The sequence below is a fragment of the Theropithecus gelada genome, chromosome 5, assembly GCF_003255815.1.
Source record: "Theropithecus gelada isolate Dixy chromosome 5, Tgel_1.0, whole genome shotgun sequence".
In the NCBI taxonomy this organism is placed as follows: domain Eukaryota; kingdom Metazoa; phylum Chordata; class Mammalia; order Primates; family Cercopithecidae; genus Theropithecus; species Theropithecus gelada.
Window position 1 is genome coordinate 124,673,324 of NC_037672.1, and position 108,477 is coordinate 124,781,800.

At 37.4% G+C, this 108,477-nt stretch overlaps 1 protein-coding gene across 1 annotated transcript; it reads left to right on the plus strand.

The window, feature by feature from the left end:
• The first annotated feature begins 14,234 nt into the window (after positions 1 to 14,234).
• On the plus strand, positions 14,235 to 100,454 carry INTU (inturned planar cell polarity protein). The gene is made up of 16 exons (XM_025385817.1): positions 14,235 to 14,482; positions 31,235 to 31,770; positions 44,794 to 44,879; positions 50,882 to 51,085; positions 56,833 to 56,951; positions 61,962 to 62,051; positions 66,066 to 66,143; positions 69,347 to 69,536; positions 82,062 to 82,115; positions 86,271 to 86,333; positions 87,643 to 87,864; positions 88,521 to 89,003; positions 90,594 to 90,691; positions 94,613 to 94,802; positions 97,620 to 97,777; positions 100,014 to 100,454. Exons 1-16 carry the CDS (start codon positions 14,337 to 14,339, stop codon positions 100,123 to 100,125), a joined length of 2,829 nt encoding a protein of 942 aa, XP_025241602.1. The 5' UTR covers positions 14,235 to 14,336; the 3' UTR covers positions 100,126 to 100,454.
• Positions 100,455 to 108,477: the final 8,023 nt, after the last annotated feature.

The following is a 108,477-nucleotide window of genomic DNA, read 5'->3' on the forward strand; positions in this document are numbered from 1 at the left end:
TGAGACTGGGTAACTTATAAAGAAAAGAGGTTCAATCACCTCACAGTTTTGCAGGCTGTATCAGCTTCTTCTGAGGAGGCCTCAGGAAACTTACAATCATGCTGGAGGGCAAAGGGAAATCAGGCAAGGTCTTCACATGGCTGGTAGGAGAGAGAGAGTGAAGGGGTAAGTGCTACACATGTTCAAACAACCAGATCTCGTAAGAACTCACCATCATGAGGACAGCAGAGGGGAAATCCAACCTCATGATGCAATCACCTCCCATCAGGTCCCTCCCCCAACAATGGGGATTACAATTCAACATGAGATTTGCGTGGGAACACAGAGCCAAACCATATCAGGTACACATGGACATAGAGAGGGGAATAATAGACACCAGGGACTCCAAAAGCACAAAGAGTAGGAGAGGAGTGAGGATTGAAAAATTACCTATTGGATACAATGTTCACTACTTGGGTGATGGGTACACTAAAAGCCCAGACTTCACCACTACATAGTATATCCATGTAACAAAACTGCACACATACCCCTTGAGTATATAAAAAAGAAAAAAAAGATGTGTCAAGAATTCTTAGACAATTCTACTGAATGAGTTTTTTTCCTAACCACCTTTCATGTAACAATGCTCAAGTATTTCCAAGAGGGTGATGGACCACAGAAGAAGGTAAAATCAGGAGATTTATGACAGATTGGTGAGTTTGATGGATCCTAATCCACTCCTCTGGTACAATGTGTTTGTTAAAATCTGGTACACAGAAGACAGAAATTTATATGGCACTTGAGTAGTGTACAATGGTAGCCACTTTAACACTGTTGTTTATATTGCAATTCAATAATTTGTCTGCATCTTCTACACTTGAATGACTGCTAAGCCTGCTTGCTTTCCTGATCTATCATAATTATTTTTTAAATATGTGCAAAAATACATACACATATCTTTTCCTTTTTGAGTTAGGGTTTCCAGACTCCAGAAATTTTGTAAGAGTCAACACATTTCCAATTTTTTATTCACTGCAATTTTAGCAAGCATACCTTCCCTATTTTCATTAATATCATTGATTAAACTATTAAATAGAACTAGGTCAGGTATAGAACCCTGTAGCAAGCCAGTGAAAACAGCTCTCTCAAACTTCAAGTCAATACTGAGTTGACCCAGGATTTCACCTTCAGAAGCAACCATGATCCAGGATGCAGTCACTCAATATATATGGACGCTTGAGGTCAAATGATGTACTATCGAATAGATTCCAAAGCTTCTTGACATCATTTGACCTCAAAAAGCCTTAGAATCTATTAGAGGAGATCAGTTAATACATGATGCATTAAAAAATAGTACCAATATTCTATGAGCCGAAAACTAGTGTGGTTTTTTTTCTTTTTTTAAAAAAAGGTATTTATTTCTCCAAGGCAAAAGTCTAAAAATCATTATGGAAACCATTATTGATAAAGGTCAGAAAGGATAATGACACCTAAAATTAATGAAAAGGTATGGCTCTGTCCTGATTTCTCTGGTAGCTGTCAATTTTTATTTAAAAATCTCTACTATGAAATGCAGAAAATTATGGCAATCATAACAATGGAGTGTGCCTCTTCTAGTCCAAGGTGAGGCCTCCAATTATGCACTAAGATACCATTTTCTCCTAACTCTGGGACATGGCAGTACCAATGATCTCATTTTTCTTTTGCATCATCAACCTCTCTCTCTGTACAGGTTGTTCAACTCAAAATACATGCTGCAAATATTTTCTCTTATTGCATCATCAACCTCTCCCTCTGTACAGGTTGTTCATCTCAAAATACATGTTGCAAATATTTTCTCTTATTTTCTTTATATTGCTATAAGGAACTTATGATTGAAGCAATCCAATTAATATACAAACATAAAAACATGGTGAGAGTCTTTTAGTGGTAAAAGTTTCCATGTGAAATGGATTATTCTGTTATGAGATATAAGTTGTCATTGTCTAGAATAAATTTGAATGTATAGAATATTTTCTTGCCCAGAAGTAGCTGTAGATAAATCCTACTTTAAGAAAACATATGTAAATGAAGATTTATTTTGAACATGTAATTGAATAGCAATTTATAACATCATAAACTTTTCACACAAAACATTTTTAATGTTTACTACTGACTTCTTTTTCAACTTTCACTTTACATTCAGTGGGTACATGTGCAGGTTTGTTACCTGGGTAAATTACCTGATGCTGAGGGTTGGGATATGAATGATCCCACCACTCAGGTACTGAGCATAGTACCCAACAGTTTTTCAACCCTTGCTCCCCTCCCTCCTTTCCCCCTCTAGTAGTCCCCAGTGTCTATTGTTGCCATCTTTATGTCCATGAGTACAGCATGTTTAGCTCCCACTTGTAAGTGAGAACACGGACTTTTCACAAAATCTAAAGTCAGAAGGAAAACTTACCTAGTAGTTTCAAACAAAAGATAAATTATTATGGCTTAAAAAAAGTAACAAATATCTGATTTACTTAATAACTATTCTCTATATAAAAGATTCGTAATGGTCCTTTTTTAAAATGTAGGCTACCCTTGTACCCTTAAATGATAAAATATTTAGCAAAACCACTGATGTATATCTGAGAATGGTAATGTGAAATAGATAATAACTGGAAATTTTTATCCACAAATTCAGTTGCCACCAACTATTCTTCAAATCAATCTGGGTTTTGTTTTGTTTTTTTGTTTCTAAGAGAGGGGGATCTTGCTGTGTTGCCTAGGGTGGCCTTGAATTTCTGGGCTCAAGGTATCCTCCCACTTCAGCCTCCCTAGTGGGACTATAAATCATTCTTTTCACACATTTACATTCCCACAATGGATTGAATACATTCTGATTATAAAAATAATATATATTTATCATAAAAAATGTAACATGGAAAAGTACAAGAAAAAATAATTCATAATTTTACTTCCAGATATAATCACTTTTAAGATTTGGTGCATGTCCATCCAATCAATTTCCCAATTTTTACATAGCAACAAAAAACTGAATGTACAATTTTGTCTCCTGAATATTTACTAAAGTTTAAATCATAAATATTTTCTTATGCCATTAAGCATTTTATTTAAACTTCCTTTTAATAAATATATATTAGATCATTGTATGAATGAACTTTATGTAGGTAGTTATATTAATTTTGGACATTTCTACCTTTCATATTTTTGCTATAATAATGTACGGCAACGAACATCATGACCCTCACTTTTTATCATTTTCTTGGGATTAATTTCTGAATCAAAAGACATGAACATTTTCAGATTTTTGAGGCAGTGGACTCAAGAACACAGGTACAGTATAGACCAGGGGTAAGGCAACTTATTGAAAAGAGAGGAATTAAGTAAAAGTCTATATGCTAAGAGATGGGGCCTCCATCATTCACCCTCTTAACCCACTTGGCAGCCAGAAAGACATCCCTGATTGGAGAAATGGACCCAAGAGAAAAGATCTGCAGATAATGACATTTAGAGGTCCTACAGTGAGTAGCCAAGTCCCAGCTAATTACCCTAAAGTTTAAAATTAATCTATTACCATTTATCATTAATCTATAACCTATGGTAGCTCACATTTTTAACTACTATGCTCCAGTTTCTCCATTTATTCTCCTTCAGTGGTTCCCCTTACCATTCCGGCCGGTTCTGACTTAGGGACAGTCTAGAGTAAGAAGTCACACACGCGTGACTTTTCCCACGAGGGAAAAACCACCAAGCTAATTTTGTCTTCTCTTGGCCACAGGCCACAGAATAGTTCACTGAAATACCTAATGCCCTAGAGTAGAGACTGTCTCCTGGGGTCAAGTATATTTTAAAGCAAATAAATCCCCAAAAAAGAGAACAGAGCCACACTAGACAAGTCAGAGTCCACCTTTTATTCACTCTTGTACCTCCAAGGACTAGAACTTGGCCTGGCACATAGCAAGTGATAATACACATTTGCATGGACGGATGAATGTATATGGCTTCTTTAGGCTGAATTTAAACTCCCACCAAGAACAGACAACTACCTTGCCTCTCTTCCCCACTCATTTTCGGGTCTTCCACATAGCAGCCAGAGCCTCAGAGACCCTTGAGAGTTTCCTCCACTCCTCCCTCGTTTGTGGCCCTGGAAGCTGCAGGTGGTAGTTTCCTTCGCTGGGGGCGGCGCCTGGACGCCGGTGTCCCCGGCCGAGGCGGCCTCGCTGTCCTGGAAGGGAGGGTGAAGAGCTGCATCCCGCACTAGGCGGCGAAAGAGCGCAGCGCCAGGCGGCGGGGTCCGGAGGCGCTCGACGGCTCGCCCCCAGCGCGGGAGACGGGCTGTGTAGTTGGGCCAGAGGAAGAGACCGGGAAACCCAGACGTGGAAGAGGGGGTAGTCTGGACTTCGCGAGCCCTGGTGGGGGTGGCGGCCCACAGAGGCCCACCTGCCCCGGGCCCCCGCAGCGAGGAGTGGCCGCGCCGCCCGCCAGTGAGCCGGGCTCCGAGACCGGCGGGGGAGCGCGCGGGCGAAGGAGGGGCCGCCGTCGCTAACACCGCCGCCTTCAGCCCTTGGCTTCCGCGCGTCGGAGGCTGGCAATTCCACGTTCCCCGCGGCGGCCGGAGCCGTGCGGGGGCCGGGCGGCTCGGCGGGCGCCGGGGCTGGCACCTAGGTGACCTGTCGTCCGCCCCTGCAGCGAGTCTCCAGTGGGCATGTTTCAGGTGGGCAGGTCCAGCATCCCCAAACCTGCCCCCCGCAGCCTAGAGGACCTGGACTCAGTGCAGCGTGTCCTGTTACACAGGTCAGTGCAGGGCCCCGGGGCGCGGGGCGAGACCGCCCTCTTGCCCCGGGGATGTGGGCGAGGGAGGGGCCGCTTTTCTTTCTGGGGTCTTTCTGGAAGCATCTGACTTGGGATTCGCCTTAGTGCGGCGCTGGCCGCGAAGGGCCGTTAGGACCTGCACCCCACCCTTTCCAGAGTCGGGTGCCAGCGATCCACCCTGTCCCGCTGCCGAGACTGGCCCCGCGCGGGTCCCGGTCACCCATCTCCTCCGGAAAACGCTACCTTAGGAAGAAGAGAAAGATTAAGCGAAGCTGTCCCTTAACACCTCCAGGCTTCTTCCAGGAAGCTAAGAGTTTTGTTTGAACTTTAGTTGTGACTGGAATGGAAAAGAGCTGCTTTTTTAACAAATCTAATTCTACCCCACCCCCCTCCCACACACGCGCGCGCATGCGCTCGCGCCCACACACCAACAACTACACAAAAGAAATTTAAGAGTTTCTCTCGGAAGAATGAGAACCCCAACTTTCCGTAAGCTACTAGGGCATTAATTTTAACCGCTGGTACTTTCGTCCAACCTTATCCTTTATGCAAAATCGACTAACAAATATTAAATCCCATGGTTACAGTGATGGGTGTATAGAAGAGAAAGAAATAGTCCACATGAAGAGCAAATTGTCTTTCAATTTTAAGAAAGGATGGATGAAATACCAGGCAGTTAATGCTGCTTTAGTTCTAGGAAGGCCTGGCCTTCATAAGACGTTGTAGGGAAAAAAAAAAAACAAAAAACAAAAAAACAAAAAAAAACTCTTATAAATATATCTAAAGTGTCTCTTGAATACATTTGTGGCGAGAAAGAGTAAGTGGCGCTTAGTAAATATCTGTCAGAGGGAGGTTTATGTGAGCCCTCTCATCTGTAAACGTTTCAAGTGGCCCTTTTAAGTCTTTGTACAAAACCATATGAGCTGTAGAAATCCTGTTCTATTGGAAGTGTGAGTAAAAAAGAAAGACAGTGTGCAAGGGAGAAATCGGGTGTCTGCGATTTCAGAGCTCTCTTCTGAAACCTGCAATTTTCTGCAGCTGGTTTCCCCCAACCCCCAAAGAGCCCCTGCCATACAAAATAAAATATTATTAAACGAGCAGTGAAAAGGGTATTCTGTTAAATTCCCAAAAACAATTCCCGCTGCATTTGATAAAATTATAGTCCAGGAATAAATCCCAAGAAGCATTAACTAAAAACTCATTCACAGCATGACTTTGTTGTAAAGCTGGGAGAGGTGCTGATTTTAAAAGCTTAAGACCTTGCTGCAACAGAATTTCTTCATATTTCTCATGTTTTAAATGTAGAGTGCCAAAAAATTTCAAACTGATTAACACTTTAGGAGTTCAGATCCAAAGCACAAACCCGTCCGAATAAACCAGGCAAAAGAATATGTTTAAGCTATAGTCATGAAGACTGAGATGATTATTTCGGAAGTAGTGGAATATTTCTAGAATAACCTGCTCAGTATTAGAATGAAAAGCTACTTTATCTGAATTACAAATAACTGCTCCCAAATGCTAGAGGAACCAATGGAATCTGGAACTATAAATGTGTTTGTCAGTATCATGGCTAACAGTGCTTTCTTTTCAACATTATACGAAAATCTTTTTGCTACTGCAATAAATTACTCTTATTAGTGGTTATGTATTAATGTTTTCAAACATACATTAAAAAAAACTTCGACATCTGTAGAGGTTTCTCTTTCATTTAATGAAGCTGTATTTCACACAAGTTCACATCTAATCAAATGTCTTTTGCTTGTATATATAGATTTGTTTAGGCACAATATTATAGAAATTAGCGAGATCTGACAACCCTTAAATCATACTCGTACTTATCATTCATAGTTCTCATGAACCATATCAATGCATGGCCTTTTTTAAAAGTATTAATATTACAAAACTTTTATTTTTTCCTTTAAAACATCCATTGTAAATTATATACAAAATTTTGGCAATTGCATTAAAGTGACTAGTAGGCGTGTTATTAAGAGAAAATAACATACTATTCTATTTTATTTTAACGTCTTTCTTTAAAGGGTAATCTTGTGAGTGTGTACTTTTTTAAATTACTTGTATATTTTCCATTGCAAATATGGTTTTTAAAATGTAGAGCATTAAATTGCTGTGCTTTTGAAAAAGATACTTCAGCCAACCCAAAATTAAAGCGAAGTTGCAAACTTTTCTCTGCATGAGGTGCTAACATCAAAATGTCAATACTAAAATAAAAATAGCTCAGCAAAATAAATTTAGCTATTCTGCTTTTTGAAAAAAGTTACACATAAGTTGTCTGAGTCAAGGAAAAGCATCAGTATTGCATTTTTCAGTTACTTTTACTTACGTTATTTTTGTGTCATCTTGATTAGAAGAAATAACCAAACAATCCTCTTAATAGTATTTTGCAAATTTTTTTTTAAAAACACACATGCACAATACTATTGCAAATTAATCATTTCCTTGAAGTCCTAATTCTTCTGTTGCACAGTAGTTGTGTGACTTGGCAAGATTTTTCACTTATTTGTATTTTCCCCTGTTCTTTCTTTAATATTAAGGGATAATACCCACCTCACAAGGTGTTGGTGTGAATTTCTGATGATATGGAAGTGCTTTATAAAACTAAAGTTCTGTCAAATATAAGGGATTATGTTAACAACTGTTCTATAATAAAAAACTAAAACAAAACACAAAAGGATAGCTATTCCTAAAGATTCTGAGAAGATTCAGCCAAGTGACTTTGCCCAAGGCCTAATAGCTAATGAATGGTGCTGGTCCAGGCTAGCGTGCTGGCTTTTTGACCCCTAAGCCAGTGGAGAAAGTGAACTAGAGGTGATTCTCAAAATTTTCGACGACCCAAATTTCATACTCTTACCAAAGGCGAAAATATGCAAATTCAAAATACTGCAACTATCCAGAATTCTCAGGGGGTATGCCCAATTAAGTAATATTCCTGTTAGTAAAAGAGTATGTAATATCTTTTTAAGTTCTAAAAATAAAAACTAAAATGAATAATTAAAAAACCAAAAGCTTTTGAAAATATAATATAAAGTACACACTGCTCTGTTTCTTAAGGTATAAGGCGTTAGATTTCAAGGGTTATCTCATTTGATTTTCAGCAACCCTATATAGTAGGCAGAGATTATTATTGCTGCCTTCAGATGAGGAAACTGACTTCGTCCACTTCCACTTGGTTACTGGTGCCAAAATCAGGATGAGAACTTGGATCCCCTGACTGGAGAATGCATGGCACTTACAGATTATCAAGTATTTTTTCCAGTTGATGTCAAATTATTGTAGGATTCAACAATGCTGTTAATTTTTTTTTTTTTTTTTTTAGGTGCTACTTAGGGCATTTGGCAGTCATTTATAAACTATGATTTTTTGGTAATTCTCATGTCTGCCTTTTGTTTTTTACTTTCCTCTTCATCAGCAGATTGTCGGCCATCAACAATTTCCAGGGTTGTTGCATTCCTATTTTAAGGGAGCCGCCTTTCTTTCTGATTGGCAGCTGTTTATCTATAGTGGTAGAACAACTTGCCAAATTTATTATAATTTGTAAATGAAGATATAAAATGAAAAGAAACAGGAGTAAATGAATTGGGTTTTGGGCTTGAGCTTTGTGCCATCTATTTTAGTCTCACTTGTGCTTCTGGATTCTCATCTGTATTCCATTACTATCGAAATGTGGAATATATGATCTTATTGGAGGTAAGTTCCATGCATTTTAACAAGTAATTCAACTTTTATAGAGGGAAATGAGAATTTTATATCACAATGCAGTTCTGTACATTTAGGATTGCTGAAATGTTATTTTGATATATAAACTCTGAAATTTGAAATCTACATAATAAAGTCTCACTTTCTAAAATGCTCTTTTATTGGTCTACCAAGTTATTTATTCATATTTTTAAAACAATTATGGCTGTCATTATTACCACATAGTTCATAAAGTATAATTATTTCTGTGTTCACAATTAAGGCAATATTAGTTTCTAACAAACTCTTACATAATTTTTACCTTGTAGTTTAAGTTTTTTTAATGAATATGACCTCATGTGGCCCTATTTTCATTTACTTCTCATTGCTAGCTTCTATTACTACTAGAGAAAGAGCTCCTGAACCTGCTAATGAAACTAAATATTTAATTATGTCCTTATCTGGTGTATTTTATGTTAGAATTGTATTGTTTGCCTAATCGAGATGGTAATCTATGGAAATAAGGATGTCATGTCTCATATGCATTAAATTAAACATATTTGGGCTTCAGAAGATGGCTGGTCATTTTGTAGTGGAAAAGGGAAAATGAAAATATACCCCAGTCTAAATCTCTTAAATCTTCTTGCAATTGCTAATTATGAAACAGACAGAATATTCTTATAAAAGCCCTGAAAATGACATCCTATTCCTTTCCTTTCTTCATCCTTTTGAAAATATCTAAGCTTATTAAATATTAGTAAGGTTAGCAGAAATATGATATGTAAATTTAGAAATATGTCTAATTGATACTACAACCTGAAAATTAAAATAAGGATAAAAATGATTGATATTATTTCTTCTTTGATGAAAGATCAAGCAAGGTGGTAAATTTTGTTGTTGCTCACTTTTATCCATTTAACTAACACATGTAAGTAAATTAGACAAGGGAGTTAACATAACTCAGGGATATAGCTAACGTCCTAGCAGGTATACTTTCATGTGGCATTTTTTGCTCCAGTTCAACCTTGTGACAGGTAAAAGACTGAAGAGAGGAAAAAAAAAAAAAAAAAAGACCCAGTCAGGTTCTCCAGGAGATTGTCATTTGGTGGCAATGATAGAGGTATTCCTATTTAATTTAGATATAAGACAGACTGATATTAGTTGTAACCTAATTTTATGGGATAGATTATGAGGAAAGAGTAGAAAAAGGAATTCTTGCTGAGGTAGGAGATGTGTCTGGGAGGGCTTTTGGGAAAAGGTGCTATTTGAATTGGATCTTGAAGAAAGATGTAGTATTTCAACAAATGAATTTTGGGTAAGTATCATTCCACAGTAAGAAAACTGTGTGAGTAAATGAGATAAAATAGCTGTTTTATTGACGCTTTATGTGCTAGGTATTTTACATGCATTAACTCGTTAGATTCCAAACAGTCCTGTGAAGTAAGTACCATTATCTGAACTTACATATAAGGAAAGTGAAGCTTGTGGAGATCATTTGCTCAAGGTTATGTGGTTGATGGATTCTACAACAGGGAGAGAGGTCTGTCGGCCAGGCTCAAATTCAGGAGGTGGAAGTGGGTTCCGGCCTATTCAGGGAATGACCAATGGGCTCATATGCATGAAGCACAGAACTGAGGGAAAGTTTAGGGCAGTTTCCCAAGTTTGCTGAATCACTGGGGGCACTTGTTTAAAATAGAGATTTCCAGGCCCCTCCCCTGGAGATTCTGATCCTGTCGATGTGTAGCAGGGCCTCAAAATCTGTGTAACAAGCTCCAGTTGATTCTTTTGAATAGGCAAGTTGATGAGCTTGATTAACTTAAGATGTAACATGGAATAAAGCATTTAATTCTGAATTGGTGTTCAATTGTGTGTAGAATTAGAGAAAAAATTTTAAAAGAAGCTACACAGTTTGAACTTTGTTCTCTATTTAAGGAGGTACCATGCAAGGTTTATGACGCAGGGTATGAAACTATTAGATGCTTACAAAAAAAATGGATGAAAAATTTGTAGGAAGAAAATGTGATATTTTGCTAAAATTTGTAAATGTCCTTTTTTAATTTCTTATTTTATTTTTTACTTCCAATAAATTGCTTTTAAAACAAGAAAGGTTAACTTATTAAAGAGGTACCTAAAGCACTTTTTATTTTGAAATGGAATCTTAAATCATACCTAATGTTTAAGATTATGGTGAAAGTAAGCATGTATATTTTACCATGAAACTCAAAATAATGAGTATAGTGACTCCAGCTTTTTAAAATAATATTGTTCTCTGATTTTAAAAGTAATACATTTTTTGTTGGATCTCAATGCTAATGGAAATATTTGTTTCCCTTCCTTCCTGTCTCCACTTTCTTCAAACTTCTGACCCCATTACTTCCTCCATCACTTTCAGCTGGCAAGGTTGCAGCCTACTTACCAGACAATAAACACTGTCACATGGAGACTGCCTCAGCTTCCTGCCTGAAACTGGCAAGTCACCATCCACACCAGCACCCTTCTTTGGCTCTTCCCTCTAGTTTTAGGGAAGAGGTGTCCAGGGAGGTCATAACTCTCCTTCTGTGTCTTGTATGCTATCGCCTCCTACCACCTCAAGGACCTCTTGTTACCAGAAAGGGGTCCCAGTCCAGACCTCAAGAGAGAGCGAATTCTTGGACCTTACCCAAGAAAGAATTCAGGGCAAGTTCACAGAATAAATTGAACGCAAGTTTATTAAGAAAGTAAAGGAAAAAAAAAGGGCAACTCCGTAGGCAGAGCAGGGGCATGGGCTGCTTGACTGAGTATACTTATATGTTATTTCTTGATTATATGCTAAACAAGGGGTGGATTATTCATGAGTTTTCTGGGAAAGGGGTGGGCAATACCCAGAACTGAGTGTTCTTCCCTTTTTTAGAATATATAAGGTAACTTCCTGACATTGCCATGGCATTTGTAAACTGTCATGGTGCTGATGGGAGTGTCTTTTAGCAACTAATGCTCATTATACTCACTGTTCACTGTATGCTAATTATGATTGGCATCTAGTGAGCAGTGAGGATGACCAGAGGTCACTTTCGTAGCCATCTTGGTTTTGGTAAGTTTTGGCTGGCTTCTTTACCGCATCCTGTTTTATCAGCAAGGTCTTTGTGACCTGTATCTTGTGCCGACCTCCTATCTTATCCTGTGACTAAGAATGCCTAACCTCCTGGGTATGCAGCCCAATAGGTCTCAGCCTTATTTTGTCCAGCCCCTATTCAAGATGGAGTCGCTGTGGTTCAAATGCCTCTGACACTCCTTTTGCCCATTACCCCTTTCCAAATTCCTCCTCCTGTTCTTCAACTTTAGTAACATACAGACCACTTTTAAGGAAAAGACTCTTGTGGATTTCCAGGGATGACTTAAGTTTTTTAATTATAATTTTAAATAAATGAGGTATAAACTGCTTTATAGCTCCTATATAAGGTGAAAACCATTTTATGAATTAATACAAATAAATTACAAAATTTAATAGCTGTTATAACACTATAAAAAGCACATTTAAAAATTAAATAAAACCATAAAACCTAGGAAATTCAAATGTACATAGTTTAATGTACATTTGTAGATGTACAAATTCAAATGTACATAGTTTAATGTATATTTTTACATGTAATGTACATAGTTAATGTAAATACAACTAAATTTCAGCTTAAAAGTATAAGCTGCATACTGCAGCTTATTTGGCTATGAGGGAGGTAAACTACACATTTAAGTTTAGTGCACTTGAAAAACAGCAAGTGCCTTTGCGCTGTTTCTTGAAAGCAGCAGATAAAGCTCCCATGTGAAAGACACCCTCCCTATACTAGAAAAATGTAACATTCTTATTCTCAAGGGCATAGAAGTGAAACCAAGAGAATTCTGTACAGACCTTGTTAAAATAACTTATCTTTTAAACTTCCCAATTTAATTTAGTTGCTTCTGCACAGCTACCTGTTCTTTGTCCAATCCAGTATATAAGTTAACTGACTCTAACTGCTTCTTTGGGTCTTTGTTTCTTTATGAGGGCTCCCCTGCCATGTAAAACTTGGATTCTAGAGCAGGGAGAGAGGTCTCTCTGCCAGGCTCAAATTTGCAAGGTGGGAGTGGGTTCCGGCCTATTCAGGGAATGGCCAGTTGGCCTGTGTGTATGAAGCACAGAACTGAGGGAAAATTTAGGGCAGTTCCCCAAGTTTGCTGAATCACTGGGGGCACTTGTTTAAAATAGAGATTTCCAGGCCCCTCCCTTGGAGATTCTGATCCTGTTGATGTGGAGCAGGGCCTCAAAATCTGTATAACAAGTTCCAGTTGCTTTTCTTTTGTTAATCTATTTTAGGTAAGTTTAATTCTCAGGCCCAGCTGGGACCCTAAGATGGAGGTAGAGTTTTTCTGCCCCTGCAACAGCTACAATCCAGGTTCCTTTGAGTTCTCCATGCATATACCCCTACCAGCCATGTGATGACTCATCTCCCATTATTCTTTCTCTGTTGGAACCATGCCATGATAACAATATAAATTAATACTTCCTCTAAGAAATCTGTCGTGGCCCCACATATACTATTTTGGTTTTTTCTGGGTATTCCATTAGAACCTTGTATTTATTGTAATACTTATCACCGTGTTATAATTGCCCATTAGAGAATCCCCAGCATCCAGCCTTTGAGATCATAAAATAACATTATATCCTTTTTCTACATGCTGCAACATGAACATTTCCTTCATGCTTTACTCTTTGAACACATTCTAGTTAAAATCATAATGATATTTATATATATTTAACTTTTTCCCCATTATTTGACATTTTAAGATTGCTTTCAGCTTTTCACTTTTGCAAATTTTATAAATTTGCATTCTTTCTCAGAGTAGATCTCTAATAGTTGAATTACTGGATTCTGAGGGAGGAAATTTCATGTAATGGTTATTGACTTAGGTTCATTCCTTGGTTGGCTTTGTTGACTGCTAGCCATGTAACCATTAGTAAGATGCGTAACTTCTCTAAAGCTTAGTTTCCTTATTTTAATATAGAGAAAATATTTACTTCATAGTATGTGAATGCTCAGCATTGTATATGAAAAAAGTAACCAGAGCCAAGGCTGACTCTCAGTCAGTGCCAGCTGTTATTTTTGTACTTAAAAAATACTTGATGTAGGTATTCATAAATGACAGGTAGATTTTACCTGTTTACACTTCCAACTTTAGTAATGAGAACACTTAATTAGATTATACAATTTTGAGTTAGAAAATGAACATGAAGTTGATTCCACAGGATTGCCACTCATTTGTGGCACTCTACAATACCCACTTGGGATAATGTTTGCAATTGCGAAACAATATGAAACCCATAAAACTATAGAGCGTGTTCATATTAACATCTAGATCGCATTGCTTAAAAGTGTCCATTACTTGCACGGATGAGGCCCTAAGGAACGGTAAAAGTGCAGTTTCCTTCGAGGGGAAGGCTGACCGACAGCTGTTAGGTATTAGAAACACAGGACAAAGACCAAACTGGATATCTAGCACTGGAAGAAAAAGGGAAAAAACCCAGTGGATCTCCGCCTGTTTTAACAAGTTATGCTGCTCTAAGGAAGAGCGTTCCGGGGAGCTTAAGCGGTGAAACTTCACCTATTTCTATCCTTCCAACTGAGAAGCCCTCCTCGAAGTTTCAGCTCATTGGCTGCTGCTTTCTGTCCTCCTTGTTTCTTCTGGGAAGCTTCTCCGTCTCCCTGGCAACCCGAACTGCCACCAATTGCAGCTAAGAATTGGTGGTCACATGGCCTCTGCCCCCTCCATGCAGAGGCAACATGGCGGCCTTAGCAAGCTGTAGCTGCGAGATTTGAATTACTTCACTTGTAGCTGTTGCATGCCTGACAATGGCCTCTGTGGCTTTGTACGATTCGCGTCCGAGCTCAGACGAGCTCCCTGGGGACCCCTCTTCACAAGAAGAAGATGAGGACTGTGATTTTGAAGATCGAGTCAGCGACTCGGGTTCATATTCCTCAGCGAGTAGCGATTATGAGTAAGGTTTTCAAAGAGGGACAATTAAGCCCATCCCTTCAATCCAGAGAATATACACGTGGGCTGGGGGGACTGCAAGGGTGTTGGCGTGGTTGGAATCGAGTATTTGGGGTTCTATAATAAGTGGGATTTAATTGCACCACGTTCCGTTGTATGGTGGTGTGAGCAGAAATAACGATGCCATTCTTTGCTACTGTAGGTTTTTTTTGTTTGTTTGTTTTTAAAATGATTCTTAGATGAGGAGAATCTCCTCTTTCTGGTCATGGGCTCTGTCTAGGCCATAGGAGGATATATCTGTAACAGTGTTCAAAAAACTCTTCGTTCCGATCGCAGTGTCTTCTTGCTTCTTTGGTGGGGTCTTTGTGGCTTAATCTCTTTAGTATTTGGAGTAGAGAGACACCCTACACGTTTTATAAGGCAGTTGTTAAATTTATGTAGATGTTTTCTGTTATGGAAATGAATAGCTATATAACAGAAGGAATGCCTACCCAGTCTCACCACCAAGGACAACCTCTCAGCACTTCTGGATATTTCTGCTGGATTTTCCTATGCATCTCCATGGTTTTCTTGTTTTCCATTTTACGTCATAATTTAATTTTAAAAAATACAGATACCTAAAGGTTTTCACTTTCTTAATAATGCCATGAAAAGGTTATTTTGTTTCACAGTACTCAGTGCTACTTCATTTTTTAAAAAAAAATCTATCCCTTGCCGCAATGGATTAAGAACTTTGGAAAAGTCAGTTAGCAGTAGCTTGAAGTGAATGACTGACTAATCGTGAAAAAGTTTTGATGCCAAAATGTCAACTAACCCAGTAACGGACAACCATACCTTGTCAGTTTTAGGATGATATTTTATGTGTATTTAGGAACAACAGTTACAAATAATTTATGTGTATGTAGGAGGAACAGTTATTTGGCAATTGTTTTTACCTATCAGTATGTAAAAGATTTTTATCATTGTCTTTAAAAGTATGGTGAAGAAACCTGCTTAATACGTTCTTGAAGACTTAAACAAATTTTTAAATATCATATTTTTTGTAATATGCTGTAGGCATTTAAAAAAATAATTTTAAAATTCATGATTATTACACAAGACTGCTGGAAGGAAATATGAATTACATAGAACCTTATTTGGTCTTGGTCTTGGTATGTGAAGCCATAGACAGTGTAAGACTCAAACTCTTGGTTTCTCACATTTTAGAGTCACATACTTTTAGCCCAGAGAGAATCTGTAATTCATGTATGGTTGCACAGCTGAATGTTGTCAGTGTGAGAATTCAAGATGCCTGATACCTAATGGGCCACCATGACTTCGATGGGATTAAAATAGTGAACTTTGTTTCCTAGGAAATGACCAATCTGCGGACCTTGTGATAGGAGAACTTGTCACTTAAAAGTATTTCATGATTCAAAATACATATATATGTGTTACATTTTTGTAAAAAATGATCATTAAGCTTTTCACATTTCAATAACCACGCCAAATGTTCTAGTGTCTTTATCCTCCTAATAATAAAAGTATAGCAAATCCCTACCATAAGATGTTTTGCTGGTCTGTGTTTCAAGTCCTACCAGGTTTCAAATTTTAAGTCTGTCCTTTCTTGATTTGTAGGACCTGAAGATTAATTTGCTGAACTTGCCAGAAAGGCTTATGTTCTGTTCTTCCCTTATCGTAGATGTTTACTTCCCTAAGCTGCAGTCATCATTATAAGCAGTGGCCTTCCCAACTTGTACAGAACTACTCTTTAATCAAAGGTACAGGAATGCCAACCTTAGTCTGTCTCATTAAAGCAAAGACATGAATTTCCTATTGCATTTCATGGACTACATGAAGCTTACTAAGGAAGTCGTACTGCATATTGATTCACATAAAGTATCCTAAATTTTCGAGGTTTTAGTTACCTGCATGTTCTGTGATTGTCAGTATGGAATTTAAAAGTTTATCATCTTTGAGATAAAATTACATTACGGTAAATTCTGGTAGAGTTATTTTAATAGGTTTGTTTTAGGTTTGTTAAAGAAGAGTTTATGGCCGGGCGCGGTGGCTCAAGCCTGTAATCCCAGCACTTTGGGAGGCCGAGGCGGGTGGATCATGAGGTCAGGAGATCGAGACCATCCTGGCTAACACGATGAAACCCCGTCTCTACTAAAAAATACAAAAAACTAGCCGGGCGAGGTGGCGGGCGCCTGTAGTCCCAGCTACTCCGGAGGCTGAGGCAGGAGAATGGCGTAAACCCGGGAGACGGAGCTTGCAGTGAGCTGAGATCCGGCCACTGCACTCCAGCCTGGGTGACAGAGCGAGACTCCGTCTCAAAAAAAAAAAAAAAAAAAGAAGAGTTTATATTGCTGCAGTATGTCTTAAGTTGGCACATGGGCATGTACCCTGGGAGGCTTCAGAGATAATACTGGTGGGTCGGTTGGGTTGAGGGAGCCATTAGCTAGTTTTAGTATTAAGATAACAGAAATCACACATTCATTTGCAACAATGCCAAGTTACCAGCTAATATGCCTAGTTCATGTTACACAGAGTTTGTCAATGTTATGACTTGGATTTTTAATTTTTCAAAGTGAATTTTTTGTTGTTGTTACGTCAGTTTTAAAACTGACTGATGGAGAGAAACAGGAATAATTTTAAATGAGATGTTAGTTGTTAAAGCTAAGGAACTTCTACCTAAAACACGAGGATTGACTGGAGAAGGGAGGTATGTCCTTTACATTTTTTTCTGGGACTTTAAAAATAGTGTCATTGAAGGACAACTAATATACAAAAAAACTGCACATATTTTAAATGTACAATTTGATGTTTTGACATGTGTACATCTGTCAAGAAAATGAACATATCCATCTTGCCTAAGAGTCTCCCCATGTACCTACTTAACGTCCATTTATGCCTCTCCTGATAACCATTTATCTGCTTTTTGTCACTCTATAGGAGTTTGTAGTTTCTAAAGTTTTATAAAGATGGAATTGTACAGTATGAATGTTCTTTTTTTGTCTGCCTTCTTTTACTCAGCATAGTTACTTTGAGATTCATCCATGTTGTTGCCCCTGTTAATAATTCATCTTTCTGCCAGGTATGGTGGCTCATACTTGTAATCCTGCTTTTAGGAGGCCAAAGCAGGAGCATTGCTTGACACCAGGAGTCAGAAACCAGCCTCGGAAACATAGTGAGATCCCCATCTCTAAAATAAAAAATAAAAAAATTAGCCAGGCATGATGGTACATGCCTGTAGTCCTACAACTTGGGAGGCTGAGGAGGGAGGATCACTTAAGCTCAGGAGTTTGAGGTTGCAGTGAGCTGCAATCACACTATTGCACCCCAGCCTGGGTGACAGCAAAATTTTGTCTGACGAAAAAAAGTGCTTTTTTTTTGTACAGTGAAGCCCTATCACCATTGTACACTAAAGACCTATTCTGAGCTGGACTCACACCTGTAATCACAGACTTTGGGAGGCTGAGGGCGGATCACCTGAGGTCACAAGTTCAAGACCAGCCTGGCCAATATGGTGAAACCCCATCTCTACTAAAAATACAAAAAGTTAGCCAGGCGTGGTGGTGTCTGCCTGTAATTCCAGCTACTCGGGAGGCTGAGGCAAGAGAATCACTTGAACCCAGAAGGTGGAGGTTGCAGTGAGCCGAGATCGCACCATTGCATTGCAGCCTGGGGGCAAAGTGAGACACCATCTCAAAAAAAAAAAAAAAAAATCTATTCTGTACAGCAAAGCCCTAACACAGAATATTTTGCTGGTCTATGATTTTTGTTCTGCCAGAGTTACATCATATCCCCAACTCAATGATGTGTAGAAATGCTGAAATTTCTCTCTTTCTTGAATTTTTAACATGGGACCATACTACTTGTGAAGAATAAAAATATTTCATTTCAGCTCATGATGCCATACTATTAACATCCAATTTAGGATAGTATTTTCTACTTTTTCTTCTGCTCTGAACACTGACTCCTTTTTACTTTTAATATAATATAGATTAAAAAGACACATGGTATATAACTAGGTTTATGATGAAAAATGGTAATACCCTGCTGTTATCTCTACTTCCAGCTTAGTGTGTGAAGAGAATTCATTGTCTTCCATTTCTTCTCTAGGCTACCCATCTCATTTACTGACATCATTATCTCCTTACTCTTGTTTTCAGATCTGATGTCTCCAGTACTGTTGACTTCCTTCTCTGGTTTTCTCTCTTCTCCATTCTCACAGGCACTGCCTTACTTAAAAGGCTTGCCTCTTGCCTCTTGCCTGTTTCCCATGCACCAGTGGAGTTGCCTCCTAATTAATCTGCATACCTCTGATTTATCCTGTTTCTGGTCTTTCTTCCATACCACTGCCAGTTTGCTTTCTAAAACACAGTTCTAAATCATTTTTCTACTCTACTCAAAAGTTTGGTGGCCTTCCAAATAAATTCTGGATTCCTTAGGATGATTTCTAAATGTTAGATCTGTCCCAAGTCTTTCCTATCTCATTTTTATTGATCTCCCTGTTCATTATTGAAAATGATTATCCACTCATTCTCAAACTGACCACTTGCTTTCAAACCTACACCTGTATGTACTTTGTTCTCTCTGTTTGGAATACTGTTTCTTCCTATCTCTACTTGTCAAAATCATTCAGGGTCCGACTTAAGTGCTACCTTCTTCTAGACTCTTTTCTGGTCTGTCTTAGACTATCTCTCCATCCTGTACTCTAGTCCTATAACAGTCTTTATTCCTGAGTGTTGGCACTTCCATTTCAGCCATTTGATTAGCTCTCTGTCCCATCTGACATCTTTAAAAGTACAGTAAAGTCCTATCACAAAATGTTTTGTTGCTGTATGACTTTTGTTCTGCCAGGGTTAGATTGTGTCACTAACTTAGTGATGCCTAGGAATGCCGCACTTAGCTGAGGGGGCAGGTGGTAGGAAATGTGACCCAGGGAATGAGGTCACTATTAGATGTGTTCCTGATGTAGAAATGTATTAACTACAGTGAATAAACAGTTACGCATTTATTGACTGATCCCTTTGCCTTCTTTGACATGCTTAACAGTTATTCTAATGTTGACTGGCAAGAAGAGCTTCAGCTCATCTGAGATTCCCTACCCCTAAGCTGCTATATCATCCAGCATACGTTTTAACGATTGAAATTCATGGTGTTCCTTTAGAAAATGATGAGAAGACCATCAAGACTGAAAATTAGATATCGTTGGTAGACAGAGCACAGAAAAGAAAACACAGAAAAGCATAGGCAAGCAAGTGCTTACTGAACAAGTGCCATATAGAACCCATATTAATTTGTTACAGTGTTTTTATTGTGTGTGGTTTTTCTCTGTTCCTAGAATTGTCCTGTTATACCTATTAGCACCACATAACTATATGTGTTGATCACTTTGGTAAAGTGCATTGTGCTTTGCCCACTAAGAAAAAAAGAAAAAAAAAAGTGTAATGTAACAGATTTGGAATATTATTTTCCTTAACTAAGGAAATGTGCAAGTAGGGCTGGCTGTTTTATAACTCTTTTTTTGTGGTAGTTAAGGAAATTGCCGTACTATTGCAAATGATGAAAAATGCTGGCATTAATGCAAATAAAGACCTGAGAGATTCAAATAACTATTAGAGGGGTATTAAAAGATTTAGTGTTGACCTAGATATTTTTGAATACGTCAGGAATGAGAAAATTATTAGCATTATCTGAAGTTCATTTTCGTTAATATATCTATGTTACAGCTTATGTTAGTGAACTTGCTTATTTGCAAATTAGCAAGTCTTTCTTTAGGAAGAATGGCTCTACTCCTTTTTACCACATCATTTAGGGACTTGAGTACCAATTAAAGTGCCCTAAAATGTTGCAGGCAGGCTATAAACATGCAGTTATTCTGCTTAAAGCAAAGCAGAATAAACAAAATAAGACTCGCTGAAAGAAAATTGAAAAACATTTACACAGTAATTCTGCAGCTTGTACCATACGGTCTTAGAAAATGTTGAAGGAGTATTTATATTACTGCTGAAATACGACCCATGTACTACAAATATCTGAATTAAAACTGTTATATTTAATTCCTTTCATTAATTTTCTTTTTATTTTTGAGTAAGTTTAGATTTACACAAGAGTTCCAAAGATAGTACAGACTTCCCATAAATCCTTCACCCAGTTTCCCCTGATGTTAACATCTTACACAACTGTTATGCATTTGTCAAAACAAGACATGAATGTTGGTCATTTCTATTAACTAAACTCCAAACTTTATTTGGCTTTCACCACTCTTCCATTAATGTTCTTTTTCTATTCCAGGATTCAATCCAGAATACTGTATTGTCTGCTTCGTCTCCTATGGTCTGTAACAATTTCTTAGTCCTTTCCTGTTTATCATAACCTTGATCACTTGGTTTTGTAAGGTAGTGTCTGCCAGGGCTCTTCCCTGGAAAGTCACTATCTTTCTCTTTCCATACTCTGTTCTCCAGAATAGTATAGTCACTAAGTCTATACTCAAGGGGAGGAGGGATTAAACTTCATCTCCTGGAGTGGGGATTATCTATATGTATTAATTTCTTTGATTTGGGGAAGTTGTAATGAAAGGTTAGGTTTTTGTGTTGTTATTTTTGTTGTTGTTGTTAACACATCCCCTTTCTTCTAATAGGGCTAGAACAACTAGTTTGGGACAACAGTCATTAGAATTCTATTAAAATTTCTTAATACACTAATCATTTATCCTCTTTTTTAAAAATTGGCACATAATAATTATATATATTTGTGGAATACGATGTGATGTTTCAATAGATGTATACATTGTGTCGTGATTAAATCAAGGCATTTGGCATATTTATCACCTCATATGTTTATCATTTCTTTGTGATGAGAACATTCAAAAATCCTCTGTTCTAGTAATTTTGAAATATACACTATAATACTGTTAAATATAGTCTCCCTGCTGTGCAATAGAACACCAGAACTCATTTCTCCTATCTAACTGTAACTTTGTACCCGTTGATCAATCTCTTGATGCTTATCTAACTAGGTACTAATCCTCTGGAGTAGGAATAAAGAACCTTCCAGGAATATTGAACTGTAGGGTCTTTAAAGGCAGTGCCTAGCTTTACTTCTTATGTCACTCTCACCTACCCTGAAACCTGGCAAACCGAGATCATTAGAGACACCTTCATTTAATGCCAGTTAGAAAAATACAGAAACACGGGAGTTATATCTAGTAAAAGCAAGAAGAAGGGAACTGATATTTATTTGGAACTTAACCGTGCCAGGAACAACATTATTGTATTTTCTATTGACAAGAGTCCCGTGAGGTAGCTATAAACTATTTTCTTTTCTTTTTTTAATTTATTTTACCTTTTATTTTAATTTTTTTTTATTATACTTTACGTTCTAGGGTATGTGTGCACAACGTGCAGGTTTATTACATACGTATACATGTGCCATGTTGGTGTGCTGCACCCATTAACTCGTTATTTTTATTAGGTATATCTCCTAATGCTATCCCTCCACCCTCCCCCACTGCACAACAGGCCCCAGTGTGTGACGTTCCCCTTACTGTGTCCAAGTGATCTCATTGTTCAGTTCCCACTCATGAGTGAGAACATGCGGTGTTTGGTTTTTTGTCCTTGCAATAGTTTGCTGAGAATGATGGTTTGCAGCTTCACCCATGTCCCTACAAAGGACATGAACTCATCATTTTTTATGGCTGCATAGTATTCCATGGTGTATATGTGCCAGATTTTCTTAATCCAGTCTATCATTGTTGGACATTTGGGTGGGTTCCAAGTCTTTGCTATTGTGAGTAGTGCCGCAATAAACATAAGTGTGCATGTATCTTTACAGCAGCATGATTTATAATCCTTTGGGTATATACCCAGTAATGGGATGGATGGGTCAAATGGTATTTCTAGTTCTACATACCTTAGGAATCGCCACACTGTCTTCCACAATGGTTGAACTAGTTTACAGTCCCACCAGCCGTGTAAAAGTTCCTATTTCTCCACATCCTCTCCAACACCTGTTGTTTCCTGACTTTTTAATGATTGCCATTCTAACTGGTGTGAGATGGTATCTCATTGTAGTTTTGATTTGCATTTCTCTGATGGCGAGTGATGATGAGCATTGTTTCATATGTCTGTTGGCTGCATACATGTCTTCTTTTGAGAAATGTCTGTTCATATTCTTCGCCCACTTGTCGATGGGGTTGTTTTTTTTCTTGTAAATTTGTTTGAGCTCTTTGTGGATTCTGGATATTAGCCCTTTGTCTGATGAGTAGATTGCAAAAATTTTCTCCCAATCTGTAGGTTGCCTGTTCACTCTGATGGTAGTTTCTTTTGCTGTGCAGAAGCTCTTTAGTTTAATTAGATACCATTTGGCAATTTTGGCTTTTGTTGCCATTGCTTTTGGTGTTTTAGACATGAAGTCCTTGCCCATGCCTATGTCCTGAATGGTATTGCCAAGGTTTTCTTCTATGCTTTTTATGGTTTTAGGTCAAACATTTAAGTCTTTAATCCATCTTGAGTTAATTTTTGTATCACATGTAAGGAAGGGAACCAGTTTCAGCTTCCTACATATGGGCTAGCCAGTTTTCCCAGCACAATTTGTTAAATAGGGAATCCTTTCCCCATTTCTTGTTTTTGTCAGGTTTGTCAAAGATCAGATAGTGGCAGATGTGTGGTATTATTTCTGAGAGCTCTGTTCTGTTCCATTGGTCTATACCTGTTTTGTTACCAGTACCATGCTGTTTTGGTTACTGTAGCCTTGTAGTATAGTTTGAAGTCAGGTAGTGTGATGCCTCAAGCTTTGTTCTTTTTGCTTAGGATTGTCTTGGCAATGCAGGCTCTTTTTTGGTTCCATATGAACTTTAAAGGAGTTTTTTCCAGTTCTGTGGAGAAAGTTATTGGTAGCTTGATGGGTGTGACATTGAATCTATAAATTACCTTGGGCAGTACGGCCATTTTCACGATATTGATTCCTCCTATCCATGAGCATGGAATGTTCTTCCATTTGTTTATATCCTCTTTTATTTCGTTGAGCAGTGGTTTGTAGTTCTCCATGAAGAGGTCCTTCACATCCCTCGTAAGTTGGATTCCTAGGTATTTTATTCTCTTTGAAGAAATTATGAATGGGAGTTCACTCATGATTTGGCTCTCTGTTTGTCTGTTATTGGTGTATAAGAATGCTTGTGATTCTTGCACGTTGATTTTGTATCCTGAGACTTTGCTGAAGTTGCTTATCAGCTTAAGGAGATTTTGGGTTGAGACTGTGGGGTTTTCTAGATATACAATCATGTCATCTGCAAGCAGGGACAATTTGACTACCTCTTTTCCTAATTGAATACCCTTTCTTTCTTTCTCCTGCCTGATTGCCTGGCCAGAACTTCCAACACTATGTTGAATAGGAGTGGTGAGAGAGGGCATCCCTGTCTTGTGCCAGTTTTCAAAGGGAATGCTTCCAGTTTTTGCCCATTCAGTATGATATTGGCTGTGGGTTTGTCATAAATAGCTCTTATTATTTTGAGATACGTCCCATCAATACCTAATTTTTTGAGCGTTTTTAGCATGAAGGGCTGTTGAATTTTGTCAGAGCTGTTTCTGTGTCTATTGAGGTAATCATGTGGTTTTTGTCTTTGGTTCTGTTTATATGCTGGATTACGTTTATTGCTTTGCGTATGTTGAACCAGCCTTTCATCCCAGGGATGAAGCCCACTTGATCATGGTGGATAAGCTTTTTGATGTGTTGCTGGATTTGGTTTGCCAGTATTTTATTGAGGATTTTTGCATTGATGTTCATTAGGAATATTAGTCTAAAATTCTCTTTTTTTGTTGTGTCTCTGCCAGGCTTTGGTATCAGGATGATGCTGGCCTCATAAAATGAGTTAGGGAGGATTCCCTCTTTTTCTATTGATTGGAATAGTTTCAGAAGGAATGGTACCAGCTCCTCCTTGTACCTCTGGTAGAGTTCAGCTATGAATCCATCTGTCCTAGACTTTTTTTGGTTGGTAGGCTCTTAATTATTGCCTCAATTTCAGAGCCTGTTATTGGTCCATTCAGAGATTCAACATCTTCCTGGATTAGTCTTGGGAGGATGTATGTGTCGAGGAATTTATCCATTTCTTCTAGAGTTTCTAGTTTATTTGTGTAGTGGTGTTTATAGTATTCTCTGCTGGTAGTTTGTATTTCTGTGGGATCGGTGGTGAGATCCCCTTTATCATTTTTTTATTGCATCTATTTGATTTTTCTCCCTTTTCTTCTTTGTTAGTCTTGCTAGCAGTCTATCAATTTTGTTGATCTTTTCAAAAAACCAGCTCCTGGATTCATTGATTTTTTGAAGGGTTTTTTGTGTCTCTATCTCCTTCAGTTCTGCTCTGATCTTAGTTATTTCTTGCTTTCTGCTTGCTTTTGAATGTGTTTTGCTCTTGCTTCTCTAGTTCTTTTAATTGTGATGTTAGGGTGTCAGTTTTAGATCCTTCCTGCTTTCTCTTGTGGGCATTTAGTGCTATAAATTTCCCTCTAAACACTGCTTTAAATGTGTCCCAGAGATTCTGTTTTTTTGTGTCTTTGTTCTCGCTGGTTTCAAAGAACATCTTTATTTCTGCCTTCATTTCGTTATATACCCAGTAGTCATTCAGGAGCAGGTGGTTCAGTTTCCATGTAGTTGTGCGGGTTTTGAGTGAGTTTCTTAATCCTGAGTTCTAGTTTGATTGCACTGTGGTCTGAGAGACAGTTTGTTACAATTTCTGTTCTTTTACATTTGCTGCAGAGTGCTTTACTTCCAACTATGTGTCAGTTTTGGAATAAGTGCAATGTGGTGCTGAGAAGAATGTATATTCTGTTGATTTGGAGTGGAGAGTTCTGTAGATGTCTATTAGGTCCGCTTGGTGCAGAGCTGAGTTCGATTCTTGGATATCCTTGTTAATTTTCTGTCTCACTGATCTGTCTAATGTTGACAGTGAGGTGTTAAAGTCTCCCATTATTATTGTGTGGAAGTCTAAGTCTCTTTGTAGGTCTCTAAGGACTTGCTTTATGAATCTGGGTTCTCCTGTATTGGCTGCATATATATTTAGGATAGTTAGCTCTTCTTGTTGAATTGATCCCTTTACCATTATGTAATGGCCTTCTTTGTCTCTTTTGATCTTTGTTGGTTTAGAGTCTGTTTTATCAGAGACTCAGATTGCAACCCCTGCCTTTTTTTGTTTTCCATTTGCTTGGTAGATCTTCTTCCATCCCTTTATTTTGAGCCTATGTGTGTCTCTGCATGTGAGATGGGTGTCCTGAATACAGCACACTGATGGGTCTTGACTCTTTATCCAATTTGCCAGTCTGTGTCTTTTAATTGGAGCATTTAGCCCATTTACATTTAAGGTTAATATTGTTATGTGTGAATTTGATCCTGACATTATGATGTTAGCTGGTTATTTTGCTCGTTATTTGATGCAGTTTCCTCCTAGCATCGATGGTCTTTACAATTTGGCATGTTTTTGCAGTGGCTCGTACCGCTCGTTCCTTTCCATGTTTGGTGCTTCCTTCAGGATCTCTTGTAGGGAAGGACTGGTGGTGACAAAATCTCTCAGCATTTGCTTGTCTGTAAAGGATTTTATTTCTCCTTCACTTATGAAACTTAGTTTGACTAGACATGAAATTCTGGGTTGAAAAGTCTTTTATTTAAGAATGTTGAATATTGGCCCCCACTGTATTCTGGCTTATAGAATTTCTGCTGAGAGATCTGCTGTTAGTCTGATGGGCTTCTCTTTGTGGGTAACCCAACCTTTCTCTCTGGCTACCCTTAACATTTTTTTCCTTCGTTTCAACCTTGGTGAATCTGACAATTATGTGTCTTGGAGTTGCTCTTCTCCAGGAGTATCTTTGTGGTGTTCTCTGTATTTCCTGAATTTGAATGTTGGCCTGCCTTGCTAGGTTGGAGAAGTTCTGCTGGATAATATCCTGAAGAGTGTTTTCCAACTTGGTTCCATTCTCCCCATGACTTTCAGGTACACCAATCAGATGTAGATTTGACCTTTTCACATAGTCCCATATTTCTTGGCGGCTTTGTTCTTTTCTTTTTATTCTTTTTTCTCTAAACTTCTCTTCTTGCTTCATTTCATTCATTTGATCTTCCATCTCTGATACCTTTCTTCCAGTTGATCAAATAGGCTACTGAAGCTTGTGCATGCGTCACGTAGTTCCCGTGCCTTGGTTTTCAGCTCCATCAGGTCCTTTAAGGACTTCTCTGCATTGGTTATTCTAGTTAGCCATTCGTCTAATCGTTTTTCAAGGTTTTTAACTTCTGTGCCATGGGTTCGAACTTCCTCCTTTAGCTCGGAGAAGTTTGATCTTCTGAAGCCTTCTTCTCTCAACTCATCAAAGTCATTGTCTGTCCAGCTTTGTTCCGTTGCTGGTGAGGAGCTGCGTTCCTTTGGAGGAGGAGAGGCGCTCTGATTTTTAGAATTTTCAGTTTTTCTGCTCTGTTTTTTCCCCATCTTTGTGGTTTTATCTGCCTTTGGTGTTTGATGATGGTGACGTACAGATGGGGTTTTGGTGTGGATGTCCTTTCTGTTTGTTAGTTTCCTTCTAACAGTCAGGACCCTCAGCTGCAGGTCTGTTGGAGTTTGCTTGAGGTCCACTCCAGACCCTGTTTGCCTGGGTATCACCAGCGGAGGCTGCAGAACAGCGAATATTGCTGAACAGAAAATGTTGCTGCCTGATTGTTCTTCTGGCAGTTTCGTCTCAGAGTGGTACCCAGCCTTGTGAAGTGTTAGTCTACCCCTACTGGGGGTGCCTCTCAGTTAGGCTACTTGGGGTTCAGGGACCCACTTGAGGAGGCAGTCTGTCCGTTCTCAGATCTCAGGGTCCGTGCTGGGAGAACCACTGCTCTCTTCAAAGCTGTCAGACAGGGACATTTAAGTCTGCAGAGGTTTCTGCTGCCTTTTGTTCAGCTATGCCCTGCTCCCAGAGGTGGAGTCTACAGAGGCAGGCTTGCCTCCTTTAGTTGTGGTGGGCTCCACCCAGTTGGAGCTTCAGGCCTCTTTTTTTACCTACTCCACCTTCAGCAATAGCAGGCGCCCCTCCCCCAGCCTGGCTGCCGCCTTGCAGTTGGATCTCAGACTGCTTTGCTAGCAATGAGCGAGGTTCTGTGGGTGTGGAAGCCTCTGAGCCAGGCACGGGATATAATCTCCTGGTGTGCCTTTTGTTAAGACCATTGGAAAAGCGAAGTATTAGGGTGGGAGTGACCCGATTTTCCAGGTGTTGTCTGTCACTGCTTTGCTTGGCTAGGAAAGGGAATTCCCTGACCCCTTGCGCTTCCTGGGTGAGGGGATGCCTCGCCCTACCTCTGCTCACGTTTGGTGCGCTGCACCCACTGTCATGCACCCACTGTCCGACAAACCCCAGTGAGATGAACCCGGTACCTCAGTTGGAAATGCAGAAATCACCAGTCTTCTGCGTCGCTCATGCTGGGAGCTGTAGACTGGAGCTATTCCTATTTGACCATCTTGGAACCACTGCTATAATCTGTTTTCAAGAAGAGGAAAACTAAAGCAATCAATCAGTCGATCTTAAAAAGGTTAAAATCGTAATAGAACAAAATTTGAACTCAGCTCTTCATGATTTCTCAGTTCATTTGCTTTTCAGTATAAGTTGCCCTTCTGTGTGGGGTCTCTTATATACACTTCCCTGTCTCTACCTCTTTGTCTTCCTTTTTAGTTTCTTCCTCTTTTTAAAAAATGTCTTTCTCTTCTTAAAATGATGTATCTTTAAAAATCTAGACATTAAGAGAATGGATCCCACATATCACTAGTGAAAATATAAATTGGTATAGTCTTTTGGGTAAAGAGAGAGATATATATATATATACACACACACACACACGTGTATATTGATGGTTCCTACAGCTTTGTGGTGGAAAAACAAGAACTGAACACAAAGCTTATCAGTAGGTGAATGACCAAATGTCCTACATCCTTGATATCGAATATTATATGCAACCACTAGTGATTTCTAAGCTGTATTGTTAAGTGAGAAATTATGAAGTTAAGTATATACCTTTATATAGGTACATATATAATGATTCCACTTTTTAAAAACAGTGACAGAATAACCCTATATGTGTTTGTATGTGATTGTAAAGCATGGATTTTTTAACAGTGTTCATGTGAGAGAGAGATAGTAAGAGAAAATGACTTGTATTAAGATTGTGTTCCCATTTATTACAATGAGTCTGCACATGGATATGCACAAAAGGATGCATGAAAGTATAGTCACCAACTAGAAATCCAGTCAACCTGAATCCTGCTCTCTCTCTCTCCCCACCTAATCAGTCTCAGAGTTCTGGTGATTCTCAAGAGTTTCTCAAATGTGTTTCCTACTTTCCATCTCTTCTATTGCTTTATTTGTCATTTTTGCCTCAACTACTGAAACAGCCCCCTGACTAGTCCTCCTGACTTGAGTCTTGTCCACCTCAAATCCACCAACCATTTACTTGCCAAAGTAGGCCTATCCAGGGATATCTAAGACATAAACTCTCTACTTAAAACTCTTTGTTGATGCCTTCTCACCTGCACTACAAAAGCCAAACCCCTTAGGATGATCTAAAAACCCTGGCAAAACTAAGGCTTGACCACTTCTGTCATTCCCCACCTTCCACATTTACTCTGGCAACTGCAGACTGCCAGTGGTTCTCCGTCTAGGTCATGGGGACTATCATCAGGTCTTTGCTTATGCTGTTACTCCTGTTTGAAATCCTCTTCACGGCTTTCCCTTCAGCTCCCCATCTCTCTCCCTCCCCCATTTATCCTTTTCAAACTGATTTCTGGGGTCTCCCTGATCTCCCCTCAACTTCCAGCTAGGCTAAGCTGGGTGACTCTCCTGTATGACTAAGCTGGGTGACTCTCCTGTATGCCTCTGTCTTGTACTTACCCTGTGTACTGTCATGAATTCCTCCTCACTTTCTCTTCTTTACTAACCGAGGGCAGGAACTGACATTCTCATCATTATAATTCTGGTACTTACCACAGTTCCTGGTGCTGTTTAGTTGCTCCACAATTGAATGCCAAGATGCTATCCCCTTGGCCCCCACCTGCTTGGATTGGATCTTTGAATCATAACCAAAAGTGATTTCACATTCAAATTTTAGAGATTGAAATGAATCATCTTCGTATTTAGCAAGTGGAAGAAAATGTTTCTTTTATATATCTCTAATACAAATAACTTACCAGGTTAAAAGGGTGAGATAATAAGGCTGATACACTTTATTCATTGTTTAAATTGATATATATATTAAATTGATACATATGTTTTTAAGTAATTAATGTGCAATCATGGTATTTACACTGTAGCAATTAAAATTAAGGTAGCTTTGTTATCTAAATGATTATGGTGGGGATATAGTTATTTAGACTCTCAAGAGTAGAACTGCATAGTTATTTAAATATTGATTCTGTGGGTACAGATAGGTATGGTTGAAATAAGCGATATTTGGTTAATAATCTGTAACAAATGAGGCTTAGTGTCTATGATGATGCCACACACTGGGAACCAACAAGTCCCAAAGAAATGTTAGTTTTGATATTTTGAGCTTGTTAGGCATTATTTTTAAATGACTCATATGTAGTTGAAAATTTTATATTAACAACCAGCCACAGACGAGAGCAGTGGTTAGTTTGAGTTGAGTAATAGAATAGTATATTTTGGGGACTAATTTTCAAAGTATTTTAGAAAGAGACATTTGACTTTTAAGTTAAAAGAACTGGAGTTGCTAATAAACACTGCAGAAAACAGAAATGTCTTCTATCTGATTTAATGATTACAACACAAATTATACTCTTTCAGGCCGGGATATTACAGCTCATGTTTCTGAAAAGACTCTCTACATGTTAATTTTTCTGCTATAACTAGTTTCACTTTAAAGAAGAGCAGTTTGAAAGGTAAACTGTTCATAACATTGAACAGGGTAGAGTTTAGGTTTGTTACCATGAGTATGTTTGCTTCTTAATGCTATTTCAATCATTTTAATAGCAGTAATTTGGTTTTTTTCAGCAGCATACTTCCCAGTTAAAAATATTTTTTATAATCACATGATGAATTATGTAATATATGCTTTGTTTTTTCTACTACAGTTTTTCATAAAAAGGAGCTTTATGGAAATTATAGACTGTAAAGTGATCATTACTATATTAACTGTGATTATAAATGGGTTGTTTTCAGGGCAGATTTTAGTTCATGGTGAAGTGGGTGTTTCTGTTTTGAAAACTTATGTAAAAGTCTGTTAAAGCTGGTAGGCTTTAGCTTTCATTTTAACCTGACAACCATCCTAAATAATTTATATGCAAATAATATATTTTCATGTACAATTTCCAAGTGACATACTTCTGTGGATATAATTGCATAATCAACTGCTAATGCAAATTATCATTCAGTGAAATTGTTTAAAGTGAACAGTAACCACACAGTGGTTGATTTAATTTTTTTCAACTCATAGATTCTATAAGGGGACCATCTTTTTTTTTCATTGGTCTTCCTTTCTATTGCTATGCCTTTTTGATTCCTTCTCCCCCAACTCCTATTCTTCAAAGCTCTACAAAAAAAAGCATCTTATAGGAAATAATGTTGAGGCTCATAATAAATTAGAAATAGTAAGGACAATTTGAAATAATAAAGAAGTTTCACCCTTTCCCATCTTCCTGCTCCCCAGCCTCTACCCTCACCCCCATGCCAGGATGACATGCCTTTTTTTATATATATTGGGCTGCTATTAAGATTATCTTTTCTCTCTTTCATAGTGATCTTGAGCCTGAATGGCTGGACAGTGTGCAGAAAAATGGAGAGCTGTTTTATTTGGAATTGAGTGAGGATGAAGAAGAAAGCCTCCTTCCTGAGACACCAACTGTGAACCATGTCAGGTTCAGTGAAAATGAGATTATCATTGAAGATGATTACAAAGAAAGAAAAAAGTATGAACCCAAACTCAAGCAGTTTACCAAAATTTTAAGAAGGAAAAGACTTTTACCCAAGCGCTGCAATAAAAAAAATAGCAATGACAATGGACCAGTATCCATTCTAAAGCATCAGTCCAATCAGAAGACAGGAGTCATTGTCCAACAGCGGTACAAAGATGTGAATGTTTATGTAAACCCCAAAAAGCTAACTGTCATCAAAGCCAAAGAGCAGCTCAAGCTTCTGGAAGTGCTGGTTGGAATTATTCATCAGACCAAGTGGAGCTGGAGAAGAACTGGAAAGCAGGGTGATGGAGAGAGGCTTGTGGTTCATGGCCTGCTGCCAGGGGGATCTGCTATGAAGAGTGGTCAGGTACTCATTGGTAAGTGTTGCTGGTACACATCCATCCTTGTTTACAGAGATACATGATTAACGATGACACCTTGCGGGAAATGTGATAAAAGCAATTACATACAGTCTCCACAGATTAAGAACTGATTAATGACATTTGGTACAGTAGAGAAATGGTTACACATGGTACACTACAAGGTATAGTGTTCTAAAATAACCAGTTCAGTGTGTTGAATATGTGTGTGCCTTGTTCAGGCCAAGAAATAGCTTACCTAATTTTCAAGTTTTGAATTATATAATTTTATTTCATCTTGGTTCTATTTGCTGACAAGAAAAAAAAGTTGATCATAGAGTGATAATTTAGGTTTGAATGGCTATATCCAGTAACAGGATACAAAAATATATAATTTATGAATAAAAATACTTTTAAATTGTATGTTTGCACTTGAGTACACTAAGTTCTTGGAGTGGTTTGCAACTGTTTCATTTGGCATATTTAGCAACAGTGGTATTATACATAAATTTCCTTTTAAGGGCGTGTGTCATAAAATATATGTGTCATAAAATATCCCACCAATTTTCAAGAAAAATAAACCCACAAGTTATTCTGAATACATATTAAAATGAGCATTTTGTGTTGCTGATAAATTTTAAGCTGTTAGATACAATGTTTGAGTTAGTAGCAATCTTATTACTTATAGATAAATGAGTCAAATGTGAGGGTATACCATTACTAAAATTTAAAAGTAATAAGTTCTAAAAGCTGACAGTCTTTTAAGTTTATCTAACATAAGAGGTTTAAATGAAGAACATTTACAGATACATTTTCAAATATTTCCAACTTTAAATCTGAATTTCATTTGTTTGTTCACTGACTTGACAATTTGTTTTTTTAGCGTCTGCTAAGTGCCAGGAATAAAAGATTACTTTACTGATCCAATTATTTCTTGAAAGGAGCTATGTTTTAGTGGAAGAGATGGGTTACAGATAGGCAGGCAGTTCCTCACTGGTAAGTGTCATCATAGGGGTTTACAAGGAGGATCATATACAATCTTGTAGGAAGGGCATCTGTGGCAAAGTATGTGTTCCAGAATGATCTCAACAGGATCTGCACACTTTCTTAAAATGTAGTGTTGATACTCCTCCCGCAGAGAGTTGTGCTCTTTGTCATTGAATCTGAGTGGGCTGGTGACTACAGCTTAATTGGTGCCATGTGACTTAAGAGGTTGGATCATAAAAAGTGATGCAGCTTCTGCCTGGTTATTTTGGGGATACTTGCCCTTAGAACCCAGTCACCCTTATGTGAAGAGGCCAAGACACCAGTGATCCAGCTGATATTCCCAGCTGAAGCCCTCGCCACCAGATTTGAGTGAGAAGCCTGTAAGATGACTCCAGCCCCAACCACCATCTGGCTGTAACTGCATGAGGAATCCCAAGTAAGAACCACAGCTGGCCCCAGTTAACCCCAGAACCAGGAGAGATGATAAATGATTGTTGTTGTTATATATTGATGGAGTTTCGCTCTTGTCGCCCAGGCTAGAGTTCTATGGCGCCATCTTGGCTCATTTAAACCTCCACCTCCCAGGTTCAAGCGATTCTCCTGCCTCAGCCTCCCAAGTAGTTGGGGTTACAGGCACCCACCACCATGCCTGGATAATTTTTTTGTATTTTTTAGTAGAAACGGAGTTTCACCATATTGGTCAGGCTGGTCTTGAACTCCTGACCTCAGGTGATCCACCCACCTTGGCCTCCCAAAGTGCTGAGATTACAGGCATGAGCCACCACACCCAGCCAATTGTCGTTTTAAGCCTCAAAATTATTTGGATAGGCCTGGCTTGGTGGCTCACACTTGTAATCCCAGCACTTTGGGAGGCCATGATGGGCAGATCACTTGAGGCCAGGGATTTGAGATCAGCCTGGCCAATATGGCAAGACCCCGTGTCTACTAAAAATACAGAACTTAGCTGGACCTGGTAGTGCATGCCTGTAATCTCATCTACTAGGGAGGCTAGGGCATGAGAATCACTTGAACCTGGGAGGCAGAGTTTGCAATGAGCCAAGATTGTACCACTGCACTCCAGCCTGGGGAACACAGAGAGATTCTGTCTCCAAAAAAAAAAAAAAATAATTGTTTGGATGACTGATTATGCAGCAATAGATGACTGGAACAGGGGCTAATACATACTTACATTGCCTTGGGTCCTCAACTTTCCTTCTTGTGAAATGATAGGATTGAACTAAATATCTCTATGGTTTGTTCTTTTAGTTCTATAAAAGGAGCCAGAATTCATTTAACATGCTCCCCTTTCAGTGGTGTTTCCTATAAGCTGGTCGTTAGATCTTGAGGCCTATCAAACATATTTTATAGGTGGTCTGTGTGCTTCCATCAAGAACAATATATTATCTGCTGTTTTTCTTTTTGTGATGTTAGCAGTTATTGATGATCATTGCCTGGATCCATTAATTCATTGAGGAACTGCAAAATGGTGGTATTCCAATTCTGTCTTTCTCGATATTTCAGTTAGACTACTTTTGTAGAAAGAAACTCGCTATCACCTCTGTTTGGTAACCTTGACATATGGTTCAGACAGGAAAGGCAGGATAAATGTCTAATTTTTCTTCTTTTAACAGTTTTCACAAAAGCAAATTAGTACCATTATTCAAGAACTTCTAGAATGGTAGGTTGGGAAGGGCCTTAATTCTCTCTAGTTTAGTGCCCACATGTTATAGATGAGGGATTGAGATTGAAACTCAAAAAAAAGCAACAAAATTTATTGTTAGTAAATGCATTGGCAGAAAACATTGAGTTTTGAATGTATAAAATGACAGTATAGTAACTGCTTTTCAGAAACCAAATTCCCTTTCCCTGAAGTCAAATTTGGCTTAATTTAAAGAATCAATTTAAATTCACAATTTGATCTCATTTTTCTGTCCCATACATATTTGCCACTCCGTCTGTCCATAAATCCCCACCTGTAACAAGCAAGGCTGACTTATTTTTTTCCTAACTGACCTCCAGATACATGTTGTATGTCCATCTTTGTTTTTTAGCATTCGTGGTTCCTTTTTTGGTACATCACAAAGATTGCTTTATATTATTAGGCTAGTGCATTCATCTTCTATTGCTGCCGTGACAAATTACCACAAAATTAGTCGTTTAAAACATACAAATTTATCATGTTGCAATAATGTAAGCCAGAAATCTAAAATGGGTCTTCTTGTATGAAAATCAAGGTGTCCACAGGGCTACATTCCTTTTGGAGGCCCCAGGGAAGAATCTCATTCCTTGGCCAGCTTTCAGAGGCTACCTGCATTCTGTGGCTTGTGGTCCTGTCCTCCATAATCAAAGCCAGCAACATAGCATCTTCCAGTCTCTCTCATGCTGACCCTGACACTTCTGCCTTCCTCCTATAAAGACCTTTATGATTACCTGAGGATCATTCGGATAATCTTCCAATCTTTTAAGTTAATTACAACTGCAAAGTCCTTTTTGCTGTGTAAGGTAGCATACTCAGAGATTTCAGGGATTGAGACATAGACATCTTTGGGGGGCAATTATGCTGCCTACCACAGTGGAGGTTTCTTGACAAAATATGAGTTTTTTTCTTTTTGCAATAGTAATAATATCCATTCATTGTAGACAATTTAGAAAATACAATTAAGCAAAAAAGAAAAATTCCATATTCCCAAAGATAACATTTTGATATATATTCTTCCCTTTTCCTACCTTTATATACAATAATTTTTTGTCAAAAATAATGTCTTAATTTGTATATTCATTTTATATATAGTATAAACACAGCAGTAAACAAGCTTTTGCATATATATTTTCATAGCCCTTGGTGCCTTATGTAGTAGCCCTTTAGTACACATATGTTGTTTGATGTTAAGTATCTACTGAGAAATTGGTGGCTTTTCTCATATAATTAACTTTACATTGAGGAACTGTGATAAACTGGTCTCTTTTTAAAATATTTTATTTGGTTCTTAAATATATCTCTTAATAAAAATTTTCTCTTATTTCTACCCATCAATAATTCCCAGGCCATTTCTTATTTAACAATGCAAACCAATCATATAGTTCATTTCCTTTTAGCCTTTGAAATGGGACAAAGCATATTAATGACTCCTGTGTACTTATTGAGAAAGACCTTTCCTGGAGTGTAGGATGTTCACAGCAAAGGTGTGATGTCCAGGAAGCCGGCCATGTCTGAGTCACTTCACAGAAGTGCTCAGAAACACTAGAGGAAAACAAAGTCTGGGAGAATGAGAAGTGGATGTAATACTTATTTCATAAAATGGGAAAATTTTCTACTAAACATTTAAAAATATTGAGTATACTACACTTGCTTTAAAAATTTATTTTCATATATTTTTATGATGAGCCATCTCCTCTTTATAGAGGTTTGTTAGACTTGATGCTTTTAGATGATACTCCCTATAACACTCAGCTACAGGCATGTATTCATTAGGATTTGGAGAAAAAAGTCATTTGGGACATCATCCGATGGAATTTTAGTTTAAAGTAACAAATTTAAAATGGTTTTACTATTTCTATGCCCTGAGGATAACAAACTATAGACAACAGAACTAATCATTAGGATAGGCCAAAAGTGGTTTCATTTTACATTGACACAGCTATACTGTGTCTATCATTCCTTTATTTTTTTTTAAATCACTACAGCTATAAGTAATTTGACATAGTACTCTTGTTTAATCTCTTATGTAGGAGAAATTAAACAGGCATCTTGTTGTGTCTTTTTTTTTTTTTTCTCCAAGTGAACTTCAAGTTGAAAGTTTATTTTACTCTGCAAGTTCTTACTTTTAAGAAAAGTTTGTCCGAAGTGTTGTAATAGTTAACCATCATAATGACTTGGTGCCCATGCTTGCAAAACTCTCATCTGAATTGTATCTCTTGAGCATCTAAACCTAGTTCAAGCCTTCACAGTTGGCCTAAGAAACTACTCCTGCTCACTCTGCACTTAACCCTGTTCTCATTCAATGGAGATATCAAGGAGAGGAAGGAAAAAAAGGAGGAATAGGCCAGGCACAGTGGCTCAAGCCTGTAATCCCAGCACTTTGGGAGGCCGAGAAGGGTGGATCACAAGGTCAGGAGATCGAGACCATCCTGGCTAACATGGTGAAACCCTGTCTCTACTAAAAAATATAAAAAACTAGCCAGGCGAGGTGGCGGGCACCTGTAGTCCCAGCTACTCGGGAGACTGAGGCAGGAGAAGGGCATAAACCTGAGAGGCGGAGCTTGCAGTGAGCTGAGATCTGGCCACTGCACTCCAGCCTGGGTGACAGAGCGAGACTCTGTCTCAAAAAAAGGAGGAATACTAGTACCTAAAGTGTCAACATTTTCATCTGTTTGCCAACCCTACAGATGGCCAAGTGATGCCTAATAATTGGTTGCCTTAAAGGAAAGGAACTCTGAACTTTGGAAACACCAATCTTTTATAAAGAACTGTTATTAATAATAATATATTGAGCACAGCATTGACCTTATTATACCATTCAGTAAACAAGCTTGACCTTTGCTCAGGATGGAAACACTATCTCTGTTGTCCAAGGCTGTTCATTACACAAACATCTTTGAAAAGACAGTCTATTTTTTATTTGCGGAGGGGGCGCCCAAGATGGCCGAATAGGAACAGCTCCGGCCTCCAGCTTCCAGCATGAGCAACACAGAAGACGGGTGATTTCTGCATTTTCAACTGAGGTACCAGGTTCATCTTACTGGAGCGTGTCAGACAGTTGGTGCTGGTCAGTGGGTGCAGCCCAACCAGCGAGAGCTGAAGCAGGGTGAGGCATCGCCTCATCTGGGAAGCACAAGGGGGAAGGGAATTCCTTTACCTAGCCAAGGGAAACTGAGACACAAAACACCTGGAAAATCGGGTGACTCCCACCCTAATACTGCACTTTACCAAGGGTCTTAGCAAATGGCACACCAGGAGATTATATCCCACATCTGGCCCGGAGGGACCCATGCCCATGGAGCCTCCCTCATTGCTAGCACAGTAGTCTGAGATCTAACTGCAAGGTGGCAGTGAGGTTGGGGGAGGGGCACATGCCATTGCTGAGGCTTAAGTAGGTAAACAAAGCCGCTGGGAAGCTCGAACTGGGTGGAGCCCACCAAGCTCAAGGAGGCCTGCCTGCCTCTGTAGACTGCACCTCTGGGGACAGGGCATCGCTAAACAAAAAGCAGCAGAAACCTCGGCAGAGGTAAATGTCCCTGTATGACAGCTTTGAAGAGAGCAGTGGTTCTCCCAGCACAGAGGTTGAGATCTGAGAATGGACAGACTGCCTGCTCAAGTGGGTCCCTGACCCCTGAGTAGCCTAACTGGGAGACAGCCCCCACTAGGTGCAGACAGACACCTCACACCTCACATGGCTGGGTACACCTCTGAGACAAAGCTTCCAGAGCAAGAATCAGACAGCAACACTTGCTGTTCAGCAATATTCTATCTTCTGCAGCCTCTGCTGCTGATACCCAGGCAAACAGAGTCTGGAGTGGACCTCAAGCAAACTCCAACAGACCTGCAGCTGAGGGTCCTGACTGTTAGAAGGAAACTAACAAACAGAAAGGACACCTACACCAAAACCCCATCAGTACGTCACCATCATCAAAGACCAAAGGCAGATAAAACCACAAAGATGGGGAAAAAGCAGGGCAGAAAAGCTAGAAATTGAAAAAATCGGAGTGCCTCTCCCCCTCCAAAGGAACGTAGCTCATCGCCAGCAATGGATCAAAGCTGGATGGAGAATGACTTTGATGAGTTGAGAGAAGAAGGCTTCAGTCGATCAAACTTCTCAGAGCTAAAGGAGGAACTACGTACCCAGCGCAAAGAAACTAAAAACCTTGAAAAAGGAATGGAAGAATGGATAACTAGAACAACCAATGCAGAGAAGTCCATAAACGAACTGATAGAGATGAAAACCATGACACGAGAACTACGTGACAAATGCACAAGCTTCAGTAACCGACTTGATCAACTGTAAGAAGGAGTATCAGTGATTGAAGATCAAATGAATGAAATGAAGCCAGAAGAGAAGTGTAGAGAAAAAAGAGTCAAAAGAAATGAACAAAGCCTCCAAGAAATATGGGATTATGTGAAAAGACCAAATCTACGTCTGATTGGTGTGCCTGACGTGACGAGGAGAATGGAACCAAGTTGGAAAACACTCTTCAGGATATTATCCAGGAGAACTTCCCCAACCTAGCAAGGCAGGCCAACATTCAAATTCAGGAAATACAGGGAACACCACAAAGATACTCCTCGAGAAGAGCAACTCCAAGACACGTAATTGTCAGATTCACCAAAGCTGAAATGAAGGAAAAATGCTAAGGGCAGCCAGAGAGAAAGGTTGGGTTTCCCACAAAGGGAAGCCCATCAGACTAACAGCAGATCTCTCAGCAGAAACTCTACAAGACTGAAGAGAGTGGGGGTCAATATTCAACATTCTTAAAGAAAAGAATTTTCAACCCAGAATTTCATATCCAGCCAAACTAAGTTTCATGAGTGAAGGAGAAATAAAATTCTTTACAGACAAGCAAATGCTGAGAGATTTTGTCACCACCAGTCCTGCCCTACAAGAGATCCTGAAGGAAGCACTAAACATGGAAAGAAACAACCAGTACCAGCCACTGCAAAAACATGCCAAATTGTAAAGACCATCAATACTAGGAAGAAACTGCATCAACTAACGAGCAAAATAACCAGCTAATATCATAATGGCAGGATCAACTTCACACATCATAGTATTAACCTTAAATGTAAATGGGCTAAATGCTCCAATTAAAAGACACAGACTGGCAAATTGGATAAAGAGTCAAGACTCATCAGTTTGCTGTATTCAGGAGACCCATCTCACATGCAAAGACACACATAGGCTCAAAATAAAGGGATGGAGGAAGATCTGCCAAGCAAATGGAAAACAAAAAAAGGCAGGAGTTGCAATCCGAGTCTCTAATAAAACAGACTTTAAACCAACAAAGATCAAAAGAGACAAAGAAGGCCATTACATAATGGTAAAGGGATCGATTCAACAAGAAGAGCTAACTATCCTAAATATAGTGCACCCATTACAGGACAACCCAGATTCATGAAGAAAGTCCTTAGAAACTTAAAAAGAGACTTAGACTCCCATACAATAATAATGGGAGACTTTGACACCCCACTGTCAACATTAGACAGATCAACGAGACAGAAAGTTAACAAGGATATCCAAGAATTGAACTCAACTCTACACCAAGCGGACCTAATAGACATCTACAGAATTCTCCACCCCAAATCAACAGAATATACATTCTTCTCAGCACCACATTGCACTTATTCCAAAACTGACACATAGTTGGAAGTAAAGCACTCCTCAGCAAATGTAAAAGAATAGAAATTATAACAAACTGTCTCTCAGACCACAGTGCAATCAAACTAGACCTCAGGATCAGGAAACTCAATCAAAACCACACAACTACATGCAAACTGAACAGCCTGCTCCTGAATGACTACTGGGTACATAATGAAATGAAAGCAGAAATAAAGATGTTCTTTGAAACCAATGAGAACAAAGATACAACATACCAGGATCTCCAGACACATTTAAAGTAGTTTGTATAGGGAAATTTATAGCACTGAATGCCCACAAGAGAAAGCAGGAAAGATCTAAAACTGACACCCTAACATCACAATTAAAAGAACTAGAGAAGCAAGAGCAAACACATTCAAAAGCCAGCAGAAGGCAACAAATAACTAAGATCAGAGCAGAACTGAAGGAGATAGAGACACAAAAAAAACCCTTCAAAAAATCAATGAATCCAGGAGTTGGTTTTTTGAAAATATCAACAAAATTGATAGACCGCTAGCAAGACTAATAAAGAAGAAAAGAGAGAAGAATCAAATAGACGCAATAAAAAATGATAAAGGGGATGTCACCAGCGACCCCACAGAAGTACAAACTACCATCAGAGAATACTATAAACACCTCTACGCAAATAAACTAGAAAACCTAGAAGAAATGGATAAATTCCTGGACACATACACTCTCCCAAGACTAAACCAGGAGGAAGTTGAATCCCTGAATAGACCAATAGCAGACTCTGAAATTGAGGCAATAATTAAGAGCCTACCAACCGAAAAAAGTCCAGGACCAGACGGATTCAGAGCCGAATTCTACCAGAGGTACAAGGAGGAGCTGGTACCATTCCTTATGAAACTATTCCAATCAATAGAAAAAGAGGGAATCCTCCCTTACTCATTTTATGAGGCCAACATCATCCTGATACCAAAGCCTGGCAGAGACACAACAAAAAAAGAGAATTTTAAACCAATATCCCTGATGAACATTGATACAGAAATCCTCAATAAAATACTGGCAAACCGAATCCAGCAACACATCAAAAAGCTTATCCACCATGATCAAGTGGGCTTCATCCCTGGGATGCAAGGCTGGTTCAACATACGCAAAGCAATAAACGTAATCCAGCATATAAACAGAACCAAAGACAAAAACCACATGATTATCTCAATAGATGCAGAAAAGGCCTTTGACAAAATTCAACAGCCCTTCATGCTAAAAGCTCTCAATAAATTCGGTATTGATGGAACGTATCTCAAAATAATAAGAGCTATTTATGACAAACCCACAGCCAATATCATACTGAATGGGCAAAAACTGGAAGCATTCCCTTTGAAAACTGGCACAAGACAGGGATGCCCTCTCTCACCACTCCTGTTTAACATAGTGTTGGAAGTTCTGGCTAGGGCAATCAGGCTAGAAAAAGAAATAAGGGATATTCAATTAGGAAAAGAAGAAGTCAAATTGTCCCTGTTTGCAGATGACATGATTGTATATTTAGAAAACCCCATCATCTCAGCCCAAAATCTCCTTAAGCTGAAAAGCAACTTCAGCAAAGTCTCAGAATAGAAAATTGATGTGCAAAAATCACAAGCATTCTTATACACCAATAACAGACAAACAGAGATCCAAGTCATGAATGAACTCCCATTCACAATTGCTTCAAAGAGAATAAAATACCTAGGAATCCAAATTAGAAGGGATGTAAAGGACCTCTTCAAGGAGAACTACAAACCACTGCTCAGTGAAATAACAGAGGACACAAACAAATGGAAGAAAATACCATGCTCATGGATAGGAGGAATCAATATCGTGAAAATGGCCATACTGCCCAAGGTAATTTATGGATTCAGTGCCATCCCCATTAAGCTACCAATGACTTTCTTCACAGAATTGGAAAAAAACTGCTTTAAAGTTCATATGGAATGAAAAAAGACCCCGCATTGCCAAATCAATCCTAAGCCAAAAGAACAAAGCTGGAGGCATCACACTACCTGACTTCAAACTATACTACAAGGCTACAGTAACCAAAACAGCATGGTACTGATACCAAAACAGAGATATAGACCAATGGAACAGAACAGAGCCCTCAGAAATAATACCACACACCTACAGCCATCTGATCTTTGACAAACCTGACAAAAACAAGAAATAGGGAAAGGATTCCTATTTAATAAATGGTGCTGGGAAAATTGGCTAGCCATAAGTAGAAAGCTGAAACTGGATCCTTTCCTTACTCCTTATACGAAAATTAATTCAAGATGGATTAGAGACTTAAATGTTAGACCTAAAACCATAAAAACCCTAGAAAAAAACCTAGGTAATACCAGTCATGACATAGGCATAGGCAAGGACTTCATGTCTAAAACACTAAAAGCAATGGCAACAAAAGCCAAAATTGACAAAATTGACAAATAACTAAACTAAAAAGCTTCTGCACAGCAAAAGAAACTACCATCAGAGTGAACAGACAACCTACAGAATGGGAGAAAATTTTTGCAATCTACTCATCTGACAAAGGGCTAATATCAAGAACCTACAAAGAACTCAAACAAATTTACAAGAAAAAACAACCCCATCAAAAAGTGGGCAAAGGATATGAACAGACACTTCTCAAAAGAAGACATTTATGCAGCCAACAGACACATGAAACAATGCTCATCATCACTGGCCATCAGAGAAATGCAAATCAAAACCACAATGAGATACCATCTCACAACAGTTAGAATGTCGATCATTAAAAAATCAGGAAACAACAGGTGCTGGAGAGGATGTGGAGAAATAGGAACACTTTTACACTGTTGGTGGGATTGTAAACTAGTTCAACCATTGTGGAAAACAGTGTGGCGATTCCTCAAGGATCTAGAACTGGAAATACCATTTGACACAGCCACCCCATTACTGGGTATATACCCAAAGGGTAATAAATCATGCTGCTATAAAGACACATGCACACGTATGTTTATTGTGGCACTATTCACAATTAGCAAAGACTTGGAATCAACCCAGATGTCCATCAGTGACAGACTGGATTAAGAAAATGTGGCACATATACACCATGGAATACTATGCAGCCATAAAAGGGATGAATTTGTGTCCTTTGTAGGGACATAGATGCAGCTGGAAACCATCATTCTCAGCAAACTATTGCAAGAACAGAAAACCAAACACCACATGTTCTCACTCATAGGTGGGAACTGAACAGTGAGATCACTTGGACACAGTAAGGGGAACATCACACAGCGGGGCCTATTGTGGGGCGGGGGCAGGGGGGAGGGATAGTATTAGGAGACATACCTAATGCAAATGACAAGTTAATGGGTGCAGCCCACCAACATGGCACATGTATACATATGTAACAAACCTGCATGTTGTGCACATGTACCCTAGAACTTAAAGTATAATAATAAAAAAAAAAAGAAAAAGAAAAGACAAGACAGTCTAGAACAAAGACTCTCAATGCCTCGGCCTGTAAGATGTACAGAAACATGAGACTCATGAAGAATTGTCTACCAACACAATTCTACATATACAGGTTGAGTACTCCTTATTCGAAATACCTGGAACCGGAAGTGCTTCCGAATTTTTTTTTTTCTTTTTTGGAATATTGCATTATATTTACCTGTTGAGCATCCCAAGTCTGACAATCCCAAATCCAAAATGCTCCAATGAACATTTCCTTTGATGGTCAGATTGATGCTCAAAATATTTTGAATTTTGGAGCATTTTGGGTTTTCAATTTTTGGATTTGGGGTGCTCAACTTTTATACATGTTTATTATCCATCTTCCCCAAAGAATATTAAGCTCCCCGAGGGTAGAGATTTTGTCTTTGTTCAGTTCTTTGTCTCTAGTGCTTAGAGCAGTGCCTGGCACACAGTAAGTGCTCAGTAAATATTTGTTAAGTGAATTGATGAATATGAATTATTTCATCAATTTCCTAATAATATACTTAGGAATGATGAGAAAAATAACTTTGGTATGTCTATATTTCTAATAATGTAGCTCACTGGTATTTTGATAGTATCTTTAGTTATGTTCTGAAAGTAAGTTTCTATTTCAACACTGATCTTTATTTTATTGTCAGATTTGGAAAACATACACATTTTTTTAAGTACATGGAAAAGGACATTTTTACCAAACATGCAGTGTATTTTGATATGGTTGGGGTCTTTGAAGCAAAGAACTGTGTATAGACATAGATCAGTAACAGAAGTGAATACCATAGCATATTGTGTTATGATGTGCCACATGGATTTAATTAGAATTTCAGCTGGGTTTTTGTTTTGTTTTGTTTTTTGTTTTGTTTTGTTTTGTTTTTACTGTGGGTGTAAGTGGTTAGATTCAGTTTTGTCAAGTACAGTATTTGGTTCATGCTACAAATTTTCCATTTGTTCTTTGGATTTACGTAATTCTCCCACTTGCGTCAAGAATAAAAATATTTATCTTTTTAAATATTCATAGGTTGTATTATTTATGGTGTAATGGTGGGCAGTATCATAGATTAAGAGGAGTAAAGTTAGGAGATGAGCCCTGCCACCAATGAGCTGTATAAACTTGGACAAGTTCCTGCTTGTCTGTGCCACATTTCTCACTGAACTTTGAGGAGGTCAGAGTAGCTGTTTAATGTTCCAATTCTAGACCTTTATGGTTTTTGGATATTAATAAAACTATCTTTTATTGTTATTCTGGTTTCAGGTGATGTCCTTGTTGCTGTGAATGATGTTGATGTTACTACTGAAAACATCGAGAGGGTTCTGTCTTGCATTCCTGGACCTATGCAGGTATGGACATTCTTTTTCTATATTTTATGATGTTACATAAAATAAATATATCCTGCACTATTTTCCTTTTTAAGCTTCTGAAAAGTATCACGTATAATGGATGAGTTACATTGGTAATTGGCTATTTAAGAAAATTTAGCTCTTGCTAATGTTATCAGCTTTCGGAGATTATTCTAAAAAGAGAGAAAAATATCTGCAAATAAAATTCTACGTAAAGCAGTAACAGCAACAGTAATGAAAACATATATAATTATAAACTTCCCATTATAACTACCATATATGCTTGTGATAATCTAGTTCCTAGAATAGTCATTTTAAATAGTCATGGAGTTTTCTGTTCTCGACTTACTAAGATCACTGTTGCCATAAAGTTTTTTTTCCAATGTGATTTTATTTTAAAAACAAATTATACAAGTTTCTTGATTTTTTTTTTTTTTGGTCATTTAATTAAACTTTTCTCCTGGACTTTTGTTTGGCTACTTAACGAATTATTTTTCAATCCTTGTAGATAGAAATAAATTTATTGCATAAAAAGTCATTTTGATACCCTAAACATTGACATTGTGTATCGTAAATGACATTTTTCGGTTATTAGGGTTATTTTGCAAGTGCTATACCTTTTGGTAACAGAGTATACCATGAATATTCTGTTCTAGATAGCATCAGGAATTAGTGTTCTGTTTTTGGGGGCATAGGGAAGATTATATGCTTTATATGGGTTAGAGCAGGGGTCCCCAAACCCTGGGCCATGGACTGGTAGTGGTTCATGGTCTATTAGGAACTGGACTCCATAGCAGGAAGTAAGCAGTGGGCAAGTGAGCAAAGCTTCATCTGTATTTACAGCTGCTCCCCATCGCTCACATTAGTGTCTGAGCTCCACCTCCTGTTAGATCAGCGGTGGCATTAGATTCTCCTAGGAGCACGAACCCTATTGTGAACTGTGCATGCAAGGAAGGGATCTAGGTTCTATGCTCCTTATGATAATCTAATGCCTGATGATTTGTCACTGTCTCCCATCACCCCCAGATGGGACCATCTAGTTGCAGGAAAACAAATTCAGCGTTCCCACTGATTCTACATTATGGTGAATTGTATAATTATTTCATTGTATATTACAATGTATTATAATAATGATAGAAATAAAGTGCTATGTATTATCCCTGAGTGAGGGATCCCCTTTTCTTCTTATGTTGGTTGCAGGTGTGCTTCAAGTATTACCAGAGTTCAATCATGTCTCTTCTTCTTCAAAAATATGAAAAGTTATGTTTACAGCAGAATCACATTATACTTATATTTAATTAACCTTTGCAAATTCAGCTGTGCACACTTAGCAGAAGAAAAAGGGAGAGAAAGAAATAAGGATTGACATATTTTGGACCAGTTCCATCCACAATTAACCCATCCTTTTTAAACATGCAAGAGTAGTCAGGTATACATTTATTATATACTTTATTTCTATTATTATGAAATAATTATACAACTCACCATAATGTAGAATCAGTGGGAACCCTGAGCTTGTCTTCCTGCAACTAGATGGTCCTATCTGGGGGTGACAGGAGACAGTGACAGATGATCACGCATTAGATTATCATAAGGAGTGCACAGCCTAGATCCCCCACATGCACAGTTCCCAATAGATTTTGTGCTGCTGGTAGAATCTAATGTCACCACTGATCTGACAGGAGGTAGAGCTCAGGTGGTAATGTGAATGATGGGAAGTGGCTATAAATATGGATGAAGCTTCACTCACTGGCCACTCACCTCCTGCTATCCCACCTGGTTCCTAATGGTTCTGATACCTGTCCGTGGCCTGAGGTTGACGCCCCCTGGTGTAAGAAGATGCCCTTATCCTTAGGAGAGACCTGCTAAAGTACTTAGGAACAATGTATTAAGATACCTGCAAATAATTTTCAAATGGTTCAGCCAAGAAACTTAAAAATACATATAGAGAAGGGAGGAGTATGGAAGGAAAGGAAAGGAAAGGAAGACCAGAGAGAAGAGACAAAATGAAGCAAATGTGACAAAATGTTAACAATAGTGCCATTAGATGTGGGATTATGGGCAATCATTGTACTCTTCTTACAACTTTTCTGTAGTTTCAAAATTTCTAAAATAAAATGTTGATTTAAAAAAGAGGTTTTCAAAAATTTAAATAACAAGAACAAAGGTTAAAATACTCATCTAATTGCTGATTTTTGTGACTCTGATCCGTTTCTGCAGCTCTGTGCTCTCATTTATTTAACAGGTACATAATCATGCATGTAGTACATCATCTCCTCCCCTGTCTTTTTATCTGGGAGCTTAGGTCCAAATTTTGCAGAAGACCAAGACTGATTTCATTTAGCTCTGGGCCATAGCTGGCTTTTTTAGAGCTTTGGAGGATCCTAACTGCTTTTCTAGGAGAAGAGCCTGAAGATTATTAGTCTTGGACTCTTCTCTCTCAGGTAGTTCTTAGGCCTGAAGGAGGGGGCAAAGGCTTCTTAAAGGAGATGATTCTTGAGTGGAATGTTTTAACTTTTATTATTTCCTTGTTACACAGAAATGATACATATACTGTGGAAAAATTAGAAAACAAACTAGTAAAATGTTTTAGATATTTGTAAATCTAAGAACCCAGAAGTAACCATTTATATCAACATTTTAAAGTGCAGGACTTATATGCAAATCAGATTTGCATTTTAGGAATATTTCACTCTGGATCGGGGAAGCATATGCAAGACTGGAGGTCAGGAAACCAGGTGGTTGGTTTTGCAGTAGTCCAGAAGAGAGATGATAAAGGCCTGAGCAACATGCTGACCGGGGATGGAGGAGGAGATTAGATTTAAGATAGAGAGGAAGGAAAGAGGACAATACTGTCTACAGGATAGAGAGAAGTCCAAGAAGCCTTCCAAGTTTTGTCTTCAGTCACTCAGTGAGGTGGCCCAACAAGAGAAGAGGATGGAGGAGAGATTATCTGCTAAGCCAGTCAGACTCAATTCCCTCAGAATTTTGACTAAGGAGTACTGAAAGCATCTGCCAGCTGTTAGCCAACAGGGAAAGGATAAGACATGCAGAGAGCAGTGTAGATGATGGGAGAGACAGTGCAGACTGAGGCAGAGGTGAGAGACTGGTCAGCTTCTGCAGCTGCTGGAAATTCTGACAGCCTCCCCAGGTCCCATCTGTGAAGAGGATGGTAGCTAAAGGGGAATCAGAGGATTTCTTTGTTTGGTAGATGATTTCTTTGTTTGGAAGAGACATTGCTTTTTAAATAGGATAGGCTAAAGACTGAAGTAGAAAGAAAAGACAAAGCGACAAGACTTTGGAAGTGATGAGTCATAGAGAGTGCTTCCTTGGGTCTGAGGAAAGGCTGGGCAAACTGCACAAAGAAGAGGGACATAGGACACGAAGGATCCTGAACCTTGACCAGGTTAAAGTCTCACCGAGTAATAAGAGAAAACCCTTTATAAGTATCATTTAATAAACTAACTTACATTAAGTATCATTTAATAAAAGTTTTTCCCTATAAAACACATAATATCCCTAATATTTATGTATATCAACCTGTTTTTTAAAATAGCACTTAACTCTTAATTTGGTTATCTGTCTCACCCTTTACCATTTTATCAAGGCAACCCGATTTCCTGACATTTGTAGCTACTTAACATGTTAGTTTTTAAAAATGTCTTTTTAGAGTATAACTTTATTTGTATCATGAAGCCAACTTTACTTAAATCAGAAGAATGGTGGCTGAAATAGTTCCTTAAGGAATTTTAATGGATGGTTCGGTGGTGTGTGTTAGAGTTTTTGTCGTGGTGAGACAAAAAGATCCTTGCACCACAGAAAAGAAATGATGTTGTTTGCCATGTATAACAGTAGTTTTCAAGTATGTTGTTTTTCACCAAGCATAGCAAACCAGTCGTAAATTTGAGGTTGTTGCTGCTGCCTGAAGAAAATTAGTGAATTTTTAAGTCTATTTTTGGTGGACTTAAAAATTTCCCTTTTTTATTTTTGGTAGATTGCACCCTATCTTTTGACCTCTCCACCCATAAGAATCTCAGCTGGGAAAGACGCCTTCCCTGTTCTGAGATGCGTTTCTTTCTCTGAGGACCCGCTTTCTTGTCACCACTGCTTATGCACAAGTCTCATAGACACTCCAGCTGCATCTCTGCGACACCTGCTGCCCTAGGATGTGACTCATCTCATGCTCCCTCTGATCTGATTTCTCCCCTTCCATACTGCTCACACATCTTCACTCAGAGCTCCTTCCTAAAGCCCGATGCCAGGGGACAATCTTCAGAGCCCCCATCTATCTGTCACAAAGTCTGTACTCAGGAATTCCCCAAAGAGTTCTCACATTTCCAGAGAATACCACCAAAGGCTCCCATATACTTTCTTTTGGGTACTTCTAAATCCTCATTCTAGATAAAGGAATTCGGGGTAGATACCCACTAGTGGGGTTGCTGGATCTAATAATAGATCTGCTTTTAGTTCTTTTAGAAGTCTTCATACTGTTTTCCATAGAGGTTGTACTAATTTACATTCCCAACAGCAGGGCATAAGCGTTCCCTTTTCACCACGTCTGCTCCATCTGTTGTTTTCTGACTTTTTAATAATGTCCATTCTAGTTGGGGTAAGGTGGTACCTCATTTTATTTTAACTTGCATTTCCCTGATGATTAGTCATGTTGAGCATTTTTTCATGTTTGTTGACCATTTGTATATCTTCTTTTGAGAAATGTCTATTCAAGTCATTTGCCCACTTTTTAATGGGATTACTTTTTTCTTGTTGATTTCTTTGAGTTATTTAGAGATTCTGAATATTAGTTTTTTGTCAGATGCATAGTTTGCAACTATTTTCTCCCATCCTGTAGGTTGTTTACTCTGTTGATTATTTCTTCTGCTGTGCAAAAGCTTTTTAGTTTAATTGGGTCCCATTTATTTATTTTCATTTTTGTTGCATTTGCTTTTGGAGTCTTAGTCGTAAATTCTTTGCCTATGCCAGTGTCCAAAGAGTACGTTTTCTTCTAGAATTGTTATGGTTTCAGGTCTTAGATTTAAGTCTTTAATCCATCTTAAGTTAATTTTTGTATACAGTGAGAGATAGAGTTTCATTCTTCTATGTGTGGCTATCCAATTTTGGTACTTCTTTGAAATGAACGAGTTATCTTTGACCAGTTGGTATCTAGACAAATATTTCCTTTTCCAAGGATAGGTAATTTTAATACTTCATCCCTAAGTCCTTTGGCATGTATCTCCTAAGAATAAGGACATCCTCTTACACCAGGGGTCCCCAACCCCCAGGCCACGGACCAGTACCAGACCATTAGGTAATTGAGAAGTGGAGGCTACCTTTCCATACCTGTGGTAAATGGCCACATTCTGGACTCTTACCAGTCTTAACATCAGGCCATGAAATTAAAACTGTCTTAATAAAATTGATAATCTTCTTAGAGCCATGTTGCTCTAAGATCTAGCATATTGATAGCGTTTACTCTCCTTGGCCTTTGTTTTAAAGAACCAGAAAGAATGTCTAAGAGAAGAATATTTGAAATACCGCCTTATTTGAAAGGAGAGTTAACTCTGTTGTGTGAAGTCACTCTTAATGCTGAATCTCTTCCTTCTATCTTCCCAGATGAGCCTGTGCTGTCAGCATTCATATTGTGATGTTATTCTTTTTGCACTATCAGATCATACTAATTTCTGGTTTTTGATGGCCTGTCTTATTTTTATAGTCAACAATTTAGACTGCAATGATTATGTTTGATTAAATGAATTTTTATACAGAACATTATACATTCTCATTCAATAAATATTTGTGGTACTATGTATCAGACACTCTCCTAGGAGCTGAAGATACAAATATAAATAGAATATGCAGCCCCAGCCATCAGGAGCCCTCACTCTGGGATGATTTATACGTACTGTACATACCTGGGTGTATGTGCATCGACAGATCCTTCATTGTGAAAATTGCAGCTGATTTTCCCTTGTTGAAAAATCAACACATTGTTTTAATTTTTAAAGGTGAAACTGACATTTGAAAATGCATATGCTGTGAAAAAGGAGACATCCCAACCAACACAGAAAAAGACACAATCGAACACAAGTGATTTAGTCAAGCTTCTCTGGGGAGAAGAGGTTGAAGGTATCCAGCAGAGTAGCCTAAACACTCCTCATATCATTATGTATCTCACACTACAGCTCGACTCAGAAACCTCAAAGGAAGAGGTGAGTGTCCTCAAAAGTCCAAAGGAAAAAGTAAGGACCTTTTATTGTATTCCCAGTGAATAGTGAGTATATTTGATTTAAGGAAGAGACAAAAATGAATTAACTATTGTTCTTTAAAATTGTGTATCTAATACTCTATTATAGATATGAATATTTCATACCACAAATGTTTTTAAAATGAAAACAAATTATTCAGTTATTTCTGTAGGAAAAGAAAAAAGAGGAAGGTATTGTTACAGTATGTTTTAACTTAGAAGCTAAGGTCTTTTTAGCTCTTTTTGATATGTTTCATTGAAGTATTACTTATACATAATAAAATTCAACAATTTTAAGTATACAGTTTGATGAGTTTTGACAAATATATTATACTTTTGTAAGCAGTATCACAATCATGATATGGGACATTTTTGTCACCTCAAAAAATTTCCTCTGTGCCCTGTTACAGTCAATCCCCTCCTTCTGTTAATAGCTTTTAATGCAGGGGGGTGTAGCATTAACTTTCTTACATAGGTTGTCAATAGTTTTTATATTTTACATGTTTTTAAAATTCATTTTCAATGTTTATTGAACACCTACTTTTTGTCTAGCATAATATCAGATATTGGGTATTTTTATTTGCAGGTAAAGGAAATAATCCTAGTAAAGATAAGTACAATGTTTAAGTTCACATAGCTAGTAACTGACAATTTCTATTTAAGCTGAAGTGTTTCCAAATTCTGTGCCCTTTCTTTGATACCAGGTTACCTTTCAACATCAATGTTTTGAGTCTGTTAATTGTTTTGTCAAGTTTTATCTTTTATTGGTTTCTTGTCTGCTTTGCCTATTCATAATTAAGAAAGATATAGAAATCTCCCCCTCTGATGAGGATTTGTCCATTTTTCCCTCCAGTTCTAAATATTTATGCTTTATATATTTTGAGACAATTTTGTTATGTGCATTAATGTTTAGAATTATTAAATCTTCCTGGAGAACTGAACTTTTTGACCTCATGATATGATCCTCTCCACCCTAGTTTGTTTCTGTCTTAAAGTCCTTTTTTAACATTAACATTTTAAAAATAATATTTAATATCATACAGCTTTATTTTATAAGTATTTGAATTTTTTTCTTTCTTTTTCTCAGTCCGTGTCTTTATGTATGTGACATGTCTTTTACACACAGCCTATTTCCAATCTGGCAGTCTCTCTCTTCTAACAAACTCAGTGGGTCCATTTATAGAGATTACTGATATATTTGAATTCATTTCTGCTACCTTATTTGAAAATTTCTACTGGAATTGCTTTTTCTGTGATATTTTTCTTATCTATTTTTGGTTGCTTGTGTCATTATTTTTGCTATATACTCTTTCTGTTTTTTAAATGATTACAGTTAATTTATGATATTTGTCTTAACGGATTCTAAAGTGAAACACTATTTTAACCCCTTTTCAAATAATTCAAACCCCTTAATACACCTTAGCTTCAGTTACCCTTCTCTTTACTTATGTGCTATTGTCATCAATATTTTAGTGCTATCTCTTTTCTCCATCATCTATAATTATAACTACTAATTATTATAACATTTTGTACACCATAAAATTTATAAATTAAGTATATATTATACAATATATAAATGATGTATTATAAAATGTATAACTATAATTATATATATTTGTATGTTTGTTTTTAATATAAATATTATATATTTCATACAGCTTTACCTAGCTTAAATTTACAATTGTGCCTCATATTTTCTTTATTCATCATCCTCTTACATCAGAGACTGTCCTTATTGGATCATTATTTTCTTCCTAAAACATATATTTTAAACATGTCTTTTTAGTGAAAGTGTGTTGGTGATCAATTCTTTTTGTTGTTATTTATCTGATGATGGCTTCTTTTACCTCTTCTTGAAAGGTAGCTTGATAATTCTAGATTGTATTCATTTGGGTAGGCTACTTGCTATAACAAACAATCCTAATGTCTCAGTGGCTTAACATGATGAAAGTTTAGATCTCATTTCATTTAACTATTCCTGGTCATGTGGCTCAGTGACTCCAGCCTTTCTTCTAGTGTTCCTATTATTCCCAAGGGCTTAGGAGTCCTCTATTAGATCCTTTGCATCTAATTGACCAATGAGAGAAGAGAGAAGGCAGGCAGTATCACATGGGACATTTTGGAGACCTGACTTGAAAGAAGTAACATCATTTCTGCTCATGTTCCATTGGGTAGAATTAGTCACATGGTCTATCCATATGCAAGGAAGTAAGAAATGTAGCCTTCCTGTGTGGCCAGGAAGAAGATCAAGTGAATACGTAAGTTGCTTGTGCCACCTAGGTAGATAGTTATTTTCTCTAATCTATTTGAAGATAGTATCCCTTTGTCTTTTGACCTCCATTATTGCTCTTAAGAAGTCTACTGTCAGTCTGTCATTCCTTTGTAAGGAATGTGCCTTTTCTAGTGTTTGTTCAGCTTTTTACTTCTTCTATGCCCCAACTGTTGTTTAATCTCTCCATTGCGTTTTGTATTTAAACAATTACATATTTATTTTTAGAAGTTTCTGAAAAGTGTTTAATCATCATTTCAAATCTGCCATGATATTCCTGGGGGTCTTTTGTTGCTTGCTCATCTTTGTAACTCTAAACTTGTAGACTCTATATTCTGTATCTGCCCATTCTACAAGCTCTAGTCCTGAGAGGATTCTCACGTGTCACAAGGTTTTCACTTGCAATGGCTTGCCTTCTTATGTCCTTAGGGATCTTTGACTAAATTTATTGCTTGATGTTATCTTTGGGAGTCTTGTCGTTCTAATGAGGGGATGCTGTCCTCCAGAGATAATTTGTTTCTTCTGCTTTTGCCACTGACCTAGGATATTTCAGTCTTACTTGAGGGTATGGTCTTAACAAAGTGGTTCTAGGCTCAGCTCACCTACCTTGTTCCTAGCCCAGTACTCAGTGTCCTGATGGAAGCTGTCATGGGAATCAGCCCTCAGGACAGGCCTGCTTCTGTCCTTCTGCCCACCACTCAACACTCCCAGCAGAGGCCCTAACTTGCTCTGCAGTAATGGAGGAGGTTGGAAGGTTGTCCTTGGAAACCTCCCTGCTTCTTGCATGTCAGCAATTTGACAAGTATGTTCTGGCCATGGATCTAGTTTTACAACGAAAGGGTCTCTCAGAGCATCTAGTCAAACATAATACTTTCCACAGAAGTGAGATTTAAAAGGTTTTTAACTAATCTGTATCTCTTTCTTTTTGAAATCCTTCAAGTCTGTATTCTCAATGCTAAAGCTATTTTATCCAAAAGGATTCATTTCCTTGTGTTGCTTCATATATCAAAATTTAGTGAATAATCAAAATGGCAAAGAAGAAATTTACTTAAACACATTTTTGTTATTTCTGTGTTCTGAAAAATACAGACCTGGCCGGGCGCGGTGGCTCACGCCTGTAATCCCAGCACTCTGGGGGGCCGAGGCGGGCGGATCACGAGGTCAGGAGATCGAGACCATCCTGGCTAACAGGGTGAAACCCCGTCTCTACTAAAAATACAAAAAAGCCGGGCGTGGTGGCGGGCGCCTGTAGTCGCAGCTACTCGGGAGGCTGAGGCAGGAGAATGGCGTGAACCCGGAAGGCGGAGCTTGTAGTGAGCTGAGATCCAGCCACTGCACTCCAGCCTGGGCGACACAGCGAGACTCCGTCTCAAAACATAAATTAAAAAAAAAAAAAAATACATACAGACCTAGAGTTAATAATTCTAATTTCTTGTGTGTAGTACTGATCCTTTATATTTTTAAAACAAATGAAATATTTAAGCATTTGTTATATAAAACATACAACAAATTTCCGGGACGATAACATCCTGAATCTTCTAAGTCATTTTGGAGTAAGATACTGCTAAGACCTTTTGTCATCCTTGCCTTTCTTTCCATGGGAAAGTGTGTAGATGTTTCTCAAAAGAACAGGTTTCTGTCTGTTGCCAGCCCTGTATCAACATTGTAATTAAGAGAGGCTTTTATTCTTATTGAACAGAGTGGAAGCTGCTGCAAATGCATGCTACTAATAAGTGCTTAAAAATGCAGGTAATTAAATTGGTTAAGAACCGTAGAGCTTGCCAGGTCTTTAATAGTGAGGCTTTTATGATTGGAATAGAGACCTTCTCAAATGACCTTTTTTGACTGGTATGACTTAATTTATAATAAAATCTCATAAGGTCATTTTACGTGTCACAAGGTTTTCTGTGAGTTACATATTTGATAAAAGCTTATCTTCTTTAAGTTAGAAGGTTTCAAAATGTAAAGACCATAAGCTTGGAGATTTCGAAAAACTATTCAAAGAGTATATGAGGTTTTTTTTGTTTAAAGTAGTGTATGGTATTTTGGCTAAATACAATAAAATTACTTATTGGCCAAGATTTAAATCTGTTAAGTAGACAACAGAAGCTCTTAACTGATATTTAACTTAATTTCTAGATATAAAATAATGTTTTGTAACTTTTTTAGATTAGAATTACTGCAATAAAATTTTAGTTGTTAGGCAGAGTGTATTTGACCAGCATATTCTATAGTAATTTGCATATATTGAATGTGCTTACTAAGTATAAAAAGCAGATGTCTCCGATTTATTTATATTTGTCATAATGTAAAAGTTGGCAAGACATGGAGACTGTATCATGTAATTATTTATTGTATAGTGAGACCACAGCAAGATATGTAATACTCGTTAGAGAGATAGAGAACCAGAGAAAATATATGGTACTATTTAAGGAGCTTGGGTTTTCAATAGTGGCAATATTAATATTTATGGATACAGTCATTAAACAGGGCAACTGGAAGCCACTCTGAATTCTTCATGGTTTCTATCTTAACATTTTCATTTTGCCTGCTTTTAATTTTCCTTGTGAGAGAAATAAATGTTGCTTTAAGTAACAACAAAAAATGAGGTACAGAATGGTGCATCTCTTTGTATGACAGTATTGAGACAGTGCACATCCTGATTTTGAAATTTGTCATTTTATTTTGTAAAAACTGTTTCCTGAGACATGCTCTTCTCGAAAATAGAAAAACATAAGGCGTTTTGTGAATTATCTTGTACATCTAGTATTTTCCATGTTTTAAAATAAAATATGCTCTTTTCAAGTTTGAATTCAGATTAGTTTGTGGCATACACAGTGTTTCAAATTTGACAGATAAGGTTTTATAATATTGTGACACTTTTTTCTTATTATCTATATTATAATTTAGTTCTGTATTCTCACTTTGTAAGTTTAATTGCTGTCTTGGCTTGGATTTAATGATTTCACCAAAAATGTTGAATATTGTCTTTTAAAAAATAGTATAAAAGTAATTAAATTTAAAGACTCCTAATAGTTACTTGTGGTACCTATGTAGCTGTGTAACCACAGGGACGAGAATAACTGTATACTATTAACAAAATATAATAAAATATGAGTATTACAAATTGCTATTAAAGAGATTAAAGTTTAAAACTATTTTAAATGAATTGTAATTTAAATTAATTAGTATCCTACTTAGTATATTATTTGTTGTTATGACTAATTTTGGCAGTCTCTAACTTATTTTCAAGTGTAGTATTTTACATGCTAGTTAATGTGTTAAAATTCCAAGCATAGTTCTCCCCTTCTGTTTGAATAAAACTCCCACTGAAGCTGAAAGGATTCATTTTTTGTTCTTTTCTTAATACAAAGTTTGAACTTTCCCTGACAAAGATACCGGTTGGAAAATTGGGTGGTTTGATCATTTGTTTCATTTAACAGCAGGAAATTCTTTATCATTATCCAATGTCTGAAGCATCTCAGAAACTTAAAAGTGTGAGAGGGATTTTTCTCACACTCTGTGACATGCTGGAAAACGTAACTGGGACACAAGTTACTAGGTAATAATTTTTATTTGGCTTTAATTCTGTTTTTTTCAAGTTCTTTTATTTCACCCTGACAAATAAAACGCTGAAACAAGTATCTGTTATACAAGTATACTTGTATCTACAATATATGTATTATATACATTATAGTCCATAATCTATGTACATACATGTATATATCTATACATTATAGATAACGAGATCTACAGAATGTCTGCAGATTTTTGCTTCATCTAAGTTATTTCTACCAATCATCTATTTGAAGTGTAGGTTCTCAATGCAGCTGTAGATCTGGGTGTTTTGGCACATTTTAAATAACAGTTGGGCCTATATTTATTATTTCTTCATGAAGGTGTATCTTTTAAGCATGGCATTATTATGAATCTCAGCTTTTTCATGTTTCTATCTTGATTGTTAACTTCCTAGGCAATACCTTTATGGCAAACAGAATTGGCAAGAATGACTGAACACCAAAATTGGTCATATAGTTAGGACATACTCTGTTCTTACAACAATGATAGAAAAATACAGAATGTTCTTTAGGAGGGCTATTCATAATCAGTGAATTTCCCTACCCTTCCACCCTTAAAACTCTCCAATATCTGTTATTCCACACTCTATGTCCATGTGTACACATTATTTAGCTCCCATTTGTCCCTTTAATCTAACTTGATTTAGGTTAAAGGCTTAAAAGTAAGACTTGACACTATAAAAATGCTAGAGGAAAACCTAGGAAAAATGTTTCTGTACATTGGTCTAGGCAAATAATTCATGACTAAGACCTCGAAAGCAAATGCAGCAAAACCAAAAATAGACAAATAGGACAGATGCATTCATCATCAGTGTAGATACTCAGTGATGGATGAGCACCATTCATCCAATTGATGTCAAATAATTTTATATTTGGAACTCTTAATATAGTCAGTTATAGAGTCAAATACCCATTCCATTGATTTATTAAGCCCTGACATTGAAATGCCATAATTTATGGGAAGAAGAGGCTCAAAGCTTTTAGGTTTGTGTTTTTTTCCATAAAATAAATCTAAGAATTATAAACAATTTGTCTTCTTTAATATTCAACAATTTTAGACTTTACAAAAAAATTTTATCTCAAATTTCAACAGCCTCCATAATACTGAGAAAATATCAAATTGGATTTTCTAGTCTTTAACTTTTTTTTCCCATATTTAGGTAGAAATGACATTTCTATGATTTTAAAAGAGGTAGAATCTACAAGGCAATAGAAAGAAGAATTTTATTTTTTAACTAATTGAAAGTCATGTTTATGTGACTTTAATATATTGTATATACAAACTGTTAGTTTATTTTCAATACAGTAGTACTGGAGGCTCTATTTAGTTTATCAATTTGGGTTCATAAAAGCGTATTGCAGGCCTCTTTATTTTTTAAACATCTTTATTGAGATATAGTACATAAGTGATACAGTTCACCCATTTGAAGTGCATGTGTAATCCTAAAATTGGTATGGAACCAAAAAAGAGCCTGAATAGCCAAAGCAGTCCTCAGCAAAAAGAACAAAACTTAGAGGCATCACATCACCTGATTTCAAATTATACTATAAGGCTATAGTAACCCAAAACAGCATGTTACTGGTATAAAAATAGACACATAGATCAATGGAACAGAATAGAGAAACAGAAATAAAGCCACATGCCTATAGCCAATTGATCTTTGACAAAGTTGACAAAAATATACACTGGGGAAAGTACACCCTAATCAATAAATGGTGCTGGGAAAGTTGGATAGCCATATGCAAAAGAATGAAACTGGACCCATCTCTCTCACCATATACAAAAATGAACTCAAGTTAGATTAAAGACTTAAGTATAATTCCTGACACTATTTACACTATAAAAATGCTAGAAGAAAACCTAGGAAAAACTCTTCTGGATATTGGCCTAGGCAAATAATTCATGAGTAAGACCTCAGAAGCAAATGCAACAAAACCAAAAAATACATAAGTAGGACTTAATTAAACTGAAAAGTTTCTACACAGCAAAAGAAATAGTGCAGAGTCAATAGATAGCCTTCAGAATGAGAGAAAATATTTGCAAATTGCACATCCACCAAGTGACTAATATCCAGAATCTATATAGCGAACTCAACTCAACAAGAAAACAACCAATAACCCCATTAAAAAGTGGGCAAAGGACATGAACAGACATTTTTAAAAAGAAGACGTACAAATGGATAACGTGCATATGAAAAAGTGCTTATCACTAATCATCAGAGAAGTGCAAATTAAAAGCACAATGAGATAACATCTTACACCAGTCAGAATGGCTGTTATTAAAAGGTCAAAAAATAATAGATGCTGGTGAGGATGCAGAGAAAAGGGAATGCTTATACAGTGCTGGTGGAATTGTAAATGAATACAGCCTCTACAGAAAACAGTATGGAGATTTCTCAAAAAACTAAAAATATAACTACAATTTGATCCAGTAACCCCATGACTGGGTATATACCCAAAGAAAAGAAATCATTATATCAAAAAGATACCTGCACTCATATATTTATGAGTGCTATTCACAATAGCAAAGATAATGGAATCAATCTAAGCATCCATCAACAGATGACTGGATAAAGAAAATGTGGTGTATGTATATACGATGAAATAAAAAAGAACAAATAAATAAATGGAATAAATTAAATAAGTAAATGGAATAAATAACAGAAAATGAAATCATGTCATTTGCTGCAATGTAGATAGAACTGGAGGCCATTATCTTAAGTGACACAACTCAAACAGAAAGTCAAATATTACATATTCTCACTTATAAATGAGGGCTAAATAATGTATTCACATGGACCTAGTGTGTAAAATAACAGACACTGGAGATTTTGAAGGGCGGGAGGGGAGTCAGAAATGAAAAACTACTTAATGGATACAATGTACACTCCTCAGGTGATGGTTGCACTAAAAGCCCAAACTTCACCACCATGCAATATCCATCTATTACAACTGTACTTGTACCCCCTAAATATATACAAATAACAAATTTTAAAGTGTACAAGTAAATGCTTTTTGGTGTATTCACAGATATATGCAACCCTCATCAAAGTCAATTTTAAAACATTTTTCTCACGTCAGAAAGAAATCCTATACCCTTTAGCTCTGCCAGCCCAACACCTGGGCAACTGCTAATCTACTTTCCATTCCTATAGATATCCCTGTTCTGGACATTACATATGAATGGAATCATATAATGTGTGGCTATTTGTGACTGGCTTCTTTCATTTAGCATAGGAGATGCATTTCATTTAGCGTAAGGTGTGCATTCCTCCTTTACAGTCTTATTAGAAAGAAAATTTGTTTCTCTGTGCGGTGTTTTGGGGTTTTTTTTGGTTTTTTTGTTTTTTGTTTTTTTGGGTTTTTTTGTCTTCGTTTTTTCTACTGTAAAGAATAGATGTTATTTTACCTAATATTTAGATTTTGTTATTAACCATGAGATATGGGTTAAATGTGGAAAGCAGTAAATACAGCTAGAAAAACTTTTTTGAGAAGGTAATAAATATGAAAATTAGGGGTTCCTTAGCAATGTGTGTATCTTTTGTTGCATACACACTTTTTAAACTATAGTAATATTAGTATACTACAAGAGTCTAATATTTGTCTAAAAGTGTATGCATTTCTAAAATGTATTAAGACAAAAGTAATGTTCTGTGTGGAAAAATTCATTTAATGATTTATATTTAAAATTCTACACAAAGTTCTCTATATTATCATAGTTCGTTATTGTATCTCTTTTTAGAACATATTTAAATTTTTAAAACTTCACTGAAGTATAATGAAGTAAACTGAACATATGTAAAATGTACAATTTGATTAGTTTTCACATAGGTGTATACCCTGAAACTATCAACACAATGAATATATTCATCACGCCAAAAGTTTCCTTGAGAACACATTTAAATCTGACTTACATTTTGTTTACATGTTTATATATTTGTGTCCCATACTGATTGTCATCTCAGCTGGGACTACATCTTCCTTTCTTTAGCAAATCATCTTCATAAATAGGCAGTCACAAAATATTTGTTAAATTAACCAACTGAGATGAAGCTTTCTTTTTTTTTTTTTTTTAATTGAGACAGGGCCTTGCTTTGTCACCCATGCTGAAGTGCAGTCATGGCTCACCACAGCCTTGACCTCCCAGCCTCAAGTGATCCTCTCATCTCAGTCCCCATCCCAAGTAGCTAAGACTACAGGACCACTCCACTATGCCCAGCTAATTTTTTATTTTTTTTTTTAGAAATGGGGTCTTACTTTGTTCCCCAGGGTGGTCTCAAACTTCTGGGCTTAAGTGATCTTCCCACTTTAGCTTCCCTTAAGTGCTGGGATTATAGGTATGATCCACTGCACCCCGTTTTGAAGCTTTCTTTTGGAAAAAAAAATTTATATTATGCTTAATGTTAGCAAGAGAATTTCAACTTTTTTTTTTTTTTCTATAATGGGTCTACTTTTGTTTGGCCTAGAGTTTTCTTTTTTCTCTTTTTGAGACATAGTCTCACTGTGTCACCTAGGCTGGAGTGCAGTGGCACAATCTTGGCTCACTGCAACCTCCACCTCCCAGGTTGAAGCACTTCTTGTACCTCAGCCTCCTGAGTAGCCGGGATCACAGGCATGTACCACCACACCAGGCTGTCTTTTGTGTTTGTAGTAGAGACAGGGTTTTGCAATGTTGACCAGGCTGTTCTCGAACTCGTGACCTCAAGAGATCCACCTGCCTTGGTCTCCCAAAGTGCTGGGATCATAGGTGTGAGCCACCACACCCAGCCTGGCCTAGAGTTTTCTGTTTTGTTTTTTTTTTTTCAATATGTTGCAGTGTATTTTTACTGTCATATAATTCCTTGCGTTTTTTGCACGCAGGTATATGAAAAGGAATCTACTTATTAAGTATGCAGTTCTTAAATCATACCATATGCAATCTTTTATGAATTATACTTATAATTTTATGACATTTAAAGATATTTTTATCTTATTTTGAATTTATTGTTTCTTAGCTCATCCCTCCTTTTAAATGGAAAACAAATTCACGTGGCTTATTGGAAAGAATCTCACAAGTTGTTGCTAATTGGCCTGCCTGCTGAAGAGTAAGTTGAGGTTTTTGCTTACCTTAAAATCATTTCAAAATAATATTACATTTCTTTTGTTAAAATTATTACATTTTTGTCAAAAGACAAACTCCTTGAACAGTTTTACAGTTTAAAGATCGATTGCGCTAGAAAAATAGTTACCTGTGTTCATTTGGTATGAATAATGCAGAAAGGTGCCATGGAGTCTCAGCTGGGCCAGTTCGTAAGCGGGGGGGCTGTCAATACACTTGCTTCTTTTGTGGTCAGTAGAGAGGTGGCTGACAGATGAGCTCTGCCTCTGCTAAAATTTTTGACAATATTGTGATTTGGATTTTGCACATTTACAGTTTTTTACTGTTGGACCAGATTTTGGAGAATTAAGGGTCAGCAGAAGGGTATTTTGCCCTGATTTGAGCATCTTTGACAAAATAAGGTATATGTAACTCTAAAGTGACTTCTCTAATGGTACATCATATATTATCATGGTCTCCCTCTTAACTTTTTTGTGAGTATTTTGAAGTATACATTTAATAGTTGGAGGTAAAAGCAGGATTGACATTTATAATAAACTGACCTTGTGCTCCAGGGACTGCATTAGGTACTTTACATTTATTAAACTCATTTAATCTTCAAAATCACTTCCAGACATACTTAGTGATTACTGGCTCCATTTTGTATATGAGGAAAGTAAAATCAAAAGAGGGTTCAATAACTTGCCAAAGCTCGCATAGTCAACAAGAGGCAGGACTGGAAATTGATTGAGGGTCTGTCTGAATTCTTTCTACAACATTGTTTCCCTAATGTCATAGGACATTGAAAATCAAGGGAGAAATAGACTACAAGTATGGAGAATGGCCCTAAGGAGATGAACTTAACTACTATTATAATAGTGTTATGTTCCTGTTCAATGGTTTTTAAAACTTGTAATTTAGACTTTTGCCTACTTTAAAAGGTATTCGGACAACTTTTATTAAGTAATTAAACACACTTTAGTTTTCCCCTTTGGTCTGTAGAATCATAGCATATGGTCTACAAAATAGGAATCAAATATCAAAGCAAATACTATAGTATGTGATGGATACAACTTTAGAGAATACCAGTTGAGATAAATTTTCTCTTGGTGTTGCTTCAAGCTTCCCAAGAAAGAAAAAGATGTACCAGAAAGATGCATTATCTAGCCAATCTGAACGTGAATATGACTATTTTTTATTACTAATGATTTTGTTAACCAGATTTCCTTCATTATATAGCAGTGTATTCATTTTTTATTGCTGTGTAACAAATCGTTCCCCAAAACATAGGGGTAATTTAAACTTAAATAGTAAACATTTATTAACACAGAGGTATTTTTGTGGTTCAGGAATCCAGGAGTAACCTAGCAGGTAGTTCTGCCTCAAGGTCTTTTCTTGAGGTTACAATCCAGTGTTGGCCAGGGATAGACTTATCTGAAGGCTTTAACTGGAGCTGGAGAATCTGCTTCCAACGTGGCTTATACACATGGCCATTGATAAGAAGCCTAGTTTCTTGCCACGTGGACCTCTCCATGTAGCTGCTTGGGTGTCCTCATAACGTGTCAACTGGCTTCCTCCAAAGTGGCGAGCCAAAACACAGAAAGAGGGGGATGCTACAAGACCTTTTATGTCTTAACCCTAGAAGTGATACACTGCCATTTCCACAATATTTGTCATTTCCACCATTCTGTTTGTCAGAATTGAGTTACTAAGCTCAGCCCACACTCATGGGGAGAGGAATTAAGCCTCACTTCTTGAGGGGAAGAGTATCAAAGAATTTGTGGACCTATTTTACCATCACAACAGGAATTCCAAAGATGCCTACAGTGAAAAATATCAAAATGATTATATTTTGAAAGTAACTTTAATTTTGGACAGAAAGAAATATAATCTATCATAAATGTGGGGTTCAAATCTTTTAACATGGGGGATAATGGCGCTGTGACATATACTAGATGAGGGCACTCTTTAACCAGCCACACAAGAGAAAAATGTGTGTTTTTCTGTCTAAAATAGGATACTGAACCCTTCTCAGAGACTGCCCTGTGGGTTTGGATTATGAGGAACAAAAGAGTTGTTTAGAAAGTATGGGTCTACAGCCAGGCAGTGGCTCACACCTGTAATCCTAGCACTTTGGGAGGCCAAGGCTAGTGGATTCCTTGAGCTCAGGAGTTCAAGACCAGCGTAGGTAACATAGTGAAACCCTGTCTCTACAGAAAATGCAAAAATTAGCCAGGCACGGTGGCATGCATCTGTAGTCCCAGCTACTTGGGTGACTGAGGTGGGAGGATTGCATGGGCCTTGGAGGCGGAGGTTGCAGTTAGCTGTGATGCTGCCACTGTACTCCAGCCTGGGTGACAGAGCAAGACAATGTCTCAAAAAAAATAAAGAAAAGAAAAGAAATAAATTTTGGGTTTACAGGGATTGGAGAACATCCAGAATGAGGTGATTTAGTATGTAGCAGCAGAGTAAAACGTCTCTAAGACTTTTGTATCAGCCCAAAACGCAAAAGAGAAGAAAGAAAATACAGTGGTGAGATAAAGGTAGCATAGGCAGTTAGAGAGAGGAAAGGCAGACCTGGCTAAAGAACTGAGCAAAGGCTGTTCAACCACACTCTGATAACACCAGCCGAATCAGCTAAGCAGAGACAGTTTCCAGGTGAGGTTGTATCTTGAAGCCAACAAAGGACTGTCACTGCTGAACTCTGGACCAAGGTTGTGCCACATGAGGGATGCTCTAGCCAGTTTCTTAATCTTTATTAATCAGGGTGGGGGAAGGGAGGCCATCTTCCCTAAATATTTATGTCATTCCTATACTAAAGAACTTGGCTTGATAAGTTAGAATTAATTTGAAGATCCCCTTTATTCTCTTTCCTGAGCTTCCACTGAAAAGTAAGCTTGAGCCATCTCTTTACCCTTCTCTTAAATGCTCACACCAACCTTCTGTTCCAGATTATTTTCCCTCTTCCATCTCATTTCACCTAACTAAAAGATAGGTAGTATTATTCTCATTTATTCAAACTTGGAAATAGAGTATTGAGAGATCACGCACAAGCACCTCTTCAGTGTCAACTTACATGTCTTCATATCACCAACATTTTGCACGTGCTTTGTAATTTAACTCAAAGGCCTGGGATTTTCTCCTCATCCATTTCAGTGCCATAGACTGCGTGTTTCCCTCCTCACCTCTATGCCTTTTATAAGCAGGGTAAGAAAAGTGCTGTCCCACAGAATTTAGGGTGGGGCACATGATCGAGGGATATGTGTTTTCAGATGGGAAGATCACATTCCCGTGATGGCTGCGGTGAATAGCGGAAACCTAACCAGGAGGACAGTGTGGGGTAGTGGGAGAATAACTTTGGGTCTAAGAAGATGAGTGCTCACCAGCAGGCTCTACTCCCTTTCTACCCTTGCAGAAATTATCTAACTTCTTGGACTTCTGTTTACTCACTGGCATAATGGGAATAATAAGAACTACCTTGTAAAATTCTTATAAGGCTTCAATGAGAAAATATAAGTCCATTTCTTTATTTCCTTTCTCCTACTTTCTTCCCATTCTCCATTTCAATTAAGAGTGTGTTTTTGTCACAGGATTTGGAGGCCCAGTTGATATGTGGGTAATACTAAAAAGTGTCAAGAATTTAGCTTTTTTTTTTTGTGGGCCCAGGTCTTGTAAAAACTAGTTTATTTGCATTAATTTCATTTAATCCTCAGAATCAATCTGAAAAGGGCTTGGTGACTATTGGCCTCATTTTACAGATGAAGAAACTGAACTTTAGAGAGAGTCACATGATTTGCAAATAAATGGTGTTATAAAGTCCCTGTTAGATTCATGCTGGAACTAAATCTAGAATAAAGTGATCAATGGTCATTGAAAGCGACCATTTTATACAGCTTTACTCAGAGTTGACACATACACTTTTCACATTCCGTATGTGTAAAATTCAAGGATGATCTGCTTCTTTTAGATAAATGTCATTTGATTATGCTGTAAATTAATACGTGTAATTTTACTTTTTTAGAGTTCCTCTTCCTCAGCTAAGGAACATGATAGAAAATGTCGTCCAAACCTTAAAGTTTATGTATGGTTCTTTAGATAGGTAAGTACTTCTTCAAATTGACTCTCAAGTTTTAATTACATGATTCTAAGTCACCTTTTGCATTTCAGACCATTTCTTGCTTGACAGGTTAGTTATTTGTCTCCTCTTTCTCCTCCTTCCCTCTTTCCTCCTCCTCTTCCTTCCTCTTCCTTCTCCTCTTCCTTCCTCCTTTCTCTTTCCTTATTCTTCCACCTCCTTCTTTTTCTCCTTCCTCTTCTTATTTTCTCATCTTTTATTACTGGCTTTTATGTTACAACAGTAGGCAGTTTTTCATTTGATTCCTTTTTTGTTTGTTTGTTTTGTTTTGTTTTTGGTCTCATATATGACTTTAGTGAAATTTCTTAGTGAATTAGTGACACAACCACAACTGTATTCTGATTTGATATATTTCTGTAGGGTCAAATGTAAGAGTATTTCTTCATAACAGATACAGAAAAGAGAAAGACTTAAAATATATTTTTGTGGGTTTTTTTGCTTGTAAGACCATTAAATTCCCTATCCTGAAATATGATGGTTCTTTCTCAAAAAAAATTCTTTAGTAAAAAATTTATGCAGTATTATTTTAAAAAGACATACAGTAGAGACAGTATTGACTGATTTTGTTTGTGTCCTTCCATATATTTTTCTATATAATAAAAATATATTCCCTTTTTAATAAAAGTGTGCTGCTATGCATATTTTTCTGCTTCTTGCTTTTTTAACCTTCTTGATCTGAAGGCAGAAATTTGAGGTAACATTTAACATTTGAGCACACAAAACTGGGTATGGGAAATCGATTTTTCTCTTAGTGACTTTTGTTCTTGTATTTCTGAGGGCTAAAATGGTATCTTTGTGTTTAAAGCCTTAGGAGTATATCAATACAAAAATCCAAAGGCAGTTTATACATTTTTCCAAACCATAGTGATATCAGCTCTCTGTTTATCTATAGTGGATCTTTGTTCTTATTGTTCTGACAGCGTCATGAAGGAATTTTCTGTGATGGTGTCATCTGGGAAAATTATCTAGTTTGCAGTGCAGTGTTCTCTAGAGGAACCACTGAGGAGGCACATCCCTGTCAAACCTGATTACTTACCGACATTTTCCAAATGAGTGAGCTACAAAGAGCTGGGCATCCATAAATAGTCCTTTTACCTTTTACTAGTAAGGAAATTTTTAACCAGTGAAGAGTAAGAATGTGGTTATGAACTGCCTCTTTAAGTTTACTCGAGAGAGGCAAACTTTGCCATATTTTGCCCTAATTAAAGTTTTCTGTTTTCATAAAACCAGAGATTGTTAAAGATTAAATTTTTGCAATGAGTTTCATACATGACAATAGTCCATTGGAGTTGTCCTGCAAATTCCATTAGAGTAGACTGGGGACAGAGGGACTTAATTTCTCTTTCATCTTGAAATTTATCTTCCATTCATAGTGAAAGTATCTTTTTGATGGCAGCAAATTTAATTCTTTTCTACTTCAAGTGAGAATTTAAAGAGCAAACTACAATAATAAATATGAAGATCCATTGAGTTCTTAAAACCAAGAAGCACAGTGAATCCAAGATGTTATTAATAGACATTTTGTAATAATTTTTTATAACAACTTTTTTCTGATTATGAAAGATATTAAGGGCCAATTGTGAAAAATTACAAAAAGACCAAAAAGTGTAGAGACTTAATTATCTTTTTAATGTTGTGAGCTGGTTAAATCTCTATGAGCCACAGAAAACTAACTATATACTACCAGTTTAATGTTGTGACCAAATTAAAGCTGTAACAATTTCCTTCACCATTGCCAACTAATTCATCAGCAAGTCCTCATCAGTCTGTCTTCAAAATCTCCAATGTGTCCGTTTCTCTTTATCTTTACTATTGCCCTGTCCAGCCACTGCTATCTCTCACACACTTCAGTAGCCTCCTAACTGGTCTCCTTCCCTTCAATCTTGCCACTTGAACTAATTTTCATATAGCAGTTAGAGTGATCTTTCTACATTATTATCTGGCTCCTACCTACCCCTCTGACTTCAGATATCAAAGCACACGTGCCTCCTCTGCTCCTTTGCTCAGGGTGCAAACACCCTGGCAAAGCTTTTCCCCACCCCAGGGCTTTTGTACTTTTTCTTCTTGCTGGATCTTCCTGACGTTGGAATATCAGCTCAAATGCCCTTTCTCTGAGATTCTTCTCCAACCATTCAACCTAAAATAGCCAACCTGTCACACCACCCATTCACATTGTGCTATTTTCTGCATAGTCCTTTATACGAATTCATGTTTTTTACCATTTGTTCATTTGCTGTGTTTCTCCATTAGAACATAAGATTCATGGGAGTTCATTGTCTTTTGTCTTGATATTTTTACTGCCATAACTCCAGCAATGAGAATAGTGCCTGGAATGTAGTAGTCACTCAGATATTTGTTGGATGAATCAGCGAATATTATTTTGATACACCGATAGCATATGTACCTGCTATTTTGTCATTCAGTGAGCTGTTCCAATAAATGCTTGCAGTCAATGCTGTGTTACTTTTATATGGTTAAAACCAAGTATTTCAGTTTTTTCTGTCATTTTGTTTTTTGAGTTCTTTAATATTATACCTTCAGCAGTAACGAGGGGAGGAAATAACTTATGCTTATTATGTACTTACTGTTTACCAGTAAATAATAAGCATAAGAAGAACTTATGCTTGTTATGTTCTAGGCATTCTGCATGTGAGTTAGATTGTATTAACCCTATTTTTACAGAGTTGGAAACCAAAGTTAGAGAGAGGTTGGGTGATTTGCCTTTGATAGCTACCTACAAAGAGCTGTGATATGCCACATCTGTTCTATTACAAAGTTCAAAATCTCTTTATCATTCCACGTTGCCTGAAAGATTTCAGGAGTTGTAAATGGTTGAGAGATAGTCAGAGGTAAGAACAACCTACCTTTTTTACAAAAAGGGTATTTCAGCCCTTTCTGTTATAGATATGTCACTTGTGTTAGCCCTGTGGTTCTTCCATAGAACCATCTACTCGATACATTTGAGAGTAAGTTTTAGGGTAAAAAGTATGGACAGGGTGAATTTCTTTACACAATCCGTCAGTAACATTCTAGCAGCAATTCTATTAAAGGAGAGGAGTGAGGAAGATAGCCTATGTAGTTGGGAAAGATCCAGTTCCCTTAGGAGCACACAAAAAATGACCACCATTTCCATATGTTGTTCTAACTTACAGCTCTTATTTCTCCAGTGCCTTTTGCCAGATTGAGAATGTTCCTCGTTTGGATCATTTTTTTAACTTGTTCTTTCAAAGAGCACTTCAGCCTGCGAAACTGCATTCCAGCGCCAGTCCCAGTGCTCAGCAGTACGATGCTTCCAGTGCAGTACTTTTAGACAACCTCCCTGGAGTCCGGTGGCTCACTCTTCCACTGGAAATCAAGGTAATCTTAGATATCATAAAGAAGAACCAGAACCAGGTGGCTTATTATAATCTTGCATCTTCTTTTTTCGTAGACTTTTTGTTATTTTTGGAATTATGGTTAAAAATTAAAGAAGCAGTTGGTTGACAAAATAGGAGGTCCAGTGCAATAAACCCAGAAAGAGAAATTATTCTTTATAAGTAGAAATTTGCTCTCTCCTCTTACTTTTAAATTTAAGCTTTGTCCAAGCTGGGACTGCTTTTCAGAAATCGTAATTAAATGGTGTATCTTCCTTTGGAATTTTGTGACTTTGATTTTATAATGTAAGGTTGTCAAGTTAGAATTATGTTTCTGTACAAAAAAAGTGGATGACCTGATTGACTAACAATATTCTCAGTTAAAATACAAAGTCCACTAGTCTACCAAAATCTTTTTTTACATGAACATATGTGATTAGCTTTTGGCTTGTCCCATAGATAGCTACCAATAGTAAGACTGTATGATGGTTAAGAATTATCAATATGATTTTAGTTGTATCTGTATACCTAGAATAACTTTATTATTGAATGATTGACAAGATTATTTCAGACATTTTCATCAATGTAGACCACCATATAATCTATTTAGTTACAGCATTTGTATTAGTATTAAATGAGGCAGTATGCCATAGCCACTTCTCTGCTTATGAAGAAACCTAGGCTATGTTACAGTAGAAACTTAATTCAAGTTCCTACTCTTCATAAGACTCTACAGTGTATGATCAAATAAATGCCTTTTTGACAGTTTAATAGTTATTTAAATTGATGTATCAATCACTTTGTTCAGTTTCCTCATCTGTAAAATGGAGGAAATAATAGTCCCTACCTCATGGAAAAGTTACGAGTTATTACACATGAAGTATTTAGAATTGTGCCTGGCATGTTGTAGTTGTAGTTATGGGAGCATTATTATACAATCACTATTTGAAGGGAGATGAGGTGTTAGAGCATGTTCAAAGGATGCTTTGCCTTCTGGTGTTTTTATTTTGTCCTTAGCTCTATCAACTGCCTGGTCTTTTGATATTTCAGGACAATAATTACTCCTTCCTTCCTTCCTTCCTTCCTTCCTTCCTTTTTCTTTTCTTTTTTTTTTTTTTTTTTTTTTTTTTTTGTGAGACAGGGTCTCACTCTGTCACCCCAGCTGGAGTGGGAGTGCAGTGGCATAATCATAACTCACTGCAGCCTCCACATCGCAGGCTCGGGTGATCTTCCCCCCTCAGCCCCTCAAGTAGCTGGAACTACACGTGCACACCACCATGCCTGGCTAATTTTTGTATTTTTAGTAGAGACCATGTTTCTCCATGTTTCCTGGGCTGGTCTTGAACTCCTGAGCTCAAGCAATCTGCCCACCTCAGTCTCCTAGAGTGCTGGATTACAGGCATGAGCCATGGCACCTGGCCTGCCATTTTCTTAAATTGTATAAAAAACTAAAAAGTATGAGATATATAATTCTACCTAATGTTTTCATAAAAATATATAAGCATTGGCTGAGCATGGTGGCTCATGCCTGTAATCCTCATGCTTTGGGAGACAGAGGTGGGAGGATCACTTGAGGCCAAGAGTTCAAGACCAGCCTGGACAACATAGGGAGACCCTGTCTCCACAAAAGCTTTAAACATTAGCAGAGCATGGTGGCACACACCTGTAGTTACAGCTACTCAGTAGGCTGAAGTGGAAGGATTACTTAAGCCCAGGAGTTGGGCTCCCCACTCTATCATAGTTGCAGTGAGCTATGATTGTACCGCTGTACTACAGTGGGGCAACAGGGTGAGACCCTATCTCAGGAAAGGAAAGGAAAAAGGAAAAGGAAAAAGAACAGGAAAAAAGGAAGAGAAAAGAAAAAAGGAAAGGAGAAGGAAAGGGGAAAGGAAAGGGGGAGGGAAGAGGGACGGAAGGATGTAAATGTTCAATATAGGTAGAAACATAGAAAGTAACTAGATAACTTTACCTTTAAAAGAGAAAGACCCTGGTTCCAAAGACTGTCTCATGTCCATTCTTATTCTGGGGTCTTTTTTCCTCAGCCACAGGGCCCATGCCCACTTCATGAGTCAGAAGGTACCATCTCTTGAGGCTTGTCATTCTACCTGGCCATTACCTAGGTTCTTGCCCCTCTGTCAGAATTTCTTCATTAAAGAAACCTCTTCCCTCAAAATATATAGTCCCTTCTTTCTGTGATAGTAGAGGTACTTAATGTTTTAGGGGTAGTATGTTTAGAATTTAGATACATTAAGATTAAATATTATCTTTCCTCAAAAAAGTTTAAGATGTTCTTAAATATTGTCTATTGGGGGCTTACAGATTGCATGTGAAGGCTACCTCTTTTTCATTGAGATTTTTGTTAATTTAGCATATATTTCTTTAAAAGATTTATATGCTTTTCTTTATTTCACCCTAAAAGAATATCAAATTGAGAAATCACTGTGTGAATTCTGGTATATATTTTTAATTCATTGCCTTAAAACATAGCTGTTGCTTATCTTGTCAATGCTTTGGCTGCTTTTATCCTTGTTACATCTAACACTACTGTGTGGAGATCAGTGTTCATTGTGCCGGTTCCTCAAGTCTGTGCCGTGCTTTGCAGAATGAGAAAAACCTCTAGATGTGCACAGGCAAGTTGAGCAGGTGAAATTAATACACAGGAAACAGTGAGGATCTGGCTTAGTTGTTTTCTATATTTTGTAGTCCAGTTAGGAGATTGAGAACAATACTTTTGGGAAGAGAGCTAGATACCTTCTGCTAAAGTAGTCTAAAGCTCTATTTGATTAATATAAAATTTGAATAACAATAACAATTGAAGTTTTTTTTTTAATTCTATTTTTTACTGCAGTTTCAGGTTCACAGTAAAATTGAGAGAAAGGTATAGATTTCCCACATGCCCCCTTCCCCCATACATCACACATGCATAGCCTCTCCATTATCAACATTCCCCCACCACAGGGGTACAGTTGTTATAATTGATGAACCTACATTGACACATCATCATAACCCAAAGTCCATCATTTACATTAGGGTTCATTCTTGGTGGTGTACATTCTATGGATTTAGACAGATTATAATGACAAGGATCCATCCTTGTAGTATTATACAGAGTAGTTTCGCAGCCCCGGAAATCCTCTGTGTTCTGCCTATCCCTCTTTTTCATCCCTCCCTTTCCATTAGCTGCTGGAAACAATTGATCTTTTCACTGCCTCCATCGTTTTGCATTTTCCAAAATGTTATATAGTTGTAATCATATAGTATGTAGCCTTTTCAGATTGGATTCTTTCACTTGGTAATACATATTTTAACTTCCTCTTTGTCTTTTTACGGCTTGATAGCTCATTTCTTTTTAACGCTGAATAATATTTCATTGTTCAGATGTACCACAGTTTATTCATCCATTCGCTGAAAATCTTGGTTGCTTCCACGTTTGGACAATTAATTCTTGGTCAAACAGCAAGAGAATGTTTAGTTTTGTAAGAAACTACCAAACTGTCTTCTGAAGTGGCTGTATTTTGTATTCCTACCAGCAATGAATGAGAGTTCCTGTTGTTCCATATCCTTGTCAGTACTTAGTGTTGTCAGTATTTTGGATTTGGGTCATTCTACTGTGTGTCTAGTTCTGTCTCATTGTTATTTTAATTTGCATTTCCCTGATGACCATATGATATGGAACATCTTTTCATGTGCTTATTTGCCTTCTGAATATCTTCTTTGGTGAACTGTTTGTTAAGGCCTTTGGCCCATTTTTTTAAATTCAATCGGTTTTTGGGGAAGAAGTGGTGTTTGGTTACATGAATAAGTCCTTTAATGGCGATTTCTGTGATTTTGGTTCACCCACCACGCAAGGAGTGTACACTGTACCTAATGTGTAGTCTTTTATCTCTTGCCACCCCCTGCTCTTTCCCCCAAGTTCCTAAAGTCCAATGTATCATTCTTAAGCCTTTGCATCCTCATAGCTTAGCTCCCACATATGAGTGAGAACATACGATGTTTGGTTTTCCATTCCTGAGTTACTTCACTTAGAATAATAGTCTCCAATTCCATCCAGGTTGCTGCAAATGCCATTATTTTGTTCCTTTTTCTGGCTGAGTGGTGTTCCATGGTATATATATACCACATTTTCTTTATCCACTCATTGATTAATGGACGTCTGGTTCCATATTTTTGCAATTGTGAATTGTGCAGCTATAAATGTGTGTGCAAATATCTTATTCGTATAATGATTTCTTTTCCTCTGAGTAGATACCTAGTAGTGGGATTGCTGGATCAACCAGCAGATCTCCTTTTAGTTAAGGAATCTCTACAGTGTTTTCCATAGTGGTTGTACTAGTTTACATTCCCACCAACAGTATAAAAGTGATCCCTTTTTGCCACATCCACACCAGCATCTATTTTTTTTTTTATTATGGCCATTGTTGCAGGAGTGAGGTGGTATCGCATTGTGGTTTTGATTTGCATTTCTCTGATCGTTAATGATGTTGATCATTTTTCCATATGCTGGTTAGCCATTTGTATATCTTCTTTTGAGAACTGTCTGTTCATCTCCTCAGCCCACTTTTTGATGGGATTGTTTTTTTCTTGCTGATTTGAGTTCCTTGTAGATTCTGGATATTAGTCCTTTGTCAGATGTATAGATTGTGAAGATTTTCTCCCACTCTGTGGGGTGTTAACTCTGCTGATTATTTATTTTGCTATTCAGAAACTTTTTAGTTTAATTAAGTCCCATCTATTTATCTTTGTTTTTGTTGCATTTGCTTTTGGGTTCTTGGTCATGAAGCCTTTGCCCAAGCCAATGTCTAGAAGGGTTTTTCCAATGTTATCTTCTAGCATCTTTGTGGTTTCACGTCTTAGATTTGTTTAAGTCTTTGAATCATCTCGAGTTCTTTAAGCATTTGTTTGTCTGGAAAAGACTATATCTTTTCTTCATTTACGAAGCTTCGTTTCACTGGATACAAAATTCTTGGCTGATAATAGTTTTGTTTAAAGCATCTAAAAATAGGACCCCAATCCCTTCTAGTTTTTTGTGTTTCTGCTGTTAATACGATAGGTTTTCCTTTATAGGTTACGTGATGCTTTTGTCTTACAGCTCTTAAGATTTTTCCTTTGTCTTGACTTTAGATAACTTGATCACTATGTGCCTAGGTGGTGATCTTTTTGTGATGAATTTCGCAGGTGTTTTTTGAGCTTCATGTATTTGGATGTTTAGATCTCTAGCAAGGCTGGGGAGATTCTCCTCAATTAATTCCCTCAAATATGTTTTCCAAACTTTTAGATTTCTCTTCTTCCTCAGGTACACCAATTATTCTTAGGTTTGGACGTTTAACATAGTCCCGAACTTCTTGGAGGCTTTGTTCATTTTTTTTTTTTTAATTCCTTTTTCTTTGTGTTTGATGGATTGGGTTAATTCAAAAGCCTTTTCTTCAAGCTCTGAAGTTCTTTCTTCTGCTTGTTTGATTCTGTTATGAGAGTTTCCAGTATATTTTATATTTCTCAAAGTGTGTCCTTGATTTCCAAAAGTTGTGACTGTTTTTTATTTATGCTATCTGTTTCACTGAAGAATTTTTCCTTTCATATCCCGTATAATGTTTTTCATTTCTTTAAGCTGGACTTCATGTTTCTCTGGTGCCTCCTTGATTAGCTTAATAATTGACCTTCTGAATTCTTTTTCTGGCAATTCAGAGATTTCATCTTGGTTTAGATCTATTGTTGGTGAGCTGGTACGATCTTCTGAAGGTGTTAAAAAAAAAACTTTGTTTTCTCATATTACCAGAATTGTTTTTCTGGTTCCTTCTCATTTGGGTAGACTATGTCAGAGTGAAGATCTGGGATTCGTGGGCTGCTCTTCAGATTCTTTTGTCTCATGGGATGATCCCTTGATGTGGTGTTCTCCCCCTTCCCCTAGGAATGGAGCTTCCTGAGAGCTGAACTGTAGTGATGGTTTTTGCTCTTCTTGGTCTAGCCACCCAGCAGAGCTACCGGGCTCCAGGCTGGTACTGGGAAGTGTCTGCAAAGAGTCCTGTGATGTGATCCATCTTCAGGTCTTGCAGCCGTGGATATCAGCACCTGCTCCAATGCAGGTAGCAATGGAGTGAAGTGGACTCTGTAAGGTGTCCCTGGTTGTGTTTTTGTTTAGTGCACTGGTTTTGTGTTGGCCTCCAGTCAGGAGGTGGCACTTTCAAGAGTGCATCAGCTGCAGTCATCTAGGGAGGATGTAAACTTGCCCTAGGGACACCTGGTTAAGTATTCAGGTTTCTCAGGCAGTGGGCAGAGCCATAGAGCTCCCAAGAGATTATGACCTTTGTCTTTGGCTACCAGGGTAGGTAGAGAAATACTACTAGGTGGAGACAGGGATAGGCCCAAGCTTGTTATTGTCTGAGCTTCAACTCTTCTTGGGCAGGGCTTGCCGCAGCTGCTGTGGGGGATGGAGGTGCAGTTCCCAGTCCAATGGAGTTGTATTCCTAAGGGGGATTATGGCTGCCTCTGCTGAGTCATACAGGTCACCAGGGAAGTAGGGGAAAACCGGCAGTCATGGGCCTTACCCCTCTCCCACACAGCCCGCAGTCCTAAAAGCCAGTCTCACTCCCACCATGCCCCCTCAACAGCACCGAGTCTATTTCTAGGCAGCCAGTGACCAGGGCTTAGAACTTGCCCCAGACCAGGAGCCTCCCCATTGAGAAAGCAAGCAGACTCATAGTTTTTCAGCATCTCAGGGAGCCTGCAGCGGTGATCCAGTTCCTTCAAAGGGTCTACGGATTTTCTCAGCTTTCCTGGTATGTTTCTGCCATAGTTCTTGGAGCAAAAGTTCACGATGTGAATGTCCACATGCAGCCCTGTCCATTCGAGCAAGAGTTGCAAACTAGTCTTGCCTCCTATCTGCCATCTTAATCCTATTCTCAACCATTTTTAAATTTTTTTGTATGTGTTCTTATTGTGGAGTTTTAAGAGGTCTTTGTATATTTTAGATAATGGTTCTTTATCAGATGTGTCTTTTTCAAACATTTTCTCCCAGTCTGCGGCTCATCTTATTCTATTGACATCGTATTTTGCAGAGCAATAGTTTTTAGTTTAATGAAGTCTAGCTTATCAGTTTCATGGATTGTGGTTTTGGTGGTGTATCTAAAAAGTTAGTGTCAGACCCAATGTCATCTAAATTTTCTCCCATGTTCTAGGAATTTTATAGTTCAGCATTTTACATTTAGACATATGGTCCACTTAGAGTTAATTTTTGTGTAGGGTGTATGGTGTGTGTCTAGATTGATATTTTTTATATGGGTGCCCAGCTATTCTAGCACCATTTGTTGAAAAGACCGTTTTTCCTTTTTACATTGTATTTGTTCCTTTGTCAAAGATCAGTTGACAGTATTTATGTGGGTGTATTTGTGGACTCTGTGTTCCATTGATGTATTTATCTGTTCTTTCACCAATAATACGATGTCTTGATTACTGTAGGTTTATATTAAGTCTTAAAGTAGGATAGTATCAGTCCCAAGACTTTGTTCTTGTCATTCAATATTGTACTGGCTATTCTTGGTCTTTTGCTTCTCCATATAAACTTTAGAATACCTCGTTGGAATTTTGATTGGAATTGCATTGCATATATAGATCAAGTTGTGAAGAACTGATATCTTGACAATATTGAGTCTTCTATCCTTGAACATGGAATATCTCTCCATTTGTTTAGTTCTCCTTGGATTTCATTTATCAGAGTATGGTAGTTTTCCTCATATAGATATTGTGTATACTTTGTTAAATTTATAACTAAGTATATTTTATTTTTGGGAATGCTAAGGTATGTGATATTGTGTTTTTAATTTCAAATTCCACTTATTCATTGCTGGTATATAGGAAAGCAATTGACTTTTATGCTGGGTACAGTGACTCGTGCCTGTAATCCCAGTGCTTTGGAGGCTGAGATGGGCGGATTGCTTGAGGTCAGGAGTTCAAGACCAGCCTGGCCAACATAGCGAAACCCCACCTCTACCAAAAAATACAAAATAAGCCAAGTGTGGTGGCACATGCCTGTAGTCCCAGCTACTCAGGAGGCTGAGGTGGGAGAATCACTTGAACCCGGGAAGCAGAGATTCCTTATATACTGATACAGTATATAAGGTTAATATAGAAAATTGTAATATATAAGATTGTGTCAATTCTTTCAGATTTTCTATGTAAACAATCATGTCATCTATGAACAAAGACAGTTTTATTTCTTCCTTCCCAATCATTTATTTCATGTTCTTGCCTTATTGCATTAGCTAGGCCTCCCAGTATGATGTTGAAAAGGAGTGGTGGTAGGGAACATCCTTTCCCCTTTCTGATCTTAGGAAGTATCTCATTTCTCACCATTAACTGTGAAGTTAACTAGGTTTTTTGTAGATATTCTTTATCAAGATGAAGAAGTTTCCCTCTATTCCTAGTATACTAAGAGTTTTTATCATGAAGGGGTATCAGATTTTATCAAATGCTTTTTCTGCATATATTGATAGAATCATGTGATTTTTTTAAGCCCATTGATTTGATGGATTACATTAATTGGTTTTTGAATGTCAAACCTGCCTTGCATACCTGCGATAAATCTCCCTTGGCTGTGGTGTATATTTCTTTTTAGACATTGTTGGATTCCCTCTGCTAATATTTTATTGGCGGTTTTTGAATCTGTGTTCATGAAAGATACTGGTCTGTCTTTTTTTGTTTGTTTGCTTGCTCTTATAATGTCTTTGTCTAGTTTTAGTATTAGGATAATGCTGACCTCATAGAATGAGTTAGGAAGTATTCCCTCTGTTTCTGTCTTCTGAAAGAAATTATAGAGAATTGGTATAATTTCTTATTTAAATGTTTGGTAGAATTCACCAGTCTACCCATCTGGGCCTGGTGCATTCTGCTTTTGCAAGTTGATTAAATCGTTATTGATTCAATTTCTTTAATAAGTATAGACCAATTTATAGTATCTGTTTCTTCTGGTATCATTCAAGGAATTTTTCCATTCCACCTAGGTTATCAAATTTGTGAGCATGGGGTTGTTTACAGTATTCTTCTCCTATCCTTTTAATGTCCATGGACTCTGTACTAATGCCCCCACTTTCATTTCTGCTACTAGTAATTTGTGTCCTCTCTATTTTCATCTTAGTTAGGCTAGAGGCTTATACATTTTATTGATTTTTTTTCGAAGAACCAGCTTTTGGTTTCATTGATTTTTCTCTATGGCTTTCCTGTTTTCATTGTCATTGATTTCTCCTCTAATTTTTTATTATTTCTGCTCTTCTGCATATTTTAGATTTAATTTGCTTTTTGTTTAGTTTCTTAAAATAGAAACTTAGATTATTGATTTCAGATCTCTCTTCTTTTTTAATATATGCATTTAATGCTATAAATTTCCCCCGAACACCACTTTTGCTGTACCACATAAGTTTTGATAAGTTGTGATTTCATTTTTTTAAGTTCAAAATATTTTTAAGACCTTCACTTTATACTAAAACATTTGGAGACATGAGAGTAAATTATTAAACCTCATTGTTTTAGACCAATAAAGCCCTATCTGTTTAAATTGCCAATTACTTATTTAAGGCAGTATAGCACAGCAGTTTAATAGTCAAGATTCTCTACTCAGTGTATTTTAAATTTTCAGCTTGAACAGTAGTTACGTGAACTTAAGTTCGTTTTCCTTAATGGCTTCATTGAGATATTTCACATACCATAGAATTTTCTCATTTAAAATGTACAATCCAATATTTTTAGTCTGTTCATAGAGCTGCCTAACCATTACCACAATCAATTTTAGAACATTTCACCATCTAATAAAGAAATTCCGTGACCATTAGTAGTTATTATTTACTTCTCTCTTTCCCCTCCCAATTTCTTTTTCTCCCTACCCCTCCAGCCACAGGCAATCATTTGCATAGTTTCATTTCTGTAAGCTTACCTGTTCTAAATATATTTTTTAAATTTGACTCGTCTTATCTGTGATTGTAATTCCTTTGACCAACATTTCCTCATTCACCCTCTCCCCTAACTAACCAAGCCTTTGGTAATCACCATTCTACTCTCCTGTGATATCAGCTTTTTTACGTTCCACATATGAGTAAGATCATGTGGTAGTTGTCTTTCTGTGCCTGGCTTACTTCATTTAACATGATGCCCTCTAGGTTCATCTGTATTGTCATAAATGACAGGATTTTGTTCTTTTTTATGGCTGAATAGTATTCCATTATGTACATATAGCACATTTTCTTTATCCATTCATCTGTTGATGAACACTTAGGTTGATTCCATTTCTCTTGAGATTTCTCATTGTAGTAAAAACAGTAGGATTTATTGACTATGTATCTTCCCATAGAAAATATTAAGGAATTTAATGCCTTAAGAAATCTAGTTAAAGGCCAGGTGTGGTGGCTTATGCCAGTAATCCCACCACTTTGGGAGGCCGAAGCGGGCAGATCACCTGAGGTTGGGAGTTCGAGACCAGCATGACCAACATGGAGAAACCCCATCTCTACTAAAAATACAAAATAAGCTGGGCGTGGTGGTGCATGCTTATAATCCCAACTACGTGGGAAGCTGAGGCAGGAGAATCACTTGAACCTGGGAGGCGGAGGTTGCGGTGAGCTGAGGTCACACCATTTCACGCCAGCCTGGGCAACCAGAGTGAAACTACGTCCAAAAAAGAAATCTAGTTTAAAACGTGTGTGAGGCCGGTCACGGTGGCTCACACCTGTAATCCCAGCACTTTGGGAGGCTGAGGTGGGCGGATCACAAGGTCAGGAGATCGAGACCATCCTGGCTAACATGGCAAAACCCCGTCTCTACTGAAAAGACAAAAAATTAGCCGGGCGTGGTGGTGGGCACTGTAGTCCCAGCTACTTGGGAGGCAGAGGCAGGAGAATGGCGTGAACCCAGGAGGCAGAGCTTGCAGTGAGCCAAGATTGCGCCACTGGCACTCCACCTTGGGCATCAGAGGGAGACTCCATCTCAAAAAAAAAAAAAAAAATCATGTGTAGGGCAACTTATGCCTGGCAATTTTAGGTGGAAATAGTTATTTTTGCTTGCTTATTTTTAAAAACAAACTAAATAGTTATTTTTAACTTGGAAAAAACTTATTTGTTCCAGGTTTAGTATATGATGAGGTCTTACTTTAGTTTTTCTTCCCAGGTATTTGAGAATTTCCTCTTTTTTTTTTTTTTTTTTTCAATCATATTTTCCTAGGGTACAGTGAAATAATTAAGAGAAAAGATATTTTTATATTTTCATTTAAGGAATATAAACAAACATATATATTATAGTAATCTTGTACATTAATTAGCCTATAGAGTTTAGTAGCAGGAATAGTAACTCATTGAACAGTTTCTGAGATCAAATACCACAAATCAGTAATTTTTTGTCCTGTGGTTTTTAACAAGACAGACTAATAGCCACAAAAAAAAGGGAACCTGAAGTATTTGCTAGATGCAGAAAAATGTAGGTCACAAATGAGTAATAACTCATACTGTGTGAAAAGCATTGAAAGGCATGACTAATATTTCAAAAGCTTTTGTCATCTCAGTAAGACACAGTTAGTGTGTGAAACAGTCCTGCAGAGAGTGCCTTGGCCTTTAAAGAAAAAAAAAAAGATTCTGTGGGAGGCGGATCGCAGTGAGCTGAGATTGCACCACTGCACACCAGCCAGGGCGACAGAGCGAGATTCCATCTCAAAAAAAAGGGGGGGGTTCTTATTCACAAATAGCATGTATGCTATAAAATTCAATTGCCAATAGTTTTGATTTATATATATATTTGTATTACAGATTAAACTTCAGATTAAATTTATTCTGTTTTTAAATTTGGAATGCTTCAAAGAAGAACAAAGGTGATACATGACAGAGCTCAGGCAATTTCCATAAAAACAAAACCCAAATCCTAAGTAAGAGATTTTTTTTCTGATAACTCTCTGGGATAGTTGAACTGTGCCAGATTCCAGAGGAACACTTGCCTTTGTGTTTTAATCTAGGAATAAAGATTGACAACCCTTGAATGCAAAACGTTGTGTCCAGGAGAAAGACAGGGAAGAATGTTGATATTTTTCAAGAATCCAACCGTTGAGTAATATACAAAAAATGGAGAAACAAGAACAACTCAAAATAAGTTGGCTACCTTAAGACTGATTTTCATTTTCTTCTATGAAATCAAAAGGGTTAAATTAATTTCTAACTTAAAACTGGAAAGCAACTTTTGAAGCTCATAAATTTACTATGCATTGAATATATGCTGAAGACCATTTTGCAGTTATTGAGATTTAGTTGAAATATGCTATGTTAAATGAGTAAGTTGTTTTATGTTTGCAAAGCTTAAAAACAATATGTTAAATAAGTAAACTTTTATAATTGCAAAGCTTGAAAACATTATGTTCCATTTTGAGACATTTCTTAAGTAACACAAAGGAGAAAGATACTCAATTTTCAAATAGTAATTAAGCACTTTTTATATGGCCATTACTAAAAAAGTAACTAATATGAGTCAAATGCTTATGTTACTCTCTTTTTTTTTTTTTTTAACATAGATGGAATTAGACATGGCATTAAGTGACTTGGAGGCTGCAGATTTTGCCGAACTGGTAAGAGAAGGAGTAAGTTTTACAAAAGGCTCAATGTTGAATTCTTGTTTTGTATACCAGTCATTATTCTAAATATTTACTAAGTGGATATATAATAATCTTGAAATACACATTAGTCCTCTGTTTTGACTGTGACAAAATCCATTTTCTTGCCTTAGGATTTTCTACTCAGTTGAAATAGTTGTTACACAATGTATATTATGGGATTAAAAATGATTAATTACACTGGTGTCACTAAGAACTAAGTTTTTGAGGAAAACAAATATAAATGTAATACTGATTAAGTTAAATAAGAATCCTGTAGAGCTGTACTTAAATTGGAAGTCTCAATATGGTTTTTAATATTTTAATTATTGTATTTCCTAGCTATGTCCAATGAAAAGGCCTAGCAATAGTGACCGTCGCAGTAATGATAAGTACCACTAATACCCAGGCCATGGTGTATAAATAACATTTCTCACCAAAAGGAACCAGGACTCCTCAAGAATTGGCTCATTCAAACTTGGGGCGAAAATGTACAAGATAAGTCTGAGAACATCTTGTCGTATCAGAAATTCAGAAGGCTTTCCAAAAATTAATAGGGTTATGGTAGAGCTCAAATTGTCATGAGACAACTTGAAGAGGCTCCCTGTTGAACATCTATAAGGAAATACCTACAACAGATTGAAACACATCAGATATGTATAAGTTCATAAGTGCATAAAGATACTAAAAACAAAAAAAAAAGAAACTTGCTAGTCAACTTTGGAGAATATGAGGGCATCAACTTGTTTTTGTGAAAACTGTTAAATGAAGAAAAATCAGACATTTATCCTGCCTTTCCTGTCTAAACCATATGTCAAGGTTACCAAACGGAGGTGAAGGAGAGCTTCTTTTTATGAAAGTAGTCTAACTGAAATGTCAAGAAAGACACAGAATTGGAATATCACCATTTTGCAGTCCCTCAATGAATTAATGGATCTAGGCAATGGTCATCAACAGCTATTAATATCACAAACAGAAAAGCAACAGATAATATGTTGTTCCTGATGGAAGCACACAGACCACCTATAAAATATGCTTGATGAGGCCTCAAGATCTAACTACTAATTTATAGGAAATACCATTGAAAAGGGGGCATGTTAAATGACCCCATTTGGGGAAGAGGGGTTGCAGTCAGCAAAATCCAGACTGGCAAATACTGCAGGACAGTTTCTTCTCCAAATAAATTAGAAAAGGGTGGTCTGAAGTTGGGGAGAAGGGAGAGAAGTTGAGAGAGAACTCAGTTACAAGAGACTGAATATTATCAACCAAGTGTATATATGTCCTTTCGTAGATCCTAATTCAAACAAAGTTTTAAAAACATCTATGAGACAACGAATCTCATAGATGAGGCTGAATCTATTCATGAGTCTCATACATTCAAGGAAATGTAAGCACAAATGACTGGGTATTAGATGAAAATAATTCTTTATATTGTGATAATGGTATTATGATTATATGTATTTTTAAATTCCTTCTGTTTTATACATACATTCTGAAGTGTTTACAGATGAAATGATATAATATCTGGTATTGGTTTTGAAATAATTCAGCAGGAGGAAGGGAAGATGATGATACAGGTGAAACAAGATGAGCCATGGACTGGTCATAGTTAAACCTGGGTGGTGATGGCTATACAGGAACTAATTATACAATTCCCTTTTTGTATACGCTGAAATTCTCAGTAATAAAAGTTCTTTTACAAAGTAAATGGGAAGTAAGGGAAGTAAAAGCCATAAGGTGTGGATTATTCTCAAGAAGATTGCCAGTGAAATTGGGAGGAGAATGTTAACTTGAAGGGGTAACTGAGTCTTAACAAACACCCTAAACAAATGGAAGGGTGTTTTGTCTGTAAAAACAATAGAAATTTAGGCATGGTAAACTCTTATGGCTCATAATTTTTTGAGTAATGGAAAATGTTTAGATGGATATTAACCATTAGGAGCAGTTCAGAACTAAAATATTAAAATATCTGATTTTTGGAACTTACATCCAGTGTTTAATTTAAAAATCTAATTCCTGCCTTTATAGAACACTATTTTAATGAGCAGTGGAATTAACAATATTTTCTATGGTTAAAGATAATCTATTGGGATTCCTAGATACAGTAAAAACAAAACAAACAAACAAAAAAAACCACAATTCATAAAAGAAAAAATGGATAAATTGAGAATGTAAAATGGTACAACTACTTTGGAAGACAGTTTGGCAAATTCTTAATAACCTAAACATATACCTACCATATAATTCAACCAGTCTGTTCCTGTCTTTTTAAACCAAGAGAACTGAAAGCATATGTAATACAAAGACCTGTATACAAAATAACTTTATTTGTAATAGCCAAAAAGTGGAAACAACTCAAATAACTTAACTGTCCATCAGCAGGTGTGAATACCAGAACAAATTCTGGTATATCCAGGAATGGACTACTACTCAGAAAAAAAGTTGGTTTAGGGAGGTGCTGAGGGAACTGTTCTACATTTCGATTTTGGTGGTGCTTACATAGCTATATGCATTTGTCAAAACTCACAGAACACTTCACATTGAATTTTGCCTTAATTAAAAAAATATGAAAATAAGGATCTATTCTATACTTTTTGGTGAAATTAAAGATTTAATCCTAATGCTGTGTTTTCCTTAGTTTTTAAAAATTATTATTAAGGTATAATTTACATTCAGTAAATTCTTCTTTCCCCTTTATAGTCAACCCCTCTCTATACCCCCAACGTCTGGCAATCACTGATCTGTGTTCTGTCCCCATGATTTGCCTTTTCCAGGATGTCATATAAAGTGAGTCATCCTGCTCAACCTGGCCGTAATGCTGCTCTGGTTGCTCAGCACACCCCCCTTCTCATACCTGGGCATCCCTGCCCTGTTCAGCCCCATTGCTGCCAACTATTTGGTTCCTGCTCCGTGGTCGGGCCTCTGACAGCCCCTTTGAATAAACCAGACACTCCACATGTGTCTTGAGAATGTAAATAAATAAATAATCATACAGTAGGTAATTTTTGTGTCTGGCTTTAACTTAGCCTAATGGATTTAAGATTCATTCCTGCTACTGTGCAGGCAGTTCAGTACTTAATATTGCTGAATAGTAGTATTCCATCATATACATGTATCACAATTTGTTTATCCATTCCCTGACTGAGGAATGGCTGTGTTATTTCCAGTTTTTAGTTTTCTTTAGGTTTCATTGGGTTTTTTAAGAAGAAAAAAAGCTTATAAAAGTAATAGCTGTGTACAGGGTGAAGCTCTAAGCATGGTTATTAAAAGCAAATACCTTCGCTTATCCCTTTCTCTCACTTCCATCCCCAGGTGTAACTGCTCTTATGGATTGGAATGTATCCTTCCAGACCTTTTTCCATATACATACATTCCCACACACAAACCAACACACATGTATATAGTTGGTGGGGATGCTATTTTTAACAGAAATCAGATGATAGTGTATATTTTGTTCTGCAGCTTGCATTCTTTACTGAGCAGTGTATCTGAAACCTTTTATGCCTGCTCATATAGATCAATCGTATTTTTTTAACATATATGTGATATTCTGTGGTATATCTAGTTTTGCTGGCCATTCCTCTATTGTTGAATATCATGTTATCTCTGATTTTTCCATATTACAAATAATCCAACTGTTAGCTTTTTATATAAAAATCATGATTCCACTGCTTGAGTATTCCTGTAGATTTCTAGAAGTAGAATTATTCAAAGGGTATGTATACTTAATTTTTTTTACATACCACTCAGTAGCTTGCAAATAGGTTGCATCAATTAGTGCTTTCAAAAATAGCATATGGTAATATTGGATACTGTAGATGATGTAGAGTAAAAGTTTTTTGTCCTAAAAAGGTATGTTGTAAGAAATCCCTCATAGAGTAACAGATTTTATGTTCTTAATGTCTCTAATCAAGCATCTTAAAAGAATAAAAAATAAGGTTGTTCTCAGTGAAATAAACATATACATATTATATTTCATCCTAATACTCTAGTATATTGATTTCTAAAGATGACACTATGAAAAGTTTAGTTACTAAAGAATATAATTTTCATTTTAACTATTATAGCTTAATTGGAATTTTTATCACAAAAAAATAAAAATATAAAATCCACTATGAATTTTTCCCCCAGTCTGAGGATTACTATGACATGAGGCGGCTGTATACAATTTTGGGGTCTTCTCTATTTTACAAGGTAAGTTGAAGCTGGAAGTCTAAATGTCCAGCATTGTATAAACAGACCTAAATTGTCAAAAATTTTACAAACATGAAAAATACATTTATCTCTTTTCTTTTAAATGTAGGTACCATAAGATTAAGATCTTTCTCACTTTAGAGACAGGGTCTCGCTCTGCCACCTAGGCTAGAGCGCAGGGTACAGTCATAGCTCACTGCAACATCCAATTTCTGGGCTTAAGCAATTCCGAGGCTCAAGCAATCCTCCTGCCTTGGCCTCCCAAAGTGCTGGGATTACAGGCGTGAGCTACCATGCCTGACCAGATTAAGACCTTAAAACAAGATTTGCATCTACATATTTGTAAATATAATAAATATTTATGGTTTCATTGCATTCTAAAGCATTTATAAAGTATTTACAAATGTGCACAGGAGAAACAATACTGAAAGGACCAAGTTTGTAAGAGAGAACAATATTTTTCTGGATTTCCTTTTGAAAGAGTGTATTTTTTATCCTGTGTTGAAAAGTTGGCTGGGCATGGTGGCTGACACCTGTAATTCCATCACTTTGGGGGACCAAGGGAGGTGGATCACCAGAGGTCAGGAGTTCAAGATCAGCATGTCTAACATGGTGAAACCTCATCTCTACTAAAAATCCAAAAAAAAATTACCTGGGCATGGTGGTGCGTGCCTATAATCCCAGCTACTCAGGAGGCTGAGGCAGGAGAATGGCATGAACCCGGGAAGCAGAAGCTGCAGTGAGCTGAGTTCACGCCACTGCACTCCAGCCTGGGTGACAGGGTGAGACTCTGTCTCAAAAAAAAAGAAAAGTAACCTACATCTTTTAAATAAATCTTATATAACATTTAGTTCATGCTCATGTAAAGCAAATAAAGCATCAAATGAATTTAAGTACTTTTATTTTTAAAAAAGGATTTTTAAACACAATGTAAAACATATCTAACAAAGAAGCCATAGGGAAGGGTGCACAGTGAAAAGTCTCTGTCATGACACCTGCTTCTTGACTTTCCATTATCAGAATTCAGTTCTTTTCTAATTTTGCCAAATACTGAAGCTATACTGTGCAGAGGTGATCTTGCTTTGTGCTTACGTCTGCCCGTCGGTAGACCTTAAATTATCATTTGAGCTCTACTTTGACCTCAAGAAAAAAAAAAAAAGAAAACATCTACTATATCTTCATTTACACCATTTGAAACTAGAATATTCTAAATCAAGTGAAGAAGTGTTTATAAAACTCTTAGAAATATATTATGGGACTATTGCTTTATATCACTGGTAGACTTTTGCTCTTTGTGGTTAAATTCAAGGGTTATTTGATATGCAATCATTTACCCAAGGATGATCTTATTGATATTGCCGTATACTGTCGCCACTATTGCCTGCTGCCTTTAGCAGCAAAACAAAGAATTGGTCAGTTGATAATATGGAGAGAAGTGTTTCCTCAGTATCACCTGCGACCTTTGGCAGACTCAAGCGCTGAAGTCTTTCCGGAACCTGAAGGAAGATATTTTTTGCTAGTTGTTGGCTTGGTAAGTTTACCTCAGCTTCTTTCTTGGGATTTTTCTTCTTTTCTTTTCTTTTTTTCTTTTCGGCTGGGATTGAGGGATGTAGCGGTAGGTAGGTATCTATTGACTGTCTAAATAAATACACAAACAAACATGCTCATGTAAAATTATTAGTTTGTCTAATACCAGTATTCAAGGAAATGTTACATGCCTCATCCATTTAATACTCATGGACAAATATTAATAAAATCTAAGAAAAGATTTTAGCAGGTTTCTAAAGTCTTTTGTTCCCCTTTCTATAGTGGTTTTTTCCATTGGCTTGTTTTGGAGATGGAGGGAGGCATGAGAAGAATATAAAATCAGAAACAGAATAAATGTGCAATTGCAGATGAAAGGACTTCCAGTAACTGAGGCTCTTGACAGCTATCTTAGGGAATTCTGTGTCTCAAAAGAAGTGGTTTGATGGTATATCAAGATAAGGCAGTGTAAGATTGTTTTCAGCTGGGATCAGGAAGCATTGATAATAACCAAAAAGGAAAGATGAGGGAGGAATTTTTAATAATCATCACATGATTATGCCATATGCCTCTATATCTTCGATATTTATAAATTTATACATGCACATTTTATGTAAATATTTTCATGGTAGCTAAACCTACATTTGTATTTTTTCCCTATAGAAACATTATATGCTATGTGTACTATTAGAAGCTGGAGGTTGCGCATCCAAAGCTATTGGGAGTCCTGGACCAGACTGTATATATGTGGATCAGGTCAAAACAACTCTTCACCAGCTGAATGGAGTAGATTCTCGCATAGATGAACGGCTAGCATCTTCTCCAACCCCCTGTTTGTCTTGTGCTGATTGGTTCCTTACTGGATCACGTGAAAAAACAGATAGCTTGACCACTTCCCCTATTCTCAGTAGGCTACAAGGTACTTCCAAAGTAGCAACTTCTCCAACATGCAGAAGAACCCTTTTTGGTGACTATTCCTTAAAGACACGTAAGCCCAGTCCTTCTCGTAGCAGTGGAGGATCTGACAATGGTTGTGAAGGTGGAGAAGATGATGGCTTTAGCCCCCATACTACACCAAATGCAGTACGGAAGCAAAGAGAATCTCAGGGCTCTGATGGTTTAGAAGAAAGGGGGACCTTGCTTAAGGTGTGTACTCATTCAAGTGTGTACATTCTGGGAGCTAAGTTGTCTCTCTAGTCCTTGTTTTATAATTGCAAGACAGTTTTTTTAGTGGCATACCATTCTTCATTTGACATGGTGGTTATTTCAATCATTGCTGGCAAACCAATGATTTTGAACCAAAAAGAAAAAGAAATATCAGGCCAGGCATGGCAGATTGCTAGAGGCCAGGAGTTCGATACCAGCCTGGCCAACGTGGCAAAACCTAGCCTCTAATAAAATTACAAAAAAATTGGCAGGCATGGTGGTGCACACCTGTGATCCCAGATACATCGGGAGGCTGAGGCACAAGAATTGCTTAAACCCAGGAGGCAGAGGTTGCAATGATCTGAGATTGTGCCACTGCATGATTTGTCACTCCAGCCTGGGTGACAGAGTGAGACTCTGTCTCAAAAAAAAAAGAGAGAGAGAGAGAGAAATATCAAGTAATAAGACAAGAGTTCCTTGACATCCATATCTGTTTAACAGTACTTAGAAATAGGAAAGCTTTAATTTCAATTTCCGTGTTCATCTCTTTCCTATTTGCAATGACAACAGAGAGCATCCAAGCTGTGGGGCCTGTTGGGGGCTGATCTGACTAAATAGCCAATGAAATGTTCAGCAAAGAGAATCAGAACCCTAAATGTGTGTATGTGTGTGTGTATGTGTCTGTGTATATGTGTGTTATCCTATTTTTATAGATTTTAAAGTCTGAGCCTTTGTAATACTTAAAGATTTTAAAGTTGACTCTAAAGAGGGTATTCATTTTTCAGATCATTTTTCCTGATTTTTCCCCATGAAAATACCGTAAAATATCCAAATGATTATCAAAACATTCATCCTGGGAGGCTTTGTACTTATTCTAGTGATGCTGTCATCTTTCAAAACACTTTTGAAACTTGTCATTTGGGTAGATGGAGGTGATACCAGATGAGGAGTCTGAGAAGGAGCACAAATAAAATATGAGATGCTAGTAGCATGGCATAAATAACCAGATGCAATCTCCTCATACCAAACAATAGAATACTTTTGGACCCCTAAGTGGGGTGTATTTGGAAGTACTCACATCAGTACCATGCCTGTTATCCCAGTTGATGAAATTGGTAGGAAATAGTCTAAAAGGATTTGGACAGACTAAAGAATTACCAAGCCATGAATAGCTCCTCAGAGAAATTGAGTTAACCTTTAAGATTCAGCCATTCAACAAATGTTGATTGAATACCTACTAAGTGCCAAGGGCCATACTACACAAAGGAGATACAGAGATGAGTAAGACACTGCCCCTGACTTTGAGGAGTGCAGAGTCTAGGGAGGGAGACAAGTATGCATACATACAAACTTGGTAATGGCTCTGGTAGGAGGTTTTCAGGGAACACCATCATGCCCTCCCAGGACATGACCTTGGGATCCCTGTCAGCCATGGATAAGCCAAGAGGTACAAGTTAGCATCAAAAATACTTAAAAGAAGCATTGCAAGTGGTAAGTAGTTCTCTTAGAAGGATGTTTAATTTTTAAATTGTTTCTGCTATATGATTCCAATCTTAGATATAAACCAATCTACTTAACTGTATTTTTCAGGTCACTAAAAAGAAGTCTACTCTTCCAAATCCATTTCATTTGGGAAACTTGAAAAAGGACCTTCCAGAAAAAGAATTAGAAATATATAATACAGTGAAGTAAGAAACTTTCTTCTTCTTATTCACTTAAACTCTTTCAGGAAGTTTTACAGTGAGAAAGTACAATTCTATAACATGTATTTTACTCAACAAATGTAATTTTGATATATCTTACATATTAAAGGTAAGATCTGTGGTATTTCCTTAATATTTCATTACACATTTAGGAAAATTACCATATTAGTATTGTAAGAGAGAAAAAACACACAAAGTAATATTTCCTTTTTTTTTTTTTTTTTTTTTGAGACGAAGTCTTGCTCTGTCGCCCAGGCTGGAGTGCAGTGGCGCAATCTCGGCTCACTGCAAGCTCCACCTCCTGGGTTTCCGCCATTTCTCCTGCCTCAGTCTCCCGAGTAGCTGGGAGAATACAGGTGCCCGCCACCACGCCCGGCTAATTTTTTGTATCTTTAGTAGAGACAGGGTTTCACCGTGTTAGCCAGGATAGTCTCGATCTCCTGACCTTGTGATCTGCCCGCCTCAGCCTCCCAAAGTGCTGGGACTGCAGGCGTGAGCCACCATGCCCGGCCACAAAGTAATATTTCAAACTGTGGAAGTCCCCCTTTATCTCTCCACAGGTAACCTCTCTTTTGTATATTTAATATAATTTTTAAATTAGAGTTTACTATTTTTGGAGTGTTTGGTGGATGCAGTGGTGTGCTGTCCAGTTACACCTTAGCTCAGGGTATATCCACTTGAGAATGGTGGCTGCTAATGCCTCACAGATCCCTAGCCTTGTCACTCCCCTGGCTGTGTCCTACATGGAAACTTGTTGACTCAGCTAAGGTTACACTCCTCCCTGGGAGGAGCCCACTTCTAATGACTAATAAATAAGTGAGTACAAAGGCTTGGCCCCTTGCCTAAATTGAAGACAACTCTGAAAGGCCAGCCAAGCTTCACAGTACCCAGTAGTATCGGCTGAGACTTGTTGCCACTGCAGGACAGTTCATCTTCTCCCTCTGCTCAGTTCTGCTGAGTCACTCCACCCCATAGCTGTTTTTCCCAAGAGTACTTCCTAATAAGTTTCCTCCTGGTATATCTCGCTCTCAGAGTTTGGGAACCAGGGAACTGGTCCCTTAACACTCTCTTTAGAAAGTAGGTATAATTTCAAACTTGCATCAAGTAGGGAATTCTGAGGTAAAAGAAACTGAGTGAGGAGAGAATGTTTAGCAACTTAAACTGTCTGTAATTATTATAATATGAAATGTTATATATTCACTTCTTATGCACTTATGTGGTGACACGCAGGTCCGCCTGCGCCTTGGCAGGTATTTATGACATCATGTGTGGGATCAACTAGTGTAATAAACTCAATTGCTTACTTTTATTTGAACAACTAGACACATACTAATAGAATTCACACACACACATACACACAGTACAGAGCTACCACATTCTTAACTACTGAAACACTTTACAATAAGTTCAAATGTATGTGTTACAAAGTTGTTAGGAAATTCTTTTTTTCTTAAGTCAAGACAAAAAGTAACTTGTCTGCATAAAATAATATATCAGAAATCTGATGCGTTAAAATTTAGTATTTAATGCCTCCAAATATAAATGTTTAATTTTTGATAGTTAAACATGATTTTAAGACAAATAAATTGGAACCAAACCTTTTATGGAACCCAAAAGTACCCTCACAAAACTCTAGTCTTCCATTTAACAAAAACTATTGCTCAGAAATTTTATTAACTCCATATCAGAATTTTTAAAATATGTATGTTATATTGGCATTGTCTCTAGTAAAAGGAGACTCTTTCTCTCAAGTTCAATGTTTTAAACATAAATTCACATGTGGTGTAAATCATAGGCTCTCCTATTTTAAAAGGTGCCAAAGATGTGTGTTTATTCTCATTATTGATATGCAAAGGTGTTTTTATACAATGCAGTTCATTTTAAAAGCATGATATAAAACAGGATGTAATATATTATTCTAACCTATATGCACCTATCTTTGTAAAATAAAATATATATAATATATTGAAAATAACATATACAAAACATCTCATTCAGTAACTAAGTCCTACCCATTCTGCATTCCAGTAGTTCTTGAATCCATTCACCCCCCTATTGACACTGCCCTAGTTTAGGCTCCCATTTTCTTTCACCTGGTTTTATTGCAACAGCTTCCCAACTCCTGGCCTACCCTAAACCCATTCTCTACTGCACGAGTGACCTTTCTGAAGAATAAATCTGATTTTATCTGCTTTTTTGTACAAATCTTTTGTCTTCCTACTGGGTAATTGCTTATTTGGTGATTTTTAAAACTTTTAGTTAATATATACTGAGTGAGTTTATGGTTTCAAGAGCTAAACCTGCTTATTGTATTGTGGTTTATTTTTTAAAGAACAATGTAAAAGATAACAAAAATGTTAATTCTGACCCCCCCCCAAAGAAACTTATTTTGTAAAGAATAATGTTGTAAGTTATTTTGTAAAGAATAATTTTTGTTCTGTACTTTTTTTAACCTGAAGATCTCCAGATTAAAATGTACGTTTTAAATTATTTTCCTTTTAAAATAATCATAATTCCTTTCATCTTATTTAAGTTTTTATTTCTGGAAAGGTGGTCAGCCACCAGTTGTTAATGAGTCAGCTACCCTGTGGAAAAGTGAAAGAAGAATTTGTAAATTATTTCCTTCCCTCCCTATCCCTGGTCTCAAAAGAGTTCCAAAGCCATAAATCAATGATAAGAAGTTTATTTGGATCATGCTGTCTGATTAACTGTTTAACAATAATTTAATCTGCATGGATGAGCTAGGCAGTATCTAGGCTAAGAGCTGAAATATGCCTTTTTCTTGTCTCTATGCTATGGCTGGAAAAAAAAAATCAACTGATGATATTTTTTAGTACAGACAGCCTTTTACCATAGAAGGATTAAAATGGGGCAGCTTGAGTATTTGAGATGCAGGAGGGGAATTGCTGTAATCAGAAGTCAGCCCTGGAGAGGAAAAAGCACGGTTTTACAGAACAAGCTTCAGAGTCAGCTAAAATCTGCCATTTGGCTATGCGACCTCTCAAGCACGTTAATCCAAGTCCTCTGACCATTGATTTTCTCATGGCTAAAATGAGGATAGTAATGGATGTTATCTTGCAATATCATTATGAGAATTAAGACTAAGGTATTTTAAAACACCTACCCTGGTATATAGAGGGCATTCACTATACGTTAACTATTATTATTATTTCGTTGTTGCTATTACTATTGTTCTTTTGCTTATCTTACTACTGGTAGAAATTAACAGTATTTATAGGTTCTGCTGGCCTGTTTGAGACTAAACCAGGGAGGAAAGATGGGGAAGAAAGTAAAAAATGATTAAGAGAACATAGGAAAGAAAGAAGATAGTAATAATGAGAAGTGGTAGAATACTACCACGAATTGTCATGGTATTATAGAATATTAATCAAATTTTTCAGGTTGTAATAATAATTTGATTTTTCTTCAGGAACATCAGTTTGACTATCATGGTAAAATACTTTAATGCTACTAACTTAAATGTATTTAGTTTGTTGGAAGGTATTTTTATATGTGGTCTACCCTAGAGTGATATCTTGTTTATGGCTTATAGCTATCTGGTTCAGACATGAGCTGAATTATTTAATACCAACCATGGAAAAAGAGGCAGTTAGCCAATTTGGGTTGTTTAGCAAAGGAGTGATTAAGTTACTTGCAAATGAATTGATATTTACTTATCCGTGCATAACATGTAGTATTTGCCTCCATTAAGGGAATGAATAACCCTAGCTTGTACTTCAGTTAAGGATAAAGAGGGAATTAAATGTTTAGCCCAGTTTCCCATCCCTAATTATACTACTAATATTATATTGTAGATAAAAGCTTGTAAGAAGTCTACTAAATTCAAAATGAACCAATATTTCAAAATTTACTAAAATTTCTTTTTTCTTATTTTTTCTTTTTAAGACTGACATCTGGTCCTGAGAACACACTTTTCCATTATGTTGCCTTAGAAACAGTGCAAGGAATCTTTATTACTCCTACCCTTGAAGAGGTGGCGCAGCTAAGTGGCTCTATCCACCCTCAGCTAATAAAGAATTTCCATAAGTGTTGTCTCTCCATTCGTGCAGTTTTCCAACAGACACTGGTTGAAGAGGTAGGGCACTGCTATAAATACAGTTTTCCGCCAGTTTAATTTCCAGATCTCTAAGCATTCTGTTCTGTAATCAACATGCCCAGCATTGTTTTCATTTAATTAAGTTTTTTTAAATAGTCACTCAATCTAACTTGGGTGCCAAAACGTTTATACTCACAGTACTTCAAGGTTTTATTTCATACTGAATTTGATGTCTTGGGTTACTATTTCAGGAAGTGGTAGACCTGTGTTTTCTACAGCAAAGCACAATACAGTCATTTGTAATGTAAATTAACCTTCCACATTTCATATCTGTGACTCAACCATTACTTGGGTAATAATATCTACCAATTGGTTCCTAAAATAACTTTGATAATTCTTTAAGTATTTAGCCAACAGTATAAGGTATTTTGGAATATAATGGGTTAAGGCAGGGGTCCCCAACCCCCGGGCCACATACCAGTAGCTGTCTGTGGCCTATTAGGAACCAGGCTGCACAGCAGGAGGTGAGTGGTGGGCCAGGGAGTCTTACCGCCTGAGCTCTGCCTCCTGTCAGATCAGCAGCGCGTAGGAGTGCAAACCCTATTATTGTGAACTGTGCATGTGAGGGATCTAGATTGTACACTTATGAGAATCTAATGCCTGATGATCCGAGGTAGAACAGTTTCATCTTGAAACGATCCCTCCCCCAGAAATTGGTCTCCAATGCCAAAAAGATTGGGGACCGCTGGGTTAAGATATAGCTATAGACATAAGACTAATGCAAATTTTTTGGCATTTGGTTGGTTGATTGCTTGCTTGCTTTTCTATCCAGGATGAAGTTTCATTGAATGTTGTCATCTGTTGAATAAATAATAATGCTGTATACAATTACAATATCAGATCGTTTAAATGGCTGGAAAAGATAGGTGTTGATTTCTTGAAAAGGATAAAACATATAGAGGTTTACTTGTGACATTATACAGCCAAAAAACCTCTCTGAAAATGATTGTAATGTATATAGCAATACATGTGTTAAGGATGCCAAATTTGTGAAGAACTTGGGTTTAAAAGTGGAAGAACATTGGACAAGGAATAAGGAATCCCGGACTGAACCTCACCTCCTCCTGTTTCCTTAGCTATGAAGCTAGTGGGATAGATTTTATCTTCTCTTCAGGCTCATTCAGCAGTAAAATTTTATGTCTTATAGGATTTTTTCTTTGAGTCCTCAGAAATTGTTATTCTGTAGAAATACTGTGTTTGACCATATATTCCTATATGCTTTGGGTTCTTATGCTCCTATTTTCCTTTTTAACATAACTGATAAATGTTATAAAGGAATATTTCATTTACTTATTTGATAATATTTAGTAATATAAATTAGTTTTCCCTATCTTATTTAAACATTGAGGTACCTACTCTGCACCAGACACTATTCTAGGAGCTTGGGATACAACAGTGGACAAAACAAAGTTTCTTCCTTCATGAAGCCTATTTTCTAATGGAGGAAAGAAAAGAATTAGAAAATAGTATGCTAAGAAGAACCAGTGTCATGCAAAATAATAGAACATGGTAAGGATGAGAGGTGGGAGTGACTATTTTGAAAGGTCTCTGATCATGTCAAGTGATACTTGAACAGAGACCTGAATGAAGTAAGGGAGCAAGCCATGTGGCTCTCTCGGGGCAGAGCTTCCAGCAAGGGGAACAGCAAATGCAAAGCTGCAGAGCATTACTGCCTGAGCTCCGCCTCCTGTAAGGTCAGCTGTGGCATTAGATTCTTATAGGAGTGCAAACCCTACTGTGAACTGTCCATGCAAGGGATCTAGTTGCCCAGTTCTTACACGATTCTAATGCCTGATGATCTGAGGTGGAACAGTTTCATCCCGAAATCATCCTCTAAGGGCTGGGAGAGTGCTGGAGCAGACTGAGAAGAGAGTGGAGGAAGAGATCACAAAGGTAGCAGGGCCAGCTTATGCATGGCCAGGTAGACTATGATAAGGACTTTAGGCTTTGTTCTGAAAGAGATGATACATTCTTGAACAGTTCTGCCCAAAGAAGGGACATGATCCATAATTTTTTTTAAAGAATCACTCAGGCTACTGTGGGTAGAACAGGAAACAGAATAGCAAGGGTGGAGGCAGGGACCAGTTAGGAGGCTTTCAAAATTCTGAAAGCAAGAAATGATTATAGCTTCTGGATTCTGGATATATTTTGGAGGGCAAACCAAAAGAATTTGTTGAAGGATTAGATAAAAGCTATGAAGGAAAGAAAAGGATCAAGAATCACTCCACTGTTTGGCCTGAAACTTGTAAGAAATCTTTATAGTCCAAATGAGTCATTGTTTTGCTAATGCTTTTAATCAGTATGAAATTTAGAGATTATGGGTCAAAGGAAGACAAAATGCTGCTTTAAATATATATTTTTTCAATTTATTACAGAATTATCTGCTCATTTAGAACATATTTATTAAGCACCTACTATGAACCAGGCACCGCTGGTTTTAAAACACACAAAGATTGTATATTGTCTGTGCCCTGGGGAAAAAAGTTTATAATTTTCTATCTTCCACTGTGGAAGACAGGTCTATAAACTGCTAATATAATATAATTCACATACTAATAACATAGGGCTGTGAACAAAGTGTTCCCTAGAAAAGTCAAGGGACACTTTATCCATGAAGCCTCCTTTAGGATATGGTATTTAAATACTGAGGAAGAGTAGAAATTTTCCTGCAGATAAGAAGAATGTCATTGCAGGCACTTAAGTATTTGGATCAGCCAATTCAAATTAATCTGTGAAAACATTTTAAAGTAACACTAGTAATACCAGTTAATACTAACAATACTTATTAATTTACAGAAAAAGCAAGGACTAAATAGTAGAGACCGTTCAGGTTCCGCAAAGTCGGTGTCTTCTCTTAACCCTGTTAAAGAACATGGTGTGTTGTTTGAATGTTCACCTGGAAACTGGACTGATCAGAAAAAAGCACCACCAGTTATGGCCTACTGGGTAGTAGGGTAAGTGGGAAAAAAAGTATTTGAAAGTAAAGTGTTAGAAAAATGAAAGAAAACTGATAAAGAAGATTAACATTTTAAAATGTAGGCACGGAATTTTTAATCTAGCTATAATATTTTAATATATTTTATTTTATTTGCTAAGTATCTCCTTTAAATCCCTTCCAAGTATTTTTCTATTAAAAATTACCTTACAAAATTAAATTTTAGTAATACACTGAAATAATAATTCCACAGTTTTTCTCCTCTTCCCTTTTTCCCCTGCATCGTTCATTTCTTCCTCCTCTCTCCTTTCTTTCCCTCTTTCCATCCTCTCCCTTTTCTTCCCTTCCCCTCTCTCTGCCCTGTGCCACAAGACCATGCCCAATCAGGACCCTGCCCACCTTTGTTTCCATCTCCTGTCTTCCTTCCTCTTCTGTCTGCTGTGCACCAGCTGCATGAGTACCAATCAAATCTTGTTTCTGCTGTTCCTTCTGCGTGGGATATTCTATCCCTTGACCTTTGCACTTCTGCATCCTTGGTATTCAGACCAGTGCTAACAGGTAGGTCATCTTGTCAGAGAGGATCCATGATGTCTTTCTCTCATCAAAGTGGCTACTCAGTTATTCTCTATATCACTCTTTTATTGTTTATTTTCTTGTCCTTCTCCACCTCCCACCCTCATTACAGTGGCAGCTTCATGAGGTCAGGAATTGTATCTGTCTTGTCCACCACTGGCACCTGCAACAGTACCTGGCACATAATATAGTCACTTGATAAATATGTGATGGTTGAGTAGGTGAGACTGTGCCTGGCAAAATGTGGAACTGGTGGTGGGGTTGGTGGGCGGTGGGCGGTATGGCAAACACAGAGACATAGTCATTGCCTCTACGGGCCTTATATCTGGCAAAAGAATTATGAAATATGCTCAAATATCTATATATTTATATATCTATATTATATAGATATAGAGAGAAATCCTATATATGTGTGTGTTGTATATACATATATGTAAAATGAATTAGGTGATACAACCAAATGCTATAGGAATTCTGAAGAGGGGGCAAAATCTAATGAACAAAGACCCAAACAATGGAAATTATACAGCACAGCAGTGAGCAGACTGGTTTGCCAGGATGGTAGAGGAATGACATATACAAAGATTAAGTGAAAGATCAAGTTGGGAACCTAAGTTAGGACCACTGCAGAAGGTTCTTTGAGTTGGAGTAAAAGTTGGTGGAGGAAAGGGCACAGAATTAGTTGGGAGTAGGGGTAGTGGACATGTACCAGGTAGTATTAAGCTGTATGATACACACTTCACAGACATTATCCAAAGCAGAAATTCCCATATGCTGGTCCATGGGATTTAGAATCACCTGGGTCACTTGTTAAAATCTGAGATCCCTGGGCCCCAGATCTACTAAATCAAAACCTATGAGAGTGGGAATCTGTATTTTTAGTAAGCTCCCTTGTGATTATCATATGAACCAGTCTTGGGAACATCAGTGTAAGCTTAATTCCATGTAGTTGTACTACTGGAAGATTAAACTGGGAGCAGCCAATGGAATGATGTGCACATGAGAGAGACTAGAAATGAGAAGACCAGTTAGGCACACATGTAGCTGTTCAGTGGAGTGTTAACTACCTTCATGACTATAGGAATAGAAAGAATCAAAAGATATTGAATTATGATAATGCAGATTTATGCAGAACAGAAATTTAAGAAAATCAGGCAGAATTATCTCCAGTTTAAATAGATCAATTTATATAAATTAGTATTGATTAAATAGATTCAAATTTTGACTCTTTAAGAAAATCAAATAAAATTTCAATGTTAATTCCAATTCAGTTCTGTTTGCCAAAAAAAGCTACCATATATTTAATGTTTTAATAAAAATTAAATGTTAGAAAGTAAAGAGCAATAAAATACTTAATAACTATTGTGCCTATGATGCTAGTGCTATTGCCTTTATTGTAATAACTAGATTTACTATTTAAAAACTTGGTGGTATTGTAATACATATTGATAAAATAGGATTATTACACTCCAGAGCAATAAAAACTAATTGTCCTAAGGCATATATTATTTATTTAGAAATAAATCTAGCTGCTTTCTCCCTAGTATAGATTTAGATTTGTGGATTTTAAATTTACTACTGATACTTTCAGAAACAAAAAATTAATTGGACAGTTAGAGTTTTTGTTGTTGTTGTTGTTGTTGTTTTGATTTCTGAAATGAGTGTGTTCTTTTCTTCTGCAGGAGACTTTTTCTTCATCCAAAACCTCAAGAACTTTATGTCTGTTTTCATGACTCAGTCACAGAAATTGCCATTGAAATAGCTTTTAAATTGTTCTTTGGGTTAACCTTGTAGCCGTGCTTTCTTGATGTGTAGAAATACATGCATAGAGGATTAAACACTGTCAGAATTGCTGAAATCAATACAAAAAGAGATACAATTTAGCTTCTTTTTACTTTTCAATATTGAACATAATATTGTTAAATATTGATATGAAATGCTGTTGGATTTGATATGTTAAATCTTAATGTAATATTGTAAGACTTTTGAGAATATACTTGATCAAAATGTGAAAGAAGGGATTGTTAACTTATTGCTATTTTGATATATAATGTTAATTTATTGACTAGTTTGAAATAATGTGAAGTTTTTTATATAAGATTAATATAGGAAATGTTTACTCTCGAAAACTGTCCAATTTGTTTATTTTTCTCAAAATTCATACTGATATCTGGTGAAACAATTATGATTGGGAGGAGGTGACCAGGTGCTGTAGCTAAGTAGTGCTATGACCATGAGCAAGTTTTTGTACCTCTCTAAGCTCAGAGTTTTCATGTAAAATGAGATGATTGCATTGAGGTTTCAAAAGTCCCTCTTAAATAAAATGTGCTTTTATTTTATTTTAGTTTTAGTTTTAGTTCTGGGGTACATGTGCAGGATGTGCTGGTTTGTTACATAGGTAAACATGTGCCATGGCGGTTTGCTCCACCTATCAACCTGTCACCTAGGTATTAAGCCTAGCATGCATTAGCTATTTTCCCTAATACTCTCCCTACCCCCACAATAGGCCCCGGTGTGTATGGTTCCCCTCCCTTTGTCCATGTGTTCTCATGGTGAGCTCCCACTTACAAGTGAGAACCTACATTGTTTGGTTTTCTGTTCCTGCGTTAGTTTGCTGAGGATAATGGCTTCCAGCTTCATCCATGTCCCTGCAAAGGACATGATCTCATTCCCTTTTGTGGCTGCATAGTATTCCATGGTGTATATGTACCACATTTGCTTTATCCAGTCTATTGCTGATGGGCATTTGGGTTGATTCCATGTCTTTGCTACTGTAAATAGTGCTGTAATAAACATACATGTACATGTATCTTTATAGTAGAATGATTTATATTCCTTTGGGTAATGGGATTGCTGGGTCAAATGGCACTTCTGGTTCTAGATCTTTGAAGAAGCACCACACTGTCTTCCACAATGGTTGAACTAATTTACATTCCCAACAGTGTAAAAGCATTCCTATTTCCCCACAACCTTGCCAGCATCTGTTATTTCTTGACTTTTTAATAATGGCCACTCTGACTGGTGTGAGATGGTATCTCATTGTGGTTTCGATTTGCATTTCTCTAACAATCCGTATATTGTGCTTTTTTTTCATATGTTTGTTGGCTGCATGAATGTCTTCTTTTGGGAAGTGTCTGTTCATGTCCTTTGCCCAGTTTTTAATGTGGTTGTTTTTTTTTTTTTTCTTGTAAATTTGTTTGAGTTCCTTATAGATTCTGAATATCAGATCATTGTCAGATGGATAGATTGCCAAAATTTTCTCCCACTCTGTAGGTTGCCTGTTCACTCTGATGATAGTTTCTTTTGCTGTGCAGAAGGTCTTTAGTTTAACTAGATCCCATTTGTCAAGTTTTGCTTTTATTGCAATTGCTTTTGTGATTGCATCATGGAATCTTCGCCCATGCCTATGCCTTGAATGGTATTGCCTAGATTTTCTTCTATGGATTTTATAGTTTTGGGCTTTACATTTAAGCCTTTATTCCATCTTGAGTTAATCTTTGTATAAGGTGTGACGAATGGGTCCAGTTTCTATTTTCTGCATATGGATAGCCAGTTCTCCCAGCGCCATTTATTAAATAAGGAGTCCTTTCCTCATTGCTTGTTTTTCTCAGGTTTGTTGAAGATCACATGGTTGTAGATGTGCAATCTTATTTCTGAGTTCTCTATTCTGTTCCATTGGTCTATGTGTCAGTTTTTGTACCAGTACCATGCTGTTTTGATTATTGTAGCCTTACAGTACAGTTTGAAGTCTGGTAGTGTGATGCTTCCAGCTTTGGTCTTTTGGCTTAGGATTGCCTTGGCTATACAGGCTCTTTTTTTTGATTCCATATGAATTTTAAAATAGTTTTTTTCTAATTCTGTGAAGAATAACAATGGTAGTTTAATGGGAATAACATTGACTCTGTGAATTACTTTGGCCATACGGCTATTTTCATGATATTGATTCTTCCTGTCTATGAGTATGGAGTATTTTTCCATTTGTTTGTGTCCTCTCTGGTTTCCTTGAGCAGTGGTTTGTGTTCTCCTTGAAGAGGTCCTTCACTTCCCTTGTTAGCTGTATTCCTAGGTATTTCATTCTCTTTGAAGCAGTTGTGAGTAAGAGTTCATTCATGATTTGGATCTCTGCTTGCCTGTTGGTGTATAGGAATGCTGGTGACTTCTGCACAATGATTTTGTATCTTGACACTTTGCTGAAGTTGCTTATCAGCTTAACAAGCTTTTGGGCTGAGACAATGGGGTTTTCAAGATATAGGATAATGTCCTCTGCAAACAAAGATATTTTGACTTCCTCTCTTCCTGTTTGAATACCCTTTATTTCATTCTCTTGCCTGATTGCCCTATCCAGAACTTCCAATACTATGTTGAATAGTGGTGAAAGAGGGCATCCTTGTCTTGTGCTGGTTTTCAAGGGGAATCCTTCCAGCTTTTGCCCATTCAGTATGATATTGGCTGTGCGTCTGTCATAAGTGGCTCTTATTATTTTGAAATATGTTCCTTCAATAACTAGTTTATTGAGAGTTTTTAACATGAAGGGATGTTGAATTTTATTGAAGGCCTTTTCTGCATCTATTGAGATAATCATGTGGTTTTTGTCTTTAGTTCTGTTTGATGAATTACGTTTATTGATTTGCATATGTTGAACCAGCCTCACATCCTGGGAATGAAGCCAACTTGATCGTGGTGGATAAGCTTTTTGATGGGTTGCTGGATTCAGTTTGCCAGTATTTTATTGAGAATTTTTGCATTGATGTTCATCAGGGATATTGGCCTGAAGTTTTCTTTTTTTGTTGTATCTCTGCCAGGTTTTGATATCAGGATGATGCTGGCCTCATAGAATGAGTTAGGGAGGAGTCCCTCCTTTTCAGTTATTTGTAATAGTTTCAGAAGAAGTGGTATCAGCTTCTCTTTGTATTTCTGGTAGAATTCAGCTGTAGATCCTTCTGATCCTGGGCTTTTTTTTTTTTTGGTTTGTAGGCTATTAATTACTGCCTCAATTTCAGGACTTTTTATTGGTCTATTCAGCGATTCAGCTTTTCCTGGTTCAGTCTTGGGAGGGTGTATGTGTCCAGAATTTATCCCTTTCTTCTAGATTTTCGAGTTTATTTGCACAGAGCTGTTATAGTATTCTCTGATGGTTGTTTATATTTCTGTGGGATCAGTGGTAATATCCCCTTCATCATTTTTTATTGTGTCTATTTGATTCTTCTCTCTTCTTTATTAGTCTGGCTAATCGTCTATTTTGTTAATCTTTAAAAAAAAAAAACAACAACAACAACAACCATGCCCCCAGATTCATTTATTTTTTGAAGGGTTTTTTATGTCTCTAGCTCCTTCATTTCCACTCTGATCTTGGTTATTTCTTGTCTTCTGCTGGTTTTCGGGTTTGTTTGCTCTTGGTTCACTAGTTCTTTTAGTTGCGATACTAGGGTGTCGATTTGAGATCCTTCCAGCTTTTTGATGTGGGCATTTAGTGCTATAAATTTCCCTCTTAACAGTGCTTTAGCCGCACCCCAGAGATTCTGGTACATTATCTCTTTGTTTTCATTGGTTTCAAAGAACTTCTTGATTTCTCTCTTAATTTCATTATTTACCCAGGAGTCATTCAGGAGCAGGTGGTTCAATTTCCATGTAGTTGTGTGGTTTTGAGTGAGTTTCTTACTCTTGAGTTCCAATTTGATTGCACCGAGATCTGAGAGACTTTGTTATTATTTCAGTTCTTTTGCATTTGCTGAGGAGTGATTTACTTCTAACTGCATGATCAATTTTAGAGTAAGTGCCATGTGGCACCAAGAAGAATGTATATTATGTTGTTTGGGGGTGGAGAGATCTGTAGATATTTATCAGGTCTCACTTGATCCAGAGCTGAGTTCAAGTCCTGAATATCTTTGTTCATTTTCTGTCTCGATGATCTAATATTGACAGTGGGGTATTAAAGTCTCCCACTATTATTGTGTGGAAATCTAAGTCTCTTTGTGGGTCTCTAAGAACTTGTGTTATGAATCTGGATGCTCCTATATTGGGTGCATATATATTTAGGATAGTTAGCTCTTCTTGTTGAATTGACCCCTTTACCAATATGTAATGCCTTTCTCTTTTTTTTAATCTTCATTGGTTTAAAGTCTTTGTCAGAAACAAGTATTGCAACCTCTCCTTTTTTCTGTTTTCCTTTTGCTTGGTAGATTTTTATCCATCCTTTTCAGTGTGTGTGTGTCCTTGCATGTGAAATGGGTCTCTTGAATACAGCACACTGATGGATTTTGAGTGTTTATCCAGCTTTCCACTCTGCGTCTTTTATTTGGGGTATTTAGTGCATTTACATTTAAGGTTAATATTGTTATGTGTGAATTTTATTCTGACATCATGATACCAGTTGGTTATTTTGCTGACTTATTTATTTTTTTGCTTCATAGTGTTACTGATCTGTGTATTTCAGTGTGTTTTTTATAGTGGCTGATAATGGTTTTTCCTTTCCATATTTAGTGCTTTCTTCAGGAGCACCTGCAAAGCAGGCCTGGTGGTGACAAATTCCCTCAGCATTTGCTTGTCTGAAAAAGATTTTATTTCTCCTTCACTTATGAAGCTTAGTGTAGCCAGATATGAAATTCTAGGTTGGAAATTCTTTTCTTTAAGAATATTGAAAATTGGCCCCCAACCTCTTCTAGCTTATAAGGTTTCTGCTGAGAGGTCTGCTGTTAGTCTGATGGGCTTCCCTTTATAAGTGACCTGGCCCTTCTCTCTGACTGCCCTTAACATGTTGGGCATGATGGATGATTGACATTCATCCATCTCAGCCTTAGCCCAGGTCTGTGCCCTTGCTGGAGACATGTTGCAGTCTTTTGGAGAAGAGGCATTTTGACTTTCTGAGTTTTCCATATCTTTGCATTCTTTCTCATCTTCATGGGTTTATCTATCTTTGATGTTTGAGGCTGCTGACTTTTGGATGGGGTTTTTGTGGTGTCTTTTTTGTTGATGTTGTTGCACTCTGTTTTTCTTTTAGCAGTCAGACCCCTCTTCTGTAGGGCTGCTGCAGTTTGCCTGGGGTCCACTCCAGCCCCTATTCGCCTGGGTCTCTCACATGCCTGGAGATATCACCAGTGGAGACTGTAGACCAGCAAAGATGGCAGCCTGCTTCTTCCTCTGGGAGCTCTGTCCCAGAGGGGCACTGGCCTAATGCTAACCGGAAAGCTCCTGTATGAAGTGTCTGGAGACTCCTGTTGGGAGGTCTCAGTCAGGAGGAGCAGGGTCAGAGACCCACTTAAATAAGCAGTCTGTCTGCCCCTTGACAGGGCGGGTGTGCTACACTGAGGGGAATCCCCCTCATCTGGGCCGCCTTGACTCACCAGAGCCAGCAGGCAGAAAAGACTAAGATCACTGATCCACGATACTGCAGCCATCCCTCCTCCTAGGGGCTTCTCTCAGGGTTGTCAGTGTTTTGTCCATTAACCCCTGGCTGAGGATGCTGAGATTCTCACAGGGAAGCCCTGTCTAGTGAAGAGGAGTGAATCCGGGTCCCACCCCATCTCACCAGTGCCAGCAGCAAGGGAAACTGGCCAATTGGAGCCACAGTGATGGTGGGCTTCCCTACCTCCTTCCCCCACCTCCTCCCCCACTTCCAGAACTCAATCTTCTTAGGCAGTTTCTAGCTGCCAGGGGAGGATTCCAAGCCAGTGGGTTTTAGCTTATGGAGTTCTGTGAGGACAAGGCTGCTTGGCTGCCTGGCTTCAGCCCCCTCCCCATGAGAGTGAACAGATCTCCTGTCTCATGGGAGTTCCCAGAACCAGAATATGCAAATACTCCGGTGTCTCAGTGCTTACTCAAAGTGGCTGCCCACCCAAGCACAGCTTTGTGCTTGGGACCCAAAGCTCTGGTAGCATGCACTCAGGAGGGGACCTCCTGATCTAAAGGTTGCAAGGATCTGTGGGAAAAGCCTGGTTTTCAGGAAGGGGAAGCAAAATCCTTTACCATCTCCCTTGGCTGGAGGAGGGAGTTGCCTTTGCCGTGTGCAGCTTCCAGATGGGGTCTTGCTCCACCCTGTTTTTGCTCACTCTCCGTGGGTCAGGCCAGCCACCTAGTCAGTCCCAATAAGAGAACTTTGGTACCTCAATTGAAGATGCAGAGTTCACTCACAGTTTTCTTCCTTCTCGGTGGGAGCTGCAGAGCAGCGCTGCCTCTCTCTGACCATCTTGGCTCTCTGTTCACTCTTTTTTTTTTTTTTTTTTTTTTTCTTCTTGCATATTGGTCACCTCCTAAATTAGCAATGTCCAAGTACTTATTCCTTATCAAATACTTTTCATTAATTTAACCCAGTACATACCTCACTGTGGGGAAGGGGGGGAAAGATGAAAATTAAACTTACTTTTTATTTATTTGATTCTCTTTAAGTTTCAGGTAAGCTCAATTTTGACTAAGATATATATACATGTATTTTTTTTAACTATTTGTCAACTGTCATTGTTTTTGTTTTTGTTAAAATATATTCAGCAGCTGGGCTTGGTGGCTCATGCCTGTAATCTCAACACTTTGGGAGGCTGAGGCAGGTGGATCACTTGAGTCCAGGAGTTCAAGACCAGCCTGGGCAACATAGCAAAAACTCTGTCTCTACAAAAAAATACAAAAATTAGCTGGGTGTGGTAGCACTCTCTTGTAACAGTCCCAGATACTTGGGAGGCTGAGGTGGGAGGATCACCTGACCTCAGTCGGTTGAGGGTACAGTGAGTTATGATCATGCCACTGCACTCTAGCCTGGGCAACACAGTGAAACCCTGTCTCAAAAAAAAAAAAAAAAAATCACATTCAAGTATATTACACATGCACTTTATATAATTCATGAATTTCAGGAAAGCTGCATGTAAATTTTTTTTTAAACTAAATCATGTTAAAGACACTCAAAAAGTCAACTGAAATTCTATGGTGACTTCTTTTATAAAATACTAATTTTTGGCCGGGCGCGGTGGTGGCTCACACCTGTTATCCTAGCACTTTGGGAGGCCAAGGCAGGCGGATCATGAGGTCAGGAATTTGAGACCAGCCTGACCAACATGGTGAAACCCCATCTCTACAAAAAATACAAAAATTAGCTGGGCGTGGTGGTGCACACCTGTAATCTCAGCTACTTAGGAGGCTCAGGCAGGAGAATCGCTTGAACCCAGGAGGTGGAGGTTGCAGTGAGCCGAGATCACACCACTGCACTTCTGCCTGGGGGACAGAGCGAGACTCCATCTCAAAAATATGTGTATACTAATTTTTATCTTAGAAATATAGATCATTATGCATTGGGTTTTTTCAAAAGGGGGAACACTTTAGTGAACAATAGTTTACTTGACCTTTAGTTGGAAAAGAAAACTAATGGTGGATAATTTTCTGTGGCTATGAGAATTTGGTAGATTGAGAGAAAGGAAGAACATCAATACTGCATTTTTACTTGACATTTAACCTGTAGATCCTCCTAGAGGTTCGATGCCCCCAAGACATTCCAACACTGAGCTGTTTCTTCTTCAGGTCTTAAGCTTCGAAGACAAGCTATACCAGCACATCTAAAATCGGCCTCTGCATTTTTCTTAAACATGAGCTGTCCAGCTTAATCAAAACTAACTGCAAAACAGTGGGTGTACTGTTTGCAGTACAAATAGTGATTCATTTGGTCTTAAAAGAATCACTATTATCACTCTGTCATACTTTCAGAGATTTTCACCTAAGCATTTAAGTTGCAAACCACTACATATTTGTCCCATTAGTGACTAGTGGGCCTTAATTTTGGCATTCAAATTAGGGTAAAAAACCTTGGTTCTTGAAATGCTATAGAAAATAGATTGACGCCAGGCACAGTTGCTCACACCTGTAACCCCAGCACTTTCGGAGGCTGAGGCAGGCGGATCACTTGAGGTCAGGAGTTTGAGACCAGCCTGGTCAACATGGTGAAACCCAGTCTCTACTAAAAATACAAAAATAAAATAAAATAAAATAAAAGCCAGGCATGGCGGCAGGTGCCTGAAGTCCCAGCTATGTGGGAGGCTGAGACAGGAGAATTACTTGAACCCGGGAGGTAAAGGCTACAGTGAGCCTAGCTCGTGCCACTGCCACTCCAGTCTGGGGAACAGAACAAGGCGCTGTTTAAAAAAAAAAAAAAAAAAGCTTGAAATATCCTCC

Bases quoted from the DNA above. Each gene is read 5' to 3' on its own strand.
- INTU (XM_025385817.1), top strand. From the start codon at position 14,337: ATGGCCTCTGTGGCTTTGTACGATTCGCGTCCGAGCTCAGACGAGCTC. The intron at 66,144-69,346 runs GTAAGTACTTCT...TTATTTCTCCAG, and splicing joins ATGTATGGTTCTTTAGATAG to TGCCTTTTGCCAGATTGAGA. The intron at 97,778-100,013 runs GTAAGTGGGAAA...TTTCTTCTGCAG, and splicing joins ATGGCCTACTGGGTAGTAGG to GAGACTTTTTCTTCATCCAA.